Source organism: Zophobas morio, unplaced genomic scaffold (genome assembly GCF_036711695.1).
Source record: "Zophobas morio isolate AGI-343-1 ecotype UQ-CSIRO unplaced genomic scaffold, CSIRO_AGI_Zmor_V1 ptg000008l, whole genome shotgun sequence".
Lineage (NCBI taxonomy): Eukaryota > Metazoa > Arthropoda > Insecta > Coleoptera > Tenebrionidae > Zophobas > Zophobas morio.
In genome coordinates, this window is record NW_026972113.1 from 15,543,221 (window position 1) to 15,647,389 (window position 104,169).

At 34.6% G+C, this 104,169-nt stretch overlaps 11 protein-coding genes across 20 annotated transcripts; 7 read left to right on the forward strand and 4 right to left on the reverse strand.

The window, feature by feature from the left end:
• Positions 1-487: 487 nt before the first annotated feature.
• On the reverse strand, positions 488-7,450 carry LOC135125471 (cleavage and polyadenylation specificity factor 73-like). 2 transcript variants are annotated; one of them, XM_064051120.1, is made up of 13 exons: positions 7,086-7,450; positions 6,954-7,017; positions 6,803-6,900; positions 2,689-2,817; positions 2,458-2,635; positions 2,313-2,402; positions 1,929-2,255; positions 1,569-1,874; positions 1,263-1,524; positions 1,021-1,208; positions 844-972; positions 674-796; positions 488-625 (listed from the first exon to the last, which is right to left on the reverse strand). In XM_064051120.1, exons 1-13 carry the CDS (start codon positions 7,154-7,156, stop codon positions 533-535), a joined length of 2,058 nt encoding a protein of 685 aa, XP_063907190.1. In that variant the 5' UTR covers positions 7,157-7,450; the 3' UTR covers positions 488-532. The 2 variants fall into 2 exon arrangements, with proteins under 2 accessions (XP_063907190.1, XP_063907191.1); XM_064051121.1 differs by having other exon boundaries at positions 6,803-6,907; positions 7,086-7,113.
• A 135-nt stretch (positions 7,451-7,585) lies between these two features.
• On the forward strand, positions 7,586-17,300 carry LOC135125472 (glucose-6-phosphate exchanger SLC37A2). Of its 4 annotated transcripts, none has more exons than XM_064051122.1 (12): positions 7,586-7,773; positions 7,833-7,993; positions 8,919-9,091; positions 9,144-9,364; positions 9,426-9,558; positions 9,613-9,779; positions 15,705-15,803; positions 15,887-15,931; positions 16,023-16,218; positions 16,324-16,472; positions 16,634-16,835; positions 16,890-17,300. In XM_064051122.1, exons 1-12 carry the CDS (start codon positions 7,771-7,773, stop codon positions 17,057-17,059), a joined length of 1,719 nt encoding a protein of 572 aa, XP_063907192.1. In that variant the 5' UTR covers positions 7,586-7,770; the 3' UTR covers positions 17,060-17,300. The 4 variants fall into 4 exon arrangements, with proteins under 4 accessions (XP_063907192.1, XP_063907194.1, XP_063907195.1 ...); XM_064051124.1 differs by having other exon boundaries at positions 7,587-7,773; positions 7,853-7,993; XM_064051125.1 differs by having other exon boundaries at positions 7,587-7,773; positions 7,874-7,993.
• Positions 17,301-20,278: 2,978 nt separating this feature from the next.
• On the reverse strand, positions 20,279-20,861 carry LOC135125469 (gamma-secretase subunit pen-2). The gene is made up of 3 exons (XM_064051115.1): positions 20,691-20,861; positions 20,529-20,633; positions 20,279-20,477 (listed from the first exon to the last, which is right to left on the reverse strand). The coding sequence occupies exons 1-3, from the start codon at positions 20,749-20,751 to the stop codon at positions 20,338-20,340; spliced, it is 306 nt and encodes a 101-aa protein (XP_063907185.1). The 5' UTR covers positions 20,752-20,861; the 3' UTR covers positions 20,279-20,337.
• Positions 20,862-20,926: 65 nt separating this feature from the next.
• On the forward strand, positions 20,927-22,682 carry LOC135125464 (mitotic checkpoint protein BUB3). The gene is made up of 5 exons (XM_064051109.1): positions 20,927-21,221; positions 21,269-21,401; positions 21,451-21,844; positions 22,207-22,346; positions 22,467-22,682. The coding sequence occupies exons 1-5, from the start codon at positions 21,027-21,029 to the stop codon at positions 22,598-22,600; spliced, it is 996 nt and encodes a 331-aa protein (XP_063907179.1). The 5' UTR covers positions 20,927-21,026; the 3' UTR covers positions 22,601-22,682.
• On the reverse strand, positions 22,616-27,964 carry LOC135125468 (uncharacterized). Of its 2 annotated transcripts, none has more exons than XM_064051113.1 (4): positions 27,893-27,964; positions 22,976-23,152; positions 22,812-22,926; positions 22,616-22,758 (listed from the first exon to the last, which is right to left on the reverse strand). In XM_064051113.1, coding segments are annotated over exons 1-4 (411 nt in total). In that variant the 5' UTR covers positions 27,894-27,964; the 3' UTR covers positions 22,616-22,640. The 2 variants fall into 2 exon arrangements, with proteins under 2 accessions (XP_063907183.1, XP_063907182.1); XM_064051112.1 differs by lacking the exon at positions 27,893-27,964 and adding an exon at positions 23,345-23,428.
• An 11-nt stretch (positions 27,965-27,975) lies between these two features.
• On the forward strand, positions 27,976-29,512 carry LOC135125467 (collagen alpha-1(XI) chain-like). The gene is made up of 6 exons (XM_064051111.1): positions 27,976-28,409; positions 28,710-28,851; positions 28,917-28,991; positions 29,052-29,093; positions 29,151-29,204; positions 29,283-29,512. Exons 1-6 carry the CDS (start codon positions 28,071-28,073, stop codon positions 29,378-29,380), a joined length of 750 nt encoding a protein of 249 aa, XP_063907181.1. The 5' UTR covers positions 27,976-28,070; the 3' UTR covers positions 29,381-29,512.
• A 171-nt stretch (positions 29,513-29,683) lies between these two features.
• Positions 29,684-31,043, forward strand: LOC135125465 (collagen alpha-1(VI) chain-like). The gene is made up of 5 exons (XM_064051110.1): positions 29,684-30,023; positions 30,267-30,408; positions 30,529-30,714; positions 30,767-30,829; positions 30,906-31,043. The coding sequence occupies exons 1-5, from the start codon at positions 29,727-29,729 to the stop codon at positions 30,968-30,970; spliced, it is 753 nt and encodes a 250-aa protein (XP_063907180.1). The 5' UTR covers positions 29,684-29,726; the 3' UTR covers positions 30,971-31,043.
• Positions 31,044-31,554: 511 nt separating this feature from the next.
• On the forward strand, positions 31,555-33,709 carry LOC135124900 (collagen alpha-1(VIII) chain-like). Its single transcript, XM_064050118.1, has 5 exons — positions 31,555-31,986; positions 32,634-32,781; positions 32,876-33,028; positions 33,097-33,177; positions 33,571-33,709. Exons 1-5 carry the CDS (start codon positions 31,666-31,668, stop codon positions 33,630-33,632), a joined length of 765 nt encoding a protein of 254 aa, XP_063906188.1. The 5' UTR covers positions 31,555-31,665; the 3' UTR covers positions 33,633-33,709.
• A 5,235-nt stretch (positions 33,710-38,944) lies between these two features.
• LOC135124901 (angiopoietin-related protein 1-like) lies at positions 38,945-40,627 on the forward strand. Its single transcript, XM_064050119.1, has 5 exons — positions 38,945-38,999; positions 39,093-39,170; positions 39,324-40,056; positions 40,107-40,343; positions 40,394-40,627. The coding sequence occupies exons 2-5, from the start codon at positions 39,096-39,098 to the stop codon at positions 40,564-40,566; spliced, it is 1,218 nt and encodes a 405-aa protein (XP_063906189.1). The 5' UTR covers positions 38,945-38,999; positions 39,093-39,095; the 3' UTR covers positions 40,567-40,627.
• Positions 40,628-40,984: 357 nt separating this feature from the next.
• LOC135125474 (fibrinogen-like protein 1) lies at positions 40,985-46,334 on the forward strand. Of its 2 annotated transcripts, none has more exons than XM_064051126.1 (5): positions 40,985-41,062; positions 41,286-41,369; positions 44,631-45,363; positions 45,414-45,650; positions 45,698-46,334. In XM_064051126.1, the coding sequence occupies exons 2-5, from the start codon at positions 41,289-41,291 to the stop codon at positions 45,868-45,870; spliced, it is 1,224 nt and encodes a 407-aa protein (XP_063907196.1). In that variant the 5' UTR covers positions 40,985-41,062; positions 41,286-41,288; the 3' UTR covers positions 45,871-46,334. The 2 variants fall into 2 exon arrangements, with proteins under 2 accessions (XP_063907196.1, XP_063907198.1); XM_064051128.1 differs by having other exon boundaries at positions 45,414-45,654; positions 45,701-45,780.
• Positions 46,146-103,907, reverse strand: LOC135125470 (uncharacterized). 4 transcript variants are annotated; one of them, XM_064051116.1, is made up of 6 exons: positions 103,684-103,907; positions 87,595-87,780; positions 61,106-61,198; positions 51,050-51,349; positions 50,254-50,382; positions 46,146-50,201 (listed from the first exon to the last, which is right to left on the reverse strand). In XM_064051116.1, the coding sequence occupies exons 2-6, from the start codon at positions 87,733-87,735 to the stop codon at positions 46,371-46,373; spliced, it is 4,494 nt and encodes a 1,497-aa protein (XP_063907186.1). In that variant the 5' UTR covers positions 87,736-87,780; positions 103,684-103,907; the 3' UTR covers positions 46,146-46,370. The 4 variants fall into 4 exon arrangements, with proteins under 4 accessions (XP_063907186.1, XP_063907187.1, XP_063907189.1 ...); XM_064051117.1 differs by lacking the exons at positions 87,595-87,780; positions 103,684-103,907 and adding an exon at positions 67,634-67,831; XM_064051119.1 differs by lacking the exons at positions 87,595-87,780; positions 103,684-103,907 and having other exon boundaries at positions 51,050-51,346; positions 61,102-61,186.
• Between the last annotated feature and the right edge of the window lie 262 nt (positions 103,908-104,169).

Here is a 104,169-nt window from a genome sequence, read left to right on the forward strand (position 1 = left end):
CTCCTAATCAGCTGCCTACAAAACATGAAATGAATTCGTATAATTGACCATTACTATATCTTACGCCCGAGAAGAGGCATAGAAAAAAAGAGTGCGTCGACCCAGGGACACATGGAGGGAGTTTTAACTGTGCGTTGCCAATTTATATAAATTAAACACGTATGGCGACGAAGTCATTAATTTTAAAAAATACTTTTATTTATTTATCATATAGAAATATCATAATTAATTATTATATAATTATTATAATAATAAGGGTCGTTGTGGTTGAATTATGGCAGTGGGTGTAGGTTGTGGGGCTCCTAAGAGACGGAATCAGCACCACTCTCTAAGTGTTTCATGTAAATATTGTTCATGACTCAGTTCAGACTGGTTTCGCTGACCTCGACACCGACACCGAGCTCGAACTCGACACGCGCGCGCGCGTCGTATACATGTTCCATAATACGAAAAGAAAGGAGTTAAAACTCCAATATCAACCAAAAAAAAAGTTCAAAATATTTATTTACATTTAATAATGTACATATCTGTATTAAATCTGCGGAGGAGCCAACGACTGATACAACTTTGTAACTGCAGTTTCAACAATTTGTTTAAACGTTTCGTCTTCAGGACAAGTAACCTCCTGTAACAAAGTCAACATTTTTTTTCATCGAGACTTATTAAAACTTACCAAGTTTGATAAATCTATATCCGCTTTTTTATCATTCACGGTAACGTACAACCTTTCGCCTTTGAACATTTTTGGAACGGAATCTTCACCAAACATGTCCTGAAGCATTTCAATCAGGCACTCCTGGAACGACACATTAAAAAAAAATCAGTAAGCACCGTCCTACACACTTTAAAATGCATCCGATCGACTTTTACGCTTGTCGATAGATTTTTTATAGGTGTATCCAGGAGGTCGGCTTGAAGTATCGCTGCGACGATTGCGTCAGCGTACATGTCATTTACGGGATTCGCGATCCACTAAAAATTCATTTAAGATAAAATGCATAACAAATGAGTAGACGTCACCTCGAGAGTAATGATTTTATTTTCTATGGTAATATCGATCGCGTTAAATGCTCTAACTTTCTTGTCACCTTCGATAGGCTCCAGCAAGCCAGCAACCTGTGTGATCAAGTGGCGCAGCACTCCCGTGTTTCCGGAGTAGTGGATACTTTGTCTTTGCATGATTTGGCTCATACTCATGTCGGTGTATTCTTAAAAAAAAAAAACAAAAAAAAGATTGCACTTTTTATTTTTATTAAACTCACTTGGTAAATCGTTAGCCGCCAGCAAATGATAGTTGAAGTTTCTTTTTACTAAAACCCCTGATAACGTGTTCCCTGCGTTTGGTTCTTCCACCGCTAAACTCCCCATAACTTTGGCGGTTTTTTCACCACGAAAATACAGTTCAACACAGTGTGTATTTCGCGGATTGTGAAAATAAATTGTTGTGTTTGGATCGTCTTCGTATTCTCTCTGAAGCGCTGCCTTCAAACGACTCATTTCGTTTTGTTCGCCATGCACTAAAACCTTGTCTCTCATTACGAAAAGTACGACACAGGTTGGACACTTACGACATGAGGCGGTTTCAGGATGCGTATCAATTCGCTAGTTTGTTGATAATCCGTGTGAGCCGAGAAGGAAATGTAATCCACTGACATTTTAAGCGGCAGTTTTTGGCCGATCATCGTTGTAATTTCTTCCGGTTCGGACAGAATCGTCTTCGCCGGAGTGCCTTCCACGCAATACCCTGCTATGATGACGCCGTTTTTCGTATCCGTACACCACAATTCGAACAATTCCCTGGAAAGGCCGCTTTGCAACATACCGGGAGATGCCATTATTACACAAGGACCGATGTCTTCGAAATGATCGATACCCTAGAGATTCCATGGGTTTTATTTATATAATAAAATTTCGAAAAAATAAAATACCTTCAAGTTTGATATATGTTTAAAGACAAACGGATTATTGATGGCGATCTGTCGTCGAATTTTATCATTCATAGCGTTGATGTACGTCTGATATACAGCCATGCACTTTTTTGCCAAAGACGACGCGTAATAAATCGGAATATCGTGTAAATCAGGATGTTGACTCCAATATTCATCCAGAATCAAAAGTAACTCCTGGGCTCGTCCCAACGCAAAAACGGGGATCAGACACCGACCACCTCGGTTTACAATATCGTGAACTAAATTGGTAAATCGACTTTCTCGTTCTTCCCGCTTTTCATGGATATGAGTGCCGTAGGTGGATTCCTATTGGAATATTTTTAACAAAAAATCACATTTATTAATATTAAAAATCGTCATTACAGTGATTAAAACATCTGGATGGACCGTAGGGATTTCAGCGGCCATTAAATGGCGATCTTCCTGACGAGAAAAGTCGCCTGTGTACAAAATCTAACAAATAAAGAAATTTCACTCCATGTAACATTTACATAAATATTACACATACTTTAACACCGGCTATTTCGATCATGAACATCGCTGCTCCTAAAACATGTCCCGCATTGTAAGCCCAAAATTTCACACCCAATACATCTTTTTCTTCGTGGAAATTTATGGTTTCGATTTTGTCCATACTAGCTTCCAAGTCTGCTTCAGTGTAAAGCATTTGTTCGGTTGCAATGTTGCTACATTTTTTTATTCAACGTCGAATTCATTCTAAGACGCTTACGACACTTACCTGACTTTTATGTAATCCGACAGTAACCAACGATAAATGGCTTTAGTTGCGTGAGTCATGAAGCACCTTCCTTTAAAGCTGGTTTTTTGTAAAAACCAGGGTAGAGCACCACAGTGGTCAAGATGAAAACTTGAAATAAATGTTACTAGAATAACGTGCCTACATTTTTTTTTTATTTAGGTGGCTAAAGTAAAATACTTGGGCGAATTTAAATTTCAGGTCGATTTATAAACTTGTCGCTGACGCAAAGTCGAAAAATTTTAAATTAAAAAGTTAAAAAATCAAAAAATTAACAAATCGAAAGTTTGAAAAATCCAAAAATTAACAAACCACAAATCGGAAAGTCGAAAAATCCAAAAATCGAAAACTCAAAAGAATTGAGAAATTTAAAAATCGAAAAGTCGAAGAATTGATTAAAACAAAAACCGAAAAACGTAGAATCGAAGTCGTAAAAAAGAGAAATCCAAAAATGAATAATCGAAAAATCGACAAATCGAAAAATCCAGGCAGAAAATCGAAAAATCTGAAAGTCGAAACATCGAGAAATTGAAAAGTCTAAATTGAGAAAACTAGAAATTGAAATTTCAAACAATCTAAAACTCAAAAACTCGAAAAGACGTAAGTCGAAAAGTCGGGATATCGAGAAGTCAAAAAATTGAAAATTTGAAAAATCTAAAAATTAACTAATCACAAATAGGAAAGTCGAAAAATCGAAAACTCGAAAGAATTGGGAAATCTAATAATTGAAAAATCGAAAAGTCGAAGAATTGATTAATACAAAAATCGAAAAATCGTAGAATCGAAGTCGTAAAAAAAGAGAAATCCAAAATTGAATAATCGAAAAACCAAAAGTCGACAAATCGAAAAGTCGAAGTCGGAAAAACGAAAAATTCGAAAGTCGAAAAGTCGAGAAATTGAAAAATCTAAATTGAGAAAACTAGAAATTGAAATTTCAAACAACGTAAAACTCAAAAACTCGAAAAAATGTAAGTCGAAAATTCGAGAAATCGATAAGTCAAAAAAACGAATATTTGAAAAATCTAAAAATCGATAAATCAAAAAATCCAAAAGTCGACAATTTGAAATTTCGAAAAGTCGAAAAATTGAACTATCCAAAAATCAAAAAGTCTTACCATAAAACTGGTAAAAAGAGGAAATCCAAAAATCAAAAATTCTAAATTGAGAAATCTAGAAATCGAAAAACTGAAAAATCGAAAAATCTGAAAATCGAAATTTAGAAAAATCCAAAACTCGAAAAAATGAAAAGTCGGAACTCGAAATTCGAAAAAACCAAAAAACGAAACATGAAAAGGTCGAAAAATCAAAGCCTAAAAATCGGGAAATTGGAAAATCGAGAAATCGTAATGTCGAAAAATCGAGAAATTCAAAAACGGAAGTCGAAAAATTGGGAAATCAAAAAATCAAAAAAAGGAGAAATCGAAATTTTCAAAAATCTACGAATCTACAAATCAAAAAATCCAGAACTTTTAAATTGGAAAAACAAGACTTCCATATATGTCGAAAAATTCAAAAAATCACAAATCGAAAAGTCGAAAAATCCACAAACAGGTGAATCGAAAAATTCAAAAATCAAAGTCGACATATCGAGAAATCTGAAATTCTGAAAACATCCAGAATTTAAAAAGTCTAAATAAATCTAAAAATGCAAAACTCGAAACATCGAAAAAATGGAAAATCAAAAAATCAAAAATCCAAAATCAAAAAGTCGAAAAATCCCATCCATAAAAGAAATGTAAAAATAGAAAAATCGCAGTAGACAAATCGAGAAAACCAAAAGTCGAAACCCAAAAATTCGAAAAAACCAAAAATCGAAAAATGAAAAAGTCAAAAATCGATAAAGCAGAAAATCCAAAATTCGAAAAACAGGGGAAAAATCGAAAATTTGAAGAATCGATCGAAAATCGAAAACAGAAAAATCGAACATTCGACAAATCGAAAAGTTGAAAAATTAAAAAATCAAAAATTCAGAAAATCGAAGGCGCCAAATCCAAAAATTGAGAAATTGAAAAATCTAGAAATCGAGAACACGAAAAGTCGGATGATCAGAAAAATTGAGAAGTCAGAATAATACAAAAAATGAAGAATCAAGCATTTGAAGAATACAAAAATCCAAAAATCGGAAAAGTCAAAAAAATCGAAAAATCCAAGTCGAAAAATCGATAAGCCGAAAAATCTCTCGAACAATTCAAAAATCGAAAAAACGAAAACGGAAAAATAAAAACATAAAATCCAAAAATCGAAAAACTCAAAAATCCAATTCAAAAAGTCGAAATATCAAAAAAATTAAAAATCGAAAATTTACATAATTGCTCGATATTTCCAGATATCCAAAAATTGAAAAACCAAGAAGTCAAACATTTGACAATTCGAAAAGTCGAAAAATGGAAAAAACGAAAAGTCGAAAATGGGGAAATCGGGAAAACAAACATTCGAAAAATCCAAAAATCCAAAAGATGTACAATCAGAAAAATTAAAAAATCGATAAGTCAAACAATCGACAAATCGAAAAAACCAATTAGAAACATCCAAAAATCGAAAAGTCCAAAAATCAAAAAATCGAAAACAGGAAAAATCGAAAAAACAAAACCGTACAATCCAAAGATCGCAAAACCCAAAAATCCAAATCAAAAAATGTAAAAATCGAAAATTTGAAGAAACTAAAAAATGAAATATCGAAAAATCAAAAAACCCAAAATCGATAAACCGAAAAAACAAAAATCAAAAAGTCGAAAAACCGGGAAATCGAATTTTCGGAAAATCAGAAGATCCAAAAATTGAGAAGTCGAAAAAATTATACGTCGAAAATTCGAGAAATTGATAAGGCATAAAACCGAAAATATCGAAAAATCGAAAATTTGTAAAATCTAAAAATCGATAAATCAAAAAATCCAGAACTCGAAAATTCGAAATTTCCAGTCGAAAAATTAAAAAATCGAAAAGTCGAAAATTTAAACATTCCAAAAATCTAGAAATCGTAGAATCAAAGTCGTAAAAAATAAAAGTAAAACATGTTTAAAATGGTAAGTAAATTTGTATAGAAAAATATCGATTTTGCAATTACGCTCCGCCCCTCGGTCTGACAACGAATGAAAAATTCATCACGATTGAGATCGAGACGGATGAATGGGACCTTAATTAATACATTTAGTTTTCTTTGTATAACCCGATTACTTAAGAACATATTTCACATGGTAATTTCTCCTAGAAAAATAAGGATTGTACTCTCGGCTTACGACGAATACACAAAATCATCAGAATTGAGAGAGGGCGGGTGGGCGGGGCATATATTTTGACGTATTTTTCTGAAAATATATAGCCATCTTTTCACAACAAGAAACTGAGAACATGGTTGAAATAGTACATTTTTGCAAGAAAATATGGATTTTGCAACTACGGGGCCAAGCCTAATTGCAAAATCGATAGGGACAAATTTTCCATTTTAAACATGTTTTAAGTTCCATGTTGTGAAAAGAAGTCTACACATATTCAAACAAAAAGGCAAAATGTAAGCCCGCCCACCCGCCCTGTGTCAATTGTGATGATTTTTTTTATTCGCTGTGAACCAAGGGGGCGAGTATAACTGCAAACACATTTCTTTACAAGAAATTAAAAACATGTTTTTGAGTATCGCGTTGTTCAAAGAATTCTATGTATATTAAGAAAAAAAGGCAAAATATAAACCTCGCCCACCCACCTCATCTCAATTGTGATCATTTTTTTATTCTTAGAAACTTAAAACATGTTTAAAATTGTAAATTTTTGTAAATAAATATGGATTTTGCATTTAGGCTCCGCCCCTAGGTCTGCAAACAAATGAAAATTTCATGATTATTATTAAGATCAGGGCAGGTATGGGTGGGGCTTAATCTTTGGCTTTAATTTTTTCTTAATCTATGTACATATTATTTTTTGAATAACACGATACTCAAAAACATATCTTACATAACCTTGGAATCAAGCCCCGCCCCTCGATCTGACAACGAATGAAAAATTTATCACAACTGAGTTCATAAATTCCACTTAAAATGCATGAAAATATATAGACTCTATTACAACACAATCCACCTTTGTTGGAACCACAGTTGTAACTTACTGGGAGATCAGCAATAGGTCGATTTCATCGGCTTCAATCAAATCAACAAACGGTAAAGCATCCATACCTGATAAACCAGGATGAATGCCACAATCTAGCTAAAAGCTAAAATAAGCCATTCCAAAACAAACAGTAGATAAGGACAGCTTACCATAATTTTTTTGCCCTTAAATTCAAGCATAATACAGGATCGGCCCACTTCCTGACCAGCACCCCTTAAAATAAAATAAGTGAGAGATATTTTTTAAATAAAACGGGGGCAGAAAAGTCGCCCCACACTTACAGTGGTCTTATGATTAATTGGTCACTTTCTTCTGCCGGTACTTGAGATTCTGGCTTCCTTTTTGTTGACATTTTGTGTAATGTGAATTTAGTTTTATACCAGATAGTATATCTTGTTCACCGTGTTAGATCCGACAGAAAACGATAATAATTATTTCATTTATTAGGTTATCTGATTTCAGTCATTATCATAACCTAAAAATCCTCAGTGCGTACCAACATAAAAAAAGCATTCAAATCAGTGGGGATATTCTACGTTCTATGATTCTATGGTTACTATCACAGAATAACTAGTAACACGTTTATATGTAGCTGTATTATGATTTTTTTTTAAATGTTCGTACTAAAATGAGAGTAATTTTTATTTGTACACAAAAGGTTTAATCATAGTGAGTCACAGATTAATATAGAAGAGACTAAACACTGCTGCCAACGTAAATCGAGGAGTCCTAGTCCTAGTTATTCTTTGTTCTGTGGGATTGACATATGGACATCATTGACGTCTCGTGTGCTGTGTGATGTGTCCGTTTTGTTAGAAGAAAATAAAAGTCTCCCTTAATGACGTTCAGTTAATGTGTTTGATTATTTGATTATCACTGATAACGTGTCCGATAATGATAAAAACAATAAGTAACAAATCGTACACCATGGAGAGTTAATTTAACTCATTCAAGTCTGTTTAATTTATGGTAAGTCACGAAAATACTATTTATTATCTCGAATTTTGATAAATTTCGAAATTTTGTAGATTATTTATCACCTTTGTAGCCTCTATCGCCACATTTTTAGACCTAACCTCAAAAAATTGAAAATGAGCCACAGCACACGAGAAGTCCCCTGGGGGATCCAACTGTTACAAAAAATAACAGATAAGTGTTGCCCACGTCTGCATTTCAATAGAGAATTATGGTGAGTACACCTACTTTTATCTAAATCATTGTTGTAAACCAATAATTCTGACTGGTCTACCACAAAAAGTCGTCAATGAAAGGAATACCAGGGATCGTTGTGCAATTAGCTTTTTCTAGCATATCACATTATTGAGATAACAGACATGATAATGAAATTTGAATATCTAAATAATAATGTAATTTTTATATGAATCTAAAACGAGATGTATATAAATGTATATAATAATTAAATTAATATTAAGATTAATATCTAAAAATCTTCATTCAGGTCAAGTTCAATATTTATTGGATTCATGTAGTAATAAAATGGGTAGTGAGATAAGTCCAACTGTGTGCTGTCATAGATTATCAATTGTGGGTGTTGTGGTTGGACACATCATCGCCTATTCATGAAAGAAGTTGATAAAATTTTATTATGCACTTATACTTTGGGAAATTTCTTTCTACCCTATAAAATTTTATTGGCAATAACGAGACGGACAGTAGTACAATAGCAAGAGATATTTACAACTTAAAGTTGTCGCGTGTCGGTAATACCCAGATGTTATAAAGCCGAATAATCCAGGTCCGGACAGGGACCATTATTTTATGAGTACAACTACATACCTGCTAAATGTTCTCCGACAAATTCAGATGTACATAAATATTTCTTACTATTGTACCACTGCCCGTCTCGTTATTGTCAATAACATTTTATAAGGTAGAATGAAATTTCCCAAACTATATGCAACTAAAATGAACTTACTGTAGTAGCTCACAGAAATAACACATTAATTTGTTGGCAATAAATTTCTCTCTTTTATAATGGACTTATTTAATGGTTCAAGGTGAATTTATAGACATGTCAATAGAATATGTACAAAAAAATTGTGAAGCAGTCAATTAATGAAAAAAAATATATAAACGGTATTGTTGATTTTCAGCTACCGAGCCAGTATTGTCTTCCTAACCTATGTAGCTTACATGTCTTACCATTTATCAAGAAAACCAATTTCCGTCGTAAAGACAGTCCTGCACCAAAACTGCAGTGGCATGACGCCGCCCCCTGACATAGACCCGAGCAACAGAGGGACGTGGTGCGACTGGGCCCCATTTAGTAAGAATGAATCACATTTTTCCAAACAGTGCTCTTTATTATACACATTTAGATGGAACGGACTCAAATGCATCTCAACTGCTGGGCGAATTGGATTCGTCTTTCTTGTTCAGTTACGCAGTTGCTATGTTTATTTCGGGGTTCATCGCCGAGCGATTCAACCTGAGATACTTTTTGAGCTTGGGGATGTTGTTGTCGGGGATTTTCAGCTACATGTTTGGAATCGCAAAGAGTTATAATATTCACAATTTGTGGTATTACGTAATCGTGCAGGTAAAATAAGAGAATTCTATGAAAAGTTTGTTGAATTTTCATTCCATTATAATGTTTACAGGGTCTGGCTGGAGTGGCTCAGACGAGCGGTTGGCCGGGAGTCGTTACCGTAATGAGCAACTGGTTCGGAAAGAAAAAACGCGGATTGATTTTTGGTTTGTGGAACTCGCACACAAGTATAGGAAATATTCTAGGTGAGGTTTTCGCCGATTTGGGTGCGTTTTGTACATCTAGGGATGTTGTTACAGGTTCGTTGATAGCAGCAGAGTACGTGGAAACTGATTGGTCGCTCTCGTTTATAATGCCGGGTTTGATAATCGGCATTGTTGGATTCGTAGTATTCCTATTTTTGGTGGTGAATCCTGGTGATGTAGGCTGCACCATCAGCGGTCCCGAGGAAAGGCAGCAGAATGGGGTAATTTTTTTTAATTAATCGTGAAAGAAATATTTATGACCTGACATGCTTTTTCTGATCTGTGTATGGTTACAGCTTGTTGAAATTGAAGAAAAAAAATTAAAAATCAGGTTTGGGGGTTTTTGGAGGAAAAGCTAAGAAAAAGTAAAGTGCAAAAAAATCAAGTACATTAGGTTAAAAAAAAACAGTCTGAAACAAACAGTAGAGATTTTAAAAAATGCAGGTGTACTATAATCAAACTGCAGCTTTTTTCATGTTCTAAGCCCGTGAAACAGTTCAGTCAACAAAAAAAATATGACAGAGAAATATCGTAAAAAAAGCACCTTTTCTTGCGTTGTTTTTTTTTTTTTTTTTGGAGTAAACAGAATCGCTTAAAAAGCCTCACACTGACAAAGTAACCTAAAATGTTTAATATTTAGTGATATAAATTTTGGTTTATCTTCAATATTTTGATTTTTAAGTTTCAGATTTTTAAATTTTTCGATTTCTCAATTTCTCGTTTTTTCAGGTTTTCGATTCTTCAATTTTCCTTTTTTCAATTCTTCGATTTTTTAAATTTTAGATCTTTGATTTCTCGGGTTTTCGATTTTTCAACTATTAATTTGAGATTTTTCAATTTTTTGTTGTTCCGATTTCCCGATTTTCGATTTTTGATTATCTTAATTCTTTAATTTATTAAATTATAGATTTCTCAATTTTTAGATTGTTCGATTTTTCATTTTTCGATTTTTTTTTATTTCAAATTTTTCAGTTCTTTACATTCGATTTCGATTTTGGCCCATTTCGATTTCTCAATTTTTCGTCATTTCAGTTTTGGAATGTTTCAATTTCACGAGTTTTCAAATTTTCCATTGTTCAATTTTTCGACTTTTAAATTTTAGATTTTTGAATTTCTAATTTTTTTATTTCTCCATTTCTAGATTTTTCGAGTTGACGGTTCTTCGATATTTCTATTTTTCAATGTTTCGCACTATTAAATTTTTTATTTTCGAGTTTTTTGATTTTTCCATTTTTCGATTTTTTGAACTCTACGTTTTTTGATTTTACAATTTTTTAGTGTTTCGATTTTTAAAATTTTCGATAATAATAATAATAATGATTTATTGACGGCAAATTTTAGCCTTTACATACATAAAAAGATACATAATCACTACTAGTAACTAATTATACAAAATGCGGCGCAGTGTCGCCTTAAAATTATTGAAAGTATCATTAAAAAAATCTACGTTGGCTGAGACTAGATACTAGATTACAAGCTAACAATATACTGTTGAGAGGCGAGTACAATGCATAATATTGACCGTAAGTTTCAATATAAAACAAAGGAACTTTACGAACTGCATATTGGGGCACATTAAATTTAAGCGTATGAAGAATTGATGGTGCATCACATATGTTATTAAGAAGCTTGAACATGAAACAAATTTTAAAAAATTTCCTACGATCACATAAATTATTTAATCCTACATAAATTTTGCACAGTTTAGGGGAGCCTCTAACACCATAAGGAAGCGAGCGCATTATAAATGTAATATATTTATTCTGGACAGATTCAATTCTATCAATATGTGTCTTATAAAATGGTGACCAAACGATACAGGCATATTCTAAAATTGACCTAACATACGTTTGTGTATAGAATATTTAGTGTTCGTAAATTTTTAAAATCTCTCCCATATCTTTTGATACAGCCAAGTGCTCTGTTAGCTCTTGCAATTACATTATCTATATGAGCCGCAAATGTTAACTTGCAATCTAAAATGACACCGAGATCTTTAATGGTAGTTGAAACTTTTAGTTTATTATGCATTATGCAGGAGATGACGATGATATTTTTTTACTAAATTTAACGATATGACATTTTTCACTGTTTATGATCATGAGATTTTCGTCACACCATCGAAGCAATGAAACTATATCACTCTGCAGGAACATTGTATCATTAAGGCCCTTGATAACCCTATATATTTTTAAGTCATCAGCAAATAAACTAAAAGCACAGACAAAGTTATTACCAATATCGTTAATGAACAACGAGAACAAAAACGGTCCTAAAATTGACCCCTGGGGGACACTAGAAGGTACATGTCGGAAACTTGACAAACTTAGACCCAGTTTAACTTGCTGGCATCTATCACAGAGATAACTTTTGAACCACCGTAAGAGAGAGCCACAAATACCATAAGCATTTAACTTCTTTACTAAAATACTGTGATTAATTTTATCAAACGCTTTGCTTAAATCGGTATAAATAGCATGAACCTCAAATCCAACACTCATGGCGTCAATTAACTCATTCGTAAAACAAAGTAAATTAGTGACAGTAGACCGTTTGTTAATAAATCCATGTTGGTATGGAGTAATAATATTTTTATATACGGTAAAACATTTATTGTACACAATTGATTCAAATAATTTACTTGGTGTAGACAGAATCGAAACTGGACGATAATTTTCAACATGGTGTTTACTGCCAGATTTGTGTACTGGTACTACATGTGCTTTCTTCCATAACATGGGAAATTCACCAGACTTTAGAGACAAGCTAAATAAAATATGTAATGGTGTAGCAATTGGGGGACCACATTCTCTAAAAAACTTCGGTGGTATATTATCAGGACCAGGTCCCTTACTAGAATCAAGTTTAGACAAAGCTTCAACTACATCAGATAAATTAATTGATATATTGCTAAATCTAACATCGCAATCATAAGACACGTCAAAATCAGGCTTAGAATTATTACAATATACAGAAGAAAAATAAGCATTAAAAGCTTCACAAGCCGCAACCTCATCAGAAAAGAATTGGTCACCAAAGCTCAGAGGCAAATTAACAAGATTGTTATTTGAGGATTTACGCATAGCGCGTATGAATTTCCAGAAATATTTAGGATTACTCACAAGATTATTTTCAACTGTACTTACGTAATTATTATATTCTTGTCTTATACTTATTCTACATAACCGTCTAAGTTCACAAAATTTTTGATAATCTGCGACACAGGATGTAAGCTTGAACTGCTTGTGAGCACACTTCAGTTTTTCGAATTTTTAAATTTTCGATTTTTTTATTTGAAATATTTCTCTATTTTTCAGGTTTTCGATTCTTCAGTTTTCCTTTTTTCAATCCTTCGATTTTTTAAATTTTAGATCTTTGATTTCTAGGGATTTCGATTTTTCGACTTTTAATTTTAGAATTTTGAATTCTTGGATTTTTCAATTTTTTGATGGTCTGATTTCTCGATTTTCAATTTTTGATTATTTTAATTTTTCAATTTATTAAATTATAGAATTCTCCATTTTTAGATTGTTCGATTTTTGAATTTTTTGAATTTTTTTTATTACAAATTTTTCAGTTCTTAACTTTCGATTTCAGTTTTGGAATGTTTCAGTTTCACGAGTTTTCAAATTACCCATTATTCAATTTTTACGACTGTTAAATTTTAGATTTTTGATGTTTCGATTTCTCGAGTTTTTAGTTTTTCGAATTTTTAAATTTTAGATTTTTCGACTTCTCAGTTGTAGACTTTTCGATTTTCCATTTTTTCGTCATTTTTGGCGTTACTAAATTTTTAGATTTTTTGATTTCTCAATTTTTGGTTTAATGGATTTTTTAATTTTTCGACTTTCGACTTTTCGTCTTTCCGATTTTTCAAATCTTCAATGTTAAAGTTTTGAGATTTTTCAATATGTATTTCTCGATTTTCGAATTTTTAGATTTTTTGACTTACTGTTTTTCTGATTTTTTACTTATCCGATTTTCAAAAAAATGTTACATTTCTCGATTTTGTAAATTTTCTAATTTTTCAATTTTTTAAGTTTTAGATCTTTGATTTCTCGGTTTTTCGATGTTTCGATATTTTAGTTTTTCAATTTTTTAAATTTTAGGTTCCTCGATTTCTAAATTTTTTGTTTTCGAGTTTTTTTGATTTTTCAATTTTTCATCTTTTTGAATTTCACGTTTTTCGATTTTCCGATTTTTTAATGTTTCGATTTTTAAAATTTTCGATGCTCCTGTTTTGGCATTTTTTAATTTTTCAACATTTCGATTTTTAAATTTTAGATTTTTCGAGTTCTTGTTTGTACATTTTTCGTTTTCTCAATTTCTCGATTTTTCAGGTTTTCGATTCTTCTATTTTCCTCTTTTCAATTGTTCGATTTTTTAAATTTTAGATCTTTGATTTCTCGGGTTTCCGATTTTTCGACTTTTAATTTTAAATTTTTGAATTCTTGAAGTTTCGTCCTTTTCGTCTTTTTTCGTCCTTTTCGTTCTTTTTCATCCTTTTCGTTCTTTTTCATCCTTTTCGTCCTCATTATCCTTTTTCGTCCTTTGTCGTCCTCTTTTTGCGCCTTTTTCGTCATTTTCATCCTTTTTCGTCCTTTGTCGTCCTTCTTATCTTTTTTCGTCCTATGTCGTCCTTTTCGTCCTTTGTCGTCCTTATTCGTCCTTTGTCGTCCTTTGTCGTCCTTATTCGTCCTTTGTCGTCCTTATTCGTCCCGGCCTTTTCGTCCTTTTTCGGCCTTATTATTCTCTTTCGTCCTTTTCATCATTTTTTGTCCTTGTTCGTCCCTGTTCGTCCTTTTCGTCCCTGTTCGTCCTTTTCGCCCCTGTTCGTCGTTTGTCGTCCTTTTTAGTCCTCTTTTTCCTCCTTTTTACTTCCCGAAGGTAAGCAAAGGAAGTATTGTAATCGAGTCCGTCGGCCGACTTTCTACTTTTGCATTTTCTCGACCTATCATGACCCCAAGAGGACGAAGAAAATAGGTCTCCCATTTCCGTCTGTCTGTCCGTCAGCTTATTAAATTATAGATTTCTCCATTTTTAGCTTGTTCGATTTGTAAATTTTCGATTTGTCGCCTTTTCAATTTTGAAATGTTTCAATTTCACGAGTTTTCAAATTTTCTATTGCTCAATTTTTCCATTTTTCAATTTTAGATTTTTGAATTTTTCGATTTTTCGGTTCTTTGCACTTCCGATTTCTCGATTTTCAATTTTTCGGTATTTTTAATTTTTTTAACTTTTAGATTCCTCGATTTCTAGATTTTTCGAATTCAGTTTTTTTATTTGCCAATTTTTCGACTTTTTAAATTTTAGATAATTTATGAATTTTTCGATTTTTTGATGTTTCGAATTCTCGAGTTTTCAGTTTTTCGAATTTTTAAATTTTCGATTTTTCGACTTCTCGGTTCTTGGATTTTTTTATTTTAAGTTTTTCATTTCGTAATTTTCCATTTTTTCATTTCAGTTCAATTTTTAAATTTTTGGCGTTTCTAAATTTTTGGATTTTTGATTTCTCAATTTCTGGATTAACGGATTTTTTAATTTTTCGACTTTCGAATTTTGGTCTTTCCGATTTCTCGATTTGTCAATTTTTCGATTTCCAAATTTTCAGTGTTAAAGTTTTGAGAGTTTTGAATATGTATTTCGATTTTTAAATTTTTATATTTTTCGACTTTTTGATTTTTTACTTATTCGATTCGATTTTTTATATTTCGATTCGTTGATGTTTTGATTTCTCGATTTTGTAAATTTTCAATTTTTCGAATTTTTAAATTTAAATTTTTGACGATTTTTCGATTTATGGAGTTTTTTAAGTTTTGGGATTTTTCAATTTTGCGATTTTACAAATTTCGATTTTTAAATTTTTACATTACAGTGAAAAAAAAAATTAAAAATTAATTCCGAAAAATTGAAAAATCGAAAAATATAAAAACGAGAGAGCAAAAAATGAAAGATTGAGAAATCGAAACAAAAAGGTGAAAAATTGAAAATTTAAAAAATCGAGCAATCAAAACATCAACAAATCGAAAAATAAAAAACTGAAAAATCGAAAAATGTAATATTTAAAAAGTCGCAATACATATTTTGAAAAATCGTATTAGTAAAAAATCAAAAACAAAATTCGACATTTTGTCTTTAATTTCCAGCGAACGTACCGAAAGCTTCAAAATCGCGTCGCCAACGTGGACAACTCCTCCAATGTCAGTTCTGAAACCGACGACACAGACATCATCCTTGGAGAAGAGGTGTGTACAACATCCCCTCTGGCCATGACCCCTTTACTCAATTTTTTTTCACACTACTGTACACTTTTTAAAATTCATTTTAGGCCACCAATACACACAATGTTCAATACATGTCCTCCGACGACTTTGTAAGTGCATGCTAAAGTTAAAATCGGGTACCGTTTCACTTTTTTCCCGGAAACTGTCACTCGCGAGGTGACTGATTTGAATATTTTCAAGGAAGTCCAGAGGAGGTTGACCGAAAGAACGCGACTGCTGAGAGGCAACGCTCCCGAGAGCACCGAAAGGGCGATTGGATTTCTTGGAGCTTTGAAAATTCCAGGAGTTGTAGAGTTTTCTCTGTCGCTGTTCTTTTCAAAACTTGTTAGTTACACGTTTTTGTATTGGCTACCTCTGTACATCAGCCACTCTAACCGTAAGTTATTAGTGGAAATTAACGAGATACATAATTTTGCTCTATTCAATTCGATTTTGAAAATGTTGAGTTGGTCGGCTAGATTGTTGTGTAGTTGTATTTTAGAGGCCATGGGCGCCACTTTGAGTGCCGACTTATCAACACTCTTTGATGTTGGGGGAATAATAGGAGCAATCGCCGCCGGCGTCATCAGTGACCATAGCGGTATGTCGGCAACGACATGCGTCGGTATGTTGGCCGTCGCCGCCCCTATGGTGAGTCAAACGCTGTTGATAGACAGCGGATATCCGTCGGGCCGAGAAAAATCAAACTACTGATTCCCGGCGATCCACGCGTCCCCAACTATAATCGAGACGTAGCCCGACAGAAATCCGCTGTCTAGTTATTGAACAAGAATTCACCCAGTATTCCACAGATGTTCATTTATGAAAGATACAGTGCTTACAATTTGGCTGTGAACATGATACTCCTCATAATTGTCGGAATATTGGTGAATGGTCCATATGCTTTGATAACCACAGCCGTTTCGGCCGAATTGGGTACGCACTCGAGTTTAGAAGGAAATTCTAAAGCTTTGGCGACGGTTACTGCCATTATTGATGGGACAGGATCCATTGGTAAAAATTCGATAGAGTCTAAATATGTTTTTGTTTACTGATTTTCTTTTGCAGGAGCTGCAGTTGGACCTTTGCTGGCAGGTTTCGTTTCCAGTTACGGCTGGAATAATGTTTTTATAATGTTGATGATTTCCGATGTGTTGGCCCTCGTTCTACTCTTACGATTATTCAAGCACGAGATCCGGAAGTACCGAAGTTCACGAAGACAGATCAGAATTGAATAACGTTAAATATCGCTGGCGCATATTATTCCTGCTCGTGACGTATTATCTTATCAAACCATAGTCTAAGAATTGCGATAATCGTGTCGCATTGATTAGACGAATCAATTTTAATGTGATATTGTTTTATTATACTGGAGGATATAATGTGTTACAGCTTTAAAAAATTTTTTTTTATTTATGTTGTTACCGTGTACAGGATGTTATGGCGCTAAAATGAATTGTTTACATTCCTAACATGTTACAGTGTCTTATGTATTTTAATAAGAACCACAGCAGAAAAAAGGTGAGTCATTTTTAACCCAAGAAACGAACGCAGTCAAGTAAAGGTAATAAGTTTAAAGTTCGCCTACAAATGAGCAGAAGTACCGAATAACTACTAATGATTGTGACTTTTTTTTTTATGAGGTTGGCGACACATTAAAATTTTTGATGGTACTTCATTGTCAAATTGACATTTATGTAGCCATAAGCAATCAACACGTTTGTTAGGCGTGGCTGCCAATATTTCAGAATTGCCAACACAAAAATTTGCTTCAATCATTTATCGTCGCCCATTACTTCCATTTTTGCCGTTGAGAAGAACTTTAAATAAGTCTACAGATATTTAAAAAATCAAAACAAAATGTTGCCCCGCCCACCCGCCCTATCCCAATTGTGATGATTTTTTTATTCGTCGTGAGCCAAAGGGGCGGAGCTTAACTACAAAATCCTTATTTTTCTAGGAGAAATTAAAAACAAGTTTTTAAACCATTATAATGAATTTTTCATTCGTTGTCAGGTCGAGGGGCGGGGCTTAATTGCAAAATCCATAGTTGTCTACAAGAATCTACTATTATATTAAGAAAAAATTAAAGCCAAAGAGTAAGCCCCACCCATACCTGCCCTGATCTAAATAGTGATAAAGTTTACATTCGTTGGCATACCTAGGGGCGGATCCTAATAGCAAAATCCATATTTACTTACAAAAATTTATCATTTTAAACGTGTTTTAAGTTTCTTAGAATAAAAAAAATCAAATAATTATATTTCGCCTTTTTTTTCTTAATACATATACATACATGTTTTTAATTTTTCGTAAAGAAATAAGTATTTTGCAGTTAAGCTCCGCCCTCTTGGTTCTCGGAGAATACAAAAAATCATCACAATTGAGAACGGGCGGGTGGGCGGGCTTACATTTTGAATTTTTGTGTACGGAAATATCGATTTTGCAATTAGGCTCCGCCCCATAATTTGCAAAAATGTACCATTTCAACCATATTTTAAGTTTGTTAACGCGAAAAGATGGCTATGTATATTAAGAAAAAAAAGGACAAAATATAAGCCCCGCCCACCCGCCCTATCTCAATTCTGATGATTTTTTTATTCGCCGTGAGCCGAGGGGCGGAGCTTAATTGTAAAACCCTTATTTTTCTACGAGAAATTACCATCTGAAATACGTTCTAAGTACTCGTGTTAAATACAAAAAAACTTAAATGTATTAATTAAAAAAGAAAGCCTAAAAAGAAGCCCACCGTCTCGATGTCAATCGTGATGAATTTTTCATTCGTTGTCAGACCGAGGGGCGGAGCATAATCGCAAAATCCATTTTTGTCTACAAGAATCTAGTATTATATTAAGAAAAAATTAAAGCCAAAGATTAAGCCCCACCCACACCTGCCCTGATCTAAATAGTAATAAAGTTTTCATTCGTTGGCATACCTAGGGCGGAGCCTAATAGAAAAAGTCCATATTTACTTACAAAAATTTATCATTTTAAACGCCTTTTAAGTTTCTTAGAATAAAAAAAATCACCACAATCGAGACTGGGTGGGTGGGCGGGGTTTATATTTTGCCTTTTTCTTTCTTAATATACATACATGTTTTTAATATCTTGTAAAGAAATAAGTATTTTGCAGTTTTGCTCCGCCCCCTCGGTTCTTGGAGAATCAAAAAAAAATCATCACAATCGAGAACGGGCGGGTGGGCGGGCTTACATTTTGTTTTTCTGTGTAAGGAAATATCGATTTTGCAATTAGGCTCCGCCCCATAATTTGCAAAGTCCATAATGTACCATTTTAACCATATTTTAAGTTTCTTATCGCGAAAAGATGGCTATGTATATTAAGAAAAAAAAGGACAAAATATAAGCCCCGCCCACCCGCCCTATCTCAATTCTGATGATTTTTTTATTCGCCGTGAGCCGTGGGGCGGAGCTTAATTGTAAAACCCTTATTTTTCTACGAGAAATTACCATCTGAAATACGTTCTTAAGTACTCGTGTTAAATACAAAAAAACCTAAATGTATTAATTAAAAAAGAAAGCCAAAAAAAAAGCCCACCGTCTCGATCTCAGACCGAGGGGAGGAGCATAGTTGCAAAATCGATATTTTCGTATACAAATTTACCGTTTTGAAACATGTTTTAAGTTTCCTGTTGTGAACACATATTAAAAAAACAAAGCAAAATGTTAGCCCCGCCCACCCGCCCTATCCCAATTGTGATGATTTTTTTATTCGTCGTGAGCCAAGAGGGCGAAGGTTAACAGCAAAATCCTTATATCCCTACAATGTTTTTGAGTATCGTGTTGTTCAAAGAATATATGTATATTAAGCAAAAAACAAGCCAAAAATTAAGCCCCACCCATATCCAACCCAAACTCAATTGAGATGACTTTTTCATTCGTTGTCAGACCGAGGGGCGGAGCCTAATTACAAAATCGATACTTTCCTACAAAAATTTACCATCTAATTAAACATGTTTTACCTTTCTTGTTGTGAAAAAAGACTACACCACACATATTAAGAAAAAAGGGCACAATTTAAGCCTTGTAAACTTCTAAGGTTTTCGAGATTCCTTCGCATTTTTATTTTTGCAAAATGTTGCGAATCAATTTCGAACTAATAAAATTCGGAAGATTTGCTACTGATGTTACCAATTCTATCCAAGTAGACCTGAAAAATTTAGTCCTATATTTAGAAAATTTGATTTTTTTATTAAACGGGTTGGTTTTTTTTTTTTTGTTATAATTAAAGTTTTCATATATATTTCATTAATTGATATATTAAAATTTCAAAATTTCTCACAAAAACTCATTAACACTAAAGTATAGTTATAGTGCCAAAATTCTGTGAATAAAGTGAGTTTAATTTGTAATGTGTGGCAAAGCCACTGTATTCAGTATAATCACATTTATATTAATTAAAGGAAGTCATAAAGTTCCCGCACAAAATACAACAAACATCAGTCATTAAATACGTTTATAATACAAAAATAATAATTATGTGAATTAATAAAATAACTTATGGAGATCCTGTAGGTATAATAAACGATATATTATCAGCAAATTCTCCCCAATTTGTTCGGTTGATCTGAAATATTGTCACCCACGTAATTATAATAACAGCCCAAATCAAAGAACCTATTCCTGAGTAGACAACATCTGAAATAATTATCAAAATTAACTCAGTCACTTTGCATTTGCTATACTTACATTTGCGTATTTGCTTTTGCTCAGCATATTCTGGTTTTCTGAATGCTTCGTTAAAAAACCAAATCGCATTTACTGTCCATATAAACGGCAAAAGCGCTAGACCAGCTATGTAAGGACAGAAACAAATATAACTAAAAACTTCGTAAATATTGAGATTTTTACCTCGAAAATACCATCGGCACAAATATAATTTCCTCTCATTTGGGACTTTCGACAAATCCATTTTTCTGGTCTTGGACGAATGCTAAAACAAAATCCTGACAAACTTTTCTTTGTACCTTTGTAATCTTGTAGACCACAAAAAATAGGGTAGTTTGTAGAAGTTATGAGGTTATGTTAAATGAAATGTCAAAACTATGTGTCAAAAGCCAAAGTCACTATTTCGAGATTGGCGGCCCTGAGTGTTTCGTTTTGTGGCGCTTTTGAATAGTTTAGACAGGAAGTGAGGTTAGGTCCATTTTTTGTTTAGAAAAGTAATTTCTGTGACAAAAACGCAAAATGAAGTCCCAGACTGAATATAAACTGAAATCTCCGCCCGAGGATGCGATTTCTGCGGTGAAATTCGGACCCAACACCAACCAGTTCCTCTTAGTGAGCTCCTGGGATGGAACCGTTCGTCTATACGACGTAACAACGAACAATTTGAGGCACAAATACACGCACGACGCACCAGTCTTGGATTGCTGCTTTACTGTAAGAAAATTGCCAAGTTTCGATTAGGGTCTAGTTTGATTTTATAGGATGCCGTACATTCTTACAGCGGGGGCTTAGACAACACCTTGAAGTCTTTCGATTTCAACACTACCACCGAAAACACAGTCGGGGCTCACACGAACGCCATCAAATGCGTTGAGTATTGCTGTGAAGTCAATGGTGTGTATTAATTTCGGAAATAGTTCCCATTAACCAATTGTAATTACAGGCATTCTTACGGGCAGTTGGGATCACCACATCAAACTGTGGGATCCGAGGACACCCATGTGCAGTGGCAGCTACAACCAAGGCGAAAAAGTGTACACCATGAGTGTATGCGGCGAGAAGCTTGTTGTTGGGACGGCGGGAAGAAAGATTCTTGTTTGGGATGTTCGAAATATGTCATACACTTTGCAGAAACGCGAATCGAACTTGAAATATCAAACGCGGGCTATTAGGTGTTTTCCAAATAAACAGGGGTTTGTTTTGAGTAGCATCGAGGGTAGGGTGGCGGTGGAATATTTAGATACTAATCCGGAAGTGCAGAAGAAGAAATATGCGTTTAAGTGTCACAGGATTAAGGAGGATGGGCTGGAGAAGATTTTTCCAGTAAATGCGATCAGGTAAGTGAAATAAAAATAAAATTTAATAAACGGATCGTGTATGCAACCAAACATACATTTGACAAATGACGCTAAATCAGAACTTCAATCAAGGCGGCTAATTTGACGTTACGTCAAAAATTTCAATACCGGGTGATTTTTTGATTTGTGATCTACTGACTGAAGAATTTGTTGATAAAACAGCTAAAAACATTATTGTTAATAGAAATTACGCAACTCGTCGGTTAAATAACTATAAATTTCCTAATTATTAACTTCCATTTGAAAAATGAAAAAAATTGGTTAATTGTAAATTAGTATAAAATTTCTGTTTAGATGTTTGTGATTAATATATAAAATAAATCAAAATTCCATTTTTTCAGTTTTCATCCAGCACACAATACTTTTGCCACTGGTGGATCCGATGGATATGTCAATATATGGGACGGTTTCAACAAGAAGAGGTTATGTCAATTTCACCAGTATCACACGTCTATTACATCTCTTGGGTTTAGTCATAATGGTGAGTAATGAAGGAAAAACCTTTTTTATCACTTATTTAGTGAAATTGAGTACAACTTTAGTGGTAAATTACTCGTAATTGTAGTTTTTGATTTTAATGTGAGTGTTGATTTTTTTTCAGGATCTGTTTTGGCGATCGCGTGTTCGTATTTCCTAGAGGAGGAGAACCCACCGAATCCTCTTCCTGAAAACGCGATTTATATTAGAGCAGTTACAGATCAAGAAACCAAACCCAAGTATAGCGCCACCAGTTAATTTATTTGTATTGAGTTTTTTCATGTATGTAAGTTTTTATTTAAACTATAGTCAGTAATAAAGAAATTAATGTAATTAAGAAGAGTGATGCATCATGTTTGGTTGCCCAGTTACAGGCGTCTGCGTCGTTACAGCTTTGAACACATCCGCGTGCGTATCTAAAAAAAACACGGATTTTTAAAGTTTAAAAAACACAATTTAGAAGTCATACCTATTGTCGTAATAAAATCCACCACAGTGCGACATCCTTACGATTTCTGTATCAGTTGTCAACGTCCCGCTATCCAAAGCACACCCTCTTACGACGATTGTGTCACCATTGTCATCTAAAACACAAATTTGAATTCTCTGCAAAAACCATACTCGAATTTTCACCGAATGTTCCCGTAATTTTGACACAAGATGTTGCCGGAAACAGTCCATCGCGTCCTTTCCTCCCTCCCATACAGGGTGACTCAAAAACATCCAAAGTGTAGTTGTTGTGAAAGGGATCTTCACAGGGCATGTAATCCTGATTGATGGACACGCATTTGAAGCAGTCGATGCATATCACTGTATTTTTATCAATGAGTAATTACGTGTGGGTGATGAAAGGTTTCCGGCTGTTTACGTGGTCGTCGTGTTAAATTTGCAAATAGTCGCGACGATCGTAGCATCACCCGGAAAGCATTCATTCATGATTAATTAATAAAATTTAATGACATTTTCTGAGATCTAAAAATGTGGTGGGGACGTTTCACTTACCAGGAAGCAATTTCAGCGTTATGGTTATTAAAAATAATAATTGACTTCTTGTATACATGTTTCGAGTGTTTATTTTGCGGTGGTTATGTGAAGCACCACGCAAGAGCACGTTGTAAAGAAAATGCGAATTATCGACCGGTATGGAAATAATCAATATTTTTACCCGGCTTTATGTGGAGCGGATTTAAAGACGTACTACTTATCAAAAGATAACGAAAAAAGCGATGTCGATGCGTCTGTGTTTTTTTTATTCCTTACGATTGTGACCATGGGAGATGCATTTTATGCTGATAATGCGTCTTTTATCTGGGAGCTGGGGCATGGGACATTCATTGGTAATTTATTTTCATTGTTCATCGAGATTTGAAACGTGATGGGTGAGTACTCGCTCTCCGTTACCAGACGGGCACTTGATTATCTCTATTGGTGTTACAGAGCGTCGTGACCCTTGCAGCGATTTAGATAGCTGGTTAGATCCCAGCAAGGAGGGGAAGTCGCGTGAGTTTTTTTTTATTTTTCTTTTTTTTGTTCTTTTCCGTCTCTTAGGAAAACATCATACCTCTATTTTTTTTATTATTTTTGTATGTAGTTTCCGAGCCAACTCCTCCGGGTCCACTAGCGGCGCTTGAGCCACCAGACTCTGGTAAGTGATGTGGTTTTTATTTAATTTAATTTTTAGCTCTTTCTGACACCTCCCTTTCCTCTTTTTGACTTTCTTGTCACTTATCTACTCTTTTTCTTTGTCAGGTCGCCAAGTACGGGTTCACGTGGAAATGCGCCGTAGGTCCGACGCCATTCGCTTCTTCCAAGGGCCTCTGCAATTCCCAGAAGGCCGGCCCGTCATCCACCTCCCCAACGGCGGGGAGATGGTGTTCGACTACACCACTGACCGCTTGTCTGTCTACATCAAGTTCTGATTCTCTGCCAGCTGCCCCCTTTTTTTGTTAGTTTTTGAATCTTGATATAAAGGATGTGAAATTTTCCTCTTTTTTTTTTCCCTTGTCATGTGTGTTGAAATACAAACACAACTTTTTGTTTAATAAAATGTAACTGGTAATTTTCCCGGTTTTAACACAATTCGGATGGAAAGGGCAATGCTGTTTAGTTGGTTGCCTGGCCTGCAATCTTTCACGAGCAATGTCCTCTACAGGTTTTCTACTGCTAGTCTGTTACGATTACGATCAACGTCGGCCCCCGGCGAAAAATATTTTCGGGCCCCGTCGAGTGGTACTCTTTTTAAAAAATCAAATAAAATTTTAGAGAAAACAATGTTTTAATTACAAATTTAGGTAAAATTTCTATTACTAGTACCAAAAGTGCTAAGATTTATTACTATCCGTCTCAAACACAGGTTAAATATTATAACTACAAGGGCTTACATTTTGCCCTTTTCTCTTAATATGTGTAGTCTTCTTTTCAAAACAAGAAAGCTAAAACGTGTTTAAAATGGTAAATTTTTGTACGAAAGTATCGATTTTGCAATTAGGCTCCGCCCCTTGGTCTGGCAACGAATGAAAAATTCATCACAATTGAGCTTGGGATGGATATGGGTGGGGCTTAATTTTTGGCTTGTTTTTTTCTTTATATACATAGTAGTCTTTCACCAATACAATACTCATACATGTTTATATTCCTTGTAGAGAAATAAGGATTTTGCAATTAAGTTGCGCCCCCTTGGCTCACGACGAATAAGAAAAATCATCACAACTGAGATAGGGTGGGTGGGTGGGGTTTATATTTTGCCTTTTTTTCTTAATATGTGTAGTCACCTTTTCACAACAAGAAACTTAAACATGCTTAAAATGCTAAATTTGTATAGGGAAATATCGATTTTACAATTAAGCGCCGCCTTTCGGCTTACGATATATACAAAAAATCATCAGAATTGCCATCTTTTCATTTCAAACTTATGACATGGTTAAAATGTTTTTTGTAAGGAAATATGGATTTTGCAATTACGGGGCTGAGCCTAATTGCAAAATCGATATTTCCTTATACAAATTTTCCATTTTGAACATGTTTTAAGTTTCATGTTGTGAAAAGAAGTCTACACATATTAAAACAAAAAGGCAAAATGTAAGCCCCGCCCACCCGCCCGATCTCAATTGTGATGATTTTTTTTATTCGTCATGAGCCAAGAGGGCGAAGCTTAACTGCAAAATACTTATTTTTTTACAAGAAATTAAAAACATGTTTTTGAGTATCGTGCTGTTCAAAGAATTCTACGTATATTAAGAAACAAAGGCAAAATATAAACCCCGCCCACCCACCTCATCTCAATTGTGATGATGTTCTTAATCTTAGAAACTTAAAACAGGTTTAAAATGGTAAATTTTTGTCAAGAAATATGGATTTTGCATTTAGGCTCCGCCCCTCGGCTTACGACGAATAAAAAAGAATCATCAGAATTGAGATAGGGCGGGTGGGCGGGGCTTATATTTGGCCTTCTTTTTCCTTAATATATATATATAGCCATCTTTTAATTTCAAACTTATGACATGATTAAAATGTTTTTTGCAAGGAAATAGGGATTTTGCAATTATGGGGCGGAGCCTAATTGCAAAATCGATGTTTCCTTATACAAATTTTCCATTTTGAACATGTTTTAAGTTTAATGTTGTAAAAAGAAGTATACACAATTTAAAACAACAAGGCATAGTGTAGGCCCGCCCACCCACCCGGTCTCAATTGTGATGATTTTTTTTTATTCGCCGTGAACCAAGGGGGCGAAGCTTAGCTGCAAAATCCTTATTTCTTTACAAGTAATTAAAAACATGATTTTGAATATCGTGTTCAGAGAATACTATGTATATTAAGAAAAAAAGGCAAAATGTAAACCCCGCCCACCCACCCCATCTCAATTGTGGTGATTTTTTTATTCTTGGAAACTTAAAACACGTTTAAAATGGTACATTTTTGTCAATAAATATGGATTTTGCAATTAGGCTCCGCCTCTAGGTCTGCCAAAAAATGAAAATTTCATTATTATTAAGATCAGGGCAGGTATGGGTGGAGCTTAATCTTTGGCTTTAATTGTTTCTTAATATATGTACATAGTATGTTTTGAATAACACGATACTCAAAAACATGTCTTACATGGTAATTTCTCAGGAAAAGTAAGGAGTTTACAATTAAGCTCCGCCTCTCGGCTTACGACGAATAAAAAAGAATCATCAGAATAGAGATTGGGCGGGTGGGCGGGGCTTATATTTTGCCTTTTTTCCCTTAATATACATAGCCATCTTTTCATTTCAAACTTATGACACGGTTAAAATGTTTTTTTGCGAGGAAATATGAATTTTGCAATTATGGAGCGGAACCTAATTGCAAAATCCATATTTCCTTATGCAAATTTTCCATTCTGAACCTGTTTTAAGTTTCATGTTGTGAAAAGAAGTATACATACTTTAAAACAACAAGGCATAGTGTAGGCCCACCCACCCACCCGGTCTCAATTGTGATGATTTTTTTTTATTCGCCGTGAACCAAGGGGGCGAAGCTTAGCTGCAAAATCCTTATTTCTTTACAACTAATTAAAAACATGATTTTGAATATCGTGTTCAGAGAATACTATGTATATTAAGAAAAAATGCAAAATATAAATCCCGCCCACCCACCCCTTCCCAATTTTGGTGATTTTTTTTTTTTCTTAGAAACTTAAAACACGTTTAAAATGGTAAATTTTTGTCAAGAAATATGGATTTTGCAATTAGGTTCCGCCTCTAGGTCGGCCAACAAATGAAAATTTCATTATTCTTAAGATCAGGGCAGGTATGGGTGGGGCTTAATCTCTGGCTTTAATTTTTTCTTAATATAGGTACACAGTATTTTTTGAATAATACAGTACTCAAAAACATGTCTTACATGGTAATTTCTCGTAGCAAAATAAGGATTTTACAGTTAAGCTCCGCCCCTCGGCTTACGAGGAATAAAAAAGAATCATCAGAATTGAGATAGGGCGGGTGGGCGGGGCTGATATTTGGCCCTTTTTTTCTTAATATACATAGCCATCTTTTCATTTCAAACTTATGACATGGTTAAAATGTTTTGTTGCAAGGAAATATGGATTTTGCAATTATGGGCCGGAGCCTAATTGCAAAATCGATATTTCCTTATACAAATTTTCCATTTTAAACTTGTTTTAAGTTTCATGTTGTGAAAAGAAGTCTACACATATTAACAAAAAGGCAAAATGTAAGATTATTTATAAGAGAAACATGCCTAGTGAATACGAAATTCGTTTTTATGAATATGTTGCATAGTAATTATTTTCAAATTTTTTTGATGTAAAATGGAATTTTAATATTTGTATTAACGAATGTCTCGCAGCTAATTACCACGGTGAAAGTGAAAGTTTAATAAGAAATGATCTTCACCACTGCCAATAAACTAATGATGCAAAATTTTGTTTAAATGTAACTATTTAGAACCAAATGTAAAATTTAATAGTTTTATTTTATTTGACTTCTGCGACAGTGGAGGGCAAACGATCTCCACTACCTTTTTGGAAAAAAACTTTGCTTCACTAGTCTTGTAATCTATGCTTACTTACGAGTTTTCAATCATACACAGATATTAGGTACTGCAAAATTTAAACGAGTTGATCCCCCACTCTTCCAGACATGGATTATCAATTGACGAACCACACTCCGAAAATCTGTGTTAGTTGAACTGTGTATGCGGCTTTTGACTTTTTTTGAGTGACGATGTAAAAGAACTTTTGGAGATGACGGAGTTGAAACCAAACGTGCCCATTGCTGGTGCAAACTCCTTTCTAACCCACAGTCAACGCAATCTTAATTACAAAATTTTTATATACTGCGGTATCGTTATCCTCTTCGTAGAAATCTGCCTAGGCTACTATTTGTATAGGCAGATTAACTTGGATATACAAAATGGTTACATAACTAAGCAAGATTTCGATCCATATTTTATAAATGAAATTCGTGGTGAAGATATTAGAGAAAAAATTATTCGAACTTTAACTGAATGTGAAAAATTTAGAAACATTCCCAACAGAAAAAGACGAAACACGGACAGTGAAGAAGATCAGTCCGCAACTTCGGTATGTAACTTTGCACACTCTTAGGAAAAACTAGTTACTTTAATGTCTAGAGTTGTGTTATTATTATATATTTGTATTATTCTTTTAAAATATAATGCATAGATACGTACATAAAAGGGGAACATAAATAAATAAATTATCGCCAAATAACCCTGATAACCCTGTTGTGCAATTTGGAAATTATGTGTTACTTAGTAAGTGCCTGCTGATAAAGAAACTCGTTTTTAACCTTGGAATTTTTAAATAATTTTGCACAATTCTTGCATTTTTTTTTCCACCTATTTATTTTAAATATTATAGGAAAAATCACTTGAGGACTACTGTCGGGTGATTCTTCAGTCCTGTCCTCCAGGGAACCCAGGCTTGGTAGGACAACCAGGACTAAAGGGAGAACGAGGACCTTATGGACCACCAGGGTCAAAAGGAGAAAAAGGAGATGCAGGTGAGAAACATTGTTTTGCTCTATTTGGAATAAATATTGTATTTTTTAATGGTTACATCGCAAAGGAGTTCCCACACCACCGATAGTGAAAGGAGAGAAAGGAGAAAAGGGAGAGCCAGGTTCTAGAGGATTACCAGGGGGTGAGAACATTTTCTTATGTGACAAATTTAATGAATAACGTTACTATTTACGGTTGCTAGATACCCCCCTCAAAGGAAATCCAGGGATCCCGGGAATTCCAGGTAAAACAAATTCATCGATATAGATGGCTGATTGTATGATTTTAAATTTTATTTTAGGATTTCCTGGTCCCAGGGGATTACAAGGACCTCCGGGCTTAGATGGTCTTCCAGGTAAGAATATAATAGACCAAAGGACGTTTTTTGACATAAATATTAACTTAACTTATTAAAATTGTATGCTTTGTGTAGGGATACAAGGTCCTCGGGGGATGCCAGGTCTTCCAGGAACTCCAGGCATTGCAGGGCTTCAAGGGGATCCAGGGGTTCCAGGTTTGCAAGGATCCTAAAGTCTTTAGGTTCTTCAGCATAAATACATATATACAAAATATCTTCCACTGATAATATTAGTTATACTACGCTAGACGCATTTTGTTGGATGTATAACTTTATTAATGTCATCGGTGCTAAATAAATATAAATGTAAAAAAAGTGTATATGTTCATATTGACCTGTGATTCCCTTGTCGATTCTTTTTATAAATTCCTTATTTAGTTATGTCACTTACAGGTTCCGGATTAAATTGTGTGATAAAACACAACATTCACAGTCCCCCACCCGAGTAATAGTATTATCACACGATAAACCGACATTAAGTTAATTTCGGAGAGTTCAGCAGTTTTTTCATCTGTATCAATGAGTGGCAGTGTAAAAATGTCAGCGTTAACACCAGAATCTGGTGCAGGTCATATCAACACAATTCGTATCATTTATTGCGCCCTCTTCATTTTCTTCACGGAAATCTGGTTAGCTCATTCTTTGTACAAACTGATTACCTTTGAAGTCCACAATGACTACGTGGCTAAACAAGATTTCCGGGTACACTTCTTGAATGAATTCCAAAATGAAGACATCAGAGACGAAATCATTGCAATGGTTTCAGTCAGGAACAAGCGAGACACAAACAATACCAAAAGTCATCTTAACATTTCGGTATGTCATAGTTTTTTATATTTATATGTTGATATTATTTAATGTACTGCAAACTTGAAATATCTTATTGGAAAGTGACCCTGATGACCGTGTCAAACTGATTTGTTGTTTTATGTGAAAGTGATACTAGATTATATTTTGTGAAGTATAATCTATAAACATAGAGTAAATACAGTATATAGTGTGAAATTGAATTGTTATGATGATATTAAAAGTCAATTTTTTATGTCTTAAATATTACAGGAAGACAATCTCGAAGAAAGCTGCAAGGAGTTCTACCACTTTTGTCCCTCAGGACCACAAGGTCTGGTGGGAATATCGGGCCAAAAAGGAGAACCGGGTTTTCCAGGATCAGTGGGTGAAAAAGGAGAACCAGGTGATGAAGGTGAGAACATTTGGTTGTTAATGCAAGGATATACATATATGGGTACTTTTATGAAACTCGGGTAACTTTACCCGATTACCCATATGTAAACCTGATTAAATCGCTAATTTCTTAATTCAGGAAACACATTTGGTTTTACTGATAGTTTAAAAGGCGAAAAAGGAGAACGGGGTGACACAGGATATTCGGTTCCGAACGGACACCTGGAAGTTTCCGGACCACAGTGTCAAAAAGGAGAGCCAGGTATTCCAGGAATAGCAGGAGTCAGAGGAGTTCAAGGGCCTCCAGGTGTTCCAGGTAGACAAGGTAAGAATATAAACTGCCACAATGACGAGTTGTAAAACAAATTTTGTTTCAGGATTACCAGGACCTGCTGGAAGTCCAGGTTATCCAGGTTCACTTGGAAGACCAGGAATAAAAGGTGAACAAATCTGACAATAAAAAAATAGTAAGGATGAAATGTATAACTAATTAATAGAGTTTTATTGTTTGTTTAGGCCTAAGCGGACCACCCGGACTACAAGGACCTCCAGCTGCTTCATGTTTACAAGCACCTCTTTGAGCAAAATGTATAGTGATAATCTCTTGGATTTACTATCAATTATTATTAACAATAAAATAAAAAATATTAATAAGATAGTTTATATATACAAAACTCACTTGACATACACCTTATGACTTAAGCGGCTTAGAAGGTGTATATCAAGTGAGTTTTGTATATGTTCCCCATTTTTATACCTATATCCATTCTTCATCATAACCATCAAAAAACGAATTTAGAAAAAATTCAACGGAAGTTTTTGAAAGTGATAGTCCGTAAAAGATGACCACAAAGAGGCAGTACGAGGGCAGAATATTGCACACACGCATAATTAACTAGCCATCGAGTGAAAGTTGAGAGAACCTCAACGGAGGGTTTTCCGTCCACAGTATAACGACGGTGGCTTGAGGAAGTTCTTCGGCTTGGGGTAAGCATTGTTGAAACTCAAGATTGCAGAATAGCATAGTTTAGACACTTTATCGCATAATTCATGAATGTGAAACGACTGTCCATTATAAGTATCGCCATTTTTGTTTTTGCATATTTATAGATATTTTAATTGCCAATTTTTAGTGATAAGGCACTTTAGATTATTAAATGTAAACTCGCAGCTCCTCCCAGGCGCGCGCCATCAAGTCTTGCGTACAACACACACTTTTAAAGTTCTGTGCTAGTGCAACTGTTGAATTTCGACTTTTTTTCGAGACAAAGTGAGAATGTCGATGCTAAAACCAAAATCCACCACCCCCAGTACTCTAATCTACCGTCATCCTTGTATAACTGGTGTGGTCTGCTGTGTTGTTTTCATTTTTCTCATAGAAATTTGCCTGCCCTATTGCTTCTACAGACTGCTTAAATCCGAAATACAAAATGATTACGTGGCCAAACAAGACTTCCGTCCATACTTCCGAAATAAATTTCGGAGTGAAGATATCAGAGAAGAAATGATTCGTATTTTGCGGGAATGTGAAAATTACATGATTTCGACCAGGAACAAACGAAGTACAAACGACACAGAAAACCAATTCCCTATTTCGGTATGTTAGATGTTTTATTAACAACAAACATGAAATAATTTCTCACTAAATGATGCTGGTGACCCTGTTGTGCGTTTTAAATAAGTATAATTTTCACAGCGTAGGATAAATGTATTTATTTTGAAATTTTGGAATCATTGATCTGTGAATTTGAATCTGACCAGGTCTTCCCCAACCGCTATCCTGGATTATATAACGCGAGTCCTCCGTCGAAGGTCAGACCGATCTTTTTTTATCTTATCGTTCCCGGTCACGTCTTAAGCTATCGCTAGGGAGAGAGTAAAAGTTATCACTTTTAATCCGCTTTTAGTGTACCAACTATTAATTATTATTAATGTGCTGATTATTTTCTTTCAATTTCACCTTTATAACTTGTAGTGAAGATGCAGCTTTGGCTGCCAAAAGCTTTTTTTACACACTTTCAACCTAAAACGTTTGCACGATTTATTGAGAAATTTACAAGGAAGAAAAGAAATGGATTTCAAAGCCCAAATTGAGTAAGTGAAGACAGACACCACGAGGTTTTAGACTTGAAAGGAGGCTAAACCTGCAAAAATAAGGTGGCAGGGTACTCGATTGTCCTACACAGCATACGTAATTTAGTCGTTTTTATTACACATAGAATATAGTTGTATTAAATGTTACAGGAAAAAGTGCGCGACGACTATTGCAAGAAGATCCATCGGTTCTGTCCTTCAGGACAACTAGGGATGCCCGGCTTACAAGGTATAAAAGGTGAACCAGGATATCCAGGCTTACGAGGACAGAAAGGCGATCCACCAGTTGTTGCTCTAGGTGAGAAAAAACTCCTGATATGTTACATTGGGTTAAATTATAACCATCGTCGGACATTACGCAAATATCTACACTGACTAATATCATCATTCAGCTGAGGCAGGTGTGCATGGAAGGTATCCTTTCAATGGACAAAAAGGAGACAAAGGAGATCCAGGCTATCCAGGAACGCACTGCCAAGACGGTGAGCCAGGTCCTCCAGGAGTACCAGGTCCGAGAGGATTACCAGGACTTCCAGGCTATGCAGGTATATAACTTTCCCTTTTTAATTAAGAAATAAACAGCTCAACCTTCCATTTTCCATTTTTACTTTAGGAGTTCCAGGCATGTCTGGTTTACGAGGAGTTCCAGGCATGGTGGGACTAGAAGGAATACCAGGACAGAAAGGTGACCAAGGTAATAACAAAAATTTATCGTTGTTATACAATGTTATCGATGTTAAGTCGTTGACGAAATTATTTAAGCTTATGTTGCAAATCCTCTTCAAAGGGGTTAAGGAAAGGGCCCAGGCATGCAAGGAGATAACGAGTTGCCCTTTATGCTATTGGAAAAATTGACCGTTAAATTGAAAAACAAAATTTCGCATCTTCCAAAGCAATGACTTTAATGTAACTAATGAAATCTAGGGAATTTTTAATTTAAAATTAATAGTCCCCATATATTTAATTTTAAATTATACGGGTTGTCATAAAAGAAAAATAAAATTCACAAAATGAAGTTTAATATTTTGGCTTTGTTTGATTGTACTTCTGTCTAAATAACCTTATTGTTTTTTATTTCGATGTTTAGGTCCACCCGGGTTGCCAGGCACTTCATGTCCACAAGGTTCTTTAGGGTCCACTCCATCATAAAGGCCACGGTTTGGATTATTAACATAAAAACAACGCTGTAAAATTTTACTGGTTAAAATAAAACTCATGTTACATAACTGCGTACAGAATTATTTTCACAACTTATGTAAGTTTGTGATTTATAAAGTCGTCGCTGACGTTGCCGTTCGCCGTTGACATTGCGTTGTAAGATTAGGCTCCGCCCCTCGGTCTGACAACGAATGAAAATTTCATCACAACTGAGATCGACACGGATAGGTGGGGCTTCTCTTTTGGTTTTCTTTTTTAATTAATACATTTAGTTTTCTTTGTATGACACGATTACTTAAGAACATATTTCACATGGTAATTTCTCCTAGAATAATAAAGATTTTACAAGCTCCGCCTCTCGGATGACGACGAATACAAAATATCATCAGAATTGAGAGAGGGCGGGTGGGCGGGGCTTATATTTTGTCGTTGTTTTCTGAATATACATCGCCATCTTTCACAACAAGAAACTGAAACCATGGTTAAAATGGTACATCGATAGTTTCTTATACGAATTTTAAACATGTGTTAAGTTTCAGGTTGTAAAAATAAGTCTATACATTTTCAAACAAAAAGACAAAATATAAGCCCGCCCACCCCCCCTGTCTCAATTGTGATGATTTTTTTTATTCGCCGTGAAGCAAGGGGGCGGAGCTTAACTGCAAAATACTTATTTTGTTTACAAGAAATTAAAAACATGTTTTTGAGTATCGTGTTGTTCAAAGAATTCTATGTATATTAAGAAAAAAAGGCAAAATGTAAACCCCGTCCACCCATCCCATCTCAATTGTGGTGATTTTTTTATTTTTACTTCCCGAGCGTAAGCAAAGGAAGTATTGTAATCGAGTCCGTCGGCCGACTCTCTACTTTTACGTTTTCTCGATCTTTCATGACCCCTAGAAGACGAAGAAATAGGTCTCCCATTTCCGTCTGTCTGTCCGTCTGTCCGTCCGTCTGTCCGTCTGTCCGTCTGTCCGTCTGTTGTCCCGGATTTTTATTAGACAGATAATCTCCGAAAGTACTCGACCGATTGTTGTGAAATTTTGTACTTATATTAAGAATATCATGTAGATGGTAAAACGCTAACCAAAATTTGTCTAATCATCCCCACCACTAATGCGATGACGTCACTTCAAAATTGTACATAGTAAATGGGTTTTCAATTGTATAAAATAACATAGTCCTACACATGTAGTTTACAACTCTGAATCGACTTTTCACCCGAAACGTCCAGATTTTTGTAAAAAAAAATCAAAATTATAAAACAACATTTTGAAATTTATTTTTAATCTGCTAACCAGAATGCTTTGAAATGTTGCAGATGTTTTAAGGTTATAAAGAGCATCATAAATCTTTAGTCAAAAAATATTTGCTTATCCCCTCCAAAAACTTGATGACGTCAGCTCAAAAGTTTGTGGAATAAATCATATCTAAAATGTACAAAATATGATGAGTCTGTACTTGTGATCTATCACTCCATTCATATTTTTTGGATTTGCATATACAGGGTGACTCAAAAAAATTAATGAATGCGTAAATATATTTTATTGATTTAATCAGGAACTACAAAACCGAATGCTCTCAAATCTTGCAGATGTTTTAAGGTCATAAAGAGCATAATAAATGTTTAGTCAAAATATATTTGCTTATCCCCTCCAAAAACTTGATGACGTCAGCTCGAAAGTTTGCCGAATAAATCATATCTAAAATGTACAAAATATGATGAGTCTGTACTTGTCATTTATCACTCCATTCATATTTTTTGGTTTGCATATACAGAGTGACTCAAAAAAATTAATGAATGCGTAAATATATTTTATTGATTTAATCAGGAACTACAAAACGGAATGCTCTGACATCTTGCAGATGTTTTAAGGTTATAAAGAGCATAATAAATGTTTAGTCAAAATATATTTGCTTATCCCCTCCAAAAGCTTGATGACGTCAGCTCGAAAATTTGCCGAATAAATCATATCTAAAATGTACAAAATATGATCAGTCTGTACTTGTGATCTATCACTCCATTCATATTTTTTGGATTTGAATATACAGGGTGATTCAAGAAAATAAATTAAAGCGTAAATTTATTTTACTGATTTACTCAGGAACTACAAAACCGAATGCTTCGAAATCTTGAAGATATTTTAAAATTATCATAAGCATGGTAAATTTTTGATCAAAATGTATTTGGTCGTCCTCCCTAAAAAATTTATGACGTCACCACAAAATTTTGCTGAATAAATCCTATCTAAAATGTACAAAATATGGTGAGTCTCTTCTTGTGATTTATTATTCCATTCAAATTTTTTCGATTTGCATATACAGGGTGACTCAAAAAAATTAATGAATGCGTAAATTTATTTTATTGATTTAATCTGGAACTACAAAACCGAATGCTTTGAAATCTTGAAGATGTTTTAAGGTTATAAACAGCATAATAAATTTTTAGTCAAAATATATTTGGTTATCTTCTACAAAAAACTGATGACGTTAGCTCAAAAGTTTGCCGAATAAATCGTATCTAAAATGTACAAAATATGATGAGTCTGTACTTGTGATTTATCATTCCATTCATATTTTTGGATTTGCATATGCAGGGTGACTCAAAAAAATTAATGAAGGCGTGAATTTATTTTATCGATTTAATTAGGAATTACAAAACCGAATGCTTTGAAATCTTGGGAATATTTTAAAGTTATTATAAGCATGGTAAACTTTTGTTCAAAATGTATTTGTTCATCCCTCCTAAAAAATTGATGACGTCACCCTTAAATTTTGCTGCATAAATCCTATCTAAAATGCAAAAAATATGATGAGTTTGTACTTGTGATTTATCATTCCATTCATATTTTTTAGATTTTCTTAAGAGGTGGTTCAAAAAAATTAATGAAGTCAATTTATTTTATTGATTAAATTAAAGGCAACACTTAGGGCCGGTTGTATAAACGCAAATCAAATTTAATCTCTGATTAACTCCACAGCAACGATTGTTATTATCATAGTTACAATTGTTCTTAATCAGAGATTAAATTTGATTTGCGTTTATGCAACCGGCCCTTATTATTAGTATTACACCTCAACCAACCCAATTTGGTAGACACAAAATTTGTTAAAGGAAAAACTCGGTTGAAACATAAGGGTAGCACGCTTATTTACATCGACTTTAACATTACAGACCTGCATTTGTTTTATGCGATCACTTGGTTCCGCGAATGTGAAATAGACATGTTTATAATCAACCAATTGTGAATTTCACCGTCAAGAATTAAAATAAAACCCAATGTTTTATATAATAAGCGGAAGTCGAAGCAATAAAACCGATGGTCGTTTTGTTTACAGTTTCTCTGTTTGACTCACACGTATGCTGTTACGCTTGTCATCTTAAATTAAGATTGTTTATACATAAACGATTTTCAGTTGCCGTATACGTGAGTAAATTGTTTCGTTATTTTATTGATTATAAAAAATCAATATTTAAAACGACCCAATTCATTTTCCCGAAAATTTGGGAATACAATAATTTTATTCTTAGTATTACACTACATCTATCCCAACTGATATACGTGTCCTTGCAAAAATGTTGACGTCATCGCAATTTTTTTTAAATTCCCACTACAAAAATGTAATGAGAAAAAAACACAATAGCCATGCAGTCGTCAAGTTTCCGACAGCGAGGGAAGTACTGTCTAAACTCTTTAGACCAATTTTTAGAAACTTAAAACACGTTTAAAATGGTGAATTTTTGTCAAGAAATATGGATTTTGCAATTAGGCTCCGCCTCTAGGTCTGCCAACAAATGAAAACTTCATTACTATTTAGATCAGGGCAAGTAGGTATAGGTGGGGCTTAATCTTTGACTTTAATTTTTTCTTAATATATGTACATAGTATTTTTTGAATAACACGATACTCAAAAACATGTCAGGATTTGCAGTTAAATTTCGCTCCCTCGGCTCTCGACGATTAAAAAAAAATCATCACAATTGCGATAGGGCGGGTGGGCGGGCCTTATATTTTGCCTCTTTTTTCTTAATATACGTAGTCGTCTTTTCAGAACAAGAAACTTAAAACATGTTTAAAATGGTAGAGCACTTCTGGACCCATTCGCGACTTCCGCTTCCAGGCTTTTCTCCGGCCGGCGTCAACAATGAGTCATCATTGCATCATACGAGAACCCATATAATAATTGCTATATAATAACATACTATGGTATTTTTAAGAAAACAATCTGAAATGGTGAAAATCTTAATTTAAAATCATTTCCTAGTTATCTAAATTCAGCGAATTGTAGTCAAACTGTCCCACTCGTCGAGGTGGAATTACCCAAAAAACAAGCCGGCCAATTTGTGTAATTATTACAACATGAATTATTTATGTCAGATATTCATGATTTTTGCGATGTAGGGTTGGCTAGGAAAATCTAATAAGTTTATTGGTACAGAATAATCAAAATCATAAGGCTGGTAAAAAGTATCTACCTCATCAATAAATTAGTACATACAAAATATTTATTTTATTCGTCTTCAAAGTGTCAAGATCATGGTGGTGCTTCAGTGATGGCTCTGTAGACGTCATAATAATGATATGAACACCATAAAAACCTGTTGCTGCAAAGAGATGATCCGTAGGCTGGGTCTGAAATTGAAAATGAGCATTCCCAGTATTCGAATCCTTGAAGTGCTGCGACGTACAATCCTAAGAGAACAGTTAAATTGAGAAGTTGTGTTGCTTGTTTAAAATTATTGCCTAACGTACTCAGTATTGGTTCTGGTATTGAAGTATAGTAAACTAAGATTTGTCAACTACATACATCGGTAAGTGCCAGTCTTAAAAAAACTAATGGGGTTGCTAGAGGTAATTTCACACCTTCACTAACATTTTTGAATTGCCGCCTTTTACGTCATTCAGACTGAAGGTCGCTGAAAATCATGCCAAGTGTTGTGACCTTACAAAACAGAGGTGAAGGTGGTATAGACGAAGATACAAGAAATGTGTAAAATCCACTTCGGAAGTCAGCCATGCACTTCACAAAAACTAACAACTGGTAGTGTAGATGTTTTCAAAACAGTTTAACTGTTCTACAGTTTAAAGCACCAAGTGTAGTACCAGAGGTACTTATAAAAATTGCAGTTATTTCCGGGTCTTTATGCGAAATATGCTTTTGCCGCGCATAATACTGCATAGCTATTGTGTGGGTACGACCATATGTGGATTTTCCACAAGAATTTCATCCTGTCTAGGTGATCTTAACCGGTTTGTTTAAAACAAAAACACAACTAAAGAAACCAAACAGAGATTAGTAAGTACGCAAAGTTCTCGCGTGGGTGAAAGAGGCACCATCAAGAATAGAAAAATTGGTGTACGGTTATTTAAACAGAACTTCTCTCGCCACTTTTATTTCTTAATCAGTTTTCTTTAATATTTATTGTTTACACTCCATTTATTATTACAGATAATGTTCCGAAAGGTGTCCATCTTTCTAATGCTCCTCCTTCCAAATGCCATACTACCAAGAGGTTGTGACAGCAGCGTAAGTGTGCTAGAAAACACTATTTTTTCTATGACTTTAACAAAATTGAAGTTCGTTTAAAAGTACAAACAAGTAGTAGTGGTAGAAAAAATATGGTGTACAATTCATACAATAATAAATGCATTTGTACCCTACTCATACCTACAATTACAGACGTCCCTTATTGAACTTGAAGTTTTAATAGAAATTCGTAGCGACTTGAGTACCCTAAACGAACGAATGAATTACGTGCAAGATAAAGTAGAAGATATGGAAACGAATTTAAAAAATAAACTAACTCAAGTCGACTCAAAAATAGACAACAATATTAAATCAGTTGCAGGAAATATAAAATCACTACAGACAGAATATCAAAAAGTCAAAACCATTTTAGAAAACAAATTTAATATGCCTGATTCTGGTACTAACAACGGCATTAAAGAAGAGTTAACACAAGTGAAACAATTAATAATGGACGAAATAAAAAAACAGCCAGTAGACGACAGACTCAACGATATTAAACAAACATTACTAAACGTTGAAAATAAGTTGATTAAAAAACGCACTCTGGACGACGAGATTCGTATCTTTAAGACCCAATTAAAACAAGACACGGATAATTTCACCATTGAAGTCCATGGATGTAAGAGTTTGCCCAGGGACTGCAAAGATGTTCAAGAAAGAGGTTACAGCGAATCTGGAATCTATCGCATTCAGCCCAAGCTATCAAGTGATTCTTTCTTGGTCTGGTGCGACATGGTGACTCGAGATGGTGGATGGGTTTCAGTTCTAAACAGAGTTGATGGAACCCAAAACTTTTATTTAAACTGGACTGACTACAAAAACGGGTTTGGATCTCTTGCGGGAGAACATTGGTTAGGTTTGGATCACTTATACGAGTTAACGAGTAAGTTTCTTCTTAGTGTCGATTACATTTATTAAACATTTTTGTTGCAGATAGCCACAAAAATGAATTGTTATTTGAGTTGGTGGACTGGGACTTGAAGAACGTTTCCGCGTTGTATGATGATTTTAAAATAGGGAATGAATCCACGGGGTATATTGTAGATAGTGTGGGTGACTACATTGGTGAAGCCGGAGACTCATTCAAATATCATGTTGGTAAAAAATTTAGTACTCCGGATCGAGATCAAGATGAAAATGACGACGCAGAATCGTGTGCGGTTTATTTTCGTAAGTTTTTGGTTAGTTTCCTGTTGAAATAAATACACGGTGGTTTGCAGAGTCTGGTTGGTGGTTTAGGAATTGTTACTACACTCTTTTAACCGGAACTTACGTTAAGCCCAAGCCTGGTGTCAATTATCAGTACAAATCTTCAATCAAGTGGAATGATTTTCATGGTTATAACTACAGTCTCAAGGCAGCAAATATGTTGATTAGACCAATATATGTTTGAAGATGTGATTATTTGATTTGTATGACAACAATAAAAATAAAATTCCTTAATTAGGTACTTAGGTATGTGATCTTAATTAAATGATCTATCTGCATTAACATTTCTAACCGCCCTAAACAAATAAATAGTAACATAAGCTGGTTACTTTCAAAAAACAAAGGTCAATGTATGAAGCTACAACATATTCAATGGTGTGTAGATGCTGTATTTCCGTCTAGGTTAACTTTATTGGTCAAAATTATATACCATCTTTTCCAAAGTTTGCAAAAAGTCTATAAAATAATAGACCCAAAAAAATTTGTAATAACGAATTTACGAAATACTTTTAACACGCACGATAATCCATGACCTTTGCTATATGCTACGTTCGCATGTGGAATTCCCACAAGCATCACATGCCGTCTACTTCTTTTAACCGGTTTAGAGAAAATACAAACAAAACGCAACTGGGTAGTCGAAGCATCGATCAGTAGTGAACAGACAACAACTTGAACAGGTACGTTATTATACGTTCACTTTTATATAGTATTCTTTTCGAAAATTAAAACAAGAGATTCATGATACTGTTTTTCAGTAATAACGTCAGTAAACAGAATAGAGGAATAAAAAGAAATATTTTATGCTTCTTAGAACGCCATGAAAAAAGAGTTTTTTTTATTTTACTTCCGTCCCTTAGTCATCATAGTTTTGTCCTTAATAAATTTTGTTTATTATTACAGACAATGGTTAGAAACAATGTGTCCCTGTTTCTGATGTTCCTTCTTCCAAGTAGTACTCTTCTACAAAGAGGTTGCGACAGCAGCGTAAGTGTAGCAGTTACAGTAAACACAAAATCCTCTCTACGCACAGCATTTTCGAGTTTTTACTTTACACAATTGTGATGACCTGATCAACATTTTTGCAAGGACAAGTGTATGAACTTGGATTAGTGCAGTGTAGTACTGCTAAAATAAATCTGACTGTGGCAAATTACACACCCGCTAAGAAGGGCTGGTGAGCATAGCTAGTATTTATTGAAATAAGAGTGATTTTCGTAAATGACCTATTGCTTGCTTATAAAAAATTCTGAATGAAAAAATTAAACTTAGCCCCACCCACCCACCCGTTCTCTCTTTTTTTTTCTTGAAAAATAAAAAATAAACGTAACAAATAAGTGGTACAACAACAAAAATTACGATTAAGGCTTTTTTTAACAGCCCACGTTCTATTACTTCCCATTCTCACTTTACCAAAGAACATATAACTCACCCCGCCCACCCACCCGGCTTCCATTTCAGTGATTCATTTTGTCTGGTCCGAATAAAAGATGGATCTCAATTGAAGAGAGATAAAATCGTTAGAATGAGAACAGTGTGTTTGGGCGGGTCTAGTATGTGCTAAGATAAGATTGATTTCGGTAAATGACATATTCTCTAAGAAAATAAAGGGTGGGTAGGCGGGGCTAGTACTTACTAAGGTAAGAATGATTTTGGCAAACGACATACCCAATAAGAAAAAGGGGGGGGGGGGGCTAGTACTTGATAAGATAAGATTGATTTTAATAAATGACTGAACAATATTAAGAGTAATCACTGAAATGAAGAGGTAGTGGGCGGGTGGTCCTATTGCTTGGTTATAAAAGATTCTTTATGAAAAAATTAAACTTACCCCGCCCACCCACCCGACCTCCATTTCACTGATTCATTTTGTCCAGTCCGAATAAAAGGTGGGTCTCAATTGAAGAGAGATAAAATCGTTAGAATGAGAACAGTGTGTGGGCGGGTCTAGTATGTGCTAAGATAAGATTGATTTTAGTAAATGACATATTCTCTAAGAAAATAAAGGGTGGGTGGGGGGGGGCTAGTGCTTGGTACGGTAAGAATGATTGTGGCAAACGACATACCCAATAAGAAAAAAGGGGGGTGGGGGGTGGGGCTAGTACTTGATAAGATAAGACTGATTTTGGTAAATGACTGAACAATATTAAGAGTAATCACTGGAATGAAGAGGTAGTGGGTGGGTGGTCCTATTGCTTGCTTAATAAAAGATTCTTTATAAAAAAGTTAAACTTACCCCGCCCACCCACCCGGCCTCCATTTCAGTGATTCATTTTGTTTGGTCCGAATAAAAGATGGATCTCAATTGAAGAGAGATAAAATCGTTACAATGAGAACAGTGTGTGTGGGCGGGTCTAGTATGTGCTAAGATAAGATTGATTTTGTTAAATGACATATTCTCTAAGAAAATAAAGGGTGGGTGGGCGGGGCTAGTACTTGCTAAGGTAAGAATGATTGTGGCAAAAGACATACCCAATAAGAAAAAAGAGGGGTGGGGGGGGGCTAGTACTTGATTAGATAAGACTGATTATGGTAAATGACTGAACAATATTAAGAGTAATCACTGGAATGAAGAGGTAGTGGGTGGGTGGTTCTACTGCTTGCTTATAAAAGATTCTTTATGAACAAGTTAAACTTACCCCGCCCACCCACCTGTCCTCCATTTCAGTGATTCATTTTGTCTGGTCCGAATAAAAGGTGGGTTTCAATTGAAGAGAGATAAAATCGTTAGAATGAGAACAGTGTGTGTGGGCGGGTCTAGTATGTGCTAAGATAAGATTGATTTTGGTGATTGACATATTCTCTAAGAAAATAAAAGGTGGGTAGGAGGAGTTAATACTTGCTAAGATAAGACTCTGATTGTGGCAAACGACATACCCAATAAGAAAAAGGGGGGGGGGGGGGCAGTACTTGATAAGATAAGATTGATTTTGGTAAATGACTGAACAATATTAAGAGTAATCACTGGAATGAAGAGGTAGTGGGTGGGTGGTCCTATTGCTTGCTTATAAAAGATTCTTTATGAAAAAGTTAAACTTACCCCGCCCACCCACCCGGCCTCCATTTCACTGATTCATTTTGTCTGGTCCGAATAAAAGGTGGATCTCAATTGAAGAGAGATAAAATCGTTAGAATGAGAACAGTGTGTGTGGGCGGGTCTAGTATGTGCTAAGATAAGATTGATTTTAGTAAATGACATATTCTCTAAGAAAATAAAGGGTGGGTGGGCGGGGCTAGTACTTGCTAAGGTAAGAATGATTGTGGCAAACGACATACCCAATAAGAAAAAAGGGAGGGGGGCTAGTATTTGATAAGATAAGATTGATTTTGGTAAATGACTGAACAATTTTAAGAGTAATCACTGGAATGAAGAGGTAGTGGGTGGGTGGTCCTATTGTTTGCTTATAAAAGATTCTTTATGAAAAAGTTAAACTTACCCCGCCCACCCACCCGGCCTCCATTTCACTGATTCATTTTGTCCAGTCCGAGTAAAAGATGGGTCTCAATTGAAAAGAGATAAAATCGTTAAAATGAGAACACTGTGTGGGGGCGGGTCTAGTATGTGATAAGATAAGATTGATTTTGGTAAATGACATATTCTCTAAGAAAATAAAGGGTGGGTGGGCGGGGCTAGTACTTGCTAAGGTAAGAATGATTGTGGCAAACGACATACCCAATAAGAAAAAAAAGCGGGGGGGGGGCAGTACTTGATAAGATAAGATTGATTTTAGTAAATGACTGAACAATATTAAGAATAATCACTGGAATGAAGAGGGGGTGGGTGGGTGGTCCCAATGCTTGCTTATAAAAGATTCTTTATGAAAAAGTTAAACTTAGCCCCACCCACCCATCCGTTCTTTTATTTTTTTTTTATATTATAGATATATTTTTATTAACAATTTACCACGCTTACAATAACTATAAAACGTCTGCAAGATTTCAAAGTATTCAGTTTTGCAGTTCTTGATTTAATCAATGAAATAAATTGACTGACATTAATTTTTTTGAGACAGCTTGTATAAGTAAATGCACAAAATATGAATGGAATATTGAATCACAAGTTTCTTACGCTCAGGAAGTAAAAAACGTAAAAACTAAGTTGTGTCTTTGTCCTAAAATACAAAATAATTAGTATGCTTACCTACTGTAAAAAAATAACTCCAGCGTCGTAGAAAAAATATAGTGTGAAATCTGTACAATAACAACGGCATCTCCGCCTACTTGGATAATATATTTTCCTAATTGCAGACGTCTATTGTTGAACTTGAGGTGTTGATAGAAGTTCGTAGTGCATTGAGTACATTAAACGAGCGCATGAATTATCTGCAGGATAAAGTAGAAGACATGGCAACAAGTTTACAAAATAAACTGACTACAGTCGACTCAAAAGTTGAAAAAAATATCAAAGCAGTGACAGAAAATATAAAATCACTTCAAACTGAATATCAAAAAGTCAACAAAGTTGTCGAAAATAAATTTAATATGCAGGATTCTGAGTCCAATAGTGGCATTAAAGAAGAGTTAAAGCAAGTGAAAGATTTAATAACGAACCAAATCGAAAAGCAAACGCTGCACGGGAAGCTCAACGACATTAAAGATAAATTACTAAACGTTGAAAAGCAGTTGAATAACAAACGAACTCTGGATGAAGAAGTTCACTTCTTTAAAAGTCAATTGAAAGACAAGACAGATAATTTCACCATCGAAATCCATGAGTGTAAACATTTACCAGGAGACTGCAAAGACGTCCAAGAAAGAGGTTACAAGGAATCTGGAATTTATCGCATTCAGCCTAGACTATCCAATGATTCTTTTTTGGTTTGGTGCGATATGATGACACGAGGTGGTGGATGGGTTTCAGTTTTAAAGAGAGTTGATGGATCCCAAGACTTCTATTTAAATTGGAATGAGTACAAAAACGGGTTTGGATCTCTCCCAGGGGAACATTGGGTAGGTCTGGATCACTTATCCGAGTTAACGAGTAAGTTTTTGCACTGTCTGTTACATTTATACATTTTCTTCATAATGCAGATAGCCAACGCAATGAACTGTTAGTTGAACTGGTCGATTGGGACTTGAAGAACGTTTCCGCTCTTTACGATTCTTTTATAGTTGGGAATGAATCTACGGGGTATGTTTTAGAGAGTCTGGGTGACTACACTGGCGATGCTGGAGACTCAATGGCAAATCATCTTGGTAAAAAATTTAGTACTCTCGATCGAGATCAAGATGAGAATGCCGACAAGGAATCATGCTCCGTTTTTTTTCGTAAGTTCTTGTTCAGTTTCGTTCATAAGTAAACATATGTCTTGTAGAAGCTGGATGGTGGTTTAAGAACTGTTACTTCACGCTTTTAACCGGACGCTACGTTAAGCCCAAACCAGGTGTTAATTATCAGTATAAATCTACTATAAAGTGGAAGGATTTTCATGGATATAACTACAGCCTTAAGGCAGCAACTATGCTGATTAGACCAATATATGTATAATTATAAATTAGATAAAAAAAAATAATAATGGACAGTTACGTCCTTTTTACTACTTAGTACATACTATGAAGGAATTGACGAGTTTGTCCAAAAAACTATTTATATTTTATTCTCCCTGATGAGGAAACGAGGGGGTTTCCATTTAAATAATTTTATAGACTTATTAATTTTATACAATCATTGACTTTTTAAACTTTGCTTAAATCTTAATACCTTTTTATATTACGTCTACTAAACTCCAAAGAAATGGTAAATTAGGACAATGAAGACAATAATAAAAAATACAAAATAAGTTATTTATTTATAATTTGTAAAGAAATTTCACGCAACATGTAATATAAAACATTACACAATAATATATACAAAAACGTCCCTTAGAGATTCAATTTTATACAATTACTCAGTAATTATGCCAGCCTCAGCCCACTCAACCAATGAGATCAAAATAAATAATTGCATCCAAAGTATCACATTTCTTTGCAACTTTTTCTCTTTCCTCACTACCTTTTCGGCTTAAACCTCGACATGTAAAACTCACAGTCTGTACAATACAAATTCGAGGAAACTACCGCCTTCTTCCTGCACAAATTACACTTCGTTTTTCCACTTGGCACGCTATTATTGGCGTTGTTTACAATAATGGGCGTAACGACCGCCTTTGGAGTGGGGGATTCGGCACCGCCTTTCGTCCCCGGCTCGAAACTGACAGTTTTCTTCAACAATTGTTTCGGAGGAAGGACATGTTGATACGGTGAATATTTCTGCTGGTAGTTGATTGGTTCTTCCATGTGAGGAGGGGGAACCCGGGCCTCTTGATAATAATGATTAGAAACGGGTTGATAGGGGGAGTAGTTAGTGGGCGGTTCGCATTCTGGAGGCGTAGCTCTGTAGTTCTGTCGCGCGTACAAATTTTGTTGGTAGGAGTGGTTAGAAGGCGACGGGGATGGCGGGTGTTGGTAAACGGGATACTGGTGAAGATTAGGAGACTGTCGGATTGGTGGATAAGTGGGGTTGTATTCTTGAGGGGGGTAGTAAGTGGGTGTGGTTTGAGGTCTGTATTGTTGAGGCGGAGGTGCGTAATTTTGAGGATAGTTTTGCGGTGGAACGGGGTTGTAGGGGTAAGTGGGGACTCGTTGATAGGGGGACTGGCGGTAGAGAGTTTGTGGACTTGTACCGTACAACTGGCGGTCGTAACCATTGTAAGTTTCGGGCTCTGGAAGTGGTGAGCTTTGCTTGAGAAGATTATCAACTGAGTTTCTCCGAACATACAAAGGATAGGGGGCATATTCGTCTACTGTGTCATTGAGAGGTATTTCGGGGGCGACCTCTTGCCTCAAAGTTCGAATTTCTTGCCTAATAGCAGCTGTTTCTGGTTTGTTCATCGCTGATCGCAGAACTCGTTCAAGAATGGGGTTAGGAATATAACTATCATCTTCCTGTTCTTCGGCAGTGGCTACTAAAATTACTTGATCGCAAAACGACACACTCTTCTTCTTTCCTAATTTCGTTTTCTTGTTCTCTTCTTCTTTTCCGTCTTCAATTTCAGGTACTACACTTTCCTCGTCTCTTTTCTTCGTGGGGACAGTTCGGGCTATGTTCTCAACCGGTTGTACTTGTATGCTTTCAAATTTCGTCGCCAAATCTTTAACCGAAGTCACCTTACTCTCATCATGCGGATACTTCTGTTCCACATTTTGAACCTCCGTCTGTTTTTTCATACGCAACGCTGCTTGCTTCGCTTGCAGTTCCTTCAACCAGGTATCACCTGATGATTTTAGAGGTTCTAACTTAACCTCAGACTCCTGGGCTAGTATTTCCAGACGTTTATTTTGTAGTTGTGCCAATAGACTCCCCGGTGACGGGGTCGGCGGCGGCGACGGTTCCTTGAGATGTTCGTCTAGCGCTGACAAATCTAGTGGGGGCGGTGGAGGCGGAAACTCCTCACTCGCCTGTCGCGAATGGATTGCAGACCCTAACGGACTCGGATACGGCGGTAGTTCCAAATGTGAAGGCGCACAATCAACTTCGTCAACATCCAACTGCTTCGTACGATCTTCTTCCTGGTGAACATCTGCTCGAGTCACCACCATGTTCGAACTCGGGGTATGGTACATCAAATGGTCGGGGTAAGAGTAGGGTAGAGAAACTGGCGTCACATTGTAGTAGTGCCCAGGAAATTGCAACCTCTCGCCCTTGTCGAAACTTTCATTCAACTTAGCACTACTAAGCTGCGAAGTGGTACGGAGCGGCGGAGGTGGCGGTACTTTCGCAGCTGTCAAAATCTTCCCAGCACTACCATGGAAGCTTTTCCGCATCAACTTGCTTCGTTCCAAGTTTGGATTCGTACTCCCTGTGAACTCCAAGTGACCTTCTGACAAGTACCCACACATCGTGGACGCAGTTTCCGCCCCCTTCAGCCCCACGGAGCTGTCATCCACGCTCGAACTCGGTTTTTCGTTGTCACCGTTCGTGTCGGTCAAATCCGGCATACTTCTATTCTTGCGCTTGATCAAGCCCCCCATGAGAAGTTTGCGTCGGATCTTGTGCTGCTTCTTTGATTTGGTGTCGTCTTTACTCTTTTCTTTCTTAAGAGTGTCTTTCCCGGCTACGATTTCCGGCGCAATTGAAAAATCTCGTGTGATTTTGTTGCGGTCTTCACTCCGGGAGCGTTTTTCGCGGACTTTCACCTCTTTGTTTTTCGAACGAGAGAAGATACTTCGAGATTCGCGACCCGGGGGTTTATCGTAGAGAACATAGTCTTCGTCTTCGTCGATATTCACGATTTTTTTCAAGCTGTCTTTTTTCTTCGGGAGGGTTGCGTAGATTTCTATGTTTTTACTGGGAGGTTTGTCTGGAGGAGGAGCCAACAATTCTTTACTGTTCTGTCTGGAGTGAACTCCTTTCTCTCTAGATCCTTGTCGGGAATGCTTTCCTCCACTCCCACTGCTCCCTTCTCTCGTGTGCCTGATTTCCGGGACGTCTTTGGACACGTTTTGGGAGTTTTGTGTCATCCGTCGGTGCAGACTTCGAGCCCGCATAATACACGTGTTGTGTTTCATACGTGCCAAAGTCAACGTCTGGGGGTTGTTGTAAGGGGCGTCCATTGCAGCACGGGCCTTCGTAGCGGCAGCGTTACATAAAGCGAGTGCTAGGACGAGATCATGGTCGTCTTCCAGTTGTCTCGATTTGACCAAAAGCTCGTCAGCTTCGTCACACAAGACGTCGCAACTTTGGGAAATTTGGCTCTGGTTGTAATCTTCTGGAATTTTGGCCAAATGTCCCATTTTCATGAGATGCTGGATGGTGGTCATCGTGGAACTATCGTTAGATGAAAGCGAGTACGAATCGTACCCTACGTCGTAAACACCGCTGCTGTTACTACTGGAGGATTCGTTGCGTGGAGGGACCGTCGTTGGGTCTTGGGGAACTTTTCCAACTAGATACAAATAAGGATTCTCCATGGTTGTGGACGACGACGACGAAGCGCTGTTGCGGTCACTGCTCCAGTTGCCAGAATCGCGAGTTCTGGGAATGTTGGGGTAGTCACGAAAGAGACCCTCGGTACCGGATGAAGAACCATTACTTAGAGTCCTGTGGATGTTTAAAGGTTTCTGTTCCAGCGACTTCCTGGTGATGTATTCGGGGTCTTTGCGTGGCGGAATGTCGCCATCTACTACGTCAACCCCACGATAAAGATTGCTTTGTATGACGGACAGATTTTGGTACTCGTTGTAGGGCCGTGGCAGCGGCGGCTTCTGGTTCGTACTTCCCGTACCATCTGGGTTTGGAGTAATCGCCCGTCGTGTATTCCCGATGTTGGGTTTCTCAGGACTAGGCGTAACCGACCTCCGCAGAACCGCCTGTGAAGGGGTACCACTTTTCTTTTTGTCATAAAACGGTACCACTTGCTTAGGTGCATTGTCGGTATTTACGGGTGTGCCATCCGGCAAAGCATACAGTAGAAGAAGAGGTTGGTACCTCCCTTTCCTACACTTTTCGACGACTTGGTCCCACCGTGGTCCCACTTCTCGTACCGTAGCATCATCAAAATAAATCCATACGCGTAGCTTCGTATGAAAGAAAAAAGTCGAGTAGTGTTTGCCGTAGTAAGTCACCACTCCGACTAGATTATGAATGCACGTTTCGGCCCATCGACTATCCACCACGGTGTTGAAGACTTCGCTAAGACGCAACGTGGTACCAATGGATGAAAAAACCTCCATTATGTGTTCGAGAGTAGGACGTTCCGAATTCCACACTAAGCCCACAGAAACGATTTCGGGACGGTTCATCAAGGTACGTGTGATTTGAATGACGGCGCCGCAGTTACTCTGAAAAGTGATGAGTTAGGGTTTGTGAACTACAAAGTGTGTGAAGTAGTACCGGACAGACGCGGACGTCGCCCATGCTTCCGGCTTTGCGAAGGAGTTGACCAAATGGCTCGATTATACCTTGGGGACGGGTCGTGCGCACTTGGTAGACAAGGGTGGAAGTGGAAACGTAATGCACCATCTGGAATAAATCAAAATTTATCAGATATAGAACATTTGGAAATCAGTTGCGCGTTTATTCTTTCTTTAGGTCAGAAACAGAACACAGGACCCAAGTAAAAGAGATCACAGATTATATAACCACGTGTAAAAAAAAACAAAACAATATAGAGAAAGAAACTGTGGTGATACAATAATAAGTAGTAGTAAGCGAAGAAGGATAAGCCGCTCTGTAGTCTAGTGGTCAGGGCACCCGCCCGGCAGCGGGAAACGTGTGGTTCGATTCCCAGCAGCATTTTCCTTCGCTTACCTACAAAACCATTAATAAAATATAATGAGGTCAGATTAGGTCAATCACAAACAATAGGCAAAAAGAATGCGAAAGTATAAAAAGACTAAATAAAATGTGTAAAAAAAAATACGGAAACAAAAGGAAGGCATTGTAAACAGTATTGCTTAAGCTTAGCTCACTGCGCACGCTACAGGAACAAGGTGATCATTATTTACAACATTAAGCATATTCGTTTAAATTGAGAAAAATCTTTTCTGCGAAGTCGCACCAATACAACAATATTTAATTATACTAAGCAATTAAGATGATGTAACCTTCTCCGAAGGAATGTACATTAAATAATACCCTTAGGGGTCTCCGTTCTAACCTTCATTTTAGCTTTCCACTCATTACGTACCTGCGTATAAGACAGGGGCTCTGAAGTGGCCCCACACGAGTTGCAAACGCTTTGTTCCACTAGTGTCATGGCAAATTTCTGATGGGGTATGCAATGGCGGGCATTACACATATCCTCGGCTTCGCCTTGGGCGATGTGCATGTGGATTCTGAGCAGCATATTCTCGAAACATTCTGCCGCATCGTCCATAAAACCCAACTGGAACCGCTGTTGGTCGAAGAAACTTTCGGCAAGGGCACGCCGCAAGGCGTCTGGAGGAAGCGCGGTTTCATTGGAGAACTGGAGTTGAGAAAAAAGCTCCTGAAAGAAAAGTATCATTAAGTAAAACTAAACCATAATAAGGTTATCGAGTTGAAATTAAATGGATCACGAGGTCTCGTGTGGTGCTGAAGGGGAAGTGAAAGGAACTTTTTCGCTTTAAAAAGAGTGATCTATTTCGAGTTACATGTGCCAGAAGTGCCCATTATCAATTATGACGCAACGTCCAGGAGCTGTGAAGGAAATCCTGATTACACATTTTGCGGACTAAAAATTAACCATGTTCGTTGGTGCGAATATCGAGTAGGAAGCCAATAAAACCCGATAAACCTAACAAACAATACATAATTATTAATCCTATCAAGAGGATAAAAATGAGTCACCAATCCATATGTTACATTTTTCTCTTATCAACAACACTGCCAAAATCCAATCTCAGGAAATACCAGCATCGATGATTCAACCAGCAACCATCGACCACCATGGTTCTAAGAAACACGAAGATCGTGACCCGCCACGAAATGCCACGGGTTCAAGCTTTTTCGTTATTCATTTAAATGGTTGTGTCACAATTGCCAAGTCTAAAGGACATTTTAAGTCGCCATGAAGTCGCAGAACACGCCCATGCTACATTTAGAGCATGTTAAGATAAAGGTGTAAAAGTACTATGAAGTTTGATTGATTTTGACGTTCTGGGTTCTGGTTATTGATTACTGAGTGTGGTTACGATTTACCGTTAAGTCGGGTCGGCTTAAGTTCTGATTTGCTGAGTAATGAAAATGTGTGCAAATGGTTGGGTAACGATGGAAATTAGGTGTTAAAGTATTGGTGAATTATAACTGGAAATTAAGCGGATACAGGTTCTTTTACGCTTTGACTTTTTCAGAATTTAATGCAGGTTTCTAATTACGTACATATATTTATATACGTCTACCATACACATAACACAGATTTTTCACAACTAAGGTTCATCTCCAAAATTGTTTCAATTACTTTGTCTCGTCAATTCCGTCTTGGTTTTTCGTTCTCTTTTCTTGTGGTATGGATATTAGTACCTTGAGAACTTTTACAGCTGCAGTACTAAAATAATTTTTTTTTCAATATCTACAGATCTTAAGACATGACGTAAAGAAATGAAAGCGCTGTGTAACTGGATTCTAAAATTTTTAAAATCACGGAGTTTTTGACATCATGATCTAATACCACAACAGGATAGAAAGTGGTCTTAAATAATGTTATCACTGATTTAAATGTCGTAAGTGCCTTAGTGAATATATGTTTCCTTTTCAACATGTGTTCCAAACCAAAGCTCACTTTCAACTTCAAAAACGCATTACAATTTTTAAAACATTTGATATCAAAATTTTAAAACTATAGTATTGATATCAAATTTCTAAATTTAATCAACGGTATATTTTTTGCGGTTTTTAAAAACTGTAAAAATATTTAAAACCTCAAAACAAATCCTCCCACCTGCGACCATTTTTGTAAATCTTGATCAACCTTGTTGACAACGTTTCGCGCATTTTAAGAAAGCGGTTAAGGTACTCTAGTAGCAAATCTTTACGTAATCAAATCCCACACTACTCGCTGCTATATTCGTTAGTACTTAACAGCTCGCAGTTAGCTTTATCTGAACTATCAAGTCCATTGTCTCAGCCTCAACCACCAAACGCTCTCCCACCGGAAAAATCTCTTCCTTCGCAAACGCGAAAAACAAATCCATTTCTCTCCCAGCCTTGAACCCACACTATCCGAACCCAGCACACCACCATATGTTCTCGTTACATCCTACAAGCAATTAAATCACCACAACACAGAATTCGGTCACCAAAACCAGGTCCATCGAGCAGACGTTCGCTCAGAGGCATCTCCAAGTAGGTTGCGCCTAACGGAACCGCCGCGGCTCAAAAGGGACTTAACCTTTTGTTCCCAAGTCATCGCTCTCAAACAAAGAACACTCACTTTGAGCCCATTGCGCGTCTCCTCGTCCAGAACGCCCTTCTGCTCCTCAACTTTGGGCTTCTCGCTCACTTTCAGCTTGCTCGCCGGCTGCTGGGGCTTCCTGTAGCGGAATTTGTTGATCATTTTCGCTTTAACCACTTCATACCACCTTTCACTCTAGCGATCGGATACCGACTGAACTTTCGATAGAGCGCGGCGCGGACTCGAACTGTGGCTTCGCAAATGCGACAGGTAAGCCGCGGCGATGCTTGGGACAGGTAAGTATCGAAAGGTGGAAAAGTCGCCGGAAATGGGCTTTTATGGGATGCAAGTGCTTAGATGGGCGCCTTATTGGCGTTCGTCTCACGTGGCCGAAACGCAGACTTCGCAGAAATGAAACAATGAAAAGCGAAAAAAAGGAGCCGAAGGAAGAGCCTGTGGGACGCTCAAGCCAGTCAGTCAGTTTCAGATTGCATTGTGGCGTCTATGTAGTTTTCGAAACAAGCAAATATTGAATAGTTGGCGCCTTATTGCATTTCGCGACGAAATGGCGACTTCACAAAACTGGAACAACGTACAGGTAAAATAAGGGGTCCGGAGGTGCACCGTGCGGAACGCCTAATATTGACAGTCCAATTCAATATAGTTTTAAAATCGACACCGACAGTCTAAAAGTTAACGCTAGGTGGGTATAAAATTATGTACATTGAAAAATAGCTGAAAATGGGGCTTAAGGAGATGAAATACTTAGTTTGGTGCCTTATTGGTATTCGTCTCACGTGCAATGACCGAAAAAACATTTTCAAAGAAATTGAACAATGTACAGGTAAAATAAGGGATCCAGCGAGGACACTGGCGAGACGCCAGATATTGACAATGAAGCAACTTTTACAACTGATGTTTTTAGTTTTTGCAATAGGACTCATTCTATAAAATTTCCATCTGTAACTTTTTGAAAATTTAGTGTTTCTTATACAAATCCATTTTCCTAAAATGTAATTCATTCTGTACAAAGTGAGTTTAATGATTTAAAAGCTATAACAGCATTCTTGAGCAATGACAAGGATTTGGACTTTTTTACTTATAATGGGTTAACACTCATGATGCTTAAATAAGATTTATAACCCTGTTACGTGATGCATATTCTTTTATTCGCGGAAGAAGCAGGTATAAATCCCCTAGATGGGTCAGTTATGTTATTCAAAAAAAAAAAAAAAAAATGCGAACATGCTTGCGCCAACATTTTTTCTACCTTGGAATGTAATAACGAGTGTCTTTTAAGAAAAAAAATATATATACAGGGTGAGTCACTAAGTGCGCATTCCTCGGTATCTCATTGTTTATTGAAAATAGAAAAACTCACAGAACAACGTTGTGTCTACAGTTCTTCGAGGATTATGGTCTTAAATTATTTTTAACTATAGAGATTGTTCTGTTTTTTACTCTATATATTTTTACATAGTTCGATTGTCCTCTTCGTCGGCTTTACAAACAGAGTCTATTTTTGAATTCCGATGCGACGTTGCCACAATTTGCGTGAAATTTTTTAGTAGTGGAAGTAATGGAAAAAATCGTAGTAGGGTTATTTTTAGATTCTAAGTATATGTTACAATATTTTATGCAGCGATAAATAAAGGTACAGCCGTTGTTGTGGTATAAATTAAACTAAATTGTCGTATACAAAGTATTTATATATTATTTTTATTTAGTTTTCTCAAATAAAACACCCTATATTTTATTACCCCATCTTATTCTATTTTTTGTTCTCTTTCTATTTTGTTACGCATTTGGTGTAATAAAATACAGAGTGTTCTATTGATGCCACAACAAAGTGTTTACCTTTATTTATCCTTCCACAAGATATTGTAATACAGATTTCAAAAAAAGAACCCTTTCATCCCTAAAAAAATTCAAAAAAATGGAATAATGGCAACACCGCATCGGAATTTCACAAAAAAAGGCTGTGGTTATAAATTCTCCGAAAAAACTTATAAAAATATGTAAAAATATATGGAATGTTTCACATAAAAAACTATGTTGTGTGTATTTTTCTAGGCTACAATTTCTGAGAAAAGTCAAAATCCCCTTTTTTGCGTCAGTTTTAAAAATCTCTATGTATCTATTAAGTGCGATTTATAAACTTGCTGTTGACGTTGAAGTTCCCATTGCAGTTGCTGTTCCCGTTGACGTTGCCAAGTTGCCGTTGACAGTAACTTTGATGTTCAACTTTTGCCGTATTTAAAGGGGTTGTAGAAAAAAGTAGAGGATTTAAGTTAATTACTACAAAAATGTACCATTTTAGATATGTTTTAAGTTTCTTATTGTCAAAATAAGTCTACACATATGAAAATAAAAAGGAAAAATGGAAGCCCGCCCACCCGCCCCATTTTTATTTTGATAATTTTTTTTTATTCGTCGTGAGCCGAGGGGCGGAGCTTAATTGGGATGGGGTGGGTGGGTGGGGATTCTATTTTTTTTTTCTTAATTGGTACCTGTAGTACCTATTCTTTGAACAAGACGATACTCAAAAACATGTTTTTAATTTCTTGTAAAGAAATACATATTTTGCAGTTGAGTTCTGTCACCTTGCTTCACGGTGAATAAAAAAAATCATAAGAACTGAGATAGGGCGGGTGGGCGGGCTTCCATTTTGCCTTTTTATTTTAATATTTGTAGACTTCTTTCCACAACATGAAACTTAAAACATGCTTAAAATGGAAAATTTCTTTAAGAAACTATCGATTTTGCAATTAGGCTCCACCCCATAATTATAAAATCCGTATTTCCTTGCAAAAACATTTTAACCATGTCATAAGTTTGAAATGAAAAGATGGCTATGTATATTAAGGAAATAAATAATAGTTTAAAAAACTAAAAAAACACGCTTTTATTGCTAATCGAACTAAAAACTAGAAAATAATTTTTAATGACAGAGTTTAATATTACAGTAGTAGAAGATCAAACAATCAATCATAATAAATCACCTCAAATTAAAATTATAATAAAATTTAAGTTATTAACAGAATAATTCAATTCAGAGTAAAAAGCGTGGGGTGCTTGATATTTTAAATATTACAATCATTCTATTGGCAACTATCTATGAGAGGATAGTTATGAACCGCAGTAAAATGCACCCCACGCTTTTTACTCTGAATTGAATTATTCTGTTAATAACTTAAATTTTATTATAATTTTAATTTGAGGTGATTTATTATGATTGATTGTTTGATCTTCTACTACTGTAATATTAAACTCTGTCATTAAAAATTATTTTCTAGTTTTTAGTTCGATTAGCAATAAAAGCGTGTTTTTTTAGTTTTTTAAACTATTATTTATTTTTCATTTTTTAGTCTGCGACAAATTCATAAATTGGGGAATTAATTACTTATTTAGATTTTTCTAGAAAGAACCACTCAGTGGTCTCCGTAGGATCGAGGATCCTGGCGGTCCTAATAAGGATAATGGGAAACTGTTATCAAATTATTGCATTGTCATCGATCCTTGAGACGTGTGCAAAGTTTCAAGATGATCAGACTTTTAGAAACCGATGAAAATTAAGCTCAAAGATTCCGTTACATACATACAACCCAAGCTAATAAAAGCGTGATAAAAAGGCCAAATATAAGCCCCGCCCACCTGCCCTATCTCAATTTTGATGATTCTTTTTTATTCGTCGTAAGCTGAGGGGCGGAGCTTAATTGCAAAATCCATATTTCTTTATAAAAATTTTCCATTTTAAATGAGTTTTAAGTTTCTAAGAATAAAAAAAATTATCACATTTGAGATGGGGTGAGTGGGTGGGTGGGGATTCTATATCCTGCCTTTTTTTCTTAATAGGTACATGTAGTACTTATTTTTGAACAAGACGATACTCAAAAACATGTTTTTAATTTTTTGTAAAGAAATACATATTTTGCAGTTTTGAATTCTGTCCCCTTGGTTCACGACGAATAAAAAAAAATCGTCAGAACTGAGATAGGGCGGGTGGGCGGGCTTCCATTTTGCCCTTTTATTTTAATATTTGTAGACTTCTTTGCACAACATGAAACTTAAAATATGCTTAAAATTGAAAATTTCTTTAAGGAACTATCGATTTTGCAATTAGGCTCCACCCCATAATTGCGAAATCCATATTTCCTTGTAAAAAACATTTTAACCATGTTATAAGTTTGAAATGAAAAGATGGCTATGTATATTAAGGACAAAAAGGCCAAATATAAGCCCTGCCCACCCGCCCTATTTCAATTCTGATGATTCTTTTTTATTCGTCGTAAGCCGAGGGGCGGAGCTTAATTGCAAAATCCATATTTCTTTATAACAATTTACCATTTTAAACGTGTTTTAAATTTCTAAGAATAAAAAAAATCATCGCAATTGGGATGGGGTGGGTGGGCGGGGATTCTAAATTTTTTTTCTTAATGGGTATACACAGTATTCTTTGAAAAACACGATTCTCAAAAACATGTTTTTAATTTCTTATAAAGAAATAAGTATTTTGCAGTGAAGCTCTGCCCCCTTGATTCACGGCGAAATAAAAAAAATCATCAGAATTTTTTAGGGCGGGTGGGCGGGCCTCCATTTTGCCTTTTTATTTTAATATGTGTAGACTTCTTTCACAACAAGAAACTGAAAACATGCTTAAAATGGAACATTTGTATAAGGAAATATCGATTTTGCAATTAGGCTCCGCCTCATAATTGCAAAATTCATTTTTCCTAGCAAAAATGTACCATTTTAACGATGTTTTAAGTTTCTTGTTGTGAAAAGATGACTATGTATATAAAAAAAGGCAAAATATGAGTCCCGCCCACCCGCCCTATCTCAATTCTGAAGATTTTTTTTATTCGGCTTGAGTCGATGGGAGGAGCTTAATTGTAAAATCCATATTTCTTTATGAAAATTTACTATTTTAAACGTGTTTTAAGTTTCTAAGAATAAAAAAAATCATCACAATTGGGATGGGGTGGGTGGGCGGGGATTCTATACTTTTTTTCTTAATAGGTATACACAGTCTTCTTTGAAAAACACGATACTTAAAAACATGTTTTTAATTTCTTGTAAAGAAATAAGTATTTTGCAATTGAACTTAGCCCCTCTGGTTCAAGACGAATAAAGAAAATCATCACAATTGAGATAGGGTGGGTGGGCGGGCTTCCATTTTGACTTTTTATTTTAATATGTGTAGACTTCTTAGACTTCTTTCACAACAAGAAACTGAAAACATGCTTAACGTGGAAAATTTGTATAAGGAACTATCGATTTTGGAATTAGGCTCTGCCCCATAATTGCAAAATCCATTTTTCCTAGCAAAAATTTTAACCATGTTTTAAGTTTCTTGCCGTGAAAAGACGGTTATGTATATAAAAACAGGCAAAATATAAGCCCCGCCCACCCACCCTATCTCAAATGTGATGATTTTTTTTATTCGTCGTGAGCCAAAAGGGCGGATGATATAAACGACGCTGCGTATTTATCTTACAACGGCAACGTCAACGGCGGACAGCAGCGTCAGCGGCAAGCTAATAAATCGACCTTTATAGTTTGACTACCTAGAAATATTCAAAATCTTCAAACATATAGTTATAGTTCCGTTGAAAATATAGTGCGTTTGTGGCTTAAATGCAACTAAATTTGTGAAAATTTTGACGAGTTCGTGACAATGGTCGCAATAAATTCGCTTGCCTGGCCAAGACCTTCTCCTATTGTAACAGTCACAAATAAAATTATTTCAATGCTGCACATGGCCTACCGGATGTCTATGTAGGTTACGTACCATTGCTTGTATTTATTGAATTTTGTGAGGAATCGGTTGTAAAATTGAAGTAAAACTGTAAAATCTTATAAACTGGAAATTTGTTTTCCAAATATTTTTTTAAATAAGGTTAACAAAAGCCAAAATAATGACTACAAAAAACACAACAGTATACTACAAATGCAAAAAAGGATCTCATGAAGCAACTTGCGGGTCTCCACCACCACTTAATTATATAGTTTATACCCTCCAAATTTTAAATATATAAAATATTTCAAGCTTCTCTTCAAGTACAGATTTTCTTTTTCAGAAAATTTCAAATGTTCTTTAACCTCCGATATCCACTAAAGTTTGTCTGGGTGTATTGAAATTTGTGTAATTACACACGTATGTACCTATAATAGAGGATCCAGAGCGGAGCTTTGCGGATTTGTTTTCTCAGTTTTTCAAAATGCTTTTCTAAAATTTGATGACGTAAAAACAGTTACAAATTCAAAAGCTCCGTTGTCTCGAACTTTTTGAGAATCTTGTACTGGATACCAAGTATTATTATTCAGTTGCAAAAATTTTTCTGTTTTGAAACAGAACTTTACACTGCTGACCGTAAAATAACGTATTGAGGACTGAGGTAGAATGGCGACACAATGAAATAAAATTTACTCTTTCAGATTTGTAATGGATGGTAATGAGCTTTGACCTACTACAAAATACGAGTGTAAAAATCACCCAAAATAAAGTTAAGTAGGTATTATTCTTAAGCCTTCCCAACTTGTACAGTTCGCAAGGCTTAGAAGACCTTCAAATTATTTAGATTTACATTACCCACACAAGACTTATTATCTAAAATCTGTTCTAGATTTTCTTAAATCTGGAAATTCAGTTTCTGTTTGTTCAGGTTAAGGTATTCAAGAAGCCAAAAACGATAATTTGGAACTGATCCCACACATCATTGCTAATTAATTTAATTTCGACATAGAACTTTTCGATTGACAACTTTTCGGTGTCGTCCATATTCGGTACCAAGAAAAACTTTCCAACTTTGTAAATTATGGTAGCTGTAAAGGTGAGTAATAACCTGGCGCCTGGCTTAAGTACCTCGACGGGGTTCTTCAAACTAATAGGTTTAGTCTGGTTTAGCCATTTTCAGGCGAGTTAATTGCAGTTCCTCGAATGCTTTTCAAACATTTGAACAATCAAAACAAAGAGTTTGGTGAAAATTTCGCAAATGACACTTTCCATTTCCAACCCGACTTCTTTCAGCGTATTCCTCGAATTACCAACCCAAGCATTTCTTAATACTCTTACTCAACCTCCAAGGTCCTACAAAGAAACCACTCAACATAAACAAAGCAAACAGACGTTCAAACAGCAAAAAGAGAAAAACCAGTATCGAATCGTTGAATCCTCTTCACGATTATACGACGTAACTTTTACAATACATCCTATTAACGTGAAGACAGTCACGATTTCATGCCCTTGACCAACGAAGTCGTAAAGATGAGCAGCGACTCTTCTCTTGCATTTAAATGTTAATCGAAAACTTTGCTCGACAAATTTGGTGACTGACGCAGATAAATAAAACCCACTCAACTGCAAACGAGTAGGCCGAATGGGCGACATTTGTGCCCACATGGGCACATAACGGATCGCCGTGGTGAGAAAAGTGCACTGATGGTGGTAATTAATTATGACATCTTTTCATTTACAACGTAAAAACAAAATAAACAAATTAATAATTAAGAAAACAATCTCCCGCCAATCGCATTGCGTCATCTACACGAATTCCACAATCAACTATTTGTCACACCTTCAATTTTTATGTAATATCCCAACAAACTTTATATTCACGTTGTCTATTCGGACCTTTAAATGAATCGACCATGTCACTACTCGTCGTCATCACCATCCGACCGTTAGAAAAGCACATTGGTCGACTGTAACGAACACTGATTCGTATTCCTCCTCGAGCAATTCTCTCGACCAATCAGGATCGAGGTCAACCGGTCAGAGCCGACTGCGACCCAAGCGTGATGAAGAAGTAGATGGCGTTTGTTGTTGGAGGGAAAGTCGACGCGGTGTTGCCACATGTTGTATTAACTTACCTTAAGAGCGCAGAAGATGCAGGAGTCTGCCATGCAAGCGTGCCCGGAAAGGTCCCGGAAACTGCGCCGGAAGATGTCCAGATGCCATAACACCTGCAAAAGGGCACGTGTCAGACACATGTTGCATGAGACGAGAATAAATAGAAGCAACAAGTGGTGGATTGTTTGAGGTTTGGGGGTTGCGGTTGGGAGGGGAGAAAGGGGTTCTAAATGGAGAAGTCGAAAAATCGTTTGTTTACAGTAGGCCATAGACCTAGGAACATGATGATTTCATTTTTTTTGTATCGATATAGTACAACAATTATCATCATAACTCTAATTAGGGTTCCAACACAAAGTGAAAAGTCGTTTGCGGTTAGGTATAGTAGACAGCGAAGAGACAACGGAACTGAACATTTTGATGAGATAAGATCTTAATGACTTATCGAAATTTATTAGTACGTTATTATTCATTATAAAGCGATTAAATAATGAATATGACAACGATATAACCATTCGGATTGCTTCATTTAAGAAAACACAAATTATATAGTTTCCGGACAAATATTTTTGAAAATGTATCCTGTCAAACACGGATTTCCTCAATAATCACAAAGTCTGGAACTGCCAATATATTTAAGATCATCTTGAAGCTTGAAATTCAAGAATGTGGATTTCTGCGAAATTACATAATTCACCTTCTCGGAACCTCACCGAATTCACATTTGCGGTTTCCAGTGTTCATATAATCGACTAAATTCTAAAAACGTGTGTCTTTTCCCACGTATTAAGGTTTCACGTTGTTTACGCACAGTAATGAACTTGGTAGTTGTTGAAATCGTTCTAACTTATTTACAATTACTACCAGATTTTTCGTGTTTTTTTTTTCTGTACAGTTTAATGAGGGAGACTTTCTGCATAGAGGAAATGTATTAATGAGTGTTGAGTGCTCATGTGCGTAACAATTCCTGAAGTGTGGTGTTCTTAGTGATTAGTTACGCTGTAGAGTAACTACAGTTAGGAGTAAGTACTTATTATATGTTGCGTGTGTTGACATTTCGAAGTAAATTAACAGGGTTTGGATGGCTGGCATGAGGCACAGGAATCGCTGTAATTTTTAGTTCCCGAGTGTATGCTATTTTTTTTTGTACGTAGAGTTTTCTTTCAAAAACAGGAAAGTTAAACATGTTTTCAATTTCTTGTTGGATCACATGACCCCATTTCTTCCAATAGAATTTATTCATGCCCTTAGTTACATGTCTATCACAGCGATAATAATTTTATTACCTTATTGTGGTCTGTTGCTACCTAAATTTAAAAACTGTCAAATTTGACAAATTTTAGGATTTTAAAAAACTGTTTGTCTATTATGGTTTGCCAACGTTGGAGGCAAACTCAAAATGACGAAATCAATTCTATTATCAAAAAGTTTGTTCATTCATTATATTCTCATGTCGAATATAACTCGTGATATGATTAATAATAATCGAAGATATGGCTCGTGAAACCGAAGCACCACGTTCAACTCGTGCTTGAACGTTGAATCTGCAACTCGGTTTCACTCGAAATATTATCGATTATAATCATATCACTTGTTATAGTTATTATAACTGAAAAGAAACCTTCATACATTAAGAAAAAAAACAGACAAAATATATGCCCCGCCCACACACCCCTTCTCAACTGTAATGAATGCTTTATTCATCGTGAGCTGAAGGGCGGAGTTTAGTCTGCAAAAACTTTATTTCTCTACAAGTCATTATCAGATGAAAAATGTTGTTAAAGGGGTAGAATTAAATGTAACATCGATATTTCTAATTTCTATAAGAAATTCTACTCTTTTAAAAATATATTTCATATGATAATTTCTTGTAGAGAAATGAGGATTTTACAACTAAACTCCGCCCTTCAGCTCACGATGAATAAAACATTCATCACAATTGAGAACGGCCGGGTGGGTGGGGCTTAATTTTTGTTTTTTTTTCATATATAATTTTCTTTCAGAAACAGGAAAGTTAAACATGTTTACAGTTTCTTGTTTGAAAAAGAATACTTCGTATATTAAGAAAAAATGGACAAAATATAAGCCCCGCCCACCCACCCCTTCTCAATTCTGATGAATGTTTTATTCATCATGAGCTGAAGGGCAGAGTTTAGTTTGCAAAAACTTAATTTCTCTACAAGTCATTATCAGATGAAATATGTTGTTAAAGAGGTAGAATTAAATGTAACATCGATATTTCTAATTTCTATAAGAAATTCTACCCTTTTAAAAAAATATTTCATATGATAATTTCTTGTAGAGAAATGAGGATTTTACAACTAAACTCCGCCCTTCAGCTCACGATGAATAAAACATTCATCAGAATTGAGAACGGGGCCGGTGGGTGGGGCTTAATTTTTGTTTTTTTTTTTCATATATAGTTTTCTTTCAGAAACAGGAACGTTAAACATGTTTTCAGTTTTTTGTTTGAAAAAAAAAATGCTTTGTATATTAAGAAAAAGTGGACAAAATATAAGCCCCGCCCACCCACCCCTTCTCAATTGTGACGAATGTTTTATTCATCATGAGCTGAAGGGCGGAGTTTAGTTTTCCAAATCCCCATTTCTCTACAAGAAATTGCCATATAAAATATGTTTTTCAAAGGGTGGAGTTTTTTTATAGAAATTAGAAATATTGATGTTACAATTAAACTCCGCCCTTCGGTCTGATTAGGAATGAAAAACTCATCACAACTGAGATCTGGGCGGGTGGGTGGGGCTTAATTTTTGTTCTTTTTTTATATACAGAGCTTTCTTTTAAAAACAGGAAATTTAAACATTGTTTCAGTTTCTTGTTCGGAAAAAAATACTTCGTATATTAAGAAAACATGGACAAAATATAAGCCCCGCCCATCCACCCCTTCTCAATTGTGATGAATGTTTTATTCATCAGGAGCTGAAGGGCGGAGTTTAGTTTGCAAAATGCCCATTTTTCTACAAGAAATTGCCATATGAAATATGTTTTTAAAAGGGTAGAATTTTTTATAGAAACTAGAAATATTGATGTTACACTTAATTAAACTCCGCTCTTCGGTCTGATTAGGAATGAAAAACTCATCACAACTGAGATCTGGGCGGGTGGGTGGGGCTTAATTTTTGTTCTTTTTTATATATAGAGCTTTCTTTTAAAAACAGGAAAGTTAAACATATTTTCAGTTTCTTGTTCGGAAAAAAATACATGGACAAAATATAAGCCCCGCCCACCCACCCCTTCTCTATTGTAATGAATGCTTTATTCATCATGAGCGGAAGGGCGGAGTTTAGTTTGCCAAATGCCCATTTCTCTACAAGAAATTGCCATATAAAATATGTTTTTAAAAGGGTAGAGATTTTTATAGAAATTCGGAATATTGATGTTACAATTAAACTTCGCCCTTCGGTCTGATTAGCAATGAAAAACTCATCACAACTGAGATCTGGGCGGGTGGGTGGGGCTTAATTTTTGTTCTTTTTTTACATATATGGAGCTTTCTTTCAACAACAGGAAAGTTAAACATGTTTTCAGTTTTTTGTTGGAAAAAAAGACTTCGTATATAAAGAAAAAGCGGACAAAATATGAGCCCCGCCCACCAACCCGTTCTCAATTGTAACGAATGCTTTATTCATCATGAGCTGAAGGGCGGAGTTTAGTTTGCCAAATGCCCATTTCTCTACGAGAAATTGCCAGATAAAATATGTTTTTAAAAGGGTATAGAGTTTTTTATAGAAATTAGAAACATTGATGTTACAATTAAACTCCGCCCATCGGTCTGATTAGGAATGAAAAATTCATCAGAATTGAGATGGGGGCGGGTGGGCGGGGCTTAATTTTTGTTTTGTTTTTTTAATATATAGAATTTTCTTTCAAAAACACGAAAGTTAAACATGTTTTCAGTTTCTTGTTCAGAAAAAATACTTCGTATCTTAAGAAAAAATGGACAAAATATAGGCTCCGCCCATCCACCCCTTCTCAAATGTGATGAATGTTTTATTCATCATGAGCTGAAGGGCGGAGTTTAGTTTGCAAAATGCCCATTTCTCTACAGGAAATTGCCATATGAAATATGTTTTTATAAGGGTAGAATTTTTTATAGAAATTAGAAATATTGATGTTACAATTAATTAAACTCGGCCCTTCAGTCTCATTAAGAATGAAAAATTCATCACAATCGAGATGGGGGTGTTTGGGGGGCGGCTTACTTTTGTTTTTTTTATATACAGTTTTCTTTCAAAAACAGGAAAGTTAAACATGTTTTCAGTTTCTTGTTGAAAAAAAAAACTCCGTATATTAAGAAAAAATGGAGTAAATATAAGCCCCGCCCACCCACCCCTTGTCAATTGTGATGAATGAGCTAAAGGACGGAGTTTAGTTTGCAAAATGCCCATTTCTCTACAAGAGATTGCCATATGAAATATGTTTCTAAAAGGGTAGATTTTTTAGAGAAATATTGATGTTACAATTAAACTCCGCCCTTCAGCCTGATTAGCAATGAAAAATTCATCACAATTGAGATCGAGGCGGGTGGGTGGGACTTAATTTTTGTTAATATATACTTAGATTTTTCTTTCAACAATTTTTGGTCACAAAGAACAGGAGATATTATAATAAAAAAACATAAAGTCAATCTATTATTCAAAAATTTTGGACTGTACTAATAACTATATTGTACTCCCAGTTTAAAGTGGTTTTTATGATAGGTGCATTGTGTCGAAGTTGATGATGGGGACAATGGAGTAAATCCCTACCCATAAATAAGAAAGTGGTCGTTTTCTTGCAGGGTCGTACTTTGTTATTCAACTCATATTGTCCGTCATGGGGTAATAATGAGGTGATAATGTGTATTATCTTGTCATAAAAACCACTTTAAACTGGGAATACAATAAGTCACGTAAAATAACTTGTACTGTCTCGTTTTATCGAAAAACTGAAGAAAAAAAAACTGAAAAAATTGAAAACTCGTGAAACTTTAAATCGAGAAACTGCAAAATCTAAAAATTTAATGAGTTACATATAGGAAAATTAAAGAAAGAAAAAAAACTTGAAAAATTGCAAACCGAAAAAGTGAAAAAATTTAAATCGAAAAATCAAAAAATTATAAAATCGGAACATTGAAAAATTGTAAAAATAACTAAAATAAAAAGCTGAAACGAAAAGCAGCACATGGAAAAATAAAGAATTGAATACTCGAGAAACTCAAATCGAAAAATTGCAAAATCTAGAAACTGAATTGAAAAATTCAAAAATTTAAACCTGAAAACTAGAAAAATTACAAATCGAAAAAATGAAGGAACAAAAAAAACATTCGACCAATTTTTCAGTACGAAATTTACGAGGCTTTGTTGTATCCTAAATTGTTTTGAAATATGAAATATTATAAATGCAAGGGTGTTTTGATCAATAAATTTCAGCATGTTTGCAGTGTAAACATAAAGAAATGTGTCATATTTGAAAATTGTCGGCAGCGTGAGTTAAACTCAACTAAATCGAATTTACACGACGATTACACAGCGATTATATGCTTGACTGTACTCTCGTGGACTGGATTGACTGAATAATAATCGTTCCCAAGGGGGCCTGTATTTAAACCTATACGTTCCTCTCGAACGTTCGGGAACGACGCTTCGAGGGTTTTCTGGGTTGTCCATCGCGACTTCCGCTTCCAGGCTTTTCGCTAGAGAACGCATTTAATTTTTTTTGTACATTTTTAATTTTAACCTGGAGAGAACTCGATTGTATTGAAATGCTGTTTCATTATTATTCTCTTCAGTTCTACCAGCATTTCTGCAAGCCATCAACACGTAAATAACCATAAACAAGCACGTATAATTTCAACTCATTTTTATTCTTTGCTTGTTATTTTCTGTGTTATGTGTTCACACAAGCATACCAACTACACTTTACAAGGCTTAAGTCGTACATTTGTACATTTATCGCTTTATATGTACTGTTACTTGTTTCTAGAATTAATAATAACTAATATCAAAACCAAAAACACGATAGTGATTCATTTCTAAATGGACATGTGTGGGCACTTTCCTTTTTAAACTCCTCGCCTTGTTTACTTCCCCTATTATGCCTTTTTTATAATCAATGCAAATAATTGCCATTTCTATCGCACAACCATGAATAATGGACAAATTAGAGCTAATAAATAAAGATACAATTAACTGTAACGACTGACACTGAAACCAATTAGAGCATCCACACATTTTACGTAACGTACAGGAACTGGGACAAAAAGATAAAAAAGTCCATGACAAGAATCACGAATCGATAAACCACCTGTTAAACAAACACATGATAATACACAAGCAAACATTACTCAAATAAGATAAATAGTACTTGCAGTAGATTAAATCGACAACGATGATGACTAACTCAAAAAACACACTAGCATAAAAAAATCAAAAATATGGAATAGGTATACATAATTTCGAAGAAAAACGAAAAACGAAAAACAAAAAATAAAAAACAAGTCGAACTTGGCACAAAATAAAATACACAACACAACAACCACAAAACCCTACCTTGCACACTTGAAACAGAGCCCTAGGCCTGTGACTTTTCCCCTTCGTCATTTTCTACAACACCCTGTACATTATGGGCACTTTTTCATGGAAATTTAGCACTTTTTCGGGCACATCTGCGTTTCGAGCGCGCACAGAACGTGGAGAGAAGCCAAGACGTGGTACCTGTAATACAGGTGTAGCGAAGCGGTGAGACGGGAAGTCGGATCAAGGCGGCCATTATACCAACAATGGGCGAGGGGGGCGGTGGGAACGGCAGATTGGGACGAACGTCGTATGCACCATGGGTTTTGTTAGGCGCGGGTCACGTTGATGGAGTTTTTGCCGGAGTGACTTTGGAGGTTAACGTCGAGCTTTTGCAAAAGAAAGTGAGGTCTTCGAACTCATAATTTTCATAGCTAATGAAATTTTTTAAATTAACTGAGATAAACGAGAATTATAAAGATGTAAAACGTGAAACATAAAGTGTCCCACAACCAGACGGTATTGCTAAGGTGATGGTTTTTATCAACTTCCCACCAAAAAATTCTATCGAAAAATGTTATCAAAGATAATATTAAATCATTGTATTAAACTTTAAACGCAGTGATTTTTTTCCAAAATACTCTTTGACAAAATTTGGTCCTCACTTTTTCAGAACTATTAGTTGAAGGTTGGATTTAACGTATTTAAATCTACAATGTTTATGGTTCCAGTGAATCGATGACACACATTTCAACAAAAATATTAAAAAAACTTGAATAAAAATATCTTATTTTGCATATCTGACTTGTTCGTAAAATCCTGTTATTTAAAATTTTCTGTCATTGATAGACAAAGAAAACGTATAAACAACAGCGTTCTACACATGCATGAACAAAAAACTATATAGAGCGGCAAAACTAAGTACGTATTCTTAAGTAAATACAGTACTTAACAATCAGAAAGAGAAGAAACAAATAGATAATGGAAAATAAGAAAACTATATAGTACCAAATCATTTCAAGTGCAAGCCAATTTAGGTCATTTTTCTTTTTGCCGAACCCATCTTACCATGGTGCAAACGACACTCTCCCCAATCTCGACCGTGCGGAACCGGCAGACAGAGAGAACCTCGACCAAATAGTACTCAGTACCTCCTTCAAGACACCGGAACAATAGACGTACGTACGACATTCACACAACTCGATTACTCACACATTACCGTTTCCATTATTCACCACTTTTACATGAACTTCTCGATGCCAGAACAGTACCAGGTGTCAAAAGCAGGTGCTCTTCGATGACTCATTTAACCCCCCGAAATTGATTGGAATAGAACAGACAACCAACATAACGATGACGACAGATGCATCGTTACCATAGTGCAATAATAAATTAATTATTTCCAGGTAGAGTACCGCCAGTAATGGCAGCCATCTTGCCTCATCCATAAAAAAATCTCATCTCATCAGTATCTTCGCCGGGCACGAGATAAAGTACCGTGTTTGGAAACCGGTACCGCCTGGAGCGTTTTCACGCTACGAATAGTACTATTGGTACTATCAAGTTTACGATTTGATGGTGGCGGCGCGTGGACGCCATCTTCGCCTTCCCGCGCTTTCTGGCGTACTTGCGTTTACGATAAGATTTATGGTCATGTATTTACAGATTTGAGCGAATGTGATTAGTAGTACCAGACGCAGATGGTGGTTATGGGAATTTTTGTTTTATTTGGCGATTAAAGGGTTTATTAGACTGGCGATAGGGATCAACAGGTGGCGCATAATCGTATTCGAGTTAATTAAGGGGTTTTAAGACTCTTGAGTCCGAGAAGAAAATAAAAGCTCAAAATTTTCGAGTCGAAATAGGTGGCTATAATTATTATTGTTATATCAATTGCTGTTATAACGGCTGACGTACATCTGCTGTGGCTTGTTTGATAAATTTGAAAGCTTCGGGGTGCTTTATAAAACTTTGCATGTTTAGTAAACAAGTCTGCATATTTCAATTGACACATAACGGAATTTTGAGATGACCTCATCATATTTTTAGTGGAGACATCAGACAAATTTACTCAATCTTGGGTTTTCGAGTTTACCTGTCCAATAAAATTGCCAGCAGATGACATACGACAGACACAAATGACAGAAATGGGAAACCTTACGCTTAAAAAATGGAAAGGAGAAAAGTTGGGTATCTAATTACACAGATCTGATGAACCAATGGCGGCGTAAAGGGGGGGCGTTACAAAACAATCAATCTGCAAAAACAAACAAAAAAAAAAATGGGATGGCAGACAGACAGACAGACGGAAACGGCAGACCTACTTCTTCGTACTCTAAGATTAAACGGATGGGTGGAGCTTCTCTTTTTGGTTTTCTTTTTTAATTATTAGATTATTACATTTAGTTTTCTTTATTTCCTTAAGAACATATTTCACATGATAATTTCTCGTATAAAAATAAGCATTTTACAATTAAGCTCCGCCCCTCGGCTTACGACGAATAAAAAAGAGTCGTCAGAATTAAGATATAAACAGATTGAATATTTAAACAACACAATACTCAAAAACATATTTTTAATTTCTCGTAATGAAATAAGGATTTTGCAGTTAAGCTCCGTCCCCTTGGCTCACGACGAATAAAAACAAATCATCACAATTGAGATAGAGTGGGTGGGTGGGGCTACGTTTTGCCTTTTTTTCTTAGTATGTGTAGTCATCTAACTTAAGACATGTTTAAAAATGGTAAATTTATACAAGGAAATATCGATTCTGCAATTACGCTCCGCCCCTCGGTCTGTCAACGAATGAAAAATTCACCACGGTTAAGGTCGAGACGAATGGGTGGCGCTTCTCTTTTGGTTTTCTTTTTTAATTATTATATTTAGTTTTCTTTGTTTACTTAAGAACATATTTCACATGGTAATTTCTCGTAGAAAAATATGAATTTTACAATTAAGCCCAGCCCCTCGGCTTACCACGAATAAAAAAGGTCATCAGAATTGAGATAGGGTGGGTGGGCGGGGCCTATATTTGGCCTGTTTTTTTCTTAATATACATAGCAATCTTTTCATAACAAGAAACTTAAAACATGGTTAAAATGGTTTTTGCAAAGAAATATGGATTTTGCAACTGCGGGGTGGAACCTAATTGCAAACATTTTAAACATGTTTTAAGTTTAATGTTGTGAAATAAGTCTATACATATTCAAACAAAAAGGTAAAAATGTAAGCCCGACCACCCACCCTTTTAACTGCTATGAATTCTTTGAATTCTTGGAATGTTTTGAATCCTTTTAATAATTTGAATGATTTGAATCCTTACAATCTTTAGAATTTTTCTCATTCTTTGAATCTTTTGATTCCTTTGAATCCCATGAACTGTTGGAAGACTTAGATTCCCTACAATCTTTGGAATCTTTGGAATTCTTCGAGTCCTTGTAATCCTTGGAATTCATGGAAACCTTTGAATCTTTCGAGTCCTTTTAATCCCTTGGATGTTTTGAATCTTGAATTTTTAAAATTCTTAGAATCTGTAATGACTTTCGAATCTATAGAATCCTTTAAATCTTTAGAACTATTTTAATCCTTTGGATGCTTTGAATCTTGAATTTTTAAATTTTTTAGAAACTTTCGAATCCGTGGAATCTTTTGAACCTTTGGATTCTTCAAAATCTGTAGAATCCTTGGAATCCATGGAATTCTTTAAATCGTTAGAATCCTTTAAACCTTTAGAATCCTTTGAATCTTTAGAATCATTCAGAATTTTTTAGAATCATTTGAATTTTTAGAATCCTTTGAATCTTTAGAAACCTTTGAATCCTTTAATCCTTTTTAATCCTCTGAATTTTTGGAGACCTTAGATTTTTTTAAATCTTTGGAATACTTCGAATCCTTTAAATGGAATTCTTGTAATACTCAGAATTTAATCCTTCGAATACTTGGAATCCTTGGAGTTCTTCGAATGTATCAAATCCTTAGAATTCTCAGAATTTTCATAATGTTTAGACTTCTTTCACTCCTAAGAATCTTTTGAATCCTTACAATATTAAGAATTCTTAGAATGTTTAGAATCCCTAGATTCTCTAGAACCTTTAGAATCTTTGGAATCCTTGGAACCTCAATTCTGATGATTTTTTTATTCGCTGTTACCCAAGCGGAGCTTAACTGCAAAATACTTATTTCTTTACAAGAAATTAAAAACATGTTATTGAGGATCGTGTTCAAAGAATACTAAGTATATTAAGAAAATAAGGCAAAATATAAACATCGCCCACCCACCCTACCTCAATTGTGATGATTTTTTTATTCTTAGAAACTCAAACCATGTTTAAAATGGTAAATTTTTGTAAGTAAATATGGATTTTGCAATTACGCTCCGCCCCTCGATCTGATAACGAATGAAAAATTCATCACGGTGAAGATCGAGACGGATGGGTGGGGCTTCTCTTTTGGTTTTATTTTTTAATTATTACGTTTAGTTTTCTTTGTTTACTTAACATATTTCACAAGGTAGTTTCTCGTAGAAAAATAAGAATTTTAAAATTAAGCCCGGTCCCTCTGCGTACGATGAATAAAAAAGGGTCATCAGAATTGAGATAGGGTGGGTGGGCGGGGCCTATAATTGGCCTGTTCTTTTCTTAATATACAGAGCCATCTTTTCGTAACAAGGAACTTAAAACTTAGTTAAAATGGTTTTTGCAAAGAAATGTGGATTTTGCAACTAGGGGGTGGAACCTAATTGCAAAATCGATAGTTTCTTATACAAATTTTCCATTTTAAACACGTTTTAAGTTTCATGTTGTGAAAAGAAGTCTATACATATTCAAACAAAAAGGCAAAATGTAAGCCCGCCCACCCGCCCTATCTCAATTCCGATGATTTTTTTATTGGCTGTGTACCAAGGAGGCGAAGCTTAACTGCAAAATATTCACTTCTTTACAAGAGGGGCTACGTTTTGTCTTTTTTTTCTTACTATGTGTAGAGTTATTTCGGCAAACAATCTTTCCATTTTATGAATTGAAAAAGAGAGGAAAGTAAATTTTGATAATGTCATAGAATATTTTGGCAAATAAAGACCCGTAAGCACGTTTAGTGTTTGTTGTTTTATTATATGAAGGTTGCTCAATAGAAAACCGCCACTGTGATGAATCAAGTTCTTTAAATTACATTGTTTATGTTATCTATACATAACTGTGATAAATAAAACATTGTTATGTTTAACAAAGCACACACATATTACACACAAGTAAAATTTTTCGAATTTAGACCAGTGATTAAAAAGTCTGTTTGTAAGGAACGTCTACTTTACAACTGTTATTTATAAAACGTCATAATCTCAACAGAGTTATTTTAACATTTCTGAAACGACAGTCGCAAAAAACTCATTTCGTAAAGTGTGTCACTTAAAAAACTGGCAACTTCTGGAAACGTTAACCTACAGTCAGGCTAGAAAATTATACTTGAGGGAGTTGTGGTCACAATAAATCTACGCAATCTAACATAAAAATTCTGTAAATATTATACCACTCCAACAAAGGAAATATAAAAAATTAAGTTTTTACTGTCGCATAATCGATGACCGGATGATAAACCGTAAAATTTAGCAGTGCCAAGGCACGCGTTTGGCTCGCTTCACCCAAACAGAAGCTCTTTGTGCTTTGTTGCGTCTAGAGCTGGTATCATATATCCAGGACCGGTTTTCAGCGTCAGATGGTCGCACAACCACCCAGAGAAAATCACAGCAAACAACCTTCACCAAAGACGTGTACACCGACCCCGCAATTGCCATTTAAAAACTCGGAAAATTCGGCCCGCTCCACTCCTAATAATAAGACACTTCCGACTGTAATTATCACTCATGAATGAAACCATCTGCTATTAGCGAATCCAGATCAGAAGTGAAAGTATGACAATTACTGTTTAAAGTCCTTGTTATCGATCGCTGTACCAAACAATAGACACTTTTTCTCTCATTTATTCCTCGTGTTTATACTGGCACCAAATTGGAAATGTGCAGTAGTTTGGTTTACGAGTCGTAAACTCACAAATCATTTAGGATTTATGATGTTTGTTATTAGGAAGCGAATTTAAGCTGACAATAAACAAAACATGACCTCTGCTGGAAACGAGTTGGAGTGACCTTAGTGGAGAGGTCAAAGTTACAGCTAAGAGTGGAGCTGGAAATGGCGCTTTCTAAGAGTGGTGTGAGGGTCAAGACAAAAATGGATAAATTATGCAAAAATTATAGGTCTTACGGAGATATTTTATTCCATTTTATAATTCTATCGTGCGGTACAAAGCATTAATTATATGCGTGTGTATTATGTGTTGCCTAACCATTTACGATAATCAGTTCTGAGCATAACTGCCACTTATACCGTTGTACAGTAATTTCATATTATCAAGTTTCTATGTAGAAACCGTAAATAAAAACTAGTGTTGATAAAACAGCTGAAATATAAATAATAATGAAATTTATTGCGAAAGCGTTTTCGTACTATGTAATGTACGTAACAACACTGTAACATTTTTTTATAACCTCTCCGGTATTTTATATTGTTTATGTAGTAAATTTTGTGGTCATTAATATTGTGTTAATTTTTTTTAACTACTTTCAGTAGTTTCACGATTGTAGTAAAAACATAAATTGATAATTTCTAAAACTGTAAATATTTATATCACTTTGAAATTACAAAGTTGCATATTGAAACCACACAATAAAAAATAACTTTTAACAATTGGGTCACGTTTGGATAATCAATCCACAAATTTAAATTGAACTAAATATTAAATAATCGTCGTAAAATCGCATTCCAAGCAAAAAACCGTACAGCCTAAACCCGCCAGAAGCAAATTCTTCGCGAGTTGATTAAACGAAAACGATGCCCTCTGGCACCTTTAACCAGAACCCAAAGCATAAAGACGCTCAGTTTCCAAAAGGGAGTAATTTTTAAAACCAGTTTGGAAACGAGACCATCCACTGGAAAATAATTAATTAAATGGACGTTTTAATGGACCACGTTGAAAACGTTGATAAATACAAGTCACAGGTGTTTTAAACATGGAGCGTCAGTGCATCCAAGTGTGGAAGACGATCCGAGAACTTTCCTCTTCAAACGCTGTTGTTTTCTTTGTGCTCTTCAATTCTCCTATTTTGATAGGGTTTCGTACATCTGTTCCACGTTACGTAATGACCCCGCATGCCAGATATAATTACAGTAATAAGAATTTTTTAATTGTAACCAGATAGTCGATGTCAATGATGTCCGAAGTCGAAGGGAAGTTTCTAAGTTCCCAAGAATCAACAGCATAGACGGTTCACATGGGGTAGATACGCACCAGCGAACATTCCCACACGTCTTCTAATTTTATACTAAATAACACCATATTAATTCACATTATATTCAAATTGGGCGTCAGTACAATGCTTTTAATGAAATCTTACATGCGCTTATGACCATCAAGTGAGAAAAAAAGTGAGAAAACAACTTTTTCGTTAAATCATCAGAAGGGACTAAACTCGCTGTTTACCGCTTCCGGAAGCTGCAATTAAGATAACCATGTTAGTCGAGTACTTCCGCTCCAACTGTCACGCTTATTGGTCGAATGGGGTTTAAATCGCGTTCGTCTACAATTCATCAAAAGTGGTTTTACGCCCTAATCAAGGCCATCATCTAATGAAATGATTCATGGTTCCGTTTTCCCAAGATCTTACATTCAACCAAAAATACAAAATGACTCCTTTCCGGTACATTGTTTAAATGGACTCTATTAACCTTATGGGAAACTGATTAAGAAGTGCACTTTTTGGCTCTTGCTTTGGTTCGATTTGGTGGGTTCTTTGTTTGCTTTTTTCTTTAGCGGTGATGTCATGCGTTTGGTTTGTTATATAACAAAAAGAACTGGTACTGGAAGAGTCGATTGACCATTGACCTTTCCTGTTCGAATTTTACATTTAACAATAACAGAATAATATTGTCGCACAATTTTTGATTTCAATAAAAAAAAGGTTCCAACATTTTTTCCACTGTGGTAAAATTTGATCATTTTGCTGAATGTCGAGGGTTTCAAGGAGGACCTATGTTTAGCTAGCAAGTATGTTATTATAGTGCCGCCGTTTTTTGGGTTAAAGTACTGCGTATGCAATATTTTTTCACAGCTTTATATAATTTTCAGACGACATGACCGCAATTAAACATAATCTAAAATCTAAAAGTTGAAGAAAATACTGAGAGTCATTATATCTCGTAATATTTTTTAAATTACGTCAATTTTTAACTTTACAAACAATTTTAAATGACTGTCACATTATTTCCACCATTAACTAATGTGAACTCTTAATTTGACCCTTTGACTGAGTGATTGATCGATTTAAAACGACCGCTCTTATGAAATTGACAATCTGTCTTTAAACTGTCATATACTTATTATTAAAAAATATTAATTGTTATTTGAAATGTAAAATCTATGATGTTCACGACATGCTTGAAGTCTTTCTTCAGCACTTTCTAGAAAGAAAATACAAGTCATTCTTTTTAGAATGACTTCTATTTTCTATATGCTTTTGCATAATAGAAATTTCTCTATTCTACAAGCATTGACGAAAACTTACTTTAAAGTTTTATTGATAATACTTATATAAAATTTTAATAGTAATAAACAAAATTAAGACAAATTAATAAATCAAAAATACAGGAGAATGTTATTTCGACATACAATTTTCGTACCCTAGGGGATTACAGTACTTCCTTAAAAAGAAAAAAAAAACAACGATTTTTAGATATCTACAGTTAAAAATAAATAGTATTACTTATACAGGGAGACTTAAAAAAAAATTAATGAATACGACAATCTATTTTATTAATAAAATCAAGAACGCCTCAGCTCAATTTTCCGAAAATTTGAGAACCTACACACTACTGTTATTAGTATTACACTGCACCTATTAATGTCCTTGCTAAAATTTTGATGACGTAATCACAACATTTTGTTATGGAAAAAAAAACCTGGAAATCCGTTTTAATATTTCTTTGGAAAATTTTTGGAAATAAGTTTCCCATTTTTTTATGTTTGACTAAATCTAGCAAAAATGGTTCCAGATTCGTAATAGGAAGAGAATTGTTAATAATCCAACATTTGTCGTCTTCCTTTGAGCAAAGAATTAAAAATTGTTTATAGCTTTTTTCGATTTTTTTTTAATTCTACTTCTTTGAAATCCGTTTTAATATTTCTTCGGAAATTTTTTCGGAAATATTTTCCCATGTTTCTAGGTTATTTCAAACAGCATAGTAAAAATGACTTCAGATTCACAAGATTGCCTATGAAAATGCCTTTTAACTTTCAAGCCGGCGCCGATTTTAAATTTTTTTGGAAAATTTTTGAAAATTATCTCTCAGCCTTCTTTTTTCAGTTACTTGAAGTCATAGCGAAAATTACCTCAGATTAGTACTTGAACATGAAATTCATGATGCAACGGTGCTCCGATTGTCAATTTTGGCACTTTTTGGAAAATTTTTAGAAATTTGTTACTAATTTTTTTGTATTCGAGAGAATCGAGCTAAAATGGTTACAGATTTGTAATCTGCAAAGAATAGTTGATAATGAACATTAGCCGTTTCCCTTTGAGTAAAAATTAAAGATCGTTTTAAACTCTTCTGGACTATTTCGGCAAATTTTTGGAAAATATTTTCCTATTTTTCTAGGTTAACTGAAACGCTGTGGTAAAAATGAGTTCAGATTCAAGAAATTATCTATGAAAATGCATTTTTCCGTTCAAGCCGAAACCGTTTTTGGACTTTTTGGAAAATTTTTGAAAATTAATTCTCACTCTTCCAGTTACTTCAAGAGCCATAGCGAAAACTACTTCAGTTTCGTACTTAGTGGGAAATTCTTAATGTTGTTGTGCTCTTGTTAATCTTGCAGTTTTTGGAAAATTTTTGGAAACAAGTTTCCCATTTTTTTTATGTTTGACTAAATCTAGCAAAAATGGTTCCAGATTCCTAATCTGCAGAGAATTGTTAATAATCCAAAATTTGTCGTCTTCCTTTGAACAAAGAATTAAAGGTTGTTTATAGCTTTTTTCGATTTTTTTTAAAACTATACTTCCTTGAAATCCGTTTTAACATTTCTTTGGAAAATTGTTGGGAAATATTTTCCCATTTTTCTAGGTTACTTCAAATGGCATAGTAAAAATGACTTCATATTCACAAAATTTCCAATGTAAATGCCTTTTAACTTTCAAGCCGGCGCCGTTTTTAAAGTTTTTGGAAAATTTTTGAAAATTATTTTTTAACCGTCTTTTTTCGGTTACTTGAAGAGCCATAGCGAAAATGCCCTCAGATTCGTACTTGAACGAGAAATTCATAATGCAACGGTGCTCCGATTGTCAATTTTGGCACTTTTTGGAAAATTTTTAGAAATTTGTTACTAATTTTTTTGTATTCGAGGGAATCGAGATAAAATGGTTCCAGATTTGTAATCTGCAAAGAATAGTTGATAACTAAACATTAGCCGTTTCCCTTTGAGTAAAAATTAAAGATCGTTTTAAACTTTTCTGGATTATTTCGGAAAATTTTTGGAAAATATTTTCCTAGTTTTCTAGGTTACCTGAAACGCTGTGGTAAAAATGAGTTCAGATTCAAGAAATTATCTATGAAAATGTATTTTTCCGTTCAAGCCGAAACCGTTTTTGGACTTTTTGGAAAATTTTTTAAAATTAATTCTCAGCCTTCTTTTCCAGTTACTTCAAGTGCCACTGCGAAAATTACCTCAGTTTCGTACTTAACGAGTAATTCTTAATGTGGTGGTGCTCTTGTTAATCTTGCAGTTCTTGGAAAATTTTTGGAAACAAGTTTCCAATTTTTTTATGTATGACTAAACCTAGCAAAAATGGTTCCAGATTCGTAATCTGCAGATAATTTTTAATAATCCAACATTTGTCGTCTTCCTTTGAACAAAAAATTAAAGGTTGTTTACAGCTTTTTTCGATTTTTTTTGAAAATTATACTTCTAGTATGGTTCAGAGGCGAGGAAAATTCTGTCTAAATAACCTTAGACCATTAAATTCAAATCAGCCAAAAACCGAGTAGGCAGTTAAAAATATTTAACATATCGTAAATTGCCAAACTATTCAAAACCCTACGTTTAAAATGCTCGCAATTAATTTTAGGCCCCCTGGTGTTTTATTTTCCGATCAATTTAAAGGAATCTGGTGTTTTGAGCTTTTATTTAAAACAATTTTGGCGGACCTACATCATAAAGAATTTTTTTATTATTTGTTTGGGACGCCCCAAGCCTCCGTACATAACGTACTGAAGAGTTAATCTGCCATTTTCCAGACACCCGGTATATCCTAAAATTCAAATCAGTAATTTTTTAGCGAAAAAGTCACACAGCTGTCACATCTTTTTTGTGAAATAAATCTTCCAAAAGACCAAATTCTTAGTCAGAGGAAACCTTTTATAACATCGTGGGTTATTACAAAATCGTCAATAAAAAGGCACCAAATACGAATTTTAAACGAACACTCTAACTTAAAAACCAACCCACAGTCTCTATAAATCTTCACAGGTCTATTGCAACATCAATTAATTTCGTTGCCCCCTAAAACTACACCGGTGCCAATTCGACTCATTTTCAAATAATTAACTCACACGAATCTAATTATCCGCAAATTAAATCATCAAAATTAATTTTCCCTAATTACCAGTTGCGCTTCCACTGGACGTATTACCCAATAATTAACGACAACGTTGGCAACACTGTCACGAAATTACCATAATGTGGACTCCCAGATGGGTCCCAATTAAATTATGTTCTCAATACGACTTTATAGATAGCAATTACCATAAAGCCGTCTCTGTGTACGCTTTTAAGAGAATTAATTCCAAAATTTTACGAATAAATCTCGGTTTTAAGTAAAGTTGTGAGGCTGAGAGTTGAATGTCCGGTTGAGAGTATCCGCAGGGGATACTCGTGTTTGGTGGGTTTTTGGGCACGGGGTATCCAAAGGTGCTGCTTTATTATGCATCGAAAACAGAGTCAGTTTCGTAGTACAAAATAACTTCGCCAAAATATTACGTTCTTGAGGTACTCACAGTTTATTTGAAAAAATTATGAGAATTATGCTAATCACGGTACTACGAAGATAATCAACATAAAACATCTTCAGCTCTAGACAAGCAGCTAATGAACCATTCTTCATTTCCAACACACCAAAGGTCACCACAAGTCTTGGTAGTAATCAGTTCGTACCACCATATATTAGAATTTTTCATGGTACTACTAGACGTTTCACCAACAAGTTTTCCTTGCATGCCACAAATAACATATCCCAACTGAACAAAAATAAAAAAGAAGCGAACAGCCTTCTAAATTACTCTACTTGTTCCGATAACTATTATCCACGAGAATAGAAGTGTTAACAAAGGTAGAAGGGTAGTCGCCGCCGTTTTTTTCCCTACAGGTAATTATACAGCAGGAACCACCAATTTTATACCCCTGAACACGGGAGCAACCAGTAGACGGTTTAATTGACCTGACCTTGACTCCTGCAATCGTATTTTACGTCTTCAAAAGGAAATGTTGAAAAAACGGCGCACGAGCTCAATAGGCAAAAAGCCGCATCCTGCGACCGCAGGAAGACTTGTCTAGAGCTAATCTACGTTTTTCAAGCCATCGATTGAAGAATAAAGACGCTTCGGTGCGTTTCTTAATTGATTCCATAATCGTTTTGGAGGAAATTCTACTCGTAATATCCGTTCTGTCAAGCTAGGTTGACTTTTCAAGTGAATTAACACCTACACCATTGTGCTGTACTTTAATGAAAACTTGATAGAGTGATAAAGTCAAGTGGTGCTCTTGAACGTCTCGTCTTGCTTGAGAAAATTCAAGAAGAATCAAAGTTCTCACAGTATAGCCTGCTAACCCACTCGAGGTATTTAACTCTTAATTATTGGATTTATGTAGTTTGTAATTAGTGTTCTCACACTCATTTTTTCGTTTTTGCCGTAATTTTGTTCGCCTGTCTACAATCCACAAACTGTATTGTCGTGATACGGTTCACTGAACTTCTTAATCATGACACGACTGATCGCTATCTAAAGCATAATTTGCTTAATACATATGCGCGAGTTTTACATGGCTTATTCCTGGTAAAATTACCATTTCTTAGCGCATATGGAAGTTGCGCGTTTTCCCGCCTACGGGCTGGTTGGAAAAGGTTTGGCAAACCGTTTTGGCTATTTGCGTAGGTAAAAATCGCGGGAAAACTAAAAATCAGAACTATTTCACACAATACCTTCAATATTTTTATATATTCTGATTGAGTTTTTCCTAAGCTTTCTAACTATAGTTCATTTTCGAAATTCGAAAAAATAGAACAAGATGCACTAATAAAATATAGAGCGTTATATTTACGAACACTCTGTGTTTTAATCAATTGATATTATAACAAAGCGTGTACTTCAACTTTACCTTTGCGAATTCTTTTGTTTTTCATCTTTATATTCAGTTTTTCTATATATGAAATTTAGAAAAGACTTTGAACTTTCACAGTATTTGGAATATTTTCACAAATTTAGTAAAATGTTTAGAATTTCTACAATAGAGTAAATTTTTGAAATTTCCAGAAGTTCCAGATTTTCTAAATTTATAAAAATATCAGTATTCGGATATGCCAGAGTTCAACATTTTCCTCAGTTTTCAAGGTTTTTAGGTCTTCAAAATTTTTCATACTCTCTAGAACATAATTTTAAAAACCTTTTGAATCCTTACGAGTATTTTGAATCTTTAGAGTTTTCAGAGTCCTGAGAGTCTTAAAAATCTTTGGAAATTTGGATACTTCAGAATTACTACACATTTTATAAAGTTTACAATTTTTATAATTTCTACTTCCAAGATATTTAAAATTTTTAAGATTTTGTTGGATGTTTCTTCTATTTAGAACCTAAAACTTTAGTTTATTTAGGATCTTTGGTGTCTTTACAATTCGCAAATTCTGCCGTATGAAAATTTTAAGATTTTTAGAATGTGTCGAGTTTTTAGAATTTTTGAAAGGTTTGAACGTTTTAAATATTTCGAACATTTGGGAACTTTGGAATTTTTAGAATATCTGCAATCTGAAGATTTTGTAAACTTTAAAAATTTTGAGATATAATACTTTTTTATTTTCTTTTAATTTTTCAGAATGTTCAGATTTTCCAGATTAGCCCAATTTTTCAGATTTTCCGAAGTGACCAGAATTTTCACATTTTATTAAATTTCTATAATTATCAGGGTCCATTTATACCATAATTTTCAAATTCAACTTTTTCCAATATTTTCAAGATTTCTAGGTCTATCACATTTTTCCCACACTCTCTAAATTTTTTCCGATTTTCTAAAATTTATATATCTCAAGAGTCTAAATCTTTGGAATTTTTGGAATCTCTGAAATCTTTACAGTCTCCAAGACTTATATGATTAGGGTGTTCAAGGCCTTCAGTGCTTTTAGCATTTATAAACATTAAAGAAGGCATTTTTCCGATCTTTACGATTTTTAGGTCTTTAAGGGCCGGTTTATAGAACAGCGAGTTAAATATTTAATCCTCGATTAGTTTAACAGAGAATTAAAATGTGGAATATGAGCCAATGATTGGTTGAAACATGCACGTTTCCTAGCAACGGACCTGAGTTAAAAGTTAATCGCGAATTAACTTTAACTTCGCTTTCTATAAATCGGGTCTAAGATTTTTGTTTTCTTTAAAGTCTTTGGAATTTTTAAAATCTTTGGCATTTTACAAGTTTTAGTATCTTTGGCTTTTTGAAATTTCTCTAGAACCTTTAGACTCTTTAAACTATTAGAAACAGAATTTTAGCGTTTTGAGCCCTTAGAGTCTTTAGACCCTGCAGAGCCTTTAGAATCTTTAGTCTTTAGACTCTTTAAAGTCTTTCCAATCAATAGAAATTTGAAATACTTTGGGAATTACTAGGAGTTTTATAAAGCGTAAAATTTCTGCAGGCTCTTTAAAAATTTTTAAGATTTTATAGGATCTTTTTTATATTTAGAACGTTAGGACTTTAGTTTATTTAGAATCTTAAGCGTCTTTACATTCGCAATTTCTAGTGTACGTAATCCGTGAAAGCTTTCATACTTTTTGAATCTTTCAGACCACTGGAAACTTTTCTAGAATCACTAGAATTTCTACAATCTTTAGAGCTTCCAGATTTTCATTATTTAATTATAAACAAAAAATATTACCAATCAAAGAAAATCCATTATAATATAATTTTGTTCATTTTTTGTAAAAGTAAGCTAAGTTTACGTTTTTTCTAGTTTTACGAGCAAAGAGTAACCCCGCCCACCCACCCCTTCATCATTTCAGTGACTACTCTTTCTTCAACTCTATATTAGCAAGTTTAGCATTTACCAAAATCAGTCTTATCTTATCAAGTAGCAGGCCCGCCCACCCGCCCTCTATTTTCTTAGAAGATATATTATTTGCCACAGTCACTCTTATCTTAGCGAATACTAGCGCCACCCATTATTTCATTTTTTAAAGAGTATGTCATTTACTAAAATCAGTCTGACGGTAACAAGTACTACCCGCGCCCCCCTGCCCTCTATTTACTACAATCAGTTTTATCTTAGCAAGTACTAGTTAAGATATAACTGATTTTGGCAAATGACATACTTTCTAAGAATAGAGAGGGTGGGTGGGTGGAGCTAGTAGCTGCTAAAATAATCGTTACACTCTCCAAGACTTACAAGATAATAATAAATCTGTTCAAGGCATTCAGTGCTTTTAGGATTTATAGAAATTAAAGAAAGCATTTTTCGAATCTTTACGATTTTTAGGTCTTTCAGATTTTTTTTTGGAATTTTTAAAGTCTTTGGCATTTTGAGAGTTCACGCGATTTTGACTAGTTTTAGAATTTTTGGCTTTTTGGAATTTGTCTAGAACCTTTAGAATCTTTTAAGTATTCGAAACAGAATTTTAGCTCTTGACCCCTTAGAGTCCTTAGATGCTTTAGGGTTTTTAAAATCTTTAGTCTTTGGAGTATTTAGTCTTTAGACTCTTTAGAGTCTTTCCAATCTATGGAAATTTTGAACACTTTGGGAATTACTAGGAATTTTATAAAGCTTAAAATTTCTGCAAGTTGTAGGATCACTAGTACCCGCAGGTTCTTTAAAATTTTTAAGATTTTATTGGATCTTTTTTATATTTAGGACGTTAGGACTTGAATTTATTTAGAAACTTAAGTGTCTTTACATTCGCAATTTCTAGTGAATGTAATCCGTGAAAGCTTTTATGCTTTTTGAATCTTTCAGAGCACTGAAAACTTCTGAATCTTTAGGGAATCTCTAGAATCTAAAATCACTAGAATTTCTATAACCTTCAGAACCTTCAGATTTTCATTAGTTTTAGATACTTGAGTACCTATCTCTTGAATTTTAAATATTTTTATATCTTTAGGATTTTTATCATCTATCCAATTTTTCCAATTTTTAAATATTTGGAACGATATTCCTAATATCCATACAAAAATTGACCTAAACGTCGGAAACGAGAGACCTATGTTTTCGTATTCTAGGGGTCATGAGGCCTCAATTTTCGGGAAAACATTCCAGGTAGTTTTACAACACCTTGCCAAAATTAAAATAAATATCTCTTTCTAGATAACACATTATTAGTAGTAATTATTTGTAAGTAAACCATTCAAGCAATTACTATTCCATTTCATCACCCATTAGGTCCCATTTATAAACACCATCATTTTTCCACGGCTATTTCACATATTAAAAGTTTTATTTTTTTTATATCTAATATACATCAAACTCGTAAACAAAGTTTTAAAAATTAACTTCATTTCTTAATTCCATCGTACGTGGTGAAAGTGACTTGCAGGTATTGCTTATAAATACCAACAATATGAAAAGTGCAATTTTACTACATGACTGTGGACTGTGGGAAAATTTTAGCTGAATTTGGCAGAGAACAAACACAGTTGGTACTGATGGTTGAAGTGATAGTCTTGTGTAGGCCTCAGGCTGTTATTAGACTGGAATAAAGGTCCATTTAGCCTTAAGAAACAATTAAAACCAAACCTACCCTGATCTAAATAGCAATGAAGTTTTCATTCGTTGGCAGACCTAGGGGTGGCGCTTAATTGCAAAATCTATATTTACTTTCAAAAATTTACCATTTTAAGTGTGTTCAAAGTTTCTAAGAATAAAAAAAATCATCACAGTGGAGATGGGTGGGTGGGCGGTGTTTATATTTTGCCTACATAGTGTTGTTTGAACAACACGATACCCAAAAACATGTTTTTTATTTCTTGTAAAGAAATAAGTATTTTGCAGTTAAGTTCTGCCCCCTTGGTACACGACGAATAAAAAAATCATCACAATTGAGATATGGCGGGTGGGCGGGCTTACATTTTGGCTTTTTGTTTGAATATGTATATACTTATTTGCACAACATGAAACTTAAAATATGTTTAAAATGGAAACTTTGTATATGAAACCATTTTAACGATGTTCTTCTTGTGAAAAGATGGCTATGCATATTAAGAACGAAAAGGTAAAATATAAGCCCCGCCCACCCGCCCTATCTCAATTCTGATGATTTTTTTCTATTCGTCGTGAGCCAAGGGGACGGAGCTTAACTGCAAAATCCTTATTTCTTTACGGAAAATTAAAAACATGTTTTTGAGAGTCGTGTTGTTTAAAGAATACCTACTATGTATACTTATTAAGAAAGAAATAAAGCCCCGATCTCCATTCCCAATTGTGATGAATTTTTCATTCGTTGTCAGATCGAGCGGCGGGGCTTAATTACATGTTTGACTACAAGAATTTACCATTTTAGACATGTTTTAAGTTTCTCGTTGTCGAAATAAGTCTGCACATATTAAGAAAAAAACGCAAAATGTGGAAAATTGTGATGATTTCTTTTTATTCGTTGTGAGCCAAGAAGGCGGAGCTTAACTGCACAATGCTTATTTCACTACGAAAAATTAAAAACATGTTTTTGAGTATCGTGTTGTTTAAAGAATACTACGTATAATAAGAAAAAAATAAAGCCAAAGATTAGGTCCAACCCTTTCCCGCCCCGATCTCAATTCGCAGTTGTGATGACTTTTTCATTATTTGTCAAATCGAGGGGCGGGGCTTAATTGCAAGATCCATGCTTGTCTACAAGAATTTACCATTTTAAACATGTTTTAAGTTTCTTATGCTGAAAAGACGACTACGTATATTAAGAAAAAAGACCAAATATAAGCCCCGCCCACCCACCCCATCTCAATTCTGATGATTTTTTTATTCGTCGTGAGCTACAGGGACGGAGCTTAACTGCAAAATCCTTATTTCAAAAAGATATTTTTAGTTTCTTCTAAAGAAATAAGTATTTTGCAGTTAAGCTTTGTCCCTTTGGTTCACGGGGAATAAAACAAGATCATCACAATTGAGACAGGGTGGGTGGGCGGGCTTATACTTTGCCTTTGTGTTTGAATAAAAGCAGTCTTCTTTTTACAACATGAAACTTAAAATATGTTAAAAATGGTAAATTTCCATAAGGAAATATCGATTTTGCCGAGAGGTGGAGCTTAATTCTAAATTCCTTATTTTTCTACGAGAAATTACCATGTGAAATATGTTCTTAATAATCGTGTTATACAAAGAAAACTAGTAAATGTATTAATTAAAAAAATTACCATAATGTCAACGGCGAACGGCAAGTTTATAAATCGACCTTTATATGGATCTAGTCTAATTTTGAAACTTCGGCACTTTCTTTTCTTTGTCCGGTTGCTCTTCCAGTTTTTTTTGGTATCTAATTATGTCAGTAAAGACTTACAGAGTTAACAATGATTTTATATTTCCCTTGTGTGGTTTTGGCGCTCGTATTCGTCACTGTTTTTGTGCAACATTCCGTATAAGCTGGATCTTTCTTTTTTGTAATATAAAGCCGGGTTTTAAAATGACAGCCACTTTTGTCGTCGTTATACCAACTATTAGCTTATAATTACATCGTTTTTCATAAAAGGAAATACACGATTGCCAGATGATTTCATTTTAAAATGGTAGTTTAGAATAATTTCAGCTACATACTGGAATTGTTCGACAACGAAAACTAAAATGTGGATAGTTCAGTAACTACAGAACCAATCATAAAACTTTTTATTTCCAAAATAATTTCAGCTATTCGAGCGTTGTCATCGCACTAAACTCCGCATTTTTTAATGAATTCATTTCATAGGCAAAGATAACGCAAAAGATAAAAACAGTTCTATTACACTAATTAATGCCTCGTTTTCCACTAATTAAACCACTTATTTCTGTGACAACGACGTCTTTTTTTATAACAAAAACACACCTAAGTTTAAAAAAAAAACACAAGTTTGTCAAGCCTTTTAAAGATTACGACGCGTCATTACAGACCCTACAGCTCTCTAATGGCGTGTAATTTGATGTAATCGCTACATCAAGCTTCATCTTCTTAGCCCTCCTTGAACTAGAAGCCAAAGTGGTGTTTATCCGCATTCCGGTAATAATTATCGAAACTAAAAACAAAAATCCAACTGGTCTTACTGGCGGCAAGGTTGCGTGACTTATAGACAACACTCTGTTTAATTATTGGTGGAACTTCTCGACAGAACATCTTCGAAAACGAAATGTGCGAAGAAAACAGTTACTAATTTTAGAAACGTGACAGCGAGATAACCTGAATCGCGACATTTTTGTGCAAATCTTCAATTTGTAAATGTAAATGAGATTCGGTGTACAGGGACGAACTAGTTCGACAAAGGTATAAAATGCAACAGATACATTTTTTCTCCTTCTTAGCGTCCATTTAGTATTACATAAAAGTTTTGCTCGCCGCGAAAAGTCATCAACATTCCAACATCTAAATTTTATAATTGACCCGATTTAAATCTACGATTTATGGGTGTTCCTTTTAAAAATTCTCACCGGACTCGTTACCGCTCTACACAAACACACCAAAAATCCTTACCTGTACAGCACTGTTGAGGAAACAATTATTCTGTCCTGGCCCATTTAGCAAACCTTTTGTGCTGGTAAATGTCATAGAGTCCCTCGAGGGGGTTGCTATCGATATCGGTAAGGGATGCAACGAAACAACCGGCGTCGCCATGGCGCTGTTTCTTTATTATAGGGGATGGGCGATCTACATGGTGTCCTAGAAAATGATAAATTGCTAGTTTTAAAAGAGCCATGTGGTAGAGTGGTTTGGGCGACTAGTTTGAGAAGGTAATAAAAATTTGAATCCCGTAGATTTCGAATTTCGAACAAAAAAGATAACGGGTAAACAATGAGTAATGTTTTTAAAAATAGGGACTCTTTCTGTAAAAGTAAACTGTTGCGCCTTTAAACAGCCGTATATTATAATGGTTTAAAAGCATCAGACCATAACATATCCATCGACAGACAGACACCGAATTTTCACCTAATTAAACGCAAACACGTCCTCTCATTGAATTAATCCCCACATCGAAGATAATCAAACAAATCCAAAATTAGTTAAACTCTTCGACAAGTTCAACAGTTTATGTTATTGTTGAGTACGGTGCTTGTAGTTTGATTATATTTACATTAAGTTTAGTGGGATAAATTTAAATTTACCGCCGTTCGACCCTCTTCAAACTTTGTAGCAACTAAAATGGTTTAGAATAGTTCGGTAAAACGTCGCAAGTTTTTTCACTAGTTGTTTTTTATTCATATAAAAAAATGGCCTATATTTACTGCAGAGCTTTAACAAGATTTCTAGTACAAATTCTAGTTTTATAGTTTCCTCAAAATTTTTCGTTACCTATCTCGGAAACTCTTTCTAGAATGGATTAAAATTTTGTGCGCAGAATTAAATTATATTGGACAATTAAAAATTAAGTATATTTATAAAAAAATTTGGTTTGTTTGGGCTAAGAAATTGTCAAATGTGTCCAGGGGTAAAGCGGAACCTGTTGAACCAGCGCCTGAAAAATTTAAACCAGCGCCTAGAAGACAGAAATTTTACTTCATTTAACAGTTCTTGAAGTAATTTAAAAGAATGTGCGGGATTATTTTGTGTATTGTTTTTGCAGTAGTTCGAAAGAATCTCGGGAATCCTTTGTGTTTTGTTTTTGAAGTAGTTTCAAAAAAGTCTCAGGGACCTCTTGTGTTTTGTTTTCGAAGTAATTTGAAAGAATCTCGGGGACTCTTTGTGTTTTGTTTTTACGGTAGTTTAAAAAATCTCAGGTACATCTTGTATCTGGTTTTAGAAGTAGCTTGAAAGAATTTTGAGAAATCCTGTGTTTTGTTTTTGACGTAGTTTAAAGAATCACAGGGACATCTTGTGTCTTGTTTTTTAAATAGTTTGAATGAATTTCGAGGAACCCTGTATTTTGGTGCTTTTTTTAACAAATGTGACATAATCTTGACGGTTCCTGTTGTTTATTTATTTTTGAAAGAATTTGGAAGAATTTTGGAGATTTTGGGCGACTCTTCTATTTAAAAAAAAATTGAAAGAATTTGAAGTAGTTTGAGAGAACCTTGGGAATCCCTGGTTTCGTTTTTGAAATAATTTGAAAAAATCACGAGGACCCCTCGTACTTTGTTTTTAAAGTGAGTTTGAAAGTATCTTGGAGATCTTTGGTCTTGTTTTTGAAGTAGTTTTAAAGAATCTCGGGGACTCCTTGTGTTAGATTTCTGAAACAGTTTGAAAGAATCTCGAGAAGTCCATGTGTTTTGTTTTTGAAGTAGTTTGAAAGAATCTCGAGGACCTTTCGTGTTTTGTTTTTGAAGTAGTTTGAAAGAATTTTGGAGACTCCTTGTGTCTTGTTTTTGAAGTAGTTTGAAAGAATCTGGGGAACCATTTGTGTTTTATTTTTAAAGTAGTTTGAAAGAATCTCTGGGATCCCTTGTGTCTGGTTTTTGAAGTAGTTTGAAAGAATCTCGGAGACACCTTAGTTTTGATTTTGAAGTAGTTTATTTGAAAGAATTTCGGGAAGCCCTTATGTCTGATTTTTAAACCAGTTTTAAAGAATTTCGGGGATCGTCTATGTTTTGTTTTTACAGTAGTTTAAAAAAATTTCAGCTACCTCTTGTATCTGGTTTTTGAAGTAGTTTGAAACAATCTCGAGAAATACTGTGTTTTGTTTTTGAAGTAGTTTGAAAGAATTTCGGCGATTTCTTGTTTTGTTTTTGAAGTAGTTTGAAAAAATATCGGGAACTCGTGTTTTGTTTTTTAAGTAGTTTAAAGAATCACAGGGACATCTGGTCTGGTTTTGTAAGTAGTTTGAATGAATTTCGAGAAACCGTGTGTTTTGGTGCTTTTTTTTAACAAATGTGACATAATCTTGAGGTTTTTTTTTTTGAAAGAATTTGGAAGAATTTTGGAGATTCTAGGTGACTCTTCTATTTTGAAAAAAATTGAAAAAATTTGGAAGCTCTTGATGATACGAATTTTTTTTAACTGAAAGAATTTGAAGTAGTTTGAGAGAATCTTGGGAATCCCTGGTCTCGTTTTGAAATAATTTGAAAAAATCACGGGGACTCCTCATCGTATTTTGTTTTTGAAGTGAGTTTGAGAGAATCTTGGAAATCTCTGGTTTTGTTTTTGAAGTAGTTTTAAAGAATCTAGGGGACTCTTTGTGTTTTGTTTTTGAAGTAGTCTGAAAGAATCTCGAGGACCTCTCGTGTTTTGTTTTTGGAGTAGTTTGAAAGAATTTCGTAGACTTCTTGTGTCTTGTTTTTAAAGTAGTTTGAAAGAATCTCTGGGAACGCTTGTGTCTGGTTTTTAAACCAGTTTTAAAGAATTTCGGAGATCGTCTATGTTTTGTTTTTACAGTAGTTTAAAAAAATGTCAGCTACATCTTGTATCTGGTTTTTGAAGTAATTTGAAAAAATCTAGAGAAATCCTGTGTTTTGTTTTTGAAGTAGTTTGAAAGAATTTCGCCGATTCCTTACTTTGTTTTTGAAGTAGTTTGATAAAAATATCGGGAACTCGTGTTTTGTTTTTTAAGTAGTTTAAAGAATCACAGGGATATCTGGTCCAGTTTTTTAAGTAGTTTGAATGAATTTCGATAGAACCTGTGTTTGGGTGCTTTTTTTAACAAATGTGACATAATCTTGAGGTTTTTTTTTTGAAAGAATTTGAAACAATTTTGGAGATTCTAGGTGACTCTTCTATTTTGAAAAAAATTGAAATAATTTGGAAGCTCTTAATAATACGATTTTTTTTAACTGAAAGAATTTGAAGTAGTTTGAGAGAATCTTGGGAATCCCTGGTCTCGTTTTGAAATAATTTGAAAAAATCACGGGGATTCCTCGTCGTATTTTGTTTTTGAAGTGAGTTTGAGAGAATCTTTGAAATCTCTGGTCTTGTTTTTGAAGTAGTTTTAAAAAATCTAGGGGACTCTGTTTTTTGTTTTTTGAAGCAGTTTGAAAGAATCACGGGAAATCCATGTGTTTTGTTTTTGAAGTAGTTTGAAAGAATTTCGAGGACTTCTCGTGTCTTGTTTTTAAAGTAGTTTGAAAGAATCTCCGGGAACGCTTGTGCCAGGTTTTTGAAGTAGTTTAAAAGAATCTCGGAGACACCTTAGTTTTGATTTTGAAGTAGTTTGTTTGAAAGAATTTCGGGAATCCCCTATGTCTGGTTTTTAAACCAGTTTTAAAGAATTTCAGAGATCGTCTATGTTTTGTTTTTACAGTAGTTTAAAAAAATCTCAGCTACATCTTGTATCTCGTTTTTGAAGTAATTTGAAGAAATCTCGAGAAATCCTGTGTTTTGTTTTTGAAGTAGTTTGAAAGAATCAAAAGGACATCTGGTCTGGTTTTTTAAGTAGTTTGAATGAATTTCGAGAAACCCTGTGTTTTGGTGCTTTTTTTAACAAATGTGACATAATCTTGAGGTTTTTTTTTTGAAAGAATTTGGAAGAATTTTGGAGATTCTGGGTGACTCTTCTATTTTGAAAAAAATTGAAAGAATTTGGAAGCTCTTGATGATACGATTTTTTTTTAACTGAAAGAATTTGAAGTGAATTTGAGAGAATCTTGGAAATCTCTGGTCTTGTTGTTGAAATAGTTTTAAAAAATCTAGGGGACTCTTTGTGTTTGGTTTTTGAAGCAGTTTAAAAGAATCTCGGGAAATCCATGTGTTTTATTCTAGAAGTAGTTTGAAAGAATCTCTGGAAATCCATGTGTTTTGTTTTTGAAGTAGTTTGAAAGAATCTCGGGAACACCTTAGTTTTGATTTTGACGTAGTTTATTTGAAAGAGTCTTGGGAATCCCTTATGTCTGGTTTTTGAACCAGTTTTAAAGAATAATTTCCGAAATCCTTTATGTTTTGTTTTTGAAGTATGTAGTTGAAAGAATCTTGGGGACCTCTTGTACCCGGTTTTTGAAGTAATTTTAATTAAAAAAGATGTGTCTTTGAAAGTATTATGAACAAATTTTGTGAGTCTCAGATATTTTTTGTAAACAAATATACATATTTTTTTTTAAGAATTCGAAGGAATTTTGGAGACTCTGAGTAACTCATTTGAAAGAACCTTGGAAGTTCCTAGTTTTCCGTTTTTGATAAAAAGGGGATAGAATTTAAGGTAATTTTGGTGTTTTTATTTTTAATTAAATATAATAAATAGGTGAATCCTAATGTTTTGTTCTTGAAATAGTTTAAAAAATTAGGAAGTTCCTAGTGTTTGAATTTTTTGAAGGAATATTGAAGAAATTTTTGTTTTGTGGTGCTTTTTTCTAATAGATTTGAAAAAATATTCGGAGTTTCTGGTATTTTGTTTTTGAAAAAATCGTTGGAGCCCTTGCTTTTCTACTTTGAAAAATACTGAAAAAATTTGGAAGCTCTTGGTGAACCGAATTTTTTTTTTTAACTGAAAGAATTTGAAGTAGTTTGAGAGAATCTTGGGAATCCCTGATCTCGTTTTTGAAGTAATTTGCGAAAATCTCAGGAACCACTCGTGTTTTGTTTTTGAACTACTTTGAAGGAATCTTGGAAATCTCTGGTTTTGTTTTTGAAGTAGTTTTAATTAAAAAAGATGTGTTTTTAATAGTATTGTGGACGAATTTCGGAAACCTTGTGTATGGTTTTTAAAGCAGTTTGAAAGAATCTCCGAGACCTCTTGTGCCTGGCTTTTGAAGTAGTTTGAAAGAATCTGGGGAAACCTTTGTTGTTTATTTTAAAAATAGTTTGAAAGAATCTCCGAGATCCCTTGCGTTTGGTTTTTGAAACAGTTTGAAGGAATCTCGGGGACTACTTTTGTTTTGTTTTTGAAGTAGTTTTAATTAAAAAAGATGTGTTTTTAATAGTATTGTGGACGAATTTCGGAAACCTTGTGTATGGTTTTTAAAGCAGTTTGAAAGAATCTCCGAGACCTCTTGTGCCTGGCTTTTGAAGTAGTTTGAAAGAATCTGGGGAAACCTTGGTTGTTTATTTTAAAAATAGTTTCAAAGAATCTCCGAGATTCCTTGCGTTTGGTTTTTGAAACAGTTTGAAGGAATCTCGGGGACTACTTTTGTTTTGTTTTTGAAGTAGTTTTAATTAAAAAAGATGTGTTTTTACAAGTGTTGTGGACAAATTTTGTGAGTCGCAGGTGTATTTTTTTTTATAAATATGCAAAATTTTGGGGTTTCTGGTGCTTTTATTGATAATCTTGAGGATTCCTGGTTTGGAAGAAATTTAGACTCTGGGTAACTTTTTTGAAAGAAATTGAAAGAATCTTGGGAGCTCCTACTTTTCTGTTTTTGTTAAAAAGGTGACAGAATTTTGGGTAATTTTGGACCGTCTGGTGCTTTTTTCTAATAGATTTGAAAAATATTCAGGGTTTCTGTTTTTTTTTTAAAGAATTTGAAAAATTTTTGAAGCCCCTGCTTTTTTATTAAAAAAAAAATTGAAAGAATTTTGGCTGTTCTTGGTGATCCGATTTCTTTTAAAATTGAAAGAATTTGAAGCAGTTTGACAGAATCTTGGAAATTCCTGGTCTCGTTTTTGAAATATGTAATTTGAAAGAATCACGGAACCATTTGTTTTATTTTTGAAGTAGTTTGAAAGCATCTTGGGGACGCCTTGTGTCTTGTTTTTTAAGTAGTTCGTAAGTATTGTCTATTTTTTGAAATAATTTGAAAGCATCACTGAATAATGTGCCTAAATATTTTAGAACTTTTCCTAGTACTGCAACGTTTGATTGCAGCAGTCATATAAACATAAATAGAGACTTCTAAACTTCTAAATTTCCTGAAATTTATAAATATCTGTAAACACCAACTTAAGGAAACGTTGCCTAAAAAAATGTAACACGTTTTTAAACTATCATTATTCTTATTATACTTATTCTGTACATAAAATGAATATCATCAGTTGTGGAATTTTCTTTGTATCGACAACATTAACGGTGTACACAAATTAAAATATTTATGTCCACTTTAAGTAGTATTTGCGCAATTTATTTGCATCTCTTTTGCTTCAACTTTACTGAAAGATATAAATTTAAATTTGTCGCCTTTCGAACCTCATCAGACTTTATAATAAAATGGATTAGAATGGCAACATTATCAGTATTCAAAGAAAAATAACATTTTGCAATAGCAGTAAATAAATAATTAAATAGTGACGACTGATTGTGAATTAATTACGACTAGAATGTGACAACGTGGAAAAAAGATCGTTAACTGTGTAGAATGTATCAATTGAAGACGAGCTCCTTGAAAGCATTCTAAAATTCTTCCGCGTTGTTGCAAATAGTGTTTGATTTTAGCAAGTGAAGACTGAGTCAATTCTGCCACCTATAATTTAACAACTTAACCATAAAGCACGTTAGGCAAACATGTAACAGACGGTAGGCCCCCACATCAACATTTATGTATTTCAATAATCGTAAAGATAAATCTATCGGGTAATATCAATTTTTCATCCTCGCATACATACAAAACAGCACTCTACAGTCATAACTGTATACTAAACATCAAAAAGTCACAGTTTATGATAATTTATAATTTGAGCCGGTTTCAGCTCCACCCAGTATCGCCTAAGGTAAACAACTTCTTAACCTCTGGTCACCAAAATCCATGAATTCAGACGAATTTCACTTTTGCCGGTCGATCTGTTTTTTTCCGACTTTCACCAGCAATTTTCAACGCTTGTTTGTACCAACTGTGGGTGGAGACTCGAATAATATACCTATTATGACGTGCGATGTTGGGTGGGGTACCAAACAATGGTTTTTGTCGGAACGAGAAGTTACAGTTTCGCCCTTCGTAATATTTGTCGCAGATGCAAAGATCTGCCGAGGAATGAGTAAATATTTACAGTCTAATTTTAAAAATCATTTTATGTGCATCTAGAGGTTACGTCAGTCGATTTACGCAAGTGGTAGAATTTGGAAAGTCTGTGAACGAGGAAAAAAGCGTATGAAAGCCGAAAAAAAATTAAGAATAAGCAAAAGCGTGATGTAACGATTAAACGAATGACTTACTAAATTTTTCTTTCGTTTTAACGTTTGTTCTCCTTCTAACTACTTGATAACAGCTACCGTTAGACGAAAATCGGGGCCAGACGGCGCAAAGTATGCCAAAAACTGTACCGTGGTTGTGGAAAGAAGTGAAACCATTCGCCCAACAGGTAAGAAACAGGTGTTCGAAAGGGTCTGTTTGCACCTGCACGTCATCCACGTTGCACTCACGTTTTATTTTTGGAAGTATTGAAAGCGTGCGCTATATTTGATCGAGTAAATAAATTATGAAGTATTTATAACATGGATGGATTGCCAAATGGGGTCGTGGAAGGGGCCCCTATGACGAAAATTGGGTGTGAACGAGATGAGGGTTCGAAAAAATTGGGTCAAGTTTGAAGGTTGCCGAGTTTAAACAGTGTCAAACAAATATTTGGAAATTGGTGAGCGATAAAACTGGTAAAAAATGAAATAAAACAGTTCGGCCAATTTTTAGCTGCTACTTTCAGATCCGGAACATTTGAGTTGTTTTTGAAATAGCTAAGTCAATTTGTTTTCTGTATTTTAAACTGTAAAATTTTTACCACGTTGAGATATGCTCAGAACTACTAGAGTAGTTTCGGTTTAAGAATGAATAAACTATTGAAGAATTTTGAATTATTTTAACTGTGAAGGGAAAACTAAAGTCCGCCATCTATCAATATCCAAACAGAAGACACATTTTTCTAAAGTGAAATTGAAATTTGATTACTTTTTTTATAAATTCCGAAATTACGAAATTATTTGAAACTACATACTTAAAAAAAACACAAGGTATCCCGAGATTCTTTCAAACTTCTTCACAAACAAAACCCAGAAATATGAAACGTTTTTAATCGGAAATTCGCGACCGTGAGAACAATAAAAAGTTATAACAAGTTTTTAAATGTCCTAATGTTGCTAACCTTTTTATTAAATTCCCTATCACTACTAAAACTACTGCGAAAAATTAAGAGCCATTTTACGTAATTTTCGAGATGTCTGCGATTTTTTTTTTTTCATCTTTATAATCAGTTTTTCTATATATGAAATTTAGAGACTTTGAACTTTCATAATATTTGGAATATTTTCACAAATTCAGTAAAATGTTTAGAAATTCTAGAATTGAGTAAATTTTTGAAATTTCCAGAAGTTCCAGATTTTCTAAATTTATAAAAATATCAGTTTTCGGATATGCCAGAATTCCACATTTTCCTCAGTTTTCAAGATTTCTAGGTCTTCCAAATTTTTCACATTCTCTAGATATTTCCAGATATTCTGAAATTAATAGACCCCAAGAGTCTTTAAATCTTTGAAATTTTTGGAATCTATGGAATCTTTAGAATTCCTGAGATGTATGAGATTATAATTAGGGTGTTCAACACCCCTAATGCTGATACGATTTATAAAAATTAAACGAAGCATTCTTCAGATTTTTACGATTTTTAGGATTTTTGTTTCGTTTAGAGTCTTTGGAATCTTTAAAATTTTTCTGATGTTAAAAGTTCATCCATTTTATACAAATTATAGAATCTTTAAAATATTTCAAACATAATTTTAAAAACCTTTTGAGTCCTTGCTAGTATTTAGAATCTTCAGAGTTTTCAGAGTCCTGAGAGTCTTAACAATCTTTGGAAATTTGGATACTTCAAAATTACTAGACATTTTAAAAAGTTTACAATTTTTATAATTTCTACGAACATTAATACTTCCAAGATCTTTAAAATTTTTAAGATTTTGTTGGATGTTTCTTCTATTTAGAACCTAAAACTTTAGTTTATTGAGCATCTTTGGTGTCTTTACAATTCGCAAATTCTACTGTATGAAAATTTTAAGATTTTTAGAGAGTTTTTAGAATTTTTGAAAGGTTTGAAACGTTTTAAATATTTCGAACATTTGGGAACTTTGGAATTTTTAGAATATCTGCAATATTAAGATTTAATAAACTTTTAAAATTTTGAGATATACGTAATACTTTTTTATTTTCTTTTAATTTTTGGGAATTTTCGTAATTTGCAAAATGTTCAAAATTTCCAGAATGTTCAGATTTTCCAGATTAGCCCAATTTTTTAGATTTTCCGAAGTACATAAAGTAACCAGAATTTCCATATTTTATTAAATTTCTAAAATTATCAGGGTCCAGTTATACCAGAATTTTGAAATTCAACTATTTTCAAGATTTCTAGGTCTATCACATTTTTCCCACACTTTCTAAATTTTTTCCGATTTTCTAAAATTTATATATCTCAAGAGTCTAAATCTTTGGAATTATTGGAATCTCTGAAATCTTTACAGTCTCCAAGATTTATAAGATTAGGATGTTCAAGGCCTGCAGTGCTTTTAGCATTTATAAAAATTAAAGAAGGCATTTTTCCGGTCTTTACGATTTTTAGGTCTTTAAGATTTTTGTTTTCTTTAATGTCTTTGGAATTTTTAAAATCTTTGGCATTTTAAGAGTTCACGCGATTTTTACAAGTTTTACAATCTTTGACTTTTTGAAATTTCTCTAGAACCTTTAGACTCTTTAAACAGATTTTTACATTTTTCTAATTTTTAGGATTTTTGGTTTGTTTAGAGTCTTTGGAAATTTTAAAATGTTTCTGATGTTAAAAGTTCATGCGTTTTATACAAATTATAGAATCTTTGAAACATTTGGAACATAATTTTAAAACCGTTTAGAGTCCTTACGAGTATTTAGAATCTTTAGAATTTTCAGAGTCCTGAGAATCTTAACAATCTTTGGAAATCTGGATACTTCAGAATTACTAGACATTTTATAAAGTTTATAATTTTTATAATTTCTACGAACATTAATACTTCCAAGATCTTTAAAATTTTTAAGATTTTGTTGGATGTTTCTTCTATTTAGAACCTAAAACTTTAGTTTATTTAGCATCTTTGGTGTCTTTAAAATTCGCAAATTCTACTGTATGAAAATTTTAAGATTTTTAGAATTTGTCGAGTCTTTACAATTTTTGAGAGGTTTGAAACGTTTTAAATATTTCGAACATTTGGGAAACTTTGGAATTTTTAGAATATCTGCAATCTTAAGATTTTGTAAACTTTTAAAATTTTGAAATATAATACTTTTTTATTTTCTTTTAATTTTGCAGAATGTTCAGATTTTCCAGATTAGCCCAATTTTTCAGATTTTCCGAAGTGACCAGAATTTCCACATTTTATTAAATTTCTATAATTACCAGGGTCCAGTTATACCAGAATTTTGAAATTCAACTTTTTCGAATATTTTCAAGATTTCTAGGTCTATCAAATTTTTCCTACACTCTCTACATTTTTTCAGATTTCATAAAATTTATATATCTCAGGAGTCTAAATCTTTGGAATTTTTAAAATCTCTGAAATCTTTACAGTCTCCAAGACTTATAAGATTAGGGTGTTTAAGGCCTTCAGTGCTTTTAGCATTTATAAAAATTAAAGAAGGCATTTTTCCGGTCTTTACGATTTTTAGGTCTTTAAGATTTTTGTTTTGTTTAAAGTCTTTGGAATTTGTAAAATCAAGATTTTTATTTTTACAAGTTTTATAATCTTTGGCTTTTTGAAATTTCTCTAGAACCTTTAGACTCTTTAAACTATTAGAAATAGAATTTTAGCTTTTGACCCCTTAGAGTCCTTGGACAATTTAGAGCCTTTAAAATCTTTAGTCTTTAGACTCTTTTTCCAATCAATGGAAATTTTAAATACTTTGGGAATTACTAGGAGTTTTATAAAGCTTAAAATTTCTGCAGGCTCTTTAAAAATGTTTAAGATTTTATAGGATCTTTTTTAAATTTAGAACGTTAGGACTTTATTTAGAATCTTAAGCGTCTTTACATTCGCAATTTCTAGTGTATGTAATCCGTGAAAGCTTCCATACTTTTTGAAACTGTGGAATCTTTGAAATCTCTAGAATCTAGAATCACTAGAATTTCTATAATCTTTAGAGCTTCCAGATTTTCATTATTTAATTATAAACAAAAAATAATACCAATCAAAGAAAATCCATTATATATATTTTGTTCATTTTTTGTAAAAGTAAGCCAAGTTTACATTTTTTCTAGTTTTACGAGCAAAGAGTAACCCCGCCCACCCACCCCTTCATCATTCCAGTGACTACTCTTTCTTCAATTCTATATTAGCAAGTTTAACATTTACCAAAATCAGTCTTATCTTATCAAGTAGCAGGCCCGCCCACCCGCCCTCTATTTTCTTAGAAGGTATATCATCTGCCACAGTCAGTCTTATCTTAGCTAATACTAGCGCCACCCTTTATTTTATTTTTTAAAGAGTATGTCATTTACTAAAATCAGTCTGACTGTAACAAGTACTAGCCGCGCCCCCCAGCCCTCTATTTGCTACAATCAGTCTTATGTTAGCAAGTACTAGTTAAGATACAACTGATTTTGGCAAATGACATACTTTCTAAGAATAGAGAGGGAGGGTGGGCGGGGCTAGTATCTGTCAAGATAAGATTGATTTTGGCAAATAAGATATCTTACAAGAAAAGAGCGGGCGGGTGGGCGGGGCGAGTACCTGATAAGATAACATTGTCTTTGGCAAACCTTCTAAGAAAAGACAGGGTGGGTGGGCAGGGTTAGTAGTTGCTAAAATAATCGTTACAGTCTCCAAGACTTACAAGATAATAATAAGAAGATTTCAGATTTTTTTTTAATTTTTAGAATCTTCGGGATTTTGAGAGTTCACGCGATTTTTACTAGTTTTAGAATCTTTGGCTTTTTGGAATTTGTCTAGAACCTTTAGAATATTTTAAGTATTCGAAACAGAATTTTAGCTTTTGACCCCTTAAGAGTCCTTAGATCTTTTAGAGTTTTTAAAATCTTTAGTCTTTTGAGTATTTAGTCTTTAGATTCTTTAGAGTCTTTCCAATCTATGGAAATTTTGAACACTTTGGGAATTACTAGGAGTTTTATAAAGCTTAAAATTTCTGCAATTTCTAGGATCACTAGTACCCGCAGGTTCTTTAAAATTTTTAAGATTTTATTGGACCTTTTTTATATTTAGGACGTTAGAACTTGAATTTATTTAGAATCTTAAGTGTCTTTACATTCGCAATTTCTTGTAAATGTAAACCGTGAAAGCTTTTATACTTTTTGAATCTTTCAGACCACTGAAAACTTTTGAATCTTAAGAATTTCTAATTTTCTAGAATCTAAAATCACTAGAATTTCTATAACCTTTAGAACTTTCAGATTTTCATTAGTTTTATATACTTGAGTACCTATCTCTTGAATTTTAAATATTTGGAACGATATTCCTAATATCCATACAAAAATTGACCTAAACGTCGGAAACGAGAGACCTATGTTTTCGTATTCTAGGGGTCATGAGGCGTCAATTTTCGGGAAAACATTCCAGGTACACTTTTACAACACCTTGCCAAAATTAAAATAAATATCTCTTTCTAGATAACATTACTACACTGTAGTAATTATTTGTAAGTAAACCATTCAAGCAATTACTATGCCACCCATTCATCCCCCCTTTCCATTTCATCACCCATTAAGTCCCATTCATAAACACATCATTTTTCCACCGCAAATTCATTCCCATTCTTCTCACACTATCTGCCACTTTATAAAAATCCGTACGCACTCCTCATACATTAACATCTAAAGGCGTGTCCACATTCCACAACTTTGATCGAACGTGCATGTAAATATTTTTTTTTTTTTCATTTGCGGCTTGTAAACAACACAAGAGTCACCTTGAAGCAGGGGCGGCTGGTCAGGGGCGGCAGGGTCGGCCACGCCGTACCAGTCATTTTAAAATACTTAGTAAGCGTTGAAATTAGAAAATAAAAAAATAAATAAAGTTTGAATGTACGTTAGGATAGATCATATATATTAAAAATATATTTTATTATGTTGTAGGTACAAAATAAAGCATTTGTTGCTAATTTTAAATGCTGATAAACACGCTTTGCCGGCGAGATTTCGGCAAGCCGTACCCAGGAATGCATTATGCTCGATGTTTCGACTTCGTAGCAGCTTACGGTTTCATCGTTCTCTTTGTCTAGTACACTGTAGTAGACAAAGACCTGGCGGAACGTATGTTGTGCCAGGTCCGGCGAAATCCTCCTTCGCCGTACCCAGCAACGCGAATTTAGTTTTTAAAACGCTTAATATTTAAGATAGCTAACCAAATTACAAAACAATAACGGCTTCGATGTTCTTCAGTGCATACTATTTTTTTTTAAATAATAATTGTCGATTTAATACATTTTTCTGTCTATGAATAATAAACGAAAAAAATTACATTAAATTATCTAAAATTTTATTTTTCGTACATAACTTAGCTACACCATAAATGCGCTTTTTCTGTATTTTTAGCATCTAAGCGTTTTCAGATATTTCAGAAACGAATTTAAAGTTTTAAATCATTTTAATTTTTCAATTATTCAATTAATTTATTTGACAATTTGTCATATACATTAAAAATAAATAAATGTAAATGAAGATAGTTAACAGTTGGTACTTTTATTATTACTTTTTTTATATTTTTTAACTGCATGTCATTATTTAATTATTATTATTTAATTGTGGATGTCCGGGGTCGGCAAGCCGTATAGCCGCCGGTCGACGCGGAACTCAGTAAAAATAATGTTTTCGGTGGTTCTCAATTAATGATAAAGCAGAACAAGTAGAATTAAGGATTAATAGTATTTGGAATCAAACTGACATAGTCAATTTCCTATAAAAAATTATTTTAACAGGTCGAAACATTTGAGATGTTTTGTACATCCTGGCACGTAAAATGTCAGTGGTTAATGAGTAGCAGCCATACATTACGAAAATATATAACACCAAGGTGTAGACTCAAAATATTTGGCCGACCCGAAATTTTGACCCACCAGCCGCCACTGCCTTGAAGGCGATCAAATATTTTCACAATATGACACTGTTTTACAGAAAAAAGACCCATCTCTAGAGCTGATTACCAATTCAAATTTCAAAATTGCTATGTTGCTATGAATTTACAATGGAGATAGAGACTTACGAAATTCAATGCTAATCTCCATGTCGTAAAATAAATCACAGAATCGTGTTGGTGACAGTTACTGGAATTTTTTTATTGGTTGGCAGAACTGTTTGGGAGGGAAATTTGAGATGGTTACGCATAAATTTCGACATTGTGTGGTTAAATAATGATTTAGTGTTTTGAGTGGGTTGATTTGATCGTTTTGTTGCAGAAATAGTTACAATGTTATTATGCGTTAGATAAAAGTATACCGTATCTTGTAAGAAATAATTTCCTTGTATTTTTGTAGTTTTGTTATAAGTTAGCTTAGCAAAATCGCCATAATGATCTTTTTGCTTATAGAAATCGGAATGAAAGTGAAATTGTTAATTAGGTGTTAATTTCTCTTCATTCAGTATTTGAAAGCTTGAATATCCTCACAAAAACAGTCATGTTTACTTACATGCTCGATTTATAAGTAAGTAAAGTTTCAAGTTTTTTTGTTTAAAAACCCATACGCTATTTGTAAAATAACTACAATTCAGATTCTAAATGACAATTTTAAATACTATCTTCAACACAGTAATGAATCCAAATTGTACCGAATTAAAATGAAACGCTCGTCGTTATTTTAAGTAACACAGAATTAATTCCGGTAGGAAGTAGACAGGTATTGTTTACAAACGGTACGCACTTCCTACTTTATGCTTGACTAAAAAACTTCTACTTTTTTCAGAGTGGTCAAGTACCTGTAGCAGGTACAAACTTTCTTCACACATGACCTACCTGAAATAACGTTGTAGGGTTCTCCCCTATGGTATGTATGTCGAGGAATGAAACAACTCAGGTGGAAATGATAGCAGGTATCTCGGATCTTGAGTGCTTCACTTAATTAATTTTCCGACGTTACATTCTGGCTAACTGAAATAATGACTGTTGCGACAGAAACAATCACTGTGTTTTTGTGATGGACATGTGAAGATATTCAGAATTTGACAAAGTTGATAATCTTGATTGATATCCTGAATATTACAAAACGATAATCTTATCCGACCAATTTAAAATAGTAATAACATGATTGATAAAGTATGTGTTAATAAACTGTGCTCTAAACTTGATTAAAAAAAATTAGAGGTAGTAGTAGTCATTTTGTTAATGTTCATTGTTTCAGAACTGGCACTATACACAACATGTTTTGGACATTTAAATTTAGAATTCGTTCCACAAACACTTCTAAAACAAATATAACGATTTTCACCAAAAAATCCAAACAATTACAAATATCCCAATTTCGACCTCGAGTTTCCGCCAACTTCCCGGTTTTCGTCACACATACTAAACACGAAAATTGTTAATTTCCAGACAATTTCTTATCACAACACACCTCGTAACTACACATAGATAAAACTTAAATATTGCCAATGCCAACAGCGGTGACTCTATTGTTATTGCAGTTTTCGCCGAACAATAAATAAAACCAACCCACACAACTTGACAGTTACAAATTCACAAATTAATCACCCGAAAACTTTGATCTTTCATAACGGCTTTTTCTCTCCATATAATCATCACTAATACCAAAAAATTTTTTGTATCTGTGTCTGTCTGCCGCAAACTTCACCCACACTTAATAAACTATAAAACACCCTTACCAAATTTTTCACAAGACGCGTATATCCCCGATAAAAATCCACTTGGGACACCACCAGCAGACACAATTCACAAATGTCAATTCGAGGTCCATTTCCTTTCGGAAACTCTAAAGCGAGAGAAAATTCGTATTTTCACGCACGGAACACCGATCAACACACACGGTTTAGCCTCGGTTGAGAAGTAAGAACCGCGTCTTTCGAACCGACCGCGTTGGGGCCTCCACTCTCCCTCCCTCGCGTTGACCGTGATTCTGTACCATGGTCGATGGTCGACAAAGTTTATTTTACCATTTTACCTGTTGATGGGCCTACGGCATACGTTGCGCGTGTGTGCGATGGGCGTTGTGGACGGGAAGATGGATTGTGCGTTTGTGACAGGGACAAGAGGGCAAGGGGAGATAATCTGAACCAAGAAACTTTATTACTTACCTGTAATGATTGTGCAGGGGGTTTCAGCTCAGCTGGTTAAATTACGTCAAAATCTAC

What these genes read in the sequence shown, in the direction of transcription:
- LOC135125469 (XM_064051115.1), bottom strand. Translation starts at nt 20,751, where the DNA reads ATGGATTTGTCGAAAGTCCCAAATGAGAGGAAATTATATTTGTGCCGA. An exon ending in GTGCCGATGGTATTTTCGAG is followed by an intron (nt 20,634 to 20,690) that starts GTAAAAATCTCA and finishes GTCCTTACATAG; the next exon opens with CTGGTCTAGCGCTTTTGCCG. An exon ending in GCAAAAGCAAATACGCAAAT is followed by an intron (nt 20,478 to 20,528) that starts GTAAGTATAGCA and finishes TAATTATTTCAG; the next exon opens with ATGTTGTCTACTCAGGAATA.
- LOC135125472 (XM_064051122.1), top strand. An exon ending in ACATCATCCTTGGAGAAGAG is followed by an intron (nt 15,804 to 15,886) that starts GTGTGTACAACA and finishes AATTCATTTTAG; the next exon opens with GCCACCAATACACACAATGT. An exon ending in TGATGGGACAGGATCCATTG is followed by an intron (nt 16,836 to 16,889) that starts GTAAAAATTCGA and finishes TTTCTTTTGCAG; the next exon opens with GAGCTGCAGTTGGACCTTTG.
- LOC135125474 (XM_064051126.1), top strand. Translation starts at nt 41,289, where the DNA reads ATGGTTAGAAACAATGTGTCCCTGTTTCTGATGTTCCTTCTTCCAAGT. An exon ending in AAAGAGGTTGCGACAGCAGC is followed by an intron (nt 41,370 to 44,630) that starts GTAAGTGTAGCA and finishes TCCTAATTGCAG; the next exon opens with ACGTCTATTGTTGAACTTGA. An exon ending in TCACTTATCCGAGTTAACGA is followed by an intron (nt 45,364 to 45,413) that starts GTAAGTTTTTGC and finishes TTCATAATGCAG; the next exon opens with ATAGCCAACGCAATGAACTG.
- LOC135124901 (XM_064050119.1), top strand. Translation starts at nt 39,096, where the DNA reads ATGTTCCGAAAGGTGTCCATCTTTCTAATGCTCCTCCTTCCAAATGCC. An exon ending in CAAGAGGTTGTGACAGCAGC is followed by an intron (nt 39,171 to 39,323) that starts GTAAGTGTGCTA and finishes CTACAATTACAG; the next exon opens with ACGTCCCTTATTGAACTTGA. An exon ending in ATCGTGTGCGGTTTATTTTC is followed by an intron (nt 40,344 to 40,393) that starts GTAAGTTTTTGG and finishes GGTGGTTTGCAG; the next exon opens with AGTCTGGTTGGTGGTTTAGG.
- LOC135125470 (XM_064051116.1), bottom strand. Translation starts at nt 87,735, where the DNA reads ATGGCGACGCCGGTTGTTTCGTTGCATCCCTTACCGATATCGATAGCA. An exon ending in AGCCCCTGTCTTATACGCAG is followed by an intron (nt 50,383 to 51,049) that starts GTACGTAATGAG and finishes GATTTATTCCAG; the next exon opens with ATGGTGCATTACGTTTCCAC. An exon ending in GCGACGTCCGCGTCTGTCCG is followed by an intron (nt 50,202 to 50,253) that starts GTACTACTTCAC and finishes ATCACTTTTCAG; the next exon opens with AGTAACTGCGGCGCCGTCAT.
- LOC135125471 (XM_064051120.1), bottom strand. Translation starts at nt 7,156, where the DNA reads ATGTCAACAAAAAGGAAGCCAGAATCTCAAGTACCGGCAGAAGAAAGT. An exon ending in TCGAAATAGCCGGTGTTAAA is followed by an intron (nt 2,403 to 2,457) that starts GTATGTGTAATA and finishes TTTATTTGTTAG; the next exon opens with ATTTTGTACACAGGCGACTT. An exon ending in ATATAGATTTATCAAACTTG is followed by an intron (nt 626 to 673) that starts GTAAGTTTTAAT and finishes ACTTTGTTACAG; the next exon opens with GAGGTTACTTGTCCTGAAGA.
- LOC135125468 (XM_064051112.1), bottom strand. Translation starts at nt 23,402, where the DNA reads ATGTATACAAGAAGTCAATTATTATTTTTAATAACCATAACGCTGAAA. An exon ending in CAAAATTACGGGAACATTCG is followed by an intron (nt 22,927 to 22,975) that starts GTGAAAATTCGA and finishes TTTGTGTTTTAG; the next exon opens with ATGACAATGGTGACACAATC. An exon ending in GGATTTTATTACGACAATAG is followed by an intron (nt 22,759 to 22,811) that starts GTATGACTTCTA and finishes TGTTTTTTTTAG; the next exon opens with ATACGCACGCGGATGTGTTC.
- LOC135125467 (XM_064051111.1), top strand. Translation starts at nt 28,071, where the DNA reads ATGACGGAGTTGAAACCAAACGTGCCCATTGCTGGTGCAAACTCCTTT. An exon ending in AAGATCAGTCCGCAACTTCG is followed by an intron (nt 28,410 to 28,709) that starts GTATGTAACTTT and finishes TAAATATTATAG; the next exon opens with GAAAAATCACTTGAGGACTA. An exon ending in AGGGATCCCGGGAATTCCAG is followed by an intron (nt 29,094 to 29,150) that starts GTAAAACAAATT and finishes ATTTTATTTTAG; the next exon opens with GATTTCCTGGTCCCAGGGGA.
- LOC135124900 (XM_064050118.1), top strand. Translation starts at nt 31,666, where the DNA reads ATGTCGATGCTAAAACCAAAATCCACCACCCCCAGTACTCTAATCTAC. An exon ending in TCCACCAGTTGTTGCTCTAG is followed by an intron (nt 32,782 to 32,875) that starts GTGAGAAAAAAC and finishes ATCATCATTCAG; the next exon opens with CTGAGGCAGGTGTGCATGGA. An exon ending in AGGACTTCCAGGCTATGCAG is followed by an intron (nt 33,029 to 33,096) that starts GTATATAACTTT and finishes TTTTTACTTTAG; the next exon opens with GAGTTCCAGGCATGTCTGGT.
- LOC135125464 (XM_064051109.1), top strand. Translation starts at nt 21,027, where the DNA reads ATGAAGTCCCAGACTGAATATAAACTGAAATCTCCGCCCGAGGATGCG. An exon ending in TCTTGGATTGCTGCTTTACT is followed by an intron (nt 21,222 to 21,268) that starts GTAAGAAAATTG and finishes TTGATTTTATAG; the next exon opens with GATGCCGTACATTCTTACAG. An exon ending in TTTCCAGTAAATGCGATCAG is followed by an intron (nt 21,845 to 22,206) that starts GTAAGTGAAATA and finishes CCATTTTTTCAG; the next exon opens with TTTTCATCCAGCACACAATA.
- LOC135125465 (XM_064051110.1), top strand. Translation starts at nt 29,727, where the DNA reads ATGAGTGGCAGTGTAAAAATGTCAGCGTTAACACCAGAATCTGGTGCA. An exon ending in AAAGTCATCTTAACATTTCG is followed by an intron (nt 30,024 to 30,266) that starts GTATGTCATAGT and finishes TAAATATTACAG; the next exon opens with GAAGACAATCTCGAAGAAAG. An exon ending in AGGAGAACCAGGTGATGAAG is followed by an intron (nt 30,409 to 30,528) that starts GTGAGAACATTT and finishes TTCTTAATTCAG; the next exon opens with GAAACACATTTGGTTTTACT.